General features: G+C 50.2%; 4 protein-coding genes across 8 annotated transcripts; 1 reads left to right on the top strand and 3 right to left on the bottom strand.

The window, feature by feature from the left end:
• Window positions 1-27,313: 27,313 nt before the first annotated feature.
• On the top strand, window positions 27,314-95,316 carry MASP1 (MBL associated serine protease 1). 3 transcript variants are annotated; one of them, XM_050964771.1, is made up of 16 exons: window positions 27,314-27,491; window positions 30,502-30,727; window positions 45,038-45,215; window positions 46,397-46,528; window positions 47,412-47,608; window positions 48,773-48,920; window positions 50,534-50,652; window positions 51,843-51,921; window positions 66,415-66,552; window positions 69,903-69,977; window positions 85,999-86,133; window positions 88,052-88,165; window positions 88,630-88,815; window positions 89,907-89,974; window positions 92,795-92,894; window positions 94,571-95,316. In XM_050964771.1, the coding sequence occupies exons 1-16, from the start codon at window positions 27,487-27,489 to the stop codon at window positions 94,759-94,761; spliced, it is 2,091 nt and encodes a 696-aa protein (XP_050820728.1). In that variant the 5' UTR covers window positions 27,314-27,486; the 3' UTR covers window positions 94,762-95,316. The 3 variants fall into 3 exon arrangements, with proteins under 3 accessions (XP_050820728.1, XP_050820726.1, XP_050820727.1); XM_050964769.1 differs by lacking the exons at window positions 85,999-86,133; window positions 88,052-88,165; window positions 88,630-88,815; ... (1 more) ...; window positions 92,795-92,894; window positions 94,571-95,316 and adding an exon at window positions 79,558-81,602; XM_050964770.1 differs by lacking the exons at window positions 66,415-66,552; window positions 69,903-69,977; window positions 85,999-86,133; ... (3 more) ...; window positions 92,795-92,894; window positions 94,571-95,316 and adding an exon at window positions 57,312-57,751.
• A 5,751-nt stretch (window positions 95,317-101,067) lies between these two features.
• LOC127056679 (receptor-transporting protein 1-like) lies at window positions 101,068-109,587 on the bottom strand. 2 transcript variants are annotated; one of them, XM_050964833.1, is made up of 3 exons: window positions 107,867-109,587; window positions 102,320-102,389; window positions 101,068-101,165 (listed from the first exon to the last, which is right to left on the bottom strand). In XM_050964833.1, the coding sequence occupies exons 1-3, from the start codon at window positions 108,025-108,027 to the stop codon at window positions 101,160-101,162; spliced, it is 237 nt and encodes a 78-aa protein (XP_050820790.1). In that variant the 5' UTR covers window positions 108,028-109,587; the 3' UTR covers window positions 101,068-101,159. The 2 variants fall into 2 exon arrangements, with proteins under 2 accessions (XP_050820790.1, XP_050820789.1); XM_050964832.1 differs by lacking the exons at window positions 101,068-101,165; window positions 102,320-102,389 and adding an exon at window positions 102,924-104,904 and having other exon boundaries at window positions 107,867-109,582.
• Window positions 109,588-110,450: 863 nt separating this feature from the next.
• Window positions 110,451-112,438, bottom strand: LOC127056687 (receptor-transporting protein 3-like). Its single transcript, XM_050964840.1, has 3 exons — window positions 112,297-112,438; window positions 111,771-112,075; window positions 110,451-110,712 (listed from the first exon to the last, which is right to left on the bottom strand). Coding segments are annotated over exons 1-3 (327 nt in total). The 5' UTR covers window positions 112,317-112,438; the 3' UTR covers window positions 110,451-110,710.
• A 4,791-nt stretch (window positions 112,439-117,229) lies between these two features.
• Window positions 117,230-120,966, bottom strand: LOC127056678 (receptor-transporting protein 3-like). 2 transcript variants are annotated; one of them, XM_050964830.1, is made up of 2 exons: window positions 120,752-120,966; window positions 117,230-118,060 (listed from the first exon to the last, which is right to left on the bottom strand). In XM_050964830.1, exons 1-2 carry the CDS (start codon window positions 120,895-120,897, stop codon window positions 117,505-117,507), a joined length of 702 nt encoding a protein of 233 aa, XP_050820787.1. In that variant the 5' UTR covers window positions 120,898-120,966; the 3' UTR covers window positions 117,230-117,504. The 2 variants fall into 2 exon arrangements, with proteins under 2 accessions (XP_050820787.1, XP_050820788.1); XM_050964831.1 differs by having other exon boundaries at window positions 120,745-120,890.
• Between the last annotated feature and the right edge of the window lie 21,323 nt (window positions 120,967-142,289).

Genomic DNA, 142,289 nt, shown 5'->3' with positions numbered 1-142,289 from the left:
CACCAAAAGGAAAAGTCACATTTTAATGAGTGACTGAGCAGTGCTCAATAGCGGTGGGAGAACATGCCTCGGCGTGGCATGGCATAGCGCCCTGATGGCATACATTCCTTTGCTGGAGCAGCCGGCTATACAAGAAGGGAGGAAGACAAAGGCTGCCTTGCTGTTGTGCTCAAGTGATGGTTTGATTTCCAGCTATGGGGGAAAGTGACTGCTCATCTCACCTGTCTTCCTGAGCAGCCTCACAGTCTTACCCGGGGACTGGCTTTGAGCTGGATCCACTTCTACATCTGATAAAGAAACGCTCTCTGGTTCCCTTTGCCTTAGGTGAACCCAGGCAGACCCGAGCTCATATAGACAGAAAGGGTCCCAGAGGCTTAATAGCAGCAGCGTGTTTGGACACCTTTGGGGCTAAGGGGTGAAATGAACCTCCGTGCAGAGGGCTAGCAGAAACTCTATCCATCGCCCGAGTCCGACATGCTGGGGAAAGGAGCGAGTCTGAACCCAGATCAGGATTCTATCCTCTTCCCTTTCCTGTCTCCCTTTGCTTCGAAGCCAGGAGAGTCTAAGTGCATCAGGATCTCACTCTCCTATTTTCTGCACCGTGCTCCCAACCGTGCCCCCGCTCATGTCTGTCACTCTAATGAATGTGCTATAATCACCCAGAGATCAGAAAGCGTTTCTCTCTCAGGCGAAGGTAATAAGACCTGATTCCCCCATCAGACAGCAGCTGGAATATTAAAATCTGTGCACCCTGCGTTCTGCTCCGGAGCCATCGCAAAGAGGAACTTCAGCATCCGGGGAGTATCGGCCTTTCTGGGCATCCAGCTGCAGTGCACCCCATGGCTCTGTAATAACCCCCGCATTGGGCAACTGGAGATGGGCAGTATTGTAGACAGAGAACAAAGCAGCATGGAGGAAGAAGAAGTCAGTGCTTAACCAAAGCAATGGTCCATCCATTGCAACATCCTCCTACCCGTGGTGGGAGACCTTACAAAACCAGAGATTTAATTGGTCAGGTGGGTGCCACTTGCTAGAGCTGAAGACACTCTAGTCAACAGTGCTAGAGACAGAGCTCCCCGGCCCCAGAGGTGATGGAGGACTTCGTGTTACTCTGCAGCTCTTCCCTCTTGCACACACTCCAGACACACCAGGAATGGTACTAGCCTCCCTTGGTGTTTTGGAGGGAACCCTGAGGCCTGGAGAACAAAGAGGAGGAGACTGAAGGAAGCTCCCAGCACAGCCAGTGAGGACTTCATGTTCCACTCTGGTCTCCTTCCCCACACACAAGGTGCAAAGACAGCTCTGAAGAATCTGGCAGTTTGGGATGGTAGAGCTGGGAGAGCCCCTCCCTGACTCTTACCAAAGGGCTGGGGTACCCGTAGCAGGAACGCGGGCACCACAGGGAGCAGTCGTTCCACTGAACTGAGCTGAAAGTCAGTGAGCTGCAGCCACACGAGGGGCCAGATCCAAAACCCATTGACATGACCAGAAAGCTGCCAAGGCAAGATCAGGAGTCCTGGCTTCTAAGCCTGGCTCTAGTCCACTCTGTGACCTTGGGCAAGTTGCTTTTCTTCTCTGGTTCTCCCCCTGCCCTTTGTCTGGCTTGTCTATTTAGATGGGAAGCTCTTTGGGGCCGAATCTGTCTCTTGTAGCGCACCTACCCAAATGGGAGCCCTGATCCGTGAGCCCTCAGAGTGCTACTGGAATAAAAAACTACCAATCACACATCACCAGGAGGCCCAGCAAAGGACGAGCAATGAAAGCATTAACTCCTGCGAACAGCACTAGAGAACTATCTGCTAGCCATAGCGGCAGCTTCATCCTTTATTTATACACCGATCTCTTCTCTACAGGAGAGTTTTTAATTTTTCAGTGAGGTCTGGGCCCCCACATCATCCAGAGTGGTTTAAATTTTTACCGGTTTCCTCACACACATGTAGAGGCAGGAGGACAGTAATTAAAGCAGGTCGGGAGTGTGACATTGCAGTCTATATGGTTTTATAAAAAATTGATAATGAGTGAATATAATGTAACTGGAATATGTTTCAGGCAAAAGATCTCTTGCAAGGTATCATTACAAAGCTTATTGTCTGCTGAGTGTGATCATCCTATTTGTATAAATGTATCACTCTTGTATCTGAAACTAGAAATAGGAAATATAACCCTGGGGGCCTATTGTAATTATGCAAAGTCTGGGCCATTAATGGTGGTTTGGAATCTTAATGGCTCCCATCAACCAGGACAATTGACTGGATGGCTCTGTTTGCAGGCAGGCCTTCCTGTGAGTCAGGCTGGGAGGAGTGAAGGCTTGGGGTCTTACAGGGACATGTGATCATGTCACATGAACTGGAATCCATTTTAATCTGGTGCTTTTCCAGTGAGGGGTGGGTGGAAACCAGAGGGACAAAGGATTCCCGCCTTATGCAAAAGATATATAAAGGGGTGGAACAGAACAAAGAAGGAGAGGAGCCATCAGGAAGAATCCCCTAGTTCCAGCTCAGGTGGTAGCAAGAGCTGTACCAGGGGAAAGAATTGTGCCCAGGCCTGGAAGGGGTCCAGTCTGAGGAAAAAACTTACTGAAGCATCTCTGAAGGTGAGATTATCTGTATTCAGTTTGATTAGACAAAGAGTTCCGCATTTTATTTTATTTTGCTTGGTGACTTACTTTGTTCTGTCTGTTACTACTTGGAACCACTTAAATCCTACTTTCTGTATTTACTAAAATCACTTTTTACTTATTAATTAACTCAGAGTATGTATTAATACCTGGGGGAGCAAACAGCTGTGCATCTCTCTATCAGTGTTATAGAGGGTGAACCATTGATGAGTTTACCCCGCTTAAGCTTTACACAGGGTAAGATAGATTTATTTGGATTTAGACCCCATTCGGAGTTGTCTTCAGCATTCAGATGCCCGAGAACACTTCTGTGAGCTGTTTTCAGGTAAACCTGCAGCTTTGGGGCAAGTAATTCAGACCCTGGGTCTGTGTTGGAGCAGACGGGTGTGTCTGGCTCAGCAAGACAGGGTGCTGGGGTCCTGAGTTGGCAGGGAAAGCAATGGTTGGCACATCAGGTGGCAGCTCCGAAGAGTGTTTCTGTGATCCAACCCATCACAGGGAGATTCAAAAATCAGGCCCCAGACGAGATTTATTTTACCCTGGTGGGAAATGCAATAACGTCTGTTTTACAAGATGAAAATGACCAGCCTGTTAGTAGACTTGGTGACCTATGGGAATTAGAACAGAAAAACGAAATGAGTGTTTCGCTAAGATCACTTAACAGACTTCCCGCCAAGGAGCATTGCTGTTAAAAACAAGCTGCTAAAGAATAGCAGTTCCCATGAAGGGGCTACGGTTTTTAGAGGACACACAATAATCCCACCTAGCTGTATCATACAGCTTTTCATCACTAGATCTCACACCACTAGTCACTCATTTCAATGTATTTATGTCCTCCAAACACACTTAGAAAGTTGGACAGTGCCCAACTCTTATCCCCATTGCACTGATGGGAAACTGAGGCACAGAGACTAAGGGACTTGCCCAAGGTCACACGGGGAAACTGGGGCTGAGAAGAGAACTGAATCGTGGTCCTAAACTGGTGCCTAACCCTGGACTATCCTTCCTCTCTGATGTGCAATAGGTCCTGAAACGAGAGCTTAAACATATAAGAAATGAAAGTCAAGGTTTGCGTACTGACTAGTCATTTGGGGTGCTTCAACTTCCAGGCCCCCACTTGGGACACCTCAGAGGGCTCTGATTTTCCAAAGGCAGATCTGCAGCATTTTCTGAAAACCAGGCCCCTTAAAATGGCTCAAGTTGGACCACCTAAAATCACGAGTCACTAAGATCTGGGCCTAACCCTGTATTTGGTCCCATAATGCAACTGGATCCGCTAGCACTGACTGCTCCATTTCCTGCACCCGTGACACATGAGAACCTGCAAGTCATGTCGCCCAATAGTGGCTGACCCTAGTGACCATAACAGCCTGCCACTTACTTGCAGTTTAAGGAGTCCTCCTGTTAGGGTGACCAGAGGTCCCAATTTTATAGGGACAGTCCTGATTTTTGGGTCTTTTTCTTATATAGGCTCCTATTACCCCTCACTCCCATCCCAATTTTTCATACTTGCTGTCTCCACACCCTACCTCCTGTGGCAGGGTCTCATGTATTTGAGCAGAAGGGCCCAGGTTCAATCCCCAGGGACAATTGTGGGGCCTGTAGGTAGGTGGCCACGTGTCTCCCAGACACAGTCATGATGGCAATTAGCTAACCCAGGAGTAGACAACCTATGGCATGTGTGTCGAAGGCAGCGCGCGAGCTGATTTTCCGTGGCACTCACACTGCCCAGGTCCTGGCCACCAGTCCGGGGGGCTCTGCGTTTTAATTTAATTTAAATGAAGCTTCTTAAACATTTTAAAAATCTTATTTACTTTACATACAACAATAGTTTAGTGATATATTATAGACTTATAGAAAGAGATCTTCTAAAAACGTTAAAATGTATTACTGGAACGCGAGACCTTAGATTGGAGTGAATACATGAAGACTTGGCACAGCACTTCTGAAAGGTTGCTGACCCCTGGGCTAACCTATATTGAGGGCTCTGTGTGATCAGGTTGTTCATGTAAATAACCAGCACAACCCATTGACTTTGCTGAATAAATTGACAGGCAAGTGTAGAGGAATGTTTGATTGAGAGAGTGGTACCTTCTCCACCTATCCACCTACGATGTGATGCCATGCTCATCACCATAGCATCGGAGCTCTTTGCCTCTGCAGTATTCCTGGGTTAAGAAAATATGGGACAGATTTTTATCTTAGTTACCTCATTCTTGTTCATTGCATTGCAGAGCTGCCAACAGGCTCGGGACTGTACAGATACAAAGCAAGGCAGAGCCCTGGCCCCAAAGAGCGTATAATCTAAGACAGGACAAAGGACCTATTATGAGCTCCCTGGGGAAACTGAGGCACAAAGCAAGCAAACAAGTGATGTGTCCAAAGCCACACAGGGAGTCTGTGCCAGAGTTGGACCTGACCCCGGAGTTCACAAGTCCCAGTGAAATGCCATAACTAGAAGACCTCTCTCCCACGACATCCTAGAGCAACGTTGTTGAAGTAAACGGGGTTACTCACAATTCAGTCCAGTCTCACTGAGATTACAATCTGCCCCTTGTGTCTTTAATATCCTTTGAGCCTAGCCTGGCGTTACAGAGCCCTGTCTCTCTGCATGTATAGCAAGAAGACAGCAAGAGAAAACCACACTGACAAGTCCTAAAGCCCTGTCATCCGTCCTAGCTGCGGAGAGGGAGGGGAAGTTTATTTGTTTTTTCACACACTGGAAGCTCTTTAATTGCACTAAGTTGTTTACCAAAGGAGGATGTAATTAAAAGTGAATGGATGTAATTTCTTTATCATCATGAATATTAATTAAAGATAAACACCGCATCAATATTAATTGAAGCGGGACTGGAAGATGAAAGGCAGGACTCAATTGTGGGGGGGAGGGCTGGTGTTTAAACCTTTGGCAAATGAAATCACCCAGAGAGAAAGCACAACAATGGAGATCTTCGGAACAGACTGGCTCAGAGCCATGGCCCATTGTGACAGAAGCAGAGCTGAGATGCACGAGGTTTATGAATGCTGTAGGAATTGCTATGTCTTCATCCAGGACTATTGATATGCAACATTGGTATGGGCACTGTATGAGACCAGGTCAGTATATGGGCTTTTAAGACTTTCCTGTGGGAATGCATTGATCTAACCTGGATTGTGCTTAGTGGAATGTCGATTATCCGCCTGTAATGCTTGTATCCCTTGGGAACTGTAGAAGAAGGCAACACAATGGCTTCCCAGAATACCTGTATACACACAAGAAAGCTGGGGGGCGGGGGCTCACTGATAGCTTCAAAGACCCTGGATCTTGTCTGCAGCATGCTAGAAAGCTGGGCTGGGAACTAGATGGCAAAAGGCAACTAAGGAGTTAAACAGGTGTTCAGAGGGGGTGAAGGGGGTGGGCGGTTTCCCTTCTAAGCAACTGTCTAGACAGACAGCCTGGATGTCGGAGCCCCAGGGGCTGGTGAGCCTTAGGGAAGAAGAAGGGATGCATTAGCTATTGTTTTCAGAGGTTTTCACTGATGTGCTTTTGTCCTACATCAATGATCCTTTGCATTAAGGAAGCAGCTTGGTCACTAAGTACTGCTGTCTTTGCCCCAGGAGGACTGGAGCTGCAGGGTCTGAGCCCAGGGCAGATCTGCTCTGGTGCTCATGGTTGATACATGGGGGACTACCACCCACCACCTGGTCTGAAAGTGGGAGGAGCCTGTGTTTCCACCCCAAGAAAGATGTGATCACCAAGGCCTGAGACCTAGCGGGGACAGACTCAGAGTCCAGGAGGCATAGTTAGCACAGTAGCAGACACCCATCTGGTCTAATAACCTCTCCCTAAGAATGGTCAGTGTCAGCTGCTTCAGGGGAAGGTGCACAAAACCCCCTAGCAGCAGTTCTGGAATAACCTGCCCATGGAGTGAGTTTCTTCCTGACCCCCATTTGTAAGTGGTTGCCTTAGGCCCTGAAGCATGAGGGTTTCTATGCACCATTCTGTATTTTTTCAGTTCTCCCTGGATGTTCTCATTGGCCTTATCAAGATCTCATTCTTTTCTGAATTGCACCATGCCCTGGAGTTGCCATGGACCAACCCAAACTACACTGGACAAGGCAACCCTGGTGCATTCACACTCTGAGCACTGCTAACATCCCAGCCATCTCAGTGTAACCCAACCTTTCCCATGACTCCCACTGACAAACGGCAGCCAGCCTCCTGAAAAATGGATCCAAAGCCTGTTTCTTATGCACCATCCTCTTCTCTCCCTTTGCTCCTCTCCTTTTTTAAAACCTTCACTTCTTAATTAATCTTCAGATCCTCATTTGAGTAACCAACACAACCGTAATAAAAATACATGGTCAATAGCCTCATATAAGATCTCTGTATCATTTCTGGGTATATTAGCTAGCTGTTGCCTATGTATTTTGATTTCTTTATGAATTACTATATGTATTACAGTAGGCTCCAGATACCCCACTGTGGTAGGGGCTGTAAGTATACATCGCACACACAAATCTACATTAAAAGAACTTTAAGACAGCAAAGCCAAGCACTGCAAAGTTAGCGATGCCAGTTCAGTTGCCTCTGAAATCTGAATTCCCCCCTCGCTCAAATGCAAACCTAATCCCAATAGAAGGGTGTGGGGTGGGACACACAGTCCACTAACAGAGAAGGCAGGCTCCATCACATGAGACTTTTCCCCCTTACAAAGCTCTCTATTCCCAGCTTGTAACTAGCATCATAGCACAGCACAACAGAACTGCCTACACTCCCCCAGAGATCTCTCAAGCCCCTCTGCCCTTCAGGCAGCTGTTTATATAGAACTTCCTGGGTTCCCATTCTGATTGGGCCCAGTCTGCAGCCCTGCCTCATTACCCCACCCTGCATATCTGAGTGAGAGCTGGGCTGGACTTAACCCTGTGATTGCTGGCTGGCAGCCTCAGGACAGTTCCATAACATTACAAGAAATCCCCAGCCGTGCAGAACTGGGTTAGGGACGGAAAGTGAAACTGATCAGGGGGAATTTCACCATTCCAACTAAAGCCAGGATCCTGTAACGAGCTCTGCATAGGCCCAGGGGGAGCCGTGCTCTCCTTTGTCTGATCTGTGCAAGTGAAGTCTTAACCTTTCTAGTCCCAAAGACAAAGGTGAGACTAGCCCAGTGCCCTGATTACATTTCAGTTCAGGCATCCACAGTCTGTCTTCCCCAAAGTATAGAATGTCACAGGGGAATTTTAGGGAGCGTCCTGTAACCCCCATATTCTTCATTTTTATATAATCATGATTTTACATATAAAGCAGGCCTTGTAAAGTACCCAGGGAAAGGTTATGATCTGCTGAAAATCATTTTTCTATCAATATATGTGTATCGTTAATGCATATGAAGTTATGAGAATTGTGTAGCGTGGTTGTCACTAAAGCATGCTGTGAGTTGGGGAATCAACCAGATATTAGCTCCCTGGAGGCAACAGCAGGGAAAGTAACCAATGCCCAGGCAAAGTGTCAAACAACCCATCAATATCCATTGTCCAGCAAGGGAGCTACAGTGACTCAGCTGCATAAGGCCACAACAGGGGAATTACTCAACCTTGCCTGGAGACTCAGCAACACCCCCAGACATGCCTGGACTTGTGCTCCCCAAGCACATGGGACTGAGGATATAAAACCAAACACCAGAGGCCCATGCTTGGCATTTCTCCTTCACCCACCTACTCAGCAAGCAACAAGGACACTCTGAAGACTCCAACTGAGGGGACTGCCTGGATTTCAAGGGTGAAATCTGTGTACTATGAACTACACTATCCAATGAGATGGTGAGAAAAACTGCTTAGTCTGGCTGTTGTCCAGTCTAATAGGGTTGAGAGTTTAGACTGCATGCTTATATCTTATTGCTGTTGGTAACTAACTCTGATCTTTTTGCCTATCACTTAAAATCTGTCTTTTGTAGTCAATACATTTGTTTAACTGTTTACCAGTGAGTTTGCCTGAAGTGTGTGGCAAATCTGCTCAGATTTTGCAAAGGCTGGTGTAGGTCCACTTTCCATTGACAAAGCGTTGAACCAATTAATAAATCTACACTGCCCATCTTGAGCAGTGCAAGTCGGTATATTCCTGAGGTGCAGTGCTGGGAACTGGGGGGATTTGGCTGCTGCCTTTCTCTGTGTGATTCATGAGAGAATCTGGGAGCATTCATGCAATCTATCTGGGTGTGGGCTCTCCGCATGCAGTTGTGCTGAGTGATAACAGCACCTGGAGGGGTTTGCAGCTGATCAATAGCAAGGCATTCTGAGAGAGTTCAGGGGGGAACAGAAGTCCCACAGTCCCAGGATGCACCATGGGGATCCCATCACATCCTCCTTCACTTTCCATCAGACACTGCTTTCTTCTTCCCCTCCTCTCTTAAAAGTGCTGTGCTGTGCTCCCATGTGTTGTTGTGCTCTGCCCCAGAAGTGGCTGCATTTCAGGGATGGGCCAAATGATTTCTGTATAAATCACTTTGAGATGAAAGCTGCTGTATAAACATAAATTATTGCTCTGTTATGATGGAATGTGCCACTGCAAATTCACTCCTGAAGGATGAGTGAACACATCGCTCTCCCTGCATAAACCTGGGGCATCATCTATTACTATAAGCCACTCTATTGCCTTCATGCTTGTTGTTTTTCTCTGTCTCTGAGATGCACTGTTAATCTTCAGTTTCATTTGTATGTCATGCTTTTTATTTTGGGGGCTGAGACACAACAAGCCTTGTGGCTTGAATGAGATTGTAAATACTGCACCGCGTCACATCGGGGACTATACGATAAATAATTACCTGCTCCTAGATGTAATCAATGCAGATAGGTCCTTAATATCACCCCAATGCTCCTGCCATTGGTTCTGGAATCCAGAACACAACTTTTCCCCCCCAGAACATGTTGTGCGTTGGCTGCAGTTCACTATTTTGCCCCAAGTTCCAATGACAGGCGGTTGGCAATCGTTTAACAGGTTATTAATGAGAAAGGAGCTGATGGCTTATCGATAATATTCAGTAGCAAGCAGGCGAAAAGGCCTATGTGATGTATCTGAGGAATGGTCATTTGCTGTCGGGTATGAAATAATACATGATGCTTCCTTGGACAAAAATGAACGGCTTCCAGTCCATGTACAGACCTGTCCTTTATTCATTCATCTCCTATCCATGTCTATTCCCTCATTGCCTGCAGTTTTCATGGGTTTGTATTGTTGCTTTAGGGGAACAAATCAGCGAAAGGCTCCCCAGAGGCTCTTAAGTAAAGTAAGTGGTCCTAGGGGAACACCTCTCGTGGCTCAGTCACCGGTTAAAAGATCAGAAACAACAGGGAGGAATACATGGCCAGTTTTCACAATGGGGAGAGGTAGATAGCGGGTCTTGTGCTGTTCAGTATGTTCATAAATGGTCTGAAAAGAGGGTGAACACTGAGGTGGCAAATTTGCAGGCACTACAAAATGATTTAAGATAGTTCAGTCCAAAGCAGACTGCAAAGAGTTACCCACACAGAACTGGATGACAGGCAACAAAACGGCAGGTGAAATTCAACGCTGGTAAGTGCAAAGTAATGCACATTGGAAACATAATCCCAACTACGCATATATAAGGACGGGGTCTGAATTAGCTGTTGCCATGCAAGAAAGAGCTCTTGGTGTCGTTGGGGATGGTGCTCTGGAAACTTCAGCTCACTGCACAGCGGCAGTCAAAAAACGGAGAGACTATTAGGAACCATTAGGAAAGGGATAGATAATAAGATAGAAAATATCATAATGTCACAGTATAAATCCATAGTGCTCCCACACCCCCTGAATATTGAGTGCAGTTCTGGTCACCCCATATATGTACATATATAGTGGAACTGAAAAAGGTCCAGAGATGGGTAACAAAGATGATTGAGGGTTTGGAACAGCTTCCATGTGAGGAAAGACCAAAACATAAGGGATGTTCAGTGCAGGAAAGAGATGACTAAGGGGGGATATGATAGAGATCTATACATTACGAATGATGTGGAAAATGTGACTAGAGAAGTGTTATTTATTCTTTCCCACAATACAAAACCCAGGGGTCACCCGATGAAATGAATAGGCGGGAGTTTTAATACAAACAAGAAGAAGTACTTTTTCATGCAACACACGGTTAACCTGTGGAACTCATTGCCATGGGACGTTGTGACAGCCAAAAATATAACTGGGTTCAAAAAAGAACTGGATCAGTTCATGGAGGATGGGTGCATCAATCATGGCAATTAGCTAAGGTGGTCAGCGATGCAACCCTAAACATCTGACTGCCAGAGGCCGGGAGGGGAAGACAATGTGAATCTTCCCAGTATTTCCCTGTTCTGCACACTGCCCATGAAGCTCTGGCACTGTCCACTGTCAGAAGACACAATACTGGGCTAGATGGACCACTGGTCTGACCCAGTATAGCTCTTCTTATGTTCTTTAAGGATTAAATGGATTCAATTCAATGAAACAGAGGGAGTTTCTTTTACCTCTGAGGACCAGGGTACCAGACCAGCTGTGGGGTGTGTTGTTCTCTAGCTGCCTTCTTCCACTCAGAATTATAAGGAGTCTGTTCTGGAAAACACACTTTATTCAAGAAGTGATTAAAGATTTTTCTCGATTCATTTTTATTTACAGGCGTTTTCCTAGCTCCATCACCACCCTATCTGAGCATCTCCCATGCACTAATGGGTTTATCCTCAGAGCTAGGGCAGAGCTGCTATCTCCATGTGACAGAGAGGGAAACTGAGGCAAGCTGAAATTAAGTGACTTGTCTCAGGCCTCACAAGGACTTGATGGCAGAGCTGGAAAATAAATCAAGCTCTCTTGCATCTCAGGACAGTGCCCTAATGTGTTCCCACTTAGCAACATGGGCTTGGGGGCTTAGCTAAATATATCCCTTGTTAGCTATCTGAGCCAGGAAATGATGGGAACTCCGCTGTGGGTTCATAGCTAGCTCTGCTGCTACAGTGCAGTGCACTGTGGGTGCTGACCTGCAGAGATGCTCAGCTGAGGTCCCTCCTAGCCATCTCTGGTGGTTGGCTAACTGAATGTGGTGAGCACTAATAAGCCAGTAGGTCCACTCAGCTAGCTTTCCTTTCAATATAGAGTGGTGTCCTACTAGATAAGGGCCCTGGGCTGACTCCACATGTAAGGGACCCAGGTTCTATTCCCATGTAAGCTACAAAAATTTTTGAGTGACCTCATGCCAGTAATGTAGGCCCACATCCTCAAAGATATTCAGGTTTTCAACTTTCATTGCAGTCAGATCCACAAAGGTACTTAGATTTTTATGTCAATGGACATTAGGAACCTACATACCCTTATAGATCTGAGTCTTTGTCTCTCTGAGCCTCAGTTTCCCGTCTGTGAACTGGCACTGCCCTACCTCCCAAGGCCATGGGTGAGGACCAGGCATTCTGGGGAGGAAAGCCATGTGAGCAGACAAATGGATCATTCCCTCTGTTAGTAAAACAGGTTCTAACATCCAGAGCTCGGCTGTTGCCTTTGCATCAGTACACTCGCTGCATTACCAGAATCTAAGTCATTACTGGGTAAAGTGATTTGGGAGACCTTGACTGTGAAAGGCACTAACACATCCACCTCACTGATTCTCTGCTTCCCTCGCTGACTAAGTCCTGGCCAATTGGTGCCAAAGGAGCTGTAGTAAAGAGCAAATAAAGTGCACTTGAGAGCCACTCTGAAGACAGGTCTGGAAGAAAGTTCGACATTCGAAAAAAGTAAACTTAAAAGATTGAACTGGAGGAATCTTCTCAGATTGTTTCCGGGCACAGGCTGGGGAGGGGTGGGGTCAGCGCAGCCTGGGAAGGCAGATTAGGAAAAGTTGCTCTGCGGAAGGGTTATGATGCATCAGCAGAGTTTGCACATGCAGAATTTGAAGCTGGAACGGAGATTCTCAGCTCTTAACGAGGCCGCTGGGGCCATAGATCTCAAAGCAGGGTGAGTGCTGCTATTTCAGATCAGGGGACAGGAGGCCCAGCAAGAGAGGAAAGGTTGCCCGGTGACTGGCAGAGCTGGGGATTTTCCTCCATCCATGTGCCTCATCCCTGTTCTAAATGGACCAGGCCTACTGATCCAGGGGGTACAGTCTGTCTATCTAAGGTATGTACACAGGCCCCCATGACCCCAGGAGCTCAGCACCTCACAATCCTTAATGTATTTATCCTCACAACCCCCTGGGAGGCAGGCCAGGGCTCCCGTCCCCATGGTACAGCTGGGGAGCTGAAACACAGAGAGAACTAGGGCCAGATTTTCATCTAAAGGTGCAGGCTGGCGTTTCGGAAAGCCTCTCTAGCTGCCTGGCTCTCGGTGGCTTGCCCAGGGTCATACACAGAATCTGCCACAGAGCCAGGGGTGACACTGCAATCTCTCAAGCACTTGGCCCCCTGGACCACACTGCAACCTCTGGACCATCCTCCCCGTCAAAGGCTACCTGGCCAACTGCAACCGTGGAGTCTCTGCTGAGAACGCCAATAAGACCAGCGAGTGCTGCACAGAGACAGCAAGAACCTGAGTGAGACACGAACGGCCGGGAACCTCCGGCCCTGGTGCCTGATTCCCCAGGGTACAGAGGCGACCCACTGTCCCCCAGCTGCTATGCAAGCAGAGGCAGCAGACATGGGTCTCTGAAGAGCCGGAGATGTTTCAGCACCTGTAAATGGAGATAAGGAGACTCATGCACTCAGGGGTCCAGGCCAGCCCCTCTGCTTATATGAATGGGTGGATCTGAACTCCTCTCCTCGGTTCAGAGGTGACGGCTGTGTCACATGACAGGTGATCTCCCCTGGATTGGCAATATGGTCTCGGATTTGACATATGACTTCACTGTCCCCTGCTATTAATCATCTTCCAACAGGTAACGAACAAGCCAGGGAATCAGGTTTATTTTACAGCTTTGCTAGAATTTGGCTTGGTGACTAGGAGGGAATTAGCAGAACTCGTTAGCTCTTGAGTTGTAGTTGATATCCCCTGCCATGACTGGCTCCTTCTGGGAAGGGGCAGATAAGTGACGGGTGAAATAGGGGAATAAATGCTACTGGTGCTGTTTAATCCCTGGCTTCGAAACCCAGGCTGCCTCCCAGCCCGGCCCGCACTGACAGGCTTTGTGGTCCCCCCTTTGAAAGCTCCATGACTCTAGAGTTTGTACTGCTGACCCTAACGCTGGCACATGCAAGGCCGCGAACCTCATTAAGTCCCGCTGACGGCAGATCTGCTTTGAAAACACATGGGCTTTTGCAAGACTCTGCTGAGGTTCTGCCCAGGAAGGGAACAGACATGGCGGGAGAGTTGGGTGTAGGGTCCTTCCGCCAAAGCCACCGTTGCGTCACCTTGTGCCAACGCCTACTGATGTAACTCTGAGCCTTTCCTCAGCAGGAATTATCATGTCTGCTCCGGGCGGATGGTTTCAGCTCCAAGGGGATGGAAGACCCAGGTTCAATCCCTGCTGATGTCTACATGAATGTCACCATAGCGCAACAAAAGCCAGGCTTGAAATGCAGCTGCTTGGCATTAGGCTGCCTAGCAGAGGGAATATGTGATATGCTAAGGGGTGCGTGATCTTATCGTCCCCATGTGGCTGGCCCCAGTGATGCTAAGAGCCTGCTACCTGGGCATAGCTAATGGCATTACTCCTGCCACTCAGCTGCTGGGAGCTTGTGGTGAGGAAGGTCCCTGCTGATTATGAGTGTTGGCGTGCGGGGGGTCCTGGTGCATTAGGGAGGACTAAAGCGCTTACAAGTGACCCAGATGAATTTCTAGGCTGGAGATGTTTTGGACATATGCCTGAACAGTGAGAACTGAACCCACAGAGGGTCTCCCATCCCTGACTCCACAGTTCTCCAAATCAGCCAAGCCAGGGCCTCGGCATGCGGCTAAGGAAATGGGCTGTGTTCTCTGAGGAGCAGGCTTTCAGGTGAGACATTAAGCCAAGTCCTGCCCATGTGTGGCCATTCTAACCCCAGGGCATTGGGGTGTGCTGGCGCTGGCGGGCATAGGGCTCAGCTACATTCTCCCTCTGCAGTTTCAACAGGACATAGTATTCTTATTAACTTCCTGTCTTAAGCTGCCACTTCGCACTGCAGTTAAACAGCATCCCCGTTCTACCCCAGAGGTGGCTGCATTTCAGAAGCGAGGGGACGTGATTTCTCTGAGTAGGGCTTGTGAAGCACTTCGGAATGGAAGGTCCTGCACATGTGGAGGTTATGACTGTTGCTGTCGCAGAGGGGCTTTCCTTCCCAGTCTCAGTGAAGAGTAACTTATGCTGACAGTGATGCTCGCGTCTCCAGAGGGGGAGTCAAAGGCAGGGCTGATTGAACACTGAACCATTCAGGTGCTGGGAGTTTGCCTCCCAAGCTCCATCTCCTGAATCTGATGCCATGTGTCACAGTGACATTTCGCCACGTGCCTGGCCCCCTTTATGTCTCTTTGCATACAGGCCACTTTGCTGAAAGGTGCTTATGCCATTCGGAAATGCCACCGGTCGTTTCATACACTGCCCGTCGAAACCACAGACAAGGGCCTGCACCAGAGCCACTCCTGTTGGAGCAGGCTGTTTATTTGCTTGTGATCACTTCCCAGGTGTCTGAGGACTAACAGCAAATGAGCCACTCAGGCCAGTATGAAAGCCACACACACCCACCCAGCCTTGCTGGAACCCTGTTGATTTCAGTGGGGATCAATGGCTCCCCTCTTGTTGCTAAGATCCAGACATGACGGCTAGATCGTAATCTTTACCTGTGATGTTTTCCCAGCATGTCTCCCCATCTGAAGCCATCAGACAGTTCTCCCAAGCAGCCCTGTATCAGAGACTTGGAGATGGATCAAATAGTGCTACGCAGCATGTCCCACACTGGGACAGTATGGCCCCCCAGTCCTGGAGAGTAGAGACCCACCCAGGCCAGCACAACCTTTCCATGTTCCAGGAAGGATTTCTGCCCTGTGTTCTTCAGGGCCTGACCGAGTAATGTTTCAAATGTCCCAGCGAGTGAGGCTCACAGCACTTCCCTTGTGGGGTCCAGTCAAGAGTCTAGCAGCTCACGTGGTTAGCAGCCGTGCCACTGCACGAGCACGAGATGGGAGGGTTCCCTCGTCTGTTCGCTGCCCAGCCACCATGACATCTCTCTAAGCCTCCGCAGGCATAACTCAGTCGGAGAATGGGCCTCTTTGTGCCTCTCTAGTTGCTGTACTTCGAGGATAAAAGTCTGCTACAGCTACCAGTGACATGAGTTACTCCTTCAACTCAAGCATCAGCAGATTCTTTCCATCCTGATGGTCGAGGGTTCAGGCCCCAGCGATGACACAGGTGACATTAATTATGCACACAGATGACTTCAGAATGGCAAGCCCTCCCGCGGTGGGACACTGAACCGGCCCCCTTGCAGCCCCTGGCTTAGCCAAAGGAAAGACTAGCAGAGGGGTTTGGCTAGCCTCAGCATGAACTGCAGCTGGAGGTCAGTCCCTTGCAAACGCTGCGGCTTTGCTATCATCCCCTGACACCCGAGTAATCGCATCGGTCACGCCATGCTCTTCCACGGCTGCAATTTCATGGCTCCTCAGCTGAGGGAAATGGTTATGATTTGAGCTTGTCTTAAAGTATTAAGGCGCTTTGCGCTTCCCTTTAAAGGGATGTAGACGTGGGCGGGGATGGGGCTGTGCTAGGAGGGGGCGTCTGGCTCTGGCCCCCAGCCCAGCACTCCACAGTAATACACCTTCAACGCAGAAAAGGCAACATTAATCTGAGTGCACAGCAAGGAAGAGAAAGGAGCTGGGTGGGACGCATAGAGCCTGCCCTGTGTATTGCATTAGAAGAGCAGGAGGGAACTAGTGTGACACCACCCAGGATTGCCTAGTAGTTAGAACACTAGCCTATGACTTAGGTGACCTGGGTTCAAATCACAGTCGGTCTGTGCCTCAGTTTTCCCTCTGTACAATGGGGTTGATAGTACATTGAAGACTGTGAGATGCTTTGCTCCCATGGTGGCATGTACTGTAGAAAGACAGGGGTGTTAAACCGGGTGGTTGATCAGACTTAACTAAGAGGAGACTGCCTCCTTATTCCCTGAATGCCATACTCTTGTTCACTTCCTGGCCTAAGCCATCATGTGGCATTGTGCTGTTAAGCCGCTGCCACCTTCTACCCCAGGATGAGCTCCATTCCCATGATCAAAGATTCTTCGCAGCAAGTACAAACCATAACAAATCTTCAGCCCCCAGGGCCTAACATTCAGTGCGTCTGCTGCCCCCCACAACCGCAGGGTACTGCACCACGGCAGCAGGAATAATTCAGCTCCTCCTGATCCAAATCATAGGTGGCCACCATTTGGAGCAAAGGAGAATCCCTTTCAACTCTTACTAGTGCAGGGCCTATGACATGCATAGCTGCCCCACTCATGCATAACAAAGTCCTCCCAAACTCCTGGTGAGTAAAGCTCCATGTCACATCACCTACCACCATGGTTTTGCTGCAGAGGGTATTTTACCAAAGCACTCATTTCAAAAGAGTTTGGAGAGTTTGAAATTGCCTCTTTCCTTCACTGGGCTTCTCACATTTGCAAAATCAGAGCCCTGCTAGATGGTGCAGATACAGCTAAGGAACTCCCTTTATACCCCTGGCAAGGAAGGGATTTAGAAATGTGCTATTTACATGTCTATTCTTACCCTGGCTGACCTGAGCAGTTTGCCAAACTCCAGGTATTGCAGGTTGTTCCACCTCGAAGGAGAAAATTGACACTGGAGTGAGGTACTGTCTTCATTGCTTTCTTGTTTCTTTACAAGGACTGTATGAAGTTCTATTTCCCTGAACACAGGAGGAACCAAACACCAGGAGACAGTTTCCTTGCTCACAGCACCACCACCAGAAGCCCCCTCCCTGGGCTTCTCCCAGGACCACACCATGTCCAGGTGGTATCTGTCTCATTCTCTGTCTCTCTGTTTGCTATCTCCTGCCTTGCCAAAGCCCTCCTCCCGCATAATTCAAATTCCTGGGCAAACTCCATATGCCTTTGTTTTAGGGGGTGGGTTGTCTCCTCCAGCTATTGTAAACAGAGGGTGGCGCCCACAGCCTCAGCAACGCTTCACCCAATCTACAGAAATGTGGTCACACCTCCATCCTCTTGAAAAATCCCATGGACGTCAAAGGATTTAAATCTGGACAGGATAAGGCCCATAGCTGGGGTCCTCTTCAATTGTAAGACCTGCTTGTTACAATCATCCTTCCAGAAGAGGGATAACACCTGGCTTAAATATTGGCACTTGAAGGGTCCCTAGCAATCAGTCTGTAGCAGATGGAGACTCACCACCGCAGCGCCTCCTTCTGGTCAGTCGGCGAATTAGCTCTTTTCCAGCCCCGGAGCGCCTCCTGCTGGCCGGAGTCTCTTCTGCACGCAGGACCTCCATAGGCCTTTAACCAGACCTCAGCCTGGGGAGCCGCCAGCTGGAGCTCCCCAGCTCCTCTTGCTCTGCCCCCGCACTGCTCTGCCCAAGGTACCCGGTGCTCCCGAGCAGCCAGGCCCTGGAGTGAGACTCTCTGCAAAGCTAGGGAGAGACCGTTTGCCGTCTTTTATCAGCCTGGCCCTGTCTGCCCCCCCCCTTCAGCCTTTTCTTATTGGCGCTGCCCCCGCCCTCTCCAAGCGCTGGCTTTTAACCCTTTCAGGGCCGGAGCAGGGTGACCATCCCGCGGCTACACAGTCCATCTTTAAAATTCCACCACATCCCTAGTCCCATTCACCAGCCCCGCCGTCTTTCCTACAGATCTCCCATCCGAACACCGACCGGTGTCACCTCTGCTCAGCCTGGGAAATCCCACCAGAGCGCAGACCAGGGCGGGCTGACACTGGTGAGTTTTGGCCCTGAGAATGTTTTCACAATCCGGTTAGAAGGCACATTAAACGGGGGGACCCAGAGCAGCCCTTAGCTGGGATGGATCAGGGTGAGACGCTCACTTTCCTAGTGCACAGGGAGGATGAAGACACCCTGGCTTTGCTAAAGAGAGATTAAAGTGCCATCCAGTGGGCAAAAGAAGCCCCTGCACCATCACAAAAAATTCACAGCCTCATGCCACTAGCAGCCTTGCAGCTGTTCTTGTTCCTGGTGTTTTTAAAAGCAGCGAGGGGCTAGAGCCAACCACAGTGACAAAGACAAGTTACAACCAGAGAGGTGTCCCTGGCCCCTTGGCTGCATACAGTCAGAAGAGATGGTGGTAAACACAAGAGGTTGCTTTTCCTATCTGAACAGTCTGGTGAAATGGGCTGGTTAGGCAGCCCTGGGGCTTGATTCTCAGAGTGATGGGGGCTGTATAAAGAGAGACTTGTGCCGAGAAGGTAGTTTGGGTGCGTCTGCCTACCACACTACTCTGGCCCCCTTCACCAGAGTACCCGACCACCTCGCAATCTCCAGTGTGAGAAGCCTCGCACACTCCTGTGAGGTGGGACATTCTCCCCATGATACGGCGAGACACCGGCCTTGTCCGTGCTGCTCAAAAAGGTGCCTTTTTACCCCAGGGTAACATGTGCGTGAGCTGTCCTGAGGTAAACACTCACAGGCGGCAGGCCCCTTTTGTTCGGCCATGAGGTGAACAAGGCGAGGTTCAGCACTCTTTGCCCACCAACAGTGCATTTTCTTCCCAGTGGTTTTGCGCGTTAGTTATCCAAGATACGAAAGATGCAGCTGTTAGCAGGGAAGACAAGGCCTTTGTGACCTGCCCCAGCTCACCCAGGAAGCCTGGGACAGCAAGGACTTGAAACCAATTCCTACTCTAGCCCTCTAACCACTAGGACTCCCTTCCTCTCTCTCATAATACAAGAAAAGGAGGTTAGAGCTGGAATCCTGCCCCTGTGACGCTCACCCAGGCTACTTGTGTTCACTGGCGTCACAACATGGAGGCTGTGCTGGCCATCCTGATGGCAGGCTATGGATGGAGGTCGAATGCTCATGCTAATGTTGTTAGATCTGCCATCCGCCTTTGACACTGTTAGCGATCAGGTCCGTTTGGAATCCTGACCAGGACTTTGGATCGACCAGAGAAGCAACAGCACCTGATTAGGTTTTGCACTGAGCCCAGGGTGTGCCAGGCCAGAGCTTTGGGATTTTAATCGGTGCTGCGCTCAGACAGGATCAGTGCTGCTCGTAGTGGTGCTGGGGGGTCTCCGTGCCTTGGGAGTCACTCACGCTGGCTGGCTTCACTCTCTCCTCCAAGGTCTGTGACATGCAGAAGTCCCTCCCAAATGCCTACTTGCAGGGAGCTCCGGGCTGCGGCTGGGGGAGATCAGGAGCTCTGCTGGGCAATGCGCTGATGACCCTGCTCTGTGGCTCCGGGAGCAACAGGCGGTGCTGCCATCTGTGTCAGTGCCAGGGGAAAGGGGCACCAGGGTGGAAAACATCAAGGTCGGGCTTAGTCCAGGAGGAGAAATGATGATGCCAGCAGGCAGAGGGGAACTCACCCCATGCAGCCCAGGGGAGGCCATGCCCAAGGGTCCGGTTGAATTTTTCACTGCTCATAGATAAGCAGAGGGTATCCATGGTCAGCAAGGCTTTCCCGCATCTCCAAGGCTGAGCAGCTGCACCTGCCCCTCTCCAATGCTATCTACCCATGGAGAGCAACGTGCTGACCACCACCCAGATGGACTGTTGCAATCTGCTCTGCCTTGGTCTGATCCATGGGCCACCTGCTGTGTGGTAGCACATCACTCTAGTACTCTGCACCAGCTGCCAAGCCCAGACAGCGCCAGTCCCTTCCTACATAAGAACATAAGAATGGCTGTACCGGGTCAGACCAAAGGTCCATCTAGCCCAGCATCTGTCTACCGACAGCGGCCAATGCCAGGTGCCCCAGAGGGAATGAAGCTAACAGGCAATGATCAAGTGATCTCTCTCCTGCCATCCATCTCCATCCTCTGATGAACAGAGGCTAGGGACACCATTCTTTACCCTTCCTGGCTAATAGCCATTTATGGACTTAGCCACCATGAGTTTATCCAGTTCCCTTTTAAACATTGTTATAGTCCCAGCCTTCACAACCTCCTCAGGTAAGGAGTTCCACAAGTTGACTGTGCGCTGTGTAAAGAAAAACTTCCTTTTATTTGTTTTAAACCTGCTACCTATTAATTTCATTTGGTGACCCCTAGTTCTTGTATTATGGGAATAAGTAAATAACTTTTCCTTATCCACTTTCTCGACATCACTCATGATTTTATAGACCTCTATCATATCCCCCCTTAGTCTCCTCTTTTCCAAGCTGAAGAGGCCTAGCCTCTTTAATCTTTCCTCATATGGGACCCTCTCCAAACCCCTAATCATTTTAGTTGCCCCTTTCTGAACCTTTCCTGGGCCCCGGGTGTATCCTGCTTGGACTAGGGATGCAAAGCAGCATCTCCTGAGCGTGGATCCAGGCATGGGTGATGAGTTATATGGGCCCGTGGTGCCTATGCTCCACCAATATTCAGGAACGTGGGACCGGCTCCACCAATATTTGGGCTTATATTTTCAGAGCCATCCTATCCATAGGATGGACCAGGGCACCCTACCCAGGCCATGAACTTTGGGGAGGCCCTGTGCTTCAGGGGATGCGGGGTACCTGGCGCCGGCAGCAGTGAGCATCCCTGCCTCTTCCTGCCCCTGCTCCACCCCCACCCCACCTTTCCCTGCCCCGACCCCTCCCCATCCCATTCCACCCCTTACCCCAAACCCCTGCCCCCACCTCTTTCTGGCTTACAACCCCTCCCCCAAGCAATGCCAGGATCCAGCAGGGTGGAGCAGAGCAGGGCAGGCTGGGGCAGGATCACTCACTGCTGCCAGAACCAGGCCCTCCGCTAACCCCCCAGGCTGCCCTGGACCCCACGTCCCCCTGAAGTATGCCCCTCTTCCCCAAAGCACAGGGCCTGGGGAAGTTACCCTGATCCATCCTATGGACAGGACGGCTCTGCTGGGACCCATTCTGGGCACCACCAAAAATTATACAAACCTGGCCCCCATGGAGCCAGCCCCTGGAACAGTAGCAGGGCAGAGAGTGGCCCAGCTGGGACCCCACCCCCCCAGACTTTGGCAGCCCCTTCATCGATATCAGCACCCTGGTGACACGAAGCCACGTCCAGATTCGCTGGATGTACAGACGTCAGTGAGTCTATTACGGAGCCTGCACCAGCGCAGGGAAGTGAGCAGCACTTGGGGTTCGTGGGGGGGCTGAATAAGGAAATTTTCGCACTCTTCAGTTCTGTGGCCTTGTTAGCCAGCAGCTGTCTACCTGCACCAGCAGGGGGCTCCTTGGCCAGGTTATTCCTTAAGAAAGCATCTGTGGCTGCCTGGCCACACCTTGCCCAGAACTCACCCCAAGTCAGGCTGCACCCCCATGGCAGCTGCAGACAGCTGGCACCTCTGCCAATCTGGCCTCTTGCTTAGGAGCCTCCTCATGACCATGGGCGCGGCGTGTGGAGCAGCGGTAGTTGGTGGGTCAGGATGCAGGGCTGGGTGCAGAGGTCTGGAGGTCCCCTTCCACCCTGGAGGGGAGGGGGTAGATTGGGGAGCTGCGGGTGCAGCCATCGCTGAGCTGCGTCATGTTTAAATAAAAGCATGTCCCTGTTACAACACACATGCTCTTCTCTTCGTGCTGAGAACAACAGTGGTGCCTAACGTTCCCCCCCCCCACCTCTTCCCCCCTGGGACTAAGCAATCAGGCCATGTGACTCATTCTTCCTCGCTATACAATCAGAAAAACACTGCCAGGGTGCAGCAGGGAACAGGCAGAGGGAAAGGGGCAGGGCCACAGCTGATTGACACCGTTGGTGTGCCTGATTTACACCATTGTCAGGGAGGGCAAAATCAGGCCCCAGAGTTAAAGAAATGCCTGATGAAGAACAGCTGGAGTTACTAAACCGTTTGCACTTGGAGCTGCCTAGTGCAGTGCCCTTTTAATGAATCAAGTGCCACAAGCCAGAGTCATGGGGTAATGAGCTTTTAACTACACACAGGAGTGACACATCATCGGGGCTTTTCTACAGCAGAACAGCTGCGTCAGTTCAAAAGCTTGCATCCAGCTTGAAACTTTTTTGCAGGCATGTGAACTGCCAAAAGCATCTCAAGAGCATCTCCTGCTTTCAGACATGTTGCTTAAACAGCAACTGGAAAAGGAGACTTGCAAATGGGGGGATTGGCCCTGTGCATTTTTGTCTTTCTTTACGGTGGGTAATGAAGGCCTGGACAGTTTAAAAACTATGTATGGAGGAATCTTCATGGGTTTTTACACGAGAAATGCACCTATCTTGTTTATTCTAGCAGGCTCGCAGGAGGATTGGGAAGCTAGTAGGATTATGATGTGCCAGGTGTCAAGGAAGTTCAATAGGATTTCATCGAGACAGGGAGTGATTTATATTCAGGCTGCTCCAAGTGCTCCTTTTTTATGACTATCACTTAACTCAAATGTCCAATCAACACTTAGGGGAAAAGCTCTCTTTGTTAAAGAGTCATCCAGGCTATTAAGGGCTGAGACAGTTGCTAAAATACATCTGTGTCCTCCAGCAAGACAAGGACAATAAGACTCCCTGTTTCTGGTATTTCTAAGATATTTAAGGAAAAATGGCTAATTTAGGAACATAAGAATTGTCTGACTGCACCAGACCTGAGGTCCATCTATCCCAATATCCTGGTTCTGACAGTGCCCAGAACCAGATAATTCATACAAATTGTAGAAATGTAGGACTGGAAGGGGCAGGACAAAGTATTAGCTAAACCATCCCTACCAGGCATTTGTCTAACCTGGTCTTAAAAAGTTCCAGTGACAGAGATTCCACAACCTCCCTAGGTAATTTGTTCCAATGCTTAACTACCCTTATAGTTAGGAAGTTTTTCTCAATGTGCAGCTTAAATCTCCCTTGCTGCAATTTAAGCCTATTGCTTCTTTTTCTGTCCTCAGTGGCTAAGAAAAACAATGCATTGCCCTCCTCTTTGTAAGAACCTTTTACAGACACGAAGACAGTTACCATGTCCCCCCTCGGTCTTCTCTTTGGCAGACTAAACAAACTTCTTTTTTTCAATTTTCCTCGTAAATCATGTTTTCTAGATCCCGTTCATCTTTTTTTTTCCCCTTCTTGCTCTTCTCTGGACTTTCTCCAATTTCTCCACATCTTTCCCAAACTGGTCACAATACTCCAGCTGAGGCTTTATCCATGCTGAAGGTGCAAGAAAGCTCACAGTAGGCAGATGTAGGATAATTTTCCCCTGACATTTGGTCTCATACTAATCCCCAGCAGTTACAGATTGGCTTAAACCCTGAAGCAGGTTTAATATCCCTGCCAAAATTGTTCTTGGGTCAGTGTTGTTATAGCCGTGTTGGTCCCAGGATATCGGAGACAAGGTCTGAGGAGTGTGGAGCACACTCCTGTAATGATCTTTGTACAAAATATGCGTAAGGAGGTATCATTTGAAAACTACCAACACACTGCTCATTAATATTGTTGTGTAATGTATGTTCAAAAGGTTTATTAAGAGTTATGAACTGTGGCAAATCTCTGACCTTGCCCCCATGGGTCCTGTGCTTCTAGGCAGTTTATTCTAGCCTCAGTGGCTCACTGTCGCCCTCCACATAGCCCTTCTCTCTCTAGGGCCAGGGTTACAATCTCCTGAGCCCTTTTCATCATAGACCAGCAAAGAGGTTGGTGAGAGAACTCCCACAGCCTCTGTTGTCCCTGGGGGCTTATTCCCGAACAGTTTAGCCTCCTGTCCTGACAGGGGCCTGACTTCCCCTCCCAGGAGATGTTCCTGTAGTGGTGGGTTGGGGGGAACCCAGGCCCACCCTCTACTCCGGGTTCCGGCCAAGGCACCCTAATGGTAGCAGCTGTTAGCAGCCAACCTTTCACTGCCAAAGTTGCTACATTTCCCTGGGCCACTTCCCCACAGCTCTCCTGCTTCTCCCTTCTTCACCCTTACCTTAGGGCTCCCTTAACGATGGTTTGAGGGTGTCTTCATTAACCAGCCGTTCAGCCGCACTTCCTTTCTCTGGCTCCCTGGCTCTCCTCTGCCTGATTGGAGTGAGCCCTTTTTATAGTATCAGCAGGGCCTTAATTAGAGTCAGGTGTTCACATTAGCTTAATGGCTTCACCTGACTTTTTGCAGGTTAATAGAGTCAGGTGTTCTCTGCTCTGGTCAGTCAGGGAACAGAAAACTGTTAATCCAGTGGCCAGTATATCTGCCTTCTGCTATTCTGCTGTACCCAACTGGCCTGGGTCTATCACAGAACATAAACTGAAATCATGACCGAAGTGTGTTTACCAGACAAGTCTGGGGAAAGAGGTAAACATGCTTCTCAAAGACAAAGGACAAGTTGACAGGCAATCACCTCTCAATGGCAATTTTTTGGCAAGGAAGGGGGGCAGGAACAGCTCGAGCTGAGTTTTAGCAAAGAATATGGAACCTCGTTCACTATGAGACTCCATGTGTCCTTCCTCACAGCTGGAATGAACTTTATTTGAGGGAACTCCCAGGAAAATGCATTTCAAAAGATGACTGGACTATAAAAGTGAGGGTCAAAATACCCCAGTTCATCTCTCTTTCACCTAGAAAGACAAAGGAACCAGCCCTTTGACTTTGGAGGGAGATCCTGGCCTGAGAATGGGGTCAGCCATGTTGCAGGGAACTGGTGATGAGGATTTTACCTTGAACCAAGTATAGCTTGCTAAGTTTTTGCTACTAAGCAGTGTTTCATCTTGATTTTTCTTGTAACCATTGCTGACGTTAATACCTTGTACTTGTACTCACTTAAAACCTACCTCTCTGGAAGTCAATAAACTTGTTTTATTTTTAACCTAAACCAATCCAGTGCTGTGTTTAAGGGGAACTGTCTGGGAACTCCAGTAGCAAACTGTTGAACATTGACCCTTTACGGAGGCAACAGACCGTGACTATCTGACGTGTCCAGCAGAGGGCAGGAAAGCACAGGACACCCGCTTTGGGGGAAATTCAGGACTGGGAGTGTGTGGAGGTCACTCTGCAGGCGGTAACCCAGGCTGGTGGAAGGCAGAATGTGGCTGACAGGCTGCTGGGGTCAGACTTGCTGGCTCAGGCCTGCAGCTATACACAGAGACTCAGGGGGTGGCCTGCCTGCTAGCAGGCTGTTGTGAGTGGCCCAGGTGAAAGCTACAAAGCATCATGAGGCACCCCGGGTTGCAGGGCAGGTGGTGACACAACCCCCCACAGACACTGGTCTGTATTGCAGCCCTCAGTGCAAGATGGGAGGGTTTGGGTGGGTTTATAAGTAAACACTGAATCCAGGTGCTTGTGTCATGAGGACCTGGTAAAACTTCCTAAATAAACAGTGACTGGGGGGGGAAAAGCAGCGACAGCTCCTCCCTCAGAGCTCCCGGCTGGGTTTTTTGTGGTTTTACAATAACATTTTCCTAATTAAAAAATGAACGAACAAACATTATTTCTTCTCCTGCGGATGAGGCGGAATCCTACACAAACAATAGGGGCAGCAGTGAAACTGACACATATCAACTGCTGACAGGAAACATGGACAAAAGCAGAGTGAAATATTTTCCTTCCTTCATTTAGAATCATCCTGGAGGTCTCAAGGAGCTACAGAAGATGAAGGCCTTTCAGCCAGAAGTACAGGTCTTAAATCAACAGATCCCTTCTCATTACAGAGTCCCAGCCCTGCACTAGAGAGATGGTCAAGTCCTGGGAGATTTTAGAAACATGCTGTTTAAAATAAGTTGTGCCAACACATCCTCATTGCCCTGCCTGGTTGCTTTCCTTGCCTGGGTGTGTGTTTAACATGCTGCATGTGTACGCAGGCCTGCCTCTGGATGTCTGCAGGATTTACATTAACCGGATTAAGCAGACATCGGCAAACAGCTATTGAAATTTACTCTGAAACTCTCAAAGAGCATCTTGTCTGGCAGAGGAGTGGGTGCTTTGATTCCCTGCTAATGTCCCCTTGTTTGCACCCATATAGATTTTGTTCCCGTTATGTGTTATAGGCAAGTCATTCCTTTTGTTCAGAGAAAGGGGGAAAGGAATCTATTTAGGGTAGGAAAGCATTCAAGGTTTTAGCTGTACCTTTTAGAGATGTGTCTGGATCAAAGGCCTGCATCCCTGAGCTTTAGGGGGCTCTAAATCCAGAACCGAACCCAGATCTGAATGTTGCTGTTAGCCCTAGAATGAGAATCCTGAACCCATCCCGTCCTGAGCTATGCAGGGGTTGGAAACCTGGATCTGAGACTAGATCTGACTGTGGTGATTACAGTCTTTCTCTGAAACCAGAGTGGAACCCCAAACTCTGAACAACTTTGGAGCTGTGGCAGGGAGAGGCTGAAATCTGGTCCCCAAAACCCATATCTGAATTCCAGCGCCCGGGCCCAAGTCTAATTTCAGTTATTTATGTTGGACAATTTTGTGTTTCATACATTCCCAGCTCGTCTTGTGCTGGTGTCTCTGCAGCGCGCCCTGTTGAGAAGCAAATTTTTAGCCATCTGGCACAGCAGCATGGAAAAAAAACTTACAACACAAACACACACACACACATGCCCTTGCAGATTTAGAGAGACAAAAACCTAGCTGAGCCCTGTGGCTTTTGTTGAAGTTCAGGAGACATCCCTGTGGAGTGAGAGGAGGGACTGTGAGAACCGCCTGGCTGAGCAGAGGACAGTTTCAGCACAGTCCGGTCTGTAGAACTGTAGCAGGCAGAGGAAGGCGTGACCTGCATAGAGAATGCCAGACAACTCCAGTCACACACACACACACACACACACACACACAAATCTGGGTTGAACAAAGATAAGGCAGACAGTGGAGCGTTTGGGACAAGACAGCCTATACCAAAAACACCCTCATTCCAAGCAGATCAGAAAACACCAACAGCAGCAAAATGAGGTAAGCACCCATCTGGGAAACTGACAAGAGGATTCCCTTGCTATTTGGGCAGGGTTGGGGAGGGGATTTGCCTCTGGAAAATACTTTACTTTGATGATGGCTTTTTTTTTTTTTGATTGCTTAGTCTGTGAGGCAAGCAGCAAATAAAACATTGCCCATGTCTCAAATCTATGCCAGTGCTGGGATTGCGTGCCGGAGTCCCCGGGAATTCTAGCTTACTGAGGGACGACTCACTATGCAGGCTGGCTTTTTTGGATTGCAAAGAAAGCGCGTGATATCATTGCCGCTTAGTGCTTTATTTACACAGTGTTTGCTGGGATTCTGCAAAGTGTGAGTTTCAGCAGAGGCGTTACATACTGTACGTGTTTCTGTTTCTCTGTTCACACCAAAGTCGTTTTTCTCCCTTTCCTGAGGATAAGACTTTCCTGGCATGGCAGAGAAGTTTGATCTTATTTTTCCTCCTCTGTTACCGAGAAAGCAAAGCAAAGACATAATAGGCCGAATCTTTAGCTGGTGCAAATTCGCATAGCTCCGTCAAAGTCAAGGAGGCTTACACGGTTTACACCAGCTACAGATCTGGCCCCAAACATGTATTTCAACCAGAAGAGAAACAGATTTTCCCTTCGCATATTTTTGTGGTTTAGAAGAAGCCATCAGAAAGTTGCATGTTAAAACTCACTTGCGTTGAGAGAAAAATTGATCCAAATTTCTCAGTTCTTGTTAACTTTCTCTGCTTCTCCGCAAAAGCTGAGGAAAGTGACTGTGGTACATGAAAGCACTCCAGATAGCTACTGCCCTGCTTTTAAAAGGACTCCGTCAGGTTAAAAATAATTCATAGATATAGTTTTAATTTCTTCCCTGGCATGGCTAACTCAAACCCTGATCTTGCAAACATTTATGCAGGCTTTGTGCATACATAGTTCCGTTGGCTTTAATGGCTCCTGAACATCAAAGCCTGAGTGCCTAGTTTTTAAAACTGAAATAAGCGTTTTAATGGATTTGACTTTTTACACAGTCTCTTTATTGATGCACTTTATTCACTTGGATAATGGAATTAAACTGCTTAGGTTCTGGTCAGTTTCAAGCACAGCAGAGGCAGAATGACTTATGCCAAGCAGACCTCCTGTTTTCATTAGTTTTGACAAAAAAACAAACTTAATTATATTCGATTTTTGTGCCAGAAAAATGCACACGCCTGGGCATCAGGATGGCTGGATTATCAGCATTAATTTCTTGGGACCTGAGACAGGTGTAGAATCCAAACTCTGCTGTCACTTTGGGCAAGTCACCTAGGCCCAGAACCAGCAGGACGCCTGAGAAATGGCTGCTCACTTCCATTGATCTCAGTAGAAATTAGGAGCCTGCCTGCCTTTGAGGATCTGGGCCTTAACCTCTCTGGGCCGCAGTTTCCCCATCTGTAAAATGGGGATAATACTTATCCTCCCACAAGAAAGAAAGAAAGAAAGAAAGAAAGAAAGAAAGACTCACAACAGAAAAGAGGGAAATAGATAAAAAAATAACTTTAGCCTCTCCTTATATAACATACACAATATGTCTGTTGCAGTGCAGTTATGGAGATATATAGGCTTGGAGAGTCAGCGCTGGTCTACACTGGGAACTTACATTGGTCTAGCTACATCTCTCAGGAACATGAGAAATCCACACCTCTGAGAGACGTAGTTATGTCCATCTAACCCCCTGTGTAGACAGCACTAGGTCAACCTAGTGCCTGCCTCTGAGAGAGGTGGATTACCCATGCTCATGAAAGAACCCATCCCACCAGTGTACGTAGTGGCTACAAGCCCTCAGTGATCCAAGTTTAGTGAGATGAGGGTAAGTAATAATAATAAGGTTTAGCTGTTATAGACCTGATTCTTTCATTAAGCCTATTTAGAAAGCTCCATTGTTTTATTAAACTGTTGCATGTTTATTCTTCCATTAAATTAAAATGTCCTGAACAAAGCAGCATTAATTGCTGTCTGTTCCTAAGAAAGTGTTAGGTACCCTGGGTTTGCGAGGAGGCCGTGTGCACAGACAGGAAATATTAAGCCGTAGATTGCACCTTGCACTGTATCTTTCAGACACTTGATTCCTTATTATCTGAGTCAGCACTGACACCCCTCCTCCTCCCAATGTGAGGATATAGGACGCTGTGCTGCTTGTGAGCTGGGTGAGTCATCGGCGGGGTGAGATGAGGTCCAAACCTCTTGGGTTCCTTAACAATCCTAAACATTTCTCATCAGAGTCAGATTATTCGCCCAAGTATCTCACCCAAATTCCCGTTTGGAGTCATTACAATCTTCCTAAGGAAATCCCCCCATGGGGGAGCCATTCCTGGTTTCATAGAGTTCAAGGCCAGAAGGTACCATCAGGTCATCTTGTCTCACCTCCTACCCAGGAAAGACTGTTAAATTCCACCCGGTTACCCCTATCTTAATCTCAAAGGGCAAGTCAACCTTTCCAGTGCCATTGGCTGGATGCTAGTTGTGCAAGGCACCACCATGGGCCACATACAGAAATATGTGCTCTACAAAATGGCGGCCTTCATGAGGCATGACCTTGCACGTACGGTGAATGGGAGGTCGCGCCGCTCAGGGATACCATTTTGTAGAGCAGGTCTGCTGAGGGGGCAGACACATTCAGGGGCTAGTGGAATCATCCCCTGGGCCAGATCTGGCCCATGGGTTGCCAGTTGGACTACCACAGGAGACTAAACTGCATGCCACAAGGAGGGAACAGGAGAGACCGGGGTGTGGCTAAGGCCCCTGCACTGGCAGAGAATTGTTAAGTGAGACATGCCTAGGTGATTTGAGCAGGTGAACCACATCCCATGCTGCATAGGAAAGTGAAAAGAATCTCCACACTTGCCATCCTGAAGCCATAGTGTACCGGTCCTGGGCACTTTTCAGAGTAGAACCACCCTGGAACACGGGACAAACCAAGTAGATTGTGTCCTCGATGGGTTTCAGCTTGGGGAAACATTCATTTGATCTTCATGTGTGTTTTGCAGGTACCTTCTGGCCCTGTCCCTTTGTGCCTTCCTATTTGGTAGTACAGCTGCCATTGAGTTGACGGACATGTTTGGGGAGATCCAGTCCCCTAACTTCCCAGATTCCTACCCCAGTGACTCGGAAGTGACTTGGAATATTTCTGTGCCGGATGGATTTAGAATCAAACTCTACTTCATGCATTTTGACCTGGAATCGTCCTACCTCTGTGAATATGACTACGTGAAGGTGAGATGCTCGAACTGCTCTATGCCATTGCTGTAGTGTGTCAAACCAAGAGCCAGGAGGGCATGCGGGTTGGCCGTGTCAGAGAGCTTAGTGTAGCAGCAGCATGGGCGAGGAGCTTTCTTCATTCACAGGGCACAAGCGTTGCCTTTCCAAGTAGGAAACTAAGAGAAAGCTGAGTTGACGCTTGTCAGCCAATGGCAATAGGGACCAAGGCAGATCAGGTGATGTTCTTTATCGGCAAACGGATATGTTGTGAGCAGGGACAGGCAGGATGCTCAGATACAGGGCTTAGACCCAAAGTGTGAACCTGAACCCAAATGCCAGCACACCGTGATGCCCACTAACCTGTGGTGGCAAATGTGCCAGGATCATGGCAGGTGGCCAAGATAATAGAGGGATGATGCCAAGGCCGGGACCATGCATAGAAGACACCTTTAATTTAGAAAGGCTTTTTCACGTGCTGTGCCTCACATCTTGAATGCTAAGTGATCCTTGCAGGCTCCGCCTTACCCTCTAGTGAAGAAGAATCCTGTATCCAACTCAAACTGTATCCAGTTCAAGTTATTAGCTATGGGCTTGGGCTGCTAAGTCTGGATCTGGTCCCAGACTTCCCAAAGGTCGTCAGACCCAAAGGTTTTGTCTTGTCCATTATAGGAGCAGGGATTGGCTGTTAAAGTTTGGATCCAGACTTCCAGGCTGTCTTTTACAGTCACCAACATTGTAGGTAGGACTTTCTGGTTGACATCCCTCCGTGGGAGCTGTAGCAACCCTGAGCAGTCCAAGATTTCAGGCTGACACCTCCTCTGAAAGATAGCATCTCCAGCCACATCACATTTCCTTACTACCATCCTGGGGCAAACAGAGCCGTGCTGCCACGGAGCTCCACCTACTGGAGCAGCCAGTACAGACAAGGCAATACGTCGGGCATTAGCTCCCCATTTCTGTGCTGACCCTGGCCTATAGGACTGGACATAGGTTATCATTACCAAAGGTTGTCAGTGGAGACGAGTCCAGATCCAACCTCCAGTTCCAAACCCACTGATCACTGAGATGGGAGGAGCGTGGATCTGTAGCTGACTTTAACGCCTTAGCCTCCATCTCTCGTTTCCAGCTCATTTCGAATTCTGCTTTGAGAAAATAAAACAAAAATGCTGGTATTTGATTTGCCCTGAGTTAGTTGTTGTTTAAACTGCTCCATCGTGCTGGCACTGCTTCCCTTACCAACAGCGCTCGCTGCTATTTGATTAGTCCTTTCTGCTTTTCCTGGCTCTCCTCCAAGAACAAGGGTCACAGACACATACATTGATATATAACTTTACAAAAAAGCAATGAGTTTGAAGATAGAATTCACTGGAAACTCCCCAATTCCAAGCATTACCCTTCACTCCCTCCCCCCAACCCTCACGTTCTTGTCATAGCAATCCCTTTTATTCGCACCTGGTGCCATTTGGCAGCAGAACTCTTCTTGCTCCTGGGTTTCCATAAGAAGCTGGTATTTTTCACAGGGATTTAAATCTCAGCTGTATAAATTTGCTCCAGGCTGAAATTTAGCCTGCAAAGCCTCAGCCAGGGAATTACAATCTTTATGTGAAACGCTCAGAAACATTCATCTGGCTGTTTTGATGGTGACCTGAAAACTATCCATATGTATTTAGATGAAATAATTACAAAGTTATGAGTCAAGTGACCTGGCTAGAAAAAGTCAGGAGAGCGTCCAAGTGGCTGTGCAAATCTATGGAGATTTCCATCCCCGGTTCATCTCCCAAGCTTTTGTTAATATTGGCAGATTTTATGAAGGGGGCATATGCTTTAAAGGCCCATCGAATGGGAGACTCTCCATTGATTTTGATGGATTCTGGACCAGCCAAAAAGGCACTGTTCAATGCACTCTACAACATCACCACTGCACAAACACCTGGGCTAATCCATTGTGACCATTATTGTAACACAGAAGAAAATCCTGGCTTGGGACAGGAAGAGGAAAGGTCATGTGGTGTGTCAGCCATTTGCCTCTGTTTCCCAGAAGTCAACACAACTGATGCCAAGAGTCATATCAGCCAATAAGCCAACATGGTTGAAAGCCTCCTGATTGACAGCAGCTGCATTCAAGGCAAAGGATGAATCACCTCTGAGCCAATCAGAGAATATGTCCAAATCTCTGCTTCCTGACTGGCTCGTCAGAGGTGAATAACAACTTTCCTGGAGCTCTAAATCCATTCCTCGTTTAAATTAATTGTTGTCAAAACAATAAAGACAACTTGCTCCTCACAAGGAATTGGCAAATTAGATTAGACAAGGGCATGAAGAATTCCTCCTACAGAGAGAGATTGAAACGATTGGGCTTGTTCCCCTTAGAACGGAGACATATAAGAGGGGCCTGGAGAAAAGTACAAGAAATTACACACACTCAAAACGACATGAAAGGAACATTCAGGCAGCAATCTCAAGCACTCAGAAGCTAGGAGATACCAGAATGAAGGTCTCCAGTGCAATCTTAATCCGGCCTCCTTCTACATATGCATTATGAAACCATCTTTAATGTATGAGCACAAACGATTTTTTCCAGAGGAGCCCTGCCTTAATCAGTGCCCGGGATGGATGGTGCTCACTCAATCTTTTCTTTTATCCTCGTTGTTCAGTGGGTGGTCCCAGCCCTTATTTACTGGCCCCCATTCCAACTCTGCTCTGAAGACAGAATAATTAATTTCCTTGTGGGTTTTTCCAGGGTGCTTATATCAAAGGGTTTCACAGACATTAATGGGTTTGTTCTTCCAGCCTGCCTATGAGGTAGGGCAGAGCTATATCCCCTTTTTACAGGCGGGGAACTGTGGTGCACAGAGCCATTAAGATCACAGGTGTTCACTGATTTGGGGTGGTCGATTTGAGCCCCCTAGGACCAGCATGAATCTGTCCCTTCTCTTCCAGCAAGCCCCTGCCTTGTTCGCTGCACACCTTCCAGCTTCTGCAACAGATGAGGCAGAGATCCTACAAACAACAGTCTCCTTCCCTACAAAACTCTGATTCACCCCAGGTCTGTCCTGTCCCAAACTCTCTCCTCCCACACTCCCCCAGCTCTGCCTCTTGTCCCCCCTGCATTCGAGTCAGACAGCTTCCTCCACCACACTGGATTAATCACAGCGTAAGACCTAGGTACTGCTCAGTGGGAATTAGGTTAGTGGAATGTGGTCCTTCTGGGAAAATCTGGCTCAGTTCCAGGTGAACCAGTGCTGATCGGGGTGGTTTTGTGCATGGTTCCACCTGAGACTTAGGCCTGCTCTACACTACGGAGGGATCGATCTAAGTTACACAACTTCAGCTACGTGAATAACATAGCTGAAGTCGATGTACTTAGATCTATTTACCACGCTACGCGATGGCGACAGGAAAGTGTCTCCTGTCAACTCCACTTGCGTTTCTCATTCAGGTGGAGTACAGGAGTCGATGGGAGAGCGATCTGCGGTTGATGCATCAATCGCCACCCATTGGGCCTCCGGTACATATAGACAATCCCTAAATGAAATGCCTCAGCTTTGGTGGAATTTCTCACCTCGCTCAGACCCAGAACTTCCAAGTGGAGCACCCAGGGATGTGACTCTGAAATAACAATAGGTTGGCATGATCGCTTGCAAACCAGACTGAGCAGCTTCACACAGCTCAGGGTAATAGAACTGGAGGCAGGGCAGCTTGAGATTCACTGGAAGGAGAGTCAATGATATTCATTGTTTATGTCACCTCAGGGCACTTTATGGGCAAATTGGGAAGAAACAGCCTCATCCCCAAGGAGCTTACTGTGCTGGGCTGAGGTTTTCAGATCTAACTCGGGGATCTAGACACACAACTTCCATTTCTTTCAAGGGAGGGATTCTGCCAAAAGCCCCTACCTGGATTTGAAAATTTCACCCTAAGGCCATATTCCTGCAGTTTTATGCACGCAGCAGGGATCTCTGTGGTAGGAGTCAGCACGGTGGATTTAATAGCAGGATCAGGGCTGAGGTTAGACGTTCCTGACTTCAATTTTAATGTGGTAATTTCTTTATTATAATTAAGAGTCAACCATTTGAATGAGTCGATTGCATCACACTTTGCACCTCACAAGCCTATGTAACCCACATCCTTCCTTCCCCGGTCTTTGCATCGGCAGTGATTCAGGAAATCACTTAAACTTGTACCTAAGGCCCATCGATATCAGTGAGATTTAAGCATGTGCTTAAGTACTTTCTGGAATTAGGGGCTCAGTTTGCAACCCCTATGTGTTGCACATTGTGTAAATGTAAACAGGGCAAGGAGAGTCTCTGAGGGCTTGTCTAGCTATTCTGGAATTGCTTCCCATGTGAACACTCTAGTCTGGAATAAAAATCACTCTGGATTGGGAATAACTAGTGCACTCACCAAATTTATTCTGCAAGAGCTATTCTGGTCAATCTCCCCATGTAGACAAGCCCATACTGTTTGTTCATGCAGCACCCAGGGCCGGCGCTACCATTTAGGCAGCATAGGCAATCGCCCAGGGAGCCAGGATTATTCAGGGGGCAGCATTTTGCCGGGGTGGACGGCAGGCGGCTCCGGTTGACCTGCCGCAGTCGTGCCTGCGGACGGTCAGCTGCTCGCGCGGCCCCAGTGGACCGCCCGCAGGCATGCCTGCGGCAGCTTCACCAGAGCCACAGACCAACGGACCCTCCGCAGGAATGCCTGCGGCAGCTCCACCGGAGCCGCGGGGGGTGGCGAAATGGCCATGTGCCTAGGGCGCGAGAAACCCTAGCGCCGGTCCTGGCAGCACCCAACACAATGGAGCTCTGAACTTCTGGGTGGTGCTGTCACACTGACCGACACAGAGGAGGGCGTGACTGTAAGATAAAGTCAGGAGACTTTTCATTGTTGAGATCAGGCCTGTCTCGAGAGGCTGCAGATTTTACATTCACAACTAGATGCAGAGGCAAGAGAGGCTGATTATCCAGAAAAGGCCAAGCCAAAGAAGAGAGCTTGTAGGAGCAGCTGGAGGAGAAAACCAAGGTGGTTAATCACATTGGATCAGGGAAGCTGCTCAACAGGGGGCATCATGAAAGAAGCCAGTATTTACGTTAATCCCATTGCACTGTGATACTGACATGATTCCCCTAAGGCATGCAGCTGCATTCAGGGCATGGGATGCAAAGGCTCAGCCTCGTGCTGTTTGAGGCACTGCGCTACAGGCTCCAGGTTTGCTGTCCCTAGCCCACAAGGAGTGGAAGGAACTGGTGGAGACCCTGCTCTTGAGAGATGTCTCCAGTGAAGTATATTGCAAGACCACAGACCGGGCTGGACTGTGGAAAGGCCAAATGGTGCCCTAGTTGGTTGCTTGATTTTAGAAGTGTGTATAACACTGCAGAATGGATACATCTTGTGCCACGCTCAAGCCACATGCTGCCCTCCTGACAGCATCAGTGAGCGCCCCTGTCCTGGGCACATTTTTCACATTTCCACGGGACTGCCAGTGGCAGCTCCAGGCACTAGCGCTCCAAGTGTGTGCCTGGGGTGGCAAGCCACGGGGGCCACCCTGGGGGTCCCTGCAAGGGCGGCAGGCAGGCAGCCTTCGGTAAGATAGAGTTGCTCTGTCTTTATTACTGGCTCCAGGCGTGTACATCTTTGCTTTCATCCCACTCTCCATTCCTGCCAGCCTGGGCTTGCAACGAGCACAGCTCAGCCAGTCCAGAGAACCTGGGGTTGTAGCGAGAGTGAGACCCTAGCAATAGACAGAGGTTTTTTTAAAATGTTTTCTAAACGATGGGCCAAATGAACTGCTGGTGAAATGGAATTGTGTCCATCTACATTAGTGATGAATTTGTCCCTAACTGCCTAATTTGTATGTGCACATTTCCATGCTCAAGTGCCTATAAGTTCCAGCTTAGCACAATCACACGCATATTTTCAGGACAATTTAGAAAACGTAGCCCACAAGATGTATGTGCACCTAGACTCATCATTCAGACCATCTGCTGGGCTAATGTGACAGCTGTGATAGCCAGGGAACTCCAGATTTAACAGCTTGAGTGTCAAGAGGAGGCACAAGGGATAGTTCTCTGAAAACCTCTGTTCAACGTGCAGTGGCAGGTAAAAACGCAAACAGAATGTTAGGAACCAGTTGGAAAGGGATAGATAAAAAGACAGAAAATGTCATAATGTCACTACATAAATCCATGGTATGCCCACATCCTGAATATTGCCTGCAGCTCTGGTCACTCCCATCTCAGAAAAGATATATTAGAATTGCAACACGTACAGAGAAGGGCAACAACAATGCTCAGGAGTAGGGAACAGCTTCCTTCTGAGAGAGATTAAAAAGACTGGGACTGTTCACCTTAGAAAAGAGATGACTAAGGGAGGTGGGATATGATAGAGGTCTATAAAATCATGATTGGTGTGGAGAAAAGTGAACAGGGAGGTGTTATTTACCCCTTCACATAACCCAAGAACTAGGGGTCACCCAATGAAATTAACAGGCAGCAGGTTTAAAATAAACATAGGGAAGTATTTCTTCACACAACACACAGTTAACCTGTGGAACTCATTGCCAGTGGATGTTGTGAAGACCAAAAGCATAACTGGGTTCAAAAAACAATTAGACAAGTTCCTTGAGGATGGGCCCATCAATGGCCATTAGCCAAAAGGGCGAGGGACACAGCCCCATGCTATGGGTGTCCCTAAATCTCCAACTGCCAGAGGCTGGCAGTGGATGACAGGATGGATCACTCAATAATTGCCCTGTTCTGTTCATTCCCTCTGAAGCACCTGGCACCAGCCACTGTTGGAAGACAGGATCTTGGGCTAGATGGACCATTGGTCTGACCCAGTGTGGTTGCTCTTATGTTCATGTCAGTGACTGAGATGTGGGTGGTCATGCCCAGTGGCTACAGCAAGAGTCGGAGCCCAGGCTCAGAGCTGGAGTGAGAGGCCAGAAGCCAGGAATTGGAGCCGAGGGTCAGACTGGAGTCAGGCAAAGCAGGAGCAGGGATGGATTCAGGGCAGAGGCAAGGAAATGCAGGCCTAGGAGCTATCACAACTGTGAGCAAATGCATTAAGCAGCTGCTAAACACTTCCTAACTCTAAGGGTAGTTAAGCACTGGAACAGGTGACCCAGGAAAGCTGTAGAATCCCCATCATTGGAGGCTTTCAGGAACAGGCTGGACAAACACCTGTCAGGGATGGTCTAGGTATGCTTGGTCATGGGTCAGTGCTGGGGACTGAACGAGACGATCTCTCGAGGTCCCTTCCAGCCCGACTTTTCTAGGTTTCTATGGATAGAGACACAAACATTGAGACGGAATCTGGAACCCTTCCAGGCGATGGCATTTTCTCTCAGGACAAGTCCCACGTACTCAAAGTAGGAGCCGCAGAACCAGGCTCGCAGAAAAGAGCAGCGTCCTCACTGAAGGTATCTGCGACTCTTTATCTGCGATGGACTACATCCCCTCCAGCACATGGCGCGGTGACAGACTTCTGGCAGTAAAATAAACAGCAAGGTCGCCCTCCCCAGTTAATATTTGCTGCTGCTGCTGAGGACTGTATACTTTTTCATAGATCATTTACATCCAGAGAGCCGACTGGTAATTAAATCTTGGCTGTTTGTTTGGAGTGTCCCTGTCCAGGGTCATTATGTCAACATTTTCACTAGAGAAGATATGTCCCTTCGGGAAACATCAAATTACAGCGCAGAAATTCACTGCAAGAATACGCTGAACTTAATTCTGCTTTAAAAAACAGCAACATTCTCTCTATTGCGTGTTAAATCCTCTTAAAAGTTGGACAACAAAATGCCATTGGCTTTTACTATCTTCTCCAATTCAGTCAACCTCACATCCGTAGTTCAAAGCCATTTGCACCCAGATCCATCCGGAGGGTAATGATTTATGAGCATACCATGGCATTTCTTCTTGGACAATTGCTGAGAGGACCAGAAGAAATGAGGTCTCCCTGGGCACACACTGAAGCAAGAGATGCAGCCCCTGCTCCATCAGATTTCATATTCAAGGCCAAATCCTCAGCTCGTTTTAATCACAATAATTCGGTTTTGTTGAGCACTGAGACCTGCCCTTCGTATGGCACTGGCAGAAGGATAAACAGGGCAATGACACCTTGGAGATTGTTTTGAAATCCCCAAGTTAATGGAATTTCGTAAGCTCCAAATGGAATTTGGTCTTTCCGCTCAGCACTGGAAATATCTGCAGCAGTATAACAGCACAAAGCAGGCAGTCAAGAAACGCAGCCATCACCGCTTCCTTTGCCCTCCCAGGAATGCACTAATTGGACTGAGGAGAGCAAAACATACCACTTGTAATGTATATAAATGGGTCATTAGGCAGAGCAATCCCAGGGCAGGGCTGAAGGCCCTCTGGGAACATAACAGCAGGAGGGGAGATACCGACATATTGGAGAGGGATATTCAATAGCATCTGCAGAGCTTCTCTGCTTTTAACGTGTACAGCCTTCTCGTGAAATAAGCCGCATGTTATGTGGGATCCTCACAACATTACCAAAGACTATTCTGAATATTAGAGATGAAGCCAAGTGGGGACATGAGACCCAAGCCCCCTCTGTCTCGGCAGAGAGTCAGATCTGAAGGATATAGGACAGGTTCTCCTCTGCATCAGGAGCAGAACAGCGGATCTACACCCCTGGAAACTTTGAGGAAAATTGGGACTCAGAACCACTGGTGGAGACCTATCTTCATTCATCATTTAAATCTGGCGGTTGGGAGGAGAGGTGTTGAGCTGACATTTCAGTTGGTGTTCTCGTCTCCTTGTGGGAGGGAGTTCCCCAGGCTACATCCAGCTCCTGGGAAGGTTCCTGTCTCCGACATGTGTGACCCTCCCCCTGTCAGCGGACAGATTCGTTGTTCCAGTATAATGGAGCTGTGGGGGGAGATCACAGTTGCAGAGGGGATGGTGTCTCTCTGGTAGCTGCGGTCAATCCCACAGACGGCTTTGAGTACTGGGGCAGAGGCCAGGTGAGGCAGAGAAGAGCACTCGGGTGGTGCCTTCACAGTGTCGGCAAGCAGATGGGCTGCTGCATTTTGTACCAGCTAGAGCGTTTTCCGGGAGCTTTCATTCTCCATATGCTGCCTCTGCCTGCATGCAGATGGCTTTCTGCCTTGTGCGGCGGGCCCCGTCTGCAGCTGGCGGTTGCTTGGATCAGTCGGACACCAGGGCCAGCAGAGAACTGCTCACAGTATGTGAGATGATATATGCCCTGGTGCTGTGAGCATGGAGTCTCTGCCTGGAGTCTGGGTTAAATCTAGCCAGGGTTGTAGATCGGCTCCACCTTTACATGTTTGTCCTTCATTTAATCCGAAATCTAAAACTGTTACGGTCCAAATGCTGCCCCCTGTTTCTGTGGGCTCTGGCAGAAAAGGTGGAGGCCTACGTCGCCGGTGAGCCAAGAGCCAGGGTCCCACAGACAGGGGCACCCTGCAACCTGGGATTTGGAGGGGAGGAGCTAGGCCCAGGCTCAAAGAAATGAGGCTGGGCCAGGGGAGCACCACAGTGAAATCCTCCCGCCCAGGAAACAGGATGGCACGAGTCCCCAGGGCTGCCGCTGCCTTGAGGCAACAGAAATGGCCAGGCAGACATGTCAGGGGAAAGGGTGCCACGCCAAGCTCATCACTCGGCCCCCGCTCTGAGCCTGGCCCCTCCCCTGGGCGCTGGGTTGCAGGCGTGGCAACTAAGAAAAGATTTGGCAGCTCTGCAGGCTGGTAAGAGCGTTAGGAACATCTTGAAACCTCCTGCCTGTCACGCTCACGGTTTCCACCCACACACCCCTCACTCGTACAAACACAGCCCTGTCCAACTCACAACCCCACACGTGCCCATTCCCCTGACTTCTGCAAACACACACACACAATCACCACACACACTCATTCCCTCCCTCGCACGCACACACTCCTTGCACACTCACTCTCCTCTTTCTCACACCTGTCGCACTCTCAGACCTCTTCATTTGGTTGGTGGGGGCCCCCGTGTCACACCCACCCCTGTCCGTATCCCAACAGAAACAGGAGCTCAGTTGCTTGGCCACACATCCTCACATTTCCAGGACGGTCCAGATCGTCCAAACCCACCGGCATGCAGAGGCCTCTCCTCTGTGGGGCATGGGGAGCAGCCGTTCCAAGCCCCGACTATCCTCCAGAGGGAGGGAGATGGGAAGATCAGGGCAGTCTGAGTGCTGATCAGGGGCGGCTCTAGACATTTCGCCGCCCCAAGCATGGCGGCATGCCGCGAGGGGCGCTCTGCCGGTCGCTGGTCCCGCGGCTCCGGTGGACCCTCCGCAGGCACGCCGCCAAAGGCAGCCTGCCTGCCGCCCTCCTGGCGACCGGCAGAGCACTCCCCACGGCATGCCGCCCCAGGCAAGCGCTTGGCGTACTGGGGCCTGGAGCCGCCCCTGGTGCTGATCCATCCTCTGGGCAATGGGGGTGGCTTCTTTAGTCCTCCCCTTAATAGAATTCACTTGGCATGAAAGGGAGCAGCGCTGGCATGAGCTAGGAAAGCAACATTCTTCCCCCCACCCAGCGAGGGGATGTTGGGGGGCTCTTCCTATTCAAATCTCCTCATAGGAATGCAGGCAGGGTGCTGCAAACAGTAGCTGGAAGGGGTTACAATGCACAGGCCAGCATGGAGCTGGGAGCCGAGGGAGAGGACAAGCTGACAACAGAAAACCACAGCACCAGACCCAGATGGGTTTACCGCAGCAGCATTCATCTGGGGTCTCTCTCTGCTCTGTACAGCAGGCAATCTGCACACACGCTGGTTTTCACTGAGGGCCTGGCAGCGTCATTCCCAGCGTGGGTACACGTACTCCCACCGGCCGGATGGAGCTAGCATGCTAAAAATATCAGTGTAGCTGTGATCTGCCTGGGCAGCCACCCCGGTCAAGATCCTAGGGGCGTACTCAGGTTGGCGAGCCCCTCCCGCAGCCTGTGCACCAGCTCCGTTGGCGCTCACACGGGTATGTCTGCCCAGGATGGAAATTGTACCGCCAGCAAAGGTGCATGAGACCTTATTCCAACGCTGATCTCCGGGTAATTAAATAATACCAACCTACTGAAACCCGGGACTGACAATCATTTTAACTGATTCATCTGTCCCCTTTCCATAGAGAGATCACAAAGGGGAACAAAGCAGCCAAAGTTCCATTTTAAAATTTGGCCTGCAGGACTTTCAGTGGGACTGGGGCATCTAAGCCTTTTGAAATTGGGAACCAGGCTCCGGACGTCACTTCAGGTGAGTTAGAAAACTTGACCCCAGCGCCTTTAGCAAATGTCAATGAATTCAGCCTCCCTGTCCCACTGGGAGTCAGGAATTAGCTCCATTTTATAGAGGGGGATGAAGAAGCACAGGGCAATTTACCCAAGGCCAAAGGCAGAGCTAGAGCAGAACACAAGAGTCATCTCTCCTTTGCCAGGATGCCTACAAAAAGCCTCTTGGCAGGTAGGCGGCTGGTGGACTGAGATCACTCCCTCTGACGTTGACCAATATTGTCACACTGTGGCCTTGGTTTGCCTCTCTCTGCCTGTATCCATTGGTATACTTAGGCTGTCAGCTCTGCGGGGCAGGGCGGCTTGTTTCTGTTCTGTGTTTGTACAGGGCCTTGCACAGTGGGGTCCTGGTCAAGGCCTGGGGTGCCCATGTGAGACCACGCTATGAATAAATAATAATCGTAATAGTCACTTATATATGAAACATATTCAGCTAAATGAAATTTCACTGAAATAGGCTGTTTCATTGAAGCCAAAATGTTTTGGAGAGACATATCGGTTCCAATGACGTTTTCCTCAGAAGGGTTTTGAGGTCCAATGCTCTCGGGTTATTTCTGAGCAGAGAGAGAGGGGGCGAGTGCCATTCTGACACAATTCCATTTTGCGAAAAAAGTTCAACAGGTTCTGGTTTTGTTCTGATGCATAATGCAAACACATTTTGAAACCTCAGGAACTGTTGTGAAATGAAATTGTCCTACTGCTGATGGCTCTAATAATCTCTGTGCATACCACATGGGCCCCAGAAGGCCAGCATGCAAAAACACAGGCATGCAAATTCAGAGGGGAAAATTTGGAGATTGGGCTGGGGTGGGGCAGTGCTTGGTCCCATGTGTTTATTTAAAAAATCTCCCTGCCCCTGTTCCTAATCTCTCTTTCGGATATTAAAACTGAATGCAATTCCAAAGGCTCCTGATGCAGTTCAGTGACTTATCACACTTTGCTCAGCTGAGACAGTCAAACTAGGCTGGTCAATTTCACTTCGGTTCGTCGTCAGTGTCACTTTCTGGATCTGGTTCATAGGACAAAATTGGTTGCATTTGGGTCTCCAACACTGCAGGGGAACGTACATCCCAACAACACTCCAAACACTTCTCAATTCGATTTTTAAAAATAAGCCTGTAGAAACCTTTGGGTTGGTTTGTTTCTTTTTAACAAAATCTAAATGCTCCCTCTCCTTGATGGCCTCCCTTGAATTTGCTGATTGGAGCGCCCTTTGTTACTCTGCCTGGCCTTCTCCTGGGGTTCTGAAGAGGCTCCCAGTATGAAGTGCAGTGAAAGATTAAGCTGTGCCTGTGAAGCTGATCAGCATATAGGCAGGAGATGGGTGGGGGGAACTTTCTAGAGGCAAACAACTGTGACTATAAATTGCACACCTTGGCTCTAACCTTCAAATTATCTCCTCCACAGTCTATCCTGATTCCCCCCTTTCCCATAGCAGACTCACCTCCCCTTTTCTCTGTTATGTGTAGCTGATATTACCAGGTCTTTTGGATGTCTCCCTCTGCCTGACCAGGTGGATGAGGTAATATCTTTAGCAGGCCAACTGCTGTGGGTGAGAGAGAGAGAAGCTTTCACTTGGAAGACACAGAAATAACCCCTGATTTCTATCCGGGAATAGAACTTACAGCAGTGTCCCTGACCCTGCATGTGTATTTCAAGCTAACGTTGCGTTATGTCACTTCGATGTTGCATCTTAGGGACAGAGGAATTACCACTTTGCTTCAGATCAATGGCCCTGATAATGCTGTCCGTGAGAATGGCTAGTACCAGCTGAGGTTTCAAACACCCATAATGTATACTGATAGAACAACCTCGCATAGAGGAAGCTTCTTCTTAACCCCAAGCAGCCGGCTTTTGCTGCAAGGATGTCATGAAAGATGCATAACCATGAGCTCTATAGGTGGGACAGTGTATGGGGGAAGTCTGCAGGAGCCTTGCCAGCACAGGGCCTGGTAGGTGGTTAAGGAGAAGACTTCAGTCTTCAGGGATGTAAATCTGGCACCTTTCAATCTGGTGGCTCTTTGGCAGCTGTCGAGAAAGGAGCTCTTGGTTTCTCTGTCTGCTTCTAAGTGAGTAGGCGCCTCCAGCATAAATTTGTAAGTGGCATCCTGTTGTCAGGCTCAGCGGAGAGGTTAGAATCAAATGGATCATGAGGAGTGAGCTCTCAATCTGTTCCCTGGTACATTAGCAGGGTTGGGGGTGAGCGGAAGTTCATCCAGACGCTGTGCAGATAAAGAGGAAGCTTCAGTCTCCAGCAGTGTCAATCTGACATTTCTCGCCAGCTCTTTATTCTCTAAAATATAGATACATCTTTTTTAATGAAAATAAAAACAACAACCCTATGGAAACTATTTTTTCATACCTCATGAGAGAGTCATTCCTCAGCTGTTCTTAAGCACTGTTAATTAAGACAACCTGCTGAACCATTTCAAGTGGTCATGATAGATGGCACTTGACTCTTAGCCTAAGCTGCGGCAAACAGAATGTAAGTTAAATAGGAAGGAGGACTTTATGTAGCTGCAGGATGAATCTGCGCAATGGGGCAAACTACCAAGAACAGCTGCAAAGATGCCAGCTTTGGAGTGCTTCAAAGTTCATCTGTTCTTCATCACTTGGAGACGCCTTTCTCAATGTTCAGCTGCAAGTGATTGGGTTCAGTGGTGTTTACTTACCCAGTCAGGGAGAAAAATTCCCTTCTCTACAGAAATTACTGGGTGAAGTCTGGTGGCTTGTGCTGCGTGGGGGGGGTCTCACTGGCTGAACATGGTGGGCCCTTCGGGTCTTAGTGTCTATTAAATGGGTGGTTTAGGAAGAAATCTAACTTGCCCTGATACAGGATTGACTAGAGACCTCACTGGAAGCTCTTCCACACCAAGGCCATCTCCTCATTGATGCCTTTGGTGGCCTGAGCCCCTTCCTACGAGTAGAGTGTCAGCTGTGAATCCCGTGCACCATGGTGGCTGCCTCAGCTGGTGAGTCTCCAACCACGGATTGTGTTAACGGAGTCTTTCTTCGGCTTTTAATAGGTTGAGGCTGAAGACCAAGTTTTGGCAACTTTCTGTGGCAGGGAGACTACAGACACGGAGCAGGCCCCTGGGCAACAGGTGGTCTTGTCTCCGGGTCCTTACATGGGCCTCACATTCAGATCTGACTTCTCCAATGAGGAGCGCTTCACTGGCTTTGATGCCCATTACACAGCAGTGGGTAAGTAGCCCCTTTGCAGAGCCCCTGGCTCTCCACCATTCTCTCTTCTTTATCCTCTTCTGATTTAGTCTGTTGCATGCACTATGGGCTGGGTAATAACACGAGAGGACTCCATGTTTCTAAACCTAAATTGGTTCTTTATTAGGAAAGCTATTTACAGAGATGCTCCAACCACAGCTAGCATTCCAACCATGTGCACACAGACTGACTTGCTGGTGCCTCTTCCTAACTCTTCCCCCCCCTGCAACATCTACTCCTCCCTCCAAGTTTCAGGCAAGTTTCTGTAGAGTAACTGAAGATCGTCAGGTCGGTGTCTGTCGCTCTCCAAAGTGCCCCCAGATTCTGGGAATCAGGGCTTCAGGCTGATATACCAGCCCAGCTCCTACACTCCAAGACTGGCCCAGCATCACCTTTCCCTCTCATATGCTAAGGAATTCCCAGTGAGATTTATCCTGCCCTCAGCCCTCAATTTTGGGGACCAGGCTTCAAACCCCTTAATCCACCCTTGCATATCAGCTGCCATTTTGTTGATGTGGAGAGAACTTTTAAAGGAAATTGTTCCTTCTATTTATTGCTGCTTTGAGAGACTCTTACACCAGGGTGACATCATGCAGTTACTCCAGAATTATGCCAGCATAACTGAGAGCAGAATCTGGCCCAAAGTGTTTAGAAGGCAACACACAGTGATCAGAGCACTGGGAGACAGAGGGAACAGACTAAGCATGACCCCTTGTAACACACATGCACACACAGCCCAAAGTCCCAACAGTCGAATTCCTGCCCTGCAGGGGCACTCCATTGATAGGCAGTGAGTTGCTGTTACTAACAAAACACTCACTTTCTGCTGGATGTGTAATGCTGTAGGATCATAACGCTCCAGCCCCCGACCCCTACGTGGTACTGATTGCCAGGGCAGGCTGGCTCCTCCTTTTCTCACACAAGTCAGCCCCGTGTTCACCCATCATGGAATGGTCAGATGTGGGCTATTGCTTCAGTTCATTACAGACGAGCCATGAAATCTGGACCGAAACCTCGTCGCCATTTGGTCTGAGTGCATCCTAGCTCCTCCTCGTTGCCTGTGTCTAAATGCCCCCTTGAGAGCAGTGCCGCGGGAGAGGAGGGGCGCTCCCGTCTTGGTGCCTGCCCTTCTAATGCCCTGCTCTCCTCTCACTCCCCTGCAGATGTGGACGAGTGCCTGGAAAAGAGCGACGAGGAGCTGGCCTGCGACCACAACTGCCACAATTACATCGGGGGGTACTACTGCTCCTGCCGATTCGGCTACATCCTGCACTCCGACAACAGGACCTGCAAAGGTACAGCCCGGCTCCGAGCTCTGCACATCGGGCAGCTGGGACAGCTCACGCTGCCGCACTCTCTGCCATGCTGAGATCTTTAGCCCTTAGGGTAAACCTGCCCTCCCTTGCCTGTGTCTTCTTTCCCTGCCCACCCCCACAGCTGGGACTTGGCCGTGCGCTCTCTGCTCAGAGTGCCTGAGTGGGTGTGGTCGGCCAGCGTGGCCGGTTCACCTCTGCTCTTGGCATGCCTGACACCAAAATAAAGACTGACCTGGGCCCAAAGAATGCATTATCTTAGGCTGTGATCGTGCATCAGGACTGGCCAGTGCAGATTCCTGTGACCGTGCAAAGCTCTGCTGCACGCAAGGGTCTCAGCATGCTTGTTTGGAGCACACCTGTAAGGGGGCTCCTTACACCTGAGCAGCCTGCGGGGGTTTTGGCAGGGAAGGGCCAGTGGCTCCATGATGATGCAGATCCACCCGCCAACCTCCCTGGGAGTGCGTGAGGGCTGGAGCAGCGATGGGGCTGTGACAGCAAAGCAGCCTGAGGATGGAGATGTCCTTTCATGGATCCCCCCTGCATCCAGCACTTGTGCTCAGGATGCGCAGAGAGCTTCCTCTCAGCAGCAATGGACTCGATTCCCCTCTGACTCGCACCCACGTAACTTCATTGCCTCGGCGGCACCGGTCCTGGTGGGCGCAGGTGTGCGGGAGATCAGGATCCGGGCTGGAGGTGCCCCGTCAGCGAGGTTAGGTCGAGGTGTTCGGAGGGGAGATTGCCAGGTCTAGGACTGGGAGACAACATGGAGTGCACAGGAGCATCAGCTGCTCTGTGGGGGCGGCGGGCCGGATTTGAACCCTGGGCTCCTTCCAGTTGCTCAGGGTTCCTGTGTGCCTTTCAGTGGAGTGCAGCAGCAACCTCTTCACCCAGAGGAGTGGGGTGATCACCAGCGCTGACTTCCCCAGCCCCTATCCCAAGAGCTCCGACTGCCTATACCGCATCGAGCTGGAGGAAGGCTTCCTCATCAGCCTGCAGTTCGAAGACAGCTTCGACATTGAGGACCACCCAGAGGTGTCCTGCCCCTATGATTACATCAAGGTGAGCTGGCTGGGCTGATCTCTGGGAGACCTCCTGGCATGACTCCCTCCACGTTCCCTCACCTCCTAGCTCATCGGACCACCCGCCACCCTCCCAAGTGGGAGCTGAACCCGCCTACAGCAGGGCTGAATATTTACCACAGCTCTGCTCCGGACACCTCCGGCTGAATTTAAGCCCTGGCTGCAAAATTAAAAGCCCACCGCTGATGATTTACTCAGGTTTTACTCAAGAAAACTCCCTCCATTCCCTGAGTATAAACGGAGCCCCAGCTCACCCCCTATTTGCAGTATCCCCTGCTAGTCCAGCACTGGAGCCTGCCCCATACCCCCAGCTTTGCCTGTGCACCCCATTCCTGAGCCGTCACGCAGCACCATGGCTGGGTCAGTCCTGAGCATCTCATGACAACCTCAGCCTGTATGTGACCTTGCAAAGTCTTTGAGACTTGGGCAAAGATTCACTGGAGACCAGTGAGCAGTGCACCTCCTTGTCCCCACCAAGGCATTTCATAGAGGGGCTAAGGGTCTATATCTGCAAGGCCTCCGGGTAGTGAAATCTACCCGTCAGCCCCTGGGCGTAGTTAGACTCACGCGCCAGCCTCAGGTTATAGTGAGACGCTCGTGCCAGCCTCAAGGAGTAGTGAGACCCACCTGTCAGCCCCTGGGCATAGTGAGACCCACCCGTCAGCCCTTGGGCATAGTAAGACCCACGCGCCAGCCTCAGGTTATAGTGAGACCTGCGTGCCAGCCTCAGGGAGTAGTGAGACCCACCCGTCAGCCCCTGGGCATAGTGAGACCCACCCATCAGCCCCTGGGCATAGTGAGACCCACGCACCAGCCTCAGGTTATAGTGAGACCCACCCATCAGCCCCTGGCTGTAGTGAGACCCACATGCCAGCCTCAGGTTATAGTGAGACCCACGCGTCAGCCCCTGGGCGTAGTGAGACCCACCTATCAGCCCCTGGGTGTAGTGAGACCCACGCGCCAGCCTCAGGTTATAGTGAGACCCACCCATCAGCCCCTGGCTGTAGTGAGACCCACGCACCAGCCTCAGGTTATAGTGAGACCCACGCGCCAGCCCCTGGCTGTAGCGAGACCCATGCGCCAGCCCCCGGGCGTAGTGAGGATCCGAGCTCTCTGCACCATCTCCTCTTGTTGCTCCTGGCAGATTAAAGCCGGTTGGAAGGAGTTCGGCCCTTTCTGTGGGGAAAAATCCCCAGGACATCTAGAAACCCAAAGCAACAGCGTTCAGATCCTGTTCCACAGCGACAGCTCAGGAGAGAACCAAGGGTGGAAGTTATCCTACACGGCAATCGGTAACTGCTCTGCTTCTTCCCTTCACCGTTCATGGCGGGCTGGACCCTGTGGATAGAGACCAAGGCTCTACCTGGTCCAGAATCCTGTCTCTGACAATGGCCAAGGCCCGAGACTTCAGGCAGGAGTTGAGATAGATCTTGCATAATGAATTTAACTGAGCCATCCTGTCCTTTGGATGGGGACTTCTCCCTGAGCACAGCTGTCTCTGCAAACATGGGAACAGGGATCTCCCATGATCCTCACTAGCCAGCATCACTGCACATGCTACTGCCAATCAGACAAGCATCAACCCCTCTTTTCTGGACCTTACCAAGCTCTTTATTGACCTCACTCATATCCTGCAGCAGCGAGTTCCATAGGTTAATCCTGCATGCTAAATGGGCTGCCTTTTTAATTTCATGACGCGCCCTCCCTCAATATCATCGCTCTGTGCCATTGCCACAGCTGTCTTGAGCCAGGCCTGGGGAACAGTTTGAAGTCTGTGTGCAGCCTGCCTGGCAGCGCAGCCCGGACTGGCACACAGGAGCCTGCTGGCCTGTAGGTGTAACCCGCCCACATTCAGTGCGGCTCTTTCGCCCCGTCTAGTGGTGGCGGGCCCGCAGAAACAGGTGGCGGCAGCCTGGGCTAACACAGCTAGGTAGTGGTCTGAGCTTAGGACGGGCTTACGCTTTTGGATCCAGAGGTTCCCAGGATCAGTTGCTGCTGCTGGTATCTCACCCAGGGGCTCAGCGTTGCAAGGAGTGGCCCACGGGGGGACCTGACCTCAGGTGTGTCTCTGTGGGGTTGTAAAGGCAGCAGCTCTGCTTGGCTGGCGGCGGGGGGAGTGTTTGCTGGGCCGGGGTAAAGCCTGTCTCTCTACACCTCTCCCGCTGCGGAGTTCTCTGCTCCCTCCATTCAGAGACTCAGGCTTTGGCAATGAGGAAGGTTTCTCCAGCTCCAGCCTTCACCCCCCCACCCTAATCCTCTTCCTCTGCATGGTGCTGCCCAGGAGAGGTCACTGAGCCCCTTCTAGCAGTGCATGTGTCACGCTGCCTCACCCACAGGTGAGCCAACAGCTGGGGTCCTTGCTTCCCACAGTGGCTTGCCCCAACCTACCAGCTGGATGGTCCAGTCCCAGGCAGGTACATGGTGTGCCACTCACATTGCAGGCCAGCGCACCCCGGGCATTAGCTTAGCTACAGGGATGATCACAGTGACCAACTGGCCCCACCAACAAATCTTTGTGCCACTTGGAAACCACCGGGATGTACCTGACTCTAACAGCAGCTGTGCCAAGCATTGGGCCACTGGGAGGAACATCTGCAGTCATCGGTCCTCGTTTCATCCAAAATACGTGGCTACGTTAGAAAATAGCTAGGCCAGTGAGCGGGCAAGACAGCTCGGGGGGGATTCCAAAGGGAACCCGCTAGGGAGGAACAATAAGTGTGCCCCCCGTGAGACGCCCCTCTGCCTGCAGGTCTGGCCCAGTGAGAATTGCTGGGTACTATTATCCTAATAAACAGCTGTGGGTCCTGGAATTCAGAGCAGCCTCCATCGGTTGGGGCTCCCCCCTCACACACACCCGCCGGTCAGTCAGCCTGGTCTTTCTTTGTTCCCCCCTCCCGCTGTGAAGGGAACCCGTGCCCACTGGTGCAGCCGCCACTCAACGGGAAAATCGAGCCTTCGCAGGCCAAGTACACTTTTAAGGACCAGGTGGTCGTCAGCTGCAACACTGGCTACAACGTGCTAAAGGTACAAGAGCCCCTGGGTTTGATCTGAGTGTTTGGGGCGGTGGGCCAGAATCTCTTCTCACTTACACCAGAGGAAACCTGGGGCCACCGGGGGGGGAAAGGGAGGGCACTCCACGTGTCTGGCGTTCGAGCCAGAGGCAGATCCTTATTTAAGGACACCTACAGTGTTCTGTGGTAATGAGCCAAAACCCGGGCACAGGAGGTCAGGCTAGATGATCGGATGGTCCCTAAATGCTCTGAAACTGTTCCGGGATGGGCATCGTTGCCACAGGAGGCTGCAGGCGCCCTGCAAGGCCCCAGTGCTACACGAGCAAGCCGCTTCATTGTCCTAACTGGGCCAGCTTCTCTGCTGAATTTGGCTCTACTTCACTAAGAGGTTCCCTTCGTTTCAAGGCAACCAGGCTCTTCCATTATCTCATTTCCCGTCCTCGGACAGTGCTCGGAAGGGAGAAATTAATCAAATGAAAGCCCACCAAACTCTCCCAGAGCCAGAACTATCCACAAGGGCCCGACATACTTACAGCCACAAACTCGCCACTAAGAAGTGGGACGAGAGAGAATACAGCACGTCCCCCAACCACCAGCTAAACCTCTCGCCCACGCGTCGCCAGCAAACTAACTACTGAGGCTTAGCATCTTTCCAAGAGACAGAGGCACCTGGTGTGCCGCTCTGTCTGTGATGCTCGCTATGCTCTCCCAAGCCAAGCAGGGCTTGTCCTTGGTAGGTGACCTCCATAGAGTGGCTGGTAACTGAAGGAAATGCTGATGAATCAGTAGGTGGAATTCTTACCTCTGAATCAGTACTGAGCCGTCCTCAGCTCTACCTACCCCATCCTGGGGCTTCATAAAATGATCGATCTCTCTCTAGCATCACTCCTACATCCCAGTACACTAATACCCTATGATAGGCTGCTCCATCCTCCTATCTAGGTTCTAATACTGTGCCCGCTGCCATCATATTGGAAAAATAAAAAACCACATTTCTTTTCTAATTTTCTTTCAACCTCAATAAACTAGGGGGGTTCTTAATGAAGAGGAAACTCTCTTTGTTACTGTCTTGTCCAGCGAGCAATGTCTCTTTAAGGTGAATAGCTGGCCCGCTCAGGCCATTGGGAAGATGAGTCTTTGCAGTGGGAGGAGGAGGTCCTTTGGCTGCATGGATAATGGTTTTCGCTTGTCCCTTCCTGCCAGGATAACGTGGAGAGCGACTCCTTCCAGATCGAGTGTCTGAAGGATGGAACATGGAGCAACAAGATCCCCATCTGCAAAAGTAAGAAACCCTCCCCCCTACTCCCCTCATCTTGTGCAACCACTGAACTAAATGGAGCTACCATGCCAGGCTCACAGAGTGCAATCTGCTGCTCAGAGGCACCCCACCAGCCAGGGTGGCTATTACTTATACCTCTGAAAACTAGGTTGGCTCTCTCTCCTGAACGGAACAGAGTTTGTGCCCAATGCCATGGGTTGGCTGTTTATTTTTTTCCTTGAGTGACTTCCTAATGTAATTGGATTTCCAACCTGTTTAGCCTTCTCACATCTCAGATGGCCAAGTAAGCCCCAGCCTAGCTCATCTGAGTAAATCTTCAGCCTGTCATCCAGTGCCCGTTGCCATCTGTGGGAATGCTCTAGTTAACGTTTCTGGGAGCTGGATCAAGCCTGAAAGCTACTAGCAATGGGGTAGGAGGGATATGGAAAGGTTCAGGTGCCACTTAAGACCTTCTCAGAACTTCTTTCATCCATCAAATCTGGGTGGAGATCTCACCAGAACAGTCTTTGTTGTGATCGTTCCACTCCTTCCCTTCTACTCACGGCTGCGGGGAGCCAGCTGCCGAGTTCTGGTGTGAATCTGGACTTGCCCAAGTCTGGGAGCTGTCTGGAGTTGCGTGGATGGATGTGGTTACTCTGCCCATTATAGACAAAAGGGCCGTTTGTAAAACCTAAATATAGATCTGAATTTCTTGCCAGTTTGGGGGGTGTTCAAAACCCCGGCTTTGGTGTGGTTCTATTTCTTCCCAGAACTAGGCAATGCAAAGACCAATCAAATGAATTAGAAAAGTTGGCCAAATATTTTTTGCAAACCTCAAAAAAAAAATGAATATGTGAAGACTCACACCATGTCTACGCAACAGCCTTTGGTCAACACAAGTTGCCTCGGTGTACAGCTGCTAACGTTAGTATACTGCTTGTGCACGTGCATACCTGGCTGCTTGCACGCAAGGGAGAGCTGGTGGGGGCTCACCAGGCTGGGGTTAGCACCGGTAGAGGAAGTTGTTTTATTTCATCACCATAGCAGGGCGCTTATGTCAGCCAGAGACAAATTTGAGTGTAGACACTTGCACAAATAGGTCCACATAAGGCGACTTATGTCCACCTAACTTTGTAGTGTAGACCAGGCCTCAGATCACTTCTTACGTCTTCTGACCCAGTTCCTCCATCTCTGAAATCAAGCTAATGAAATGCACTATTTACACCCTTCATCACAATTATTTTTTTCCTGCAACCACTGACTTTTCTCCAGCATGCACAGCTATGGCTCTCCTCACTAATGTCTGCCTTTTGAACTAGCTTCCTGGTTTCCATGTCAGGGAACGTATAGATTGCTTAAACTCAAATGTCCCTACTCTCATGCCAGCCACAGATGGATCTTACAGAATAGGAATAGCTGCATTCCAGGGTTTTAGGACACTGGGTGGTACCAGGTTGGCAGTCTAGGCTCACTCTTGTGCTGCAGTTGAAGCTAAAAAGGAAAGGTAACGTTCCTCTGAAAGATCAGCTGAGTGAAATGTTCAAGATTAAAAAACTAGTGCCAGGGTAAGGAGCCTTTGACCTCAAGGTCATCGGTTCCAGTCCAGCACAGGTCAGAAGTAATGGAAAGGCATTACCATCTGACAGTGGCCAGTGTTAAATTAACTGGCAGAGTCCACCCCAGTGGCATGCAGTGACACGTTTAGGCAGGGGTGCTGTTCTACACTTGCATGCAAATGGTGTCCTCTATGCAACATGACCTTGCACGTATGGTGCATGCAAGGTCATGCTGTGCAGAGAAGGCCATTTTCTTCTAGAAAACGGCATCCTCTGTGCGCACTCAAGGGCCGGACAGAATTGCACAGCCAGTCCTGGGGCATGCAATGCATGTGTTGCACACACAGATGGCACACCACTGGTCCACCCAGTTCCTAGCAGAGGACTTGTGTGCATTATGAAAAACACCATCCCAACTGGCATTAGCTGGCACCCTAATGTTGGCAGTGTCAGCTTGGAGTCTGAACTCCCCTCTGTCCCCTCTAGATGGTCTGTCAGGGGCCAGGTCCCCCAGCAGCCCCCCTTTGGGGTGCACCAGGGTTACATCTTCACTTGGGCTCTCATCCTCCAGGTTGTGGACGTCACCTGCCCAAAGATGGAAACCCAGCCCTCTGGCTGAGCTCCTCTGGAGTTCACCCCCACTGAAATTAAAGGCAGAGAGAAAAAATTAAACCAACGAGTCCCAGATGAGCCCCCAGCCACTCTTCCTTCAGGTAGTCTTGGGTAAACCATGGTCTGGCTCAATGTCCTCTGCTCAGCCACCAGAAAGGGTTTTGAGGTGACTGTTTATAGCCTGGCCCTCCCCTCAGGAGGCCTGGACAGTCTGTGGTCATGGGAGCAGCCTCTGTCTTCTGTCAGGCCTCTCCCTGGGAGCTGGAGACTTGAGGTCTGTCCTCGTCCCAGAGCAGCCTCCTGCTGAGCGCTCACAGCGCTCCTGATGGGCCATGCAGGTATGGCCGGGCAAGGCTAAGTGAGCCCAGAACCACTACATGATCCCTTCCTGGCTGGTGCAGGGTTTGCACACCCCGTCACACAGCCCCGGCCCACTCAGGGTGGAGGCACATGGGCCGTGTTGAGGAAGAACACACCAAGCTGGAGCTGATCTGTGACGAATGGAGGGCTTTGGCCTCCAGGGCAGTACGTTCAGAACGGTCCAGTTCAACTCCTCTGTCTACACGAAAGCAGTACCAATCCTCAAACACTGACAGTCTCCTTTATGCTCCGATATATTGAACTTGCTGACATCCTATTCCAGAGCAGAGAAGAGGGAAGGGTGGGGGAGGTCAGCTGGTCTCCCTCGCTTGCCAACGACCATCCAGGAAGTCTTGAGTTCTGTAAAAGGGGTTACATTTCCAGCCACTGCACAATGTTCTACTCACACGGAGCGCAATGGCAGCCTGGCCTGAAAACCTTTTGGAACTCTTTGAACCTTGACCCTTAGCCCCTATCACTCATCTAGCAACCAAGCAGACACCTGAGAAGAGAACATAAGAATGGCCACACTGGGTCAGACCAAAGGTCCATCTAGCCCAGTATCCTGTCTTCCAACAGTGGCCAGTGCCAGGTGCCCCAGAGGGAATGAACAGAACAGGGAATCACCAAGTGATCCATCCCCAGTCGCCCATTCCCAGCCCATTCCCAAACAGAGGCTAGGGACACCATCCCTGCCCATCCTGGCTAATAGCCATTGATGGACCTGTCCTCCATGAATTTATCTAGTTCTTTTTTGAACCCTGTTATAGTCTTGGCCTTCACAACATCCTCTGGCAAAGAGTTCCATAGGTTGGCTGTGCGCTGTGTGAAGAAACACTCTGGTGGCTGACCAGAGGACAGAGGTAGGTTTTGTTGGTTATGGATGGAGGAGCTTCAGAAGGCTCTGGGAAGCAGTGCAGCTCGAAGAAGGCCCCTGCATTTTGGAGGTTGACCTGAGCTTTTTGGCTTCAAAATCACAGTTACAATCTCACGGGCACAGACCATGTCCTAAGGTTTCCAGTGCATCCAGCCTGTGGCTAGGCAGGGTGTGCTGGGATATCTGCTTCTGATCCCATACAAGCCCAAGAAGCTCACTCCCAGCCTTTGAAATTTGGTGGAGCTCGGACCTGGATCCCAATTCAATCTTTGGAGTCTTGGGACCCATTCAGCTGATAAATCCAAACCCCTGTGTAGAATAATGGATCTAAATCCTGTAGCTGTGAGGAAATATTGTCTCTCCCCCATCTACTCTCTCTCCACACACCCACGTATGCCCAGGATAGGCTCCTATGATTCTACTCTCTTGCTAATCCATGCACTTGCTATGAGCCATAGATGCTCATTTTGGCTCTTGTTCCTCTCTTGTATTGGTGATGCCTGGGAACAGGGGACAGCTCTGAGGCCCCAGAAGTGTTGCTGGCTGGAGTTTTCCTGATCTGCAACCTTCCCTTTGCAAATATCACTGCGAGCGGGATCTTTATTTGAAAATAATAATACTACTGACACCTGCAGAACCCACTGCATGGTGGCATTTGTAAGGGTACATTTTGGTTTGCAAATCTCGCTGAAGATGGAAAGCGTGATGCTGCTAGAATTGCTAAACATTATTGTATCTTACAATATAGTCTTTGAAGCGTATGGAGCAATTATTACTGTAAAATACAAAGGAATCCTCCTAATTCAGTCAAACCTTGTGTTTCCAATTCCCCTATTACTATACCAGTTTCCCACTGATTTCATTTGGAGCTCTGCTTGTGTGGAGACTGAATAAAAACTAGAACTGGCTGGAAGGTTTCCTCACAAACGTTCTTTTCCCCCACCAGCTTTTGGACCAAAGAGAAATTGTCATCAAAATCTTTTCAAGGTTTCGTTGAAAAATTGAAACCCCCAAAACTGACAGTTTTGGTTGTCAAAAAATGGAGTAGGGGGACTGTTGTCAATTAAAATCCCTCCAAAGAAATAATTGATGAAAAAGTTGCACAAAAATGAAACTTTCCCCCCCAAAACATCTGGCAGTAAATACACAGATTTTGGAACGAGCGCTAAGGAACACTGATGGGGGAGCTGACTTGGGCCCAGTGAGGAAAGTTTCACTGGACCAGGAGCCAGCCAAGCTGGTGCAGGCTGCATCCCACTGGGGAATTTAGCACAGTGAGGCCAAGGAGGATGTGCGAAATGAGGAAGCCCATAGAAACAGAGGACTTGTACTCCTCTAAGGCCAGGTCCACACTACAGCGTTAAATCGATTTAAACAGCGTTAAATCGATTTAACGCTGTAACCGTCCACACTACAAGGCACTTAAAATCGATTTTAAGGGGTCTTAAAATCGATTTCTGTACTCCAGCTAAACGAAAGGAGTAACCCTAAAATCGATATTACTAAATCGATTTAGGGTTAGTGTGGACGGATATCAAAGTTATTGGTCCTATTCTTTTACTGAGCTACCCAGAGTGCACCACTCCGGAAATCGATGGTACCCTGGGACCATGGACGCACACCACCGAAGTAATGTGCCCTAGTGTGGACGCGTAAAATCGATTTTATAAAACCTGTTTTATAAAATCGATTTTACTAATATCGATTTAAAGCTGTAGTGTGGACGTAGGCTAAGGCAGGTTTCCCTTTTGGCAGATTCCACTGCACTGTAGCGCCTATAGATTTTTAATAGAGGTGGATCCCTGTGCACAAATTCTGGAGCACAGCACAGTCAGTGTGTACAACCCAAGCTGCCTTTCACACTTGCTGAATTGATACCGCCTATCATGAACTATTTCTGGTGTTATTGGGCTGTGTTTCCTGCATGAACTTTCTCTGCTCGTTCACTGATTCCGCTTTCTCTCTCTCTGCTTTCCTCTTTCCCCCTTTCTCCTCTGCTTTCGGTGCAGCTGCAGAAACAACTGACCCCAGGCCAGAGAGAGGAGCTGAGTTGGACCAAGCGACAGCATGAGCCCAGGTGCCATCAAGCCACACCCCTTAGAGTGGCCAGAGTGTCTCTTAGATGTGTCAGGGAGTCATTAGGGCTCCACCGGGGTGTCCCCACCCCCGTCACCCTTCCTGAGCTGTATGGGACACAATGGGATCCATCACTGCTGTATATACAGCGCTGTGCTCTTTACCCCTTCCTGCCCGGCACGCGCTTAACTCTGGAAAGGGAAAGAAAAGCAAAACTGAAATGAATTCAAACACTCAAGCCCCCGCCGGAAAAACAAACAACTCTCTAGGCTGCTGGGAGACAGAACACCCGCCAGGGAGCTCACATCCTGGTGCTCTTCATGGACACACCCGCATCTCCCACTCCATCCCAGCCCCGCTCCCCACCGCAATGAAAGTCATTCTGCACAGCTTGGAGGCTTGGTCTGTGCTTGGTTTGTCTGCTTGGTTTAATTTAACTCTTTGCTGCCTCGTCTCTCTGGGTAAATCTGGGAATCTGTTTCAGTGTAATAAATAAGAAACGTTCCTCCCTCTAGCTTAGGGTGACCAGATGTCCCAATTTTATAGGGACTGTCCTGATATTTGGGTCGTTTTCTTATATAGGTGCCTATTACCCCCCACCTCCTGTGCCAATTTTTCACACTTTCTCTCTGGTCACCCTACTCTAGCTAAATATCATGGAGCAGAAAAAGCCAGCCTGGGTCAGCATGTTCCAGTGCATTTCAACCCCCTGCCACCAGCTCTTTGGGACTAAAAGGTGCTTACAGGATAGATCCACGGGAAAGCTGTCCGTGATCACAAGTCTCTTTAACCTGCTTTTGCCAGCCCAAAGCCCTGACACGACTGGACTCTTCATGGCTCCATCTCCTTGCCACCCATCCCAGATCTGGCAGAGACCTCCAGGGCCAGAGAGCACTGGCTAGAAGGAACTGGGCCAAGGGCTGGTATCATGCTATTGGGGACAGAAAGGGGGAAGGAAATTGAGCAAGCCAGGGAAAGGAGCAGAGAAGGAGGTGGGGGAAAGGCTAGGTGGAGTGATGGCCACGGGCAGGGGAAATGGTAGGCCACAGCGGGAGTGAGGGGGGAGAGTGGATGAAGATGGGTTCTTGAGAGCTATGAGACCACATACCCAGAGCTAGCCAGAGACCATTGAAGTTGCTAGAAATCTAGGCTCAGGCCCATGGATAGCAGACCTGGGGAGGAGGAATGCTGGGCTCGGGCAGGAGCCAGACCTTGGAGAAGGAGAGATCAGAGTAGGGGCTCCCAGGGCTGGACGTCTAAAAAGTCTGAGAGTCAGCAGCTTAGGGCAGCAGAGGAGAGGGGCTTGCAGCTGACAGAGAGAGGGGAAAGGAGGCCAGGCCTGGCAGAGGGTGGGTAGCCGCGAACAGGAACTGGAGGCATCGAGCACAGCCAGGCACTGAAATAAAGCATAGGGCCAAGAGGGGGCTGGCCCGAGGCAGAGAGGGGCCGGGCAGTGGAGAGAGGCGTGGGGCTAGCAGCTGAGAGGGAGAAAGGCTGACCCAGAACAGATACTGAGCAAGAGGCTGTGGAGACAGAGAGGGAGCAGCTGATGCGGGAGAACAGGAAGAGGCCCCAGCTGCGTGGAGATGCTGGTATCCAGGGCAAGCGAACACTGGGGACCCAAGAGCAGGGAGCAGCTGCAGCACCAGGCCCAGCTGAGAGAGGGGGCCAGGGGCTAGAGTCAAAAAATGGGGCCCGAGGAGGGATCTGTCACCAGGGGACACAGTCCCAGCCAGACCCAGGCAAGGCACCAGAGAGCAGGGTTCCTTCCTCCCGTCACACCAGGGTGAATCTCTTGGTAGCTGAAATGCAAGTGGACATGGGTTTGTGGTTCCTTCTCTGAGCAGCCTGGACTGAATCCATTCACAAAGCCATGGAGGGCAGGGGACACGTGCAGGATGGCCCTGAGGTCTCCCAGAGCATGGCAGCTTCTGCTCCTCAGCGTATGTCTGCACTGCGCCTGGGAGGGTGCTACCCAGTGCTCGGAGACGGGCCACACTCGCTCTGCACTTAAAAAGAGCCGGGGGTGGCACTGGCCATGCCTAGGACTAGCTGCCCCAATACAAGCCCCCCCCAGTGCACTAGCTCCAGCAAAGCACGGTCCCAGCTGCAGGGTAGCTGTACTCGCAGTGCAGCCCGGATGGAATGACAGGTGGAGATCAGCTACAGCTGGGCTCTTTGCAGTCTGACTAACCCACATTCCCAAGCACTGTGTGTCTGCTCCCCAGGTCGGAGCATTGCCAGGAGAAAACAAGGATCTGGAGTGGGGGCAGGAGAGGTGAAAGGAGGGCACGTAGGGGAGGAACTTGCAGTCAAGATCTGAGTGGGACAAGGTACCCACACAACGCAGAGTCACTGTGGCAGGCACTGGGCGGCCCCTGTGCCTTCAATCTCAGCAGAGAGGCCAAAGTTTGGATGGGCTGTGGAGTATAAACCTAAGATGGTCCCTTTGGGGCAGGACACTGGTGGGGTAACAGGGGAAAGCCTGCCCTGTCGTTGTCCATGCTGGATCTGTCGAGTCTCCAGGGCTGTCTCGCTTCTGCCTGCCAGCACTAGACTTGAGTTTTTGATCACCAACACCAACAGCTGATGTAGAGACTGTGTCCCACCCCAGCTCACTCCCCTCCACCCCGAGTGCATGGAGAGGGGGAAGGGATTGCTAGAACTATTTGTACATTCCCTGGAAGTAGCTGGGTGACAATTAGAAAGATGCCATTTGGCAGGATATACGGTAAAGTGTTAACGATGAGAGGAATTAACCACCGGAACCATTTACCAAGAGTCCTGGGGGATTCTCCATCACTGGCCATTTTTAAATCATGTCTGGGTGTTTTTTCTAAAAGCTCTGCTCTAGGAATTTCTCTGGGGCAGTTCTCTGGCCTGTGTCATACAGGACATCAGACTAGACAGAAGATCACAACTGTCCCTTCTGCTTTGGAATCTGTGACTCTATGGCCAGGGCTACACTGGCGCTTTACAGCACTGCAACTTTCTGGCTCAGGGGTGTGAAAAAACACCCTCCTGAGCGCTGCAAGATACAGCGCTGTAAAGCGTCAGTGTAAACAGTGCCGCAGCACTGGGAGCTAAACCCCATGAGGATGTGGAGTACGTGCAGCGTTGGCAGAGCTCTCTCCCAGCGCTGGCGCTGTGACTACACTCACACTTCAAAGCGCTGCCGCGGCAGTGCTGCCACGGCAGCGCTTTGAAGTTTCGAGCGTAGCCATACCCTATGACAGGACAATCGGCTGTTGTACCAGCTACGCTGACGTGAGCACAGGGCCTGGGAAGCAGTAGGAGCATGTGCTCGCACACTGCCTTCTCCCAGACATACTGAGACAAAGCACACACATGATCACCCCAGTCTTCCCACTGCACACTTTTCCTGACAGCACATCAATCCTTGCTGGTCCTACTGTCCTCTCAAGAACACACAGCTTGGGGTAGACACTCAAACACAAATCAGCACTGATGAACCTTGGCAAATGTTGCTGATTTGGGCCAATCTTATCAGGAGACTCCTCCTGAAGCTTTGCAAATGTTTCCATCTCTTTGGTGTCATGGGCCATGTCATGGCCTCCCTTCCCTCTACTGTAGCTTCCCTTCATCTGCCCCACACGGGAGGACCAGCAGATCTGTCTTCTCTTCCCTGCCATGGGGAACGGCAGCTGTAGACCTCCATGGAAGGAAAGCTACAGAATTCATAACTACCTTTGCCTGAGGACAAATGCACTGTCCTGGTCAAATCTATCTTCCTAGGAGAGCCCCACACTTCTGCACATGCCAGCTGTGGCTCCATTCCCTTAGCTCTGTTCCCAGGACTCTGCATCTGCTAGGTTGCTGAAAGAACGTTAGGAACCATTAGGAAAGAGATTGATAATAGGACAGAAAATATCATAATGCTACTGTATAAATCCATGGAACGTCCACACCTTGAATACTGTGTGCAGTTCTAGTCAACCCATCTCAAACGAGATATAGTAGAATTAGAAAAAGTACAGTGAAGGGCAACACAAATGCTTAGGGGTCTGGAATAGCTTCCATATGAGGAGAGATTAAAAAGACTGGGACTGTTCTGCTTAGAAAAGAGACGACTCACAGAGATATGATAGAGGTCTATCAAAGCACGACTGGTGTGGAGAAAGTGAATAAGGAAGTGTTATTTACCCCTTCTCATAACATAAGAACCAGGGGTCACCTAATGAACTTAATAGGCAGCAGGTTTGAAACAAGCATAAGGAAGTATCCTTCACAAAATGCCCAGTCAACCTGTGGAACTCATTGCCAGGGAATGTTGTGGCCAGAAGTATTAGTGGGTTCAAAAAAGAATTGAAAAGCTCATGGAGGATAGGTCCATTAATGGCTATTACTCAAGACAGTCAGGGATGCAACCTTATGCTCTGAGTGTCCCTAAACCTCTGACAGCCAGAAGGTGGGATTGGATGGCCAGGATTGGATCCCTCAATAATTGCTCTGTTCTGCTCCTTCCCTCCGAAGCACCTGGCACTGGACACTGTTGGAAGACAGGATACTGGGCTAGCTGGACTATTGGTCTGACCAGCATGGTTGTTCTTAGGTTCCTGGGGCCTACACTGTGACACAAAACTCAGTAATATTTAAGGCCTGGAATCAGCATTATTGTGAAGCCTCAGAGAGTTCCCCAAAGGGGTAGTGTCAGGCCAGTGAAAAGGGGTCTTCGCATGACTGAGAATCAGGACCATGGAGTTTAACTTCACCTCATACCACCCAAACACCACCTCCCTACAAAGACAGGGCTGAGGCAAACCCTCTGTGTACAAGTCACAAGGCACGACATTTTCCATCCATAACCCAGTGCAAATTCTCTTCATAACACAGGCACCCTGGAGGGCCAGGAATCAGGTTAGGCCATTCTTATGAAGGGTACAAATGGCCACTGGGTCACAGGGTGTAACGACTGTCTCATCCAATGGCAGCAGAGGGTGGGAGTGGGCATTGTGAGGGGTGAGCAGAGAAGAACTAGATCCCGGCTGTAGATTCTGCAAATTTCAAGACCCTGAGAAGGCCACATCCTCAGGCCATTGCTGCCAGCACCACTGCACACCACTCATCATTCATGAGGAAGGCCCGTGACCCGGCCCGTCTCTGGCAGCTTAAAGACCATGCTAACTGGAGGCCTTTTCCCCACAGCGGGCAGCATGAGACTGAAAGGAGGAGGAAGATCATGATGATGGTGCAGAGGAAGCAGCTGCCATCTTTGGATAACCATTGTCTCTCTATTCCTGACCCTCCCCTTTTGCTGTCCATCTCAAGAGACCACAGTCTTTCTCCTACTGCAAACCTACCCTCAACGACTCATAACCAAGTCTGCTCAGGTGCCACTCAACTCTTGTGCAGTGTTTTGAAGCAGAGGCTCAGCGATTGGTGCAACTGAGTGTGCACAGGCCCAGATGTACTGGCAATTGAAGGCAGATGCCCTGGGAATGGCATGACAGCATTACCGGCATCCCCAGTGGTAATATCTTCTGGGGGGCATTGACTGATACACGCTGATAACTCCATAATACTGCTGCATACAGGTGCCTGGAGCCGCCCCTGCATTCAGGTGTCAGCACGCCAAGCGCGTGCCTGGGGCGGCAAGTCACGGGGACGCTCTGCTGGTCACCATGAGGGCAGCAGGCAGGTTGCCTTCGGTGGCATGCCTGCGGAGGGTCCGCTGGTCCCACAGCTTCGACGGACCTCCCGCAGGCATGCCTCCAAATCTGCAGGACCGGGGACCTCCCACAGGCAAGCCACCGAAGGCAGCCTGCCTGCTGTGCTTGGGGCAGCAAAATACCTCGAGCCACCCCTGCCTGAATGGCCAGGGCTGTCTGGGTCCTTTCTAATGCCTGATGGTAAAGGGTTAGAGTTAGAGCTTTCTGGTCACAAAGGGCATAATCTGTAGTCTCTGACCAGATGGCTTTGACATCCAGGAGTGCAACAAGCAAAGGCAGAGCGGAGAAAGAAGGCAGAGTGTGTCTGTCTGGAGAGAGATGCTCTGACAATACCACCTTACCCCTCTTTGTCTGGTGATTCTTTTCCAAGAGGCTCATTGCTCACCTGGAATACAGATCCTCTACCAAAAACCAATCGTGTGAAAGACTGAGCCAGTGCCCATCTCTGCCTGGGCCCTCAGCTCCCCCAGGCAGGTACCCAAGGCTTACCAGATAAAAGAGCACTGATCTTGGAGACCTCACCACGGTTCTTGTAGCCAGTTTGACAGTAGTCTATGAAAGTTCTGTTCTGTGCAGCTTAGTAACTACAGGCTGTTCGCTGTGTGTGTACAGGGCCTAATACAATGCGGCCCTCGTTCATGACTAGGGTTCCTAGGTGATACCGTAATACAAACAATAATAATTAACAACATCAGCATACGTTTCCCCTGGGCTTTCCTATAACACCCAGGTGTTACTGCTCATGGTCAAAAGCTCACCACAGATGTTGATTAGCCCCAGAGTCATGACTTAAGCCTCCATTTCCCACCCAACCATGTTGCCACCTTAAAATGTGAGAAAGCCCCAGCCAGGAAGATGCAAGAAAATAAGATAGCAGGGGAGGAAGTTTTGAAATGATGCAGGGTTTGTCTGGTTTTACTGTGAAGATCCATTTTTTTCCTAGAATCTTGGTTGCGTGACTCAGACATCAAAAATGTGGCTCCTTGGCTGATTATTATTTATAGAATGCTAACAATGTGCTTTGCAGCTCAGAGACATATATGATGTCCTTGTCCAGAAGGATGGGCACTTTTAATATAGAATATCAGGGTTGGAAGGGACCGCAGGGGGAGGTCATCTAGTCTCACCACTGCTTGAAGCAGGACTGATCCCTGGATAGATTTTTTACCCCAGTTCCCTAAATGGCCCCCTGAAGGATTGAACTCACAACCCTGACTTTAGCTGACCAATGCTCAAACCACTGAGCAATCCCTCCCTACTTCTCAAGTTGCAGAATTTGCAGGGCTTGTCTTAACCACCATGTTAGCTCGAGGTATAATGAGTCTTGCTGCTACCCTGACTCCCATCCACACACACAAATCTCTAGCTTAAGTTCAGTGGGGCTTTAAACTGACACGTTTCAAGGGTGGTGGAAACTCAAGTCTTACTGCTGCCCCATCTAATAATGCAGTGGGCATGGGACTACTGCTGGTGTTAACACAGCTCAGCAGCGGCTGACCCAATCGCACTCTGTCGCTCCAGTATTATTTTGCAGCATGGCTGCTCTCGCTGACGCTAAGCTAGCTCCTAACTTCACAGTGGTAAACGGCGCTAATGGTTGCAGTAGAGACAAAACCTAAGTCTCTGATCCTTCAAACACTTCCTAGCTGGTGTGGTACTTGCTGGGGGTGTCGTTCCGTTGGTTTCTGGCAGCACTTGCAGGGCTGAGCTCTAGACAAAGTGAGGGATGGGGTACAACAAAAGCCCACATTTAAGTAACAGCATGAATCCAAGCAGCAATGTGAGTCAATGGACAGAGCACTGGGCTAAGATCCAGGGTATGTGGGCTCTCTTACTGTCTTGGACCTGGCTTACTGAATGACTTTGTACCAGGCGTTTCCTGCCTCTGTTCACCTCCCACCCTGTGCCTGTCTGTCTTCTAGTCAGTGTGTAAGCTTATGGGAGCAGGCAGCATCTCTCACCCTGTGTTTGCACAGTGCGGGCTAAGGTGTCAGCTGGTGCTGCTGAAATAATAAATAGCAGCACATTGAGAGGATCAGCATTCGCAGCACATCCTGCTTACTGCACCAAGTTGCCATTGGATCTTTAAAGATCAAGTGGCCTTTTTCATAGGCTTTATGTCCTCTGAAAAAGGCAGTTGGATGGGGTTAGTATGAGCAGGGCCTGTCCTTGGAACGTCTTGCCCTCGTGTTTGTATCATTAGTTTGTGTTTGTGCTGGTGCTGGCTGTTACGTTCCTGGGACTGCATTGCTTCTTCTAGTAATTAATTTGCTGCAGGACAATTCTAGGTCTTTGTCTATCAGCTACTGTGCAGTCAGATAAAGCTACTGACGTGTTTGGCATGGGATCCCTCCTTGCCTGGGCCCGGCTGGTCATGATTACACCAATGCCTGCCTTTCCCAGCTCTGATGGGAATGACTGCTCAGCAGGCAAAGTGTAATAACAGTGTCTCAAAGCTCTGAACATGGTCAAATCTTTTGAGACTCCAGCCACAGGCCAGGTACCAGACTCCACATGCAGTACTCAGTCCAGCAGCTGCATGAACCCTTCGCAGTTCATTCCCAGAGTGCCATCAGAACCTCCTTGACATGCATGTCTGACCAGATAACACCTACTAACCTGTGCAGGATTCATTGCCTAACCAATATATGGGGATTTTACGGTAACAAATCCATAGCTGCCTAGTGATTTCAGTTAACACTACAACACACACCACAGTGGCTCAGACTTAGACAGCAACCACAAGGCTAGAACTCACATTCTCATCATCCCAAAGGCCAGGCCCTACCACTGGAGCCAAAAGAGAATCTCCCTTAGCTATTAGCAATATAATGCCTCTGACACACAATTGAGCAACCCTGGTTCCATTCAGTGCAACACAAGGGTGCACATACACATTGGCTAGTTCTTTGCATCAGTGACCTGGACTGGATTTGGTTAAACAGAGTCATGTCTGCACACAGACTGACTGGAGTTACAGTTCATCACAGGAAACCATTGCCCTGCATAGGGACGGAGTGTGCAAACTCACAGAGGGAAGGGTTGGTAGGGGGCATATTGCAAGGTGGTGTGCAGTGAGGCTAACACGTGAAATCATGGCCTGTTGAAATCAGTGCCAAAATTCCCCTTGACTTCAACAGGGCCAAGTCTTCAATGGGGAGGGAAGGAGCGATTCCAGTGGGAAAGGCTGAGAGGGCCTGTTGGAAGGCAAGGGAAAGATGAGGAACTGAAGACAGATATACCCCTCCTCAGTGCCCGAAGGGCTAAAATCATCTCACTCGCACACATCCCCACCTGCTGCCAGCCTAGTAGGCTACTAAAATCTCCTTTCTTTGTGGACTTTTAGTTGCTGACTGCAAAGCACCGGTGAAGCTGGAGCATGGGTCTGTCACCTTCGCCACAAGGAACAATCTCACCACATACCAGTCAGGGATCCGGTACTCCTGCCAGCGACCCTACTATCAGATGGCCCCAAATATCACCGGTGAGACCATCCACCGCGGGGGAAAAGGCTGTGGCCACGCAAGTGGGGATGAGGCTCTGAACAGGGAGAGTGGGGGGCATGCTCATTGCTGGGCTAGTCGATGTGCAAGAGGCTAGTGTTAATAGTAAGCACGTATCTGCTGAGCACTGTGCAAATAATAATCTAGTGGGTACCTAGGTATCTATTCCATAGGTTGGGCATACGCTTTCGTGGGTAAAAAACCCACTTCTTCAGATGCATGGAGTGAAAATTACAGATAGAAGCATAAATACACTGGCACATGAAAAGAAGGGAGTTACCTCACAAGTGGAGAACCAATATTGACAGGACCAGTTCAATGAGGTTGGATGTGGTCCACTCCCAATAATTGATGAGGAGATGTCAATACCAAGAGAGAAAATTGCAGGGAAAATCTCCCTGGACATTCAATAACAGATTGAAAAGTAGCCATCCTGCAACAAAAAAACCTCCAAAAACAGACTTCAAAGAGAAACCGCAGAGCTACAATTCATTTGCAAACTTAACACCATTAATTTGGGCTTGAATAGGGACTGGTAGTGGCTGGTTCACTACAAAAGCAATTTTCCCTCTCTTGGTATTGAGACCTCCATTGAGGCCAATCAGTATAAAGCACTTGGCTGCCAGACTCAGAGTGTGCATGCAAGAGGATTGCACCGATTGAACTAAACGGATTTCCAAACTGACTCCATTAAATCAGGGCTGCAGCAGCGTGTGAACCAGCCCTCACTGGCACACACATCTGCAGGGGCGCTTGCCAGAATGGCAGTTTGAAGAACCAGTCTTTTCCTCACAACACTGGATTGAAATGCTTTAGCCTAACTAAAGTTAGTGGGCTCAGTGTCAGCGGATCTGGGGGCAATGCAACAGCCTGTGATATGCAGGAGGGTCAGACTAGCTGCTCTCCTGGTCCTGTGGATTTGATTCAGAAGATCTGAGTGGCCAATGCTCCAGACGAAGTCAATGGGAGGTGGGAGCGCCTAGCACCCTTCGGGTCAGGCCCCTGGAATCACTGAGACACAATACAATTGTCACAGGGTCTGCTGCTTCCTGAGCTCCCCCTCGTGGCCAGAGGTGGACCTGCAGCATTCTGCCTCTGTTTCCCTTCTACAGGGCCCTTCAAGAACCCCCCACACAAACTCATGTCTAGCTCAGCCACACCCCTCCTTGAGCCTGGATTTCTTATGCTAACAAAATAATTCCCCAAATAGAGTTCTCCAATCCCTGTGAAGGCTGCGTTCCCAGGTGTCCCACTGGGAGCTCCCAGGCCTTCCCTGCCTGGAGTCTGCTCACTCCCAGCAGCCATTCCCTGCCTTGGCAGGCCCCCGTCTCCCTCCAGCTTCACTCTGGTACCTCTCCCTAAACAGCCCCACTCCTCAGCAGCTTCCTTAGAAAGGAACCCATGGATCCCTGCTCACATGTGCCTCCTGGGCTCTGAGACCCCACAGGGAGGGACCCAGAGCCCGGACTCTAGTCTGAGTCTGAACATCTACGCTGCAATTTCACAGCCCTGCAGCCCCAGCCAGAGTCGGCTGCCCCGGGCTGGCCACAGCTTTTGCCTTGGGTCTTTGACTGCAGTGTAGAAATGCCCTCACTGTACAGCGGTCAGAGCTCCGCTTCCATCGATAGCCTGGTAACATCTCCGCTACTCTCCCCTCTCATGGGGAGGGGTCTGCAGCCACAACAGGCCCCAGCATGCAATGCATCCATCCGGACCCGAGCAGCTGCAGGCTGCAGAGACAGGCCCTGATCCTGAAAGAAATGTAGGTGTGTCACACGGCGGGAACTCCCCGCCATGGTGTCTCCTGCTGGTCATCCGGGAATTAGCTCTTTCCAGCCTCTGAGCACCTCCTGCCAGCTGATTTCTCTCCCTTGGCTACCAGCCCTGTTGTCTCTACCGCCTCTGGCCCCACATCCCTCCCAGACCCCAGCACCTCTTAATTTAGGGTGCTGCTCCACAGTGCCCCCACACTCTGAGTCTCCCTTCCCTTGGGGGAACCCCAACCCCACTATACCCGCCTTGCTTCAGTGGCTACTGCCAGTCTTCATCTAGCCCCCTTATCTCTGGAGCAGATTGCAGTCTGTAATGGCCATTCATTGGCAAGGGGGGTGGACAGGCTGCGTCTGCCTATCCCAGGGCTGCATCTACCAGCCCCAGGACCTCTGTAGGCCTTGAACCAGACCTCAGCCTGGGGAGTTGCCAACTGGTGCTCCTCTTTCCCTTCCCCAGCACTGCTCTGCCCAAGGTACCCGGTGCTCCCAAGCAGCCAGGCCCTGGAGTGAGACTATCCTGGCTCCTGGCTCACAGGCCTCTTATCAAGGCCAACCCTGATTGAGCTGGTCACACCTGGGGCCAGCTACTCAGTCAGCCTCCCTCAGCTGCTCTCACTCCTTTTATCCCAGGAGTAGGGTAACTGCCCGGATACAAGGTGCCCGATTCCCCAGGATTTCAGTGCATGCACAGGCTCCTCTTTAAATACTCTTAGTGCTCCATAGTGATGACAGCGGCACTGAAAACCTCCCTCAGCCACATTGGTTCTCAAGGCTACCCTCTGGGCATGCCTTGGCATCAGGGGGTGCGGCTCGTAGGCTGCCCCATACCACTCCAGAAAAACAGGCCCACTGCTCCAGGCTAGGAGTGGAGATTGGAAGGATTTGCTCACATCCCAGCCCCCTATGCATAACCCTGCTGCTGCTCAGCCAGCCTCCAGGCCTAGTGTGCAATAACCTTTGGCATGCTGGATGCTTCCTGGATGAGCCCAGCCCAGCACATCTGTCCTGCACTACTTTATCAGGGACTAACAGCCTAGAAGGGAGAAGCAGCTCGCAGCAGAGCCTTCAGCCGGAGCATAATGGGCACAGTGCCCTGGGACAGTGAAGGGCTCCAGGCACCCCCCGTTTGGCACTGGAACACTGGACAGTGACATACCACAAGCATTCAGAAAAGGCTGTAGGGGAGCGGAAATCCCCATAAACATCGGCATGCAGACGCCCCGAGGTGCAGGCTGAGTAACGTCCTTAATTTCTCCATGCCCTGCAAAATCATTTCAGGGGAGGAAGGCAGTGGGGGGGCCTTTCACACAACCCATCTCCCTGCTGACAAACACATAGGGCCAAATTTCAGCTTCAGGGCACCTCCGCAAGCCCAGCATAGACTCTGGCTCCTAGAATATATTTATGGCAACACCCCATCGGCTGCGTGTCTGAACATGCGTGGCTGACCCACAGCCACAGCCAGCAGCGCATGCACCCACTGCATGTGCAAACCCTGCATTCGGATAGGCAACAGGCAGCTGGTTTATGCTCCCAGCTAACATTTCACTCTCTTCCAGGCACGTACACCTGTGATGCTAAGGGGGTGTGGAAGAGCGAGGAGCTGGGGACCAAGCTGCCGTCTTGTCGACCAGGTACCTAGAAAACTCTGGCATGATGCACCACCAAACAAGCTGCCGTCTCGTAGCAGGGTTGCTTATGCCATGAGTCAGCCAATCCAGCATTCGCTCTCCAAGGGGTAACAGAGCAGGACGTGATTGGTACTGGCTGGGGAAGGTGAGGGTCTGTTCAGCACAGCTCCGCTGGCTTCACTCCGTGGCTGGGGCAGCCTGATGCCTTCACTATGCAACGGTGCCCCAGGCTGTGATCCACAGGTACGTCACCTTAGGAACACCTCAGCAGCAGGCAGGGACAGTAAGTAGCAGCAGCGCTATATGCAGGGGGATGTAGCTCTAAAGGGCAGAGCAATGAGCATTAGCTGTGTGTCACCAAGATGGGGCTGGATTCTGAACACTCCAAAAGTCCACAGGAGTTGAGCTCCAGGGGGATGGTTCAGGGCCATCTCTAATGCCAGGTGGCCAAATCCTGTCCTGGGGGTCACCAGAGGTGTTAAGGCGATTGCACTGGTGAAACTTGGCCCAGAACCTTAGAACCTGCCTCAAGTAGCCACCCAAGAGCCCAGCAAAAATCAGACACCCAGCAGGGGCGGATCTTTAAATAACAGCCCAACAGCATCCCCTCTGGGGGGTGCTGTACTATGCCCACTGAGATCTACTCCGACCACACACAGTGCTCCATAGATGTTTACTGATTGGTCCCCACTAGGCCCCTGGGTGAGAACTAGCCCCCCTTTACAGCTAGAGACACTGAGGCTGAGCAGGTAAGGGCCTGGCCCCAGATGGCAGGGAGAGGCATTGTCAGAGGAGGGAGTTAGGCTCAGCAGCTCCTAGGTACCCTGCCTGCAGTCAAACCACTTAGGTGGCCCACTGCCTAGCATCAGTGGCTGTTAATGCAGGTTCTCTCTGTATACATGCACCCAGGATGCAGTGTTTTAGGAGCAATTAGAGCCTAGAATCTGAGGCACAGAGAAAGGCAGCGAAACCTCAGCTGGCTCCTGGGTGAGGAAAGGCATTTTTCTATTCCTCTCCCACCTCCACTCCTTCTATAGCTCACTGCCTGCTTTGTCTTTGAAAAAGAGAGAACCCCGACTCCTACCCTCCCTCTCATCAGTACACACGGCTCACTGCAGTCTGTGGCAAGCATACGGCTTGCTACAGCTGCAGTCCAGCCAAACATGCCCTGCCTTACACGCCCACCCCGTACAGTGCGTGCCGCTATCTCCTGGGATGCCGCAGGCCAGCAGAGAGGAAAAAGGCAAACATTCCCCTCTGCTCATAGCACGTACAGCACTGGACAGAGCTGTCTGCCCTTTAAAAACACCCTCCCCCACGCCTCACAATGCACTCAGATCTGATCTGGAGTTGGACAAATCCCAGCACATGGTTTCTGGGAATATTTGCTGGGACTTTTTCAGGAATCCCACACTCCTTTAGCGGCCTTGTCCCAAGAGCCTTTGTGGTCAGGATGCACTGGCAGGAGTGTTTGTGGACAGCGAATTTCAGGCCAAGCTCACAGTTATTCACTGAAAAGGACCATTGGAGCCACACACCCCTGTGTGAGGTGTTTGCAAGCTCCCCTAGTCAGGGAGGACTAGACACAATATCATGGGTCTTGGCTGGCAAATTACACCGAACCAAGAGAGTGCAGGTGTAGTAAGTTTCAATGACCCGCCGTACCTGGTCAATCCAGAGAGGCAGCCCAAGCTGCAAAGCAAGGTTCTGCATGTGGATTTGGAACCCACCATTGTTTGGGATCTTTCGAGCCATCAGATCCTGGGCCCAGGCTGCTGGAATGCAGCCAGATGGTGGTGACTTCACACTACCAGCTGAGCTAGGGTCCGATGTGTGACCTGGAGGTGAAAATGGTGCCTCATGGCCTATTGCCATTTCTCTCCCTGATCTATGCACCACAGTCTCAGTGGTGAAACAGACAGTCCTGTTAATTTCAGCCCCCTTCATAAAACTCTGATTTTCCTTTAAAAAAAAGACACACTGTTAAATGGAAAAGGATAAAAGTAGCCAGAACATGTGTGTTTCTCCCCCACCTCTAAGGTTCAAGGGTTTCAGGGCCAACGGCGAGTGAAGAGGATTGATTAGTGAGTGTGAGTGTATTTAAGTACAATTTTGGGCCCCAAGCCTGCATTTGGATCTGCATGGACAGATCTCTGGAAGGGTGCACGGGTTTGATTGCAGGGTTAGAGCCAAAGCCAGAGAATAAATGATATTGTGGCTTCATATTTACGCTCTCTGAACCACTGCCAAGGACATGGGAATTGCCTGTCCTGCTCAGCCCCTGGCCCGTCTAGTCCGGTAAACTGTTTCTAGCAGTGGCCATACCAGATGCTCCAAAGGAAGATGTGAAAACCCCCTAAGCCATGACTGTGGCAACCTCCTCTTCTCTGGCTGCTCCTTGCCCCCTTCCATGCAGGAGCGGTGCCAGGGTTTCTGACGCCCTAGGCAGACGGCCATTTCAGCGCCCCCGCGGGTCCGGTGGACCTACCGCAGTCATGCCAGCGGGCGGTCCGCTGGTCTAAAGGCTCCGGTGGACCTGCCGCAGGCATGACTGCAGTAGGTCCACCAGAGCCTTTAGACCAGCGCACCGTCCGCCGAAATGACTGCGGCAGCTCCACCAGAGCCTTTCCAGCAGCGGACCATCCGCCGAAATGACTGCGGTAGGTCCATTGGAGCCGCGTGCCCCCCCCTGCAAAATAGTGCCCCCCAAAAATTCTGGCGCCCTAGGCCGTTGCCTAGGTTGCCTAAATGGTAGCACTGGTCCTGCCTCCATGGTGCTGCAGCTCCAGATAACACGACTGGGAGCCTACGGTGACAAACACTTGGACTTGAGTCATTGGTGCTTCTGTCTGGGCTAAGGACTTGATGCAGGCAGCCTTTGTGCACCACTTCCAGTGCACCCGCTTCTGAGACCTGAGGGCAGCCAGGAGCACAGAGACTCAGGGGTAATGAAGTGTGACAGCGGGGAGAAAACTGTCCAAATATCTGCATCAGTTCAGCTGCGGTTAGATTCCTCTCTCCCTTTGGCTCCAGCCAGGTGCCCATCACTACCCCTCTCAGCCTCTGCTCTGCACCCTCTGCCTGCCGTTAGCAAGAGCAGTTCCAGGGCTTTCAGTGTGTCTTAGATTTTTATTAGACTAAATATTTGGCTAGAAGAGCTTCCTCTAAACGCAGCCCATCACCTTAGGAGGAAAGGCAGCTTCCCAGCAGCCTGACAGAGCTGGGATACAGGAACTGTTTGGCTAAGTGCATTTTATATTCCTGACAGTATTTGACATGGCAGAGAACCTAAACACGCACACACTCATTCACACATATATATGCACACAGACGCATGTACACATGCACATATACACACAGATTCATACACATGTACACATGCATATACATGTACAGACACATACAAATACAAACACATGCACATACATACATACTTGTACACACTGTGACAAAGTTCTTCCTCTACCTTGGTGAGTCCTGCGCTTATTGGCAGATTTGCTCACCTCAGTGATCTGGTGGAACCCACAGTCTGGGTCATCTCCTCCTGTGTCAGATCAGGAGTTGGGAGGTTTGGGGAGAACCCAGGCCTACCCTGTACTCCAGGTTCCAGCCCAGGGCCCTGTGGACTGCAGCTGTCTAGAGTGCCTCCTGGTACAGCTGTATGACAGCTACTTCCCCATGGCTTCCTCCCAACACCTTCTTTATCTTCACCACCGGACCTTCCTCCTGATGTCTGATAATGCTTGTACTCCTCAGTCCTCCAGCAATATGTCTACTCACTCTCAGCTCCTTGCACCTCTTGCTCCCAGCTCCTCACATGCACACCTCACAGACTAACTAGGAGGCTTTTAACTAGTTCCAGCCAGCCCTTGATTGGCTTCAGATGTCCCAATCAATATAGCTATCTCCACTGCCTTCTGAAGGAGCTTAATTGGCCCCAGGTGTCTTGATTAACCTGGAGCAACTGCCATTTGGTTACCATGGTACCAGGGATTTGTTTAGCCTGGGGCTAACATACCTGTTCCTCAGTACTTTACTGTAGCTATCTGGCCTTGCACCATCACAACACATGTACACCTATACACACATACATGTGCACATATGCACTGTGACAAAGTTCCTCCTCTACCTTGGTGGTTCCTGCGCTTAGTGGCAGATTTGCTCACCTCAGTGATCTTCCCCACAGTCTGGATCAACTCCTCCTGTGTCTGATCAGGAGTTGGGAGGTTTGAGGGGAACCCAGGCCCACCTTCTACTCCAGGTTCCAGCCCAGGGCCCTGTGGATTGCAGCTGTCTAGAGTGCCTCCTGTAACAGCTGCATGACAGCTACAACTCCCTGGGCTACTTCCCCATGGCTTCCTCCAAGCACCTTCTTTATCCTCACCACAGGACCTTCCTCCTGGTGTCTGATAACACTTGTACTCCTCAATCCTCCAGCAGCGAGCGAGCGAGCGAGCGAGCGAGCGAACACAGACAGACAGACACCACTTCATTTCCTCTGCTCTAGTTCTTGCTCTTCCCCTCCCCTGGAGTGAGCTCCTTTTTAAACCCAGGGGCCCTGATTAGCCTGCCTTGATTGGCTGCAGGTGATCTAATTAGCCCATCTGCCTTAATTGATTCTAGCAGGTTCCTGATTACTCTAGTGCAGCCCCTGCTCTGGTCACTCAGGGAACAGAAAACTACTCATCCAGTGACCAATATATTTGCCCTCTACCAGACTCCTGTACCCCACTGGTTTGGGTCTGTTACAGCACATACACACCTGTGCATGTGCACACATATGCAAATACACATACACACCCATACACCTCCATGCACACACACACACACATGTACATGTACATACACACATGTGCCTGTACACACATACATACACATGTGCCTGTACACACATACATACACATGTGCCTGTACAGGCATACACGTACACACATATACACACACATGCACACACGCGTACACACAGATACACATGCGTATACATACACAAATGTACATGTGCACACACACATAAGCGTGCACACACATGTACGCATACACACATACACATACGTACACCTACACACATACACACGTGTACACACACACGGACATACACATGCCCACTCACTTACATGTACATGTACACACATGTACACACACACATTTCCAGGAGGTTTCACCTGTTCAAGTCAGACTCTCCCCAGTGCTGGATTTCAGACAGAACAGTGTCATGCTGGTGTAACAAAATCGGCAGCACAGAGGAATGAAGATGATCACGTCCCTGCTCCGTATTATGGAGCTCAGCATTATCGTGCTTCCTTAACCGCCAGGGCCTCTCCTGGAGAGGCAGAGCAGTCTACTGGATTGAGCATGTGGCTGTGAGCCGTGAATCAACCCAATCAGCTGCTTATTGGCTGCCCTCACTGAAGTCTGTGAGTGTCTGAATCTGTCCCTGGCTTGCTCCGTGGTCCACTTTCCCAAGCACCAAACAGAACCGCCGCGATCTGTCCTCCTATTGCTTTCTTTTATCTTCTCCACTCTGTTCCCCAGCTTGCCAGCCTCCCTTGGAATGCCTGGCTAGAAATCGGAACTGCCAGCCGTCTTCCTCTAGTGGGCACCTTTCCTTCCCCAGCGGAGTGAAATGAATTGGAGAAACAGTTAAGAGGATAATTCACAGGCATAGGAGTAGCTTATTAGGGCTCTTGAGAGACTAATTTGGGGCCTATTGATTACAGTGGGCTATGGATCAGGCTTTTAAAGCCTACACTGCTGCGCTTGGCAGCCAAACCAATTTGCTTGCATCAGCCTGGCAAAGGGGAAGGCTGTTTGGTAGCCAGAAATGTGGGGGTGGGCTGGAGAGGAATCACTGCTCGTGGAGTCATTAGGGGAAGACAGCTGTCCTGGATGCACCAGAACACTGTGTACCCTCCGCATATCAGCTGGGTTTTCTTAAAGAACCCTTGTATCAAACAGATCTTGGGACAAGGAGCTGAGCCAGCAGCGAGAACATTTCCACAAAGGGGGTGCACGGTGAGAGAGTCGGTGTTCAGTTCCCCTAGCCTCCCAGAGAGCAGGAACTGACTGGATGGGAAAGTCGCATGAGTATGGACTGAGTCAAAATTGCACAAGAATGTCAGGCTTCTGCAGAATCAGATGTGTGAAGCTGAAAGGGACCTCAAGAGGTCAGCTGGTCCACCCCCCTGTGCTGAGACAGGACCGCGTAAACCTTCACCAACCCCAGCTGGTGTTTGGCCAACTTCTTCTTAAAATCCTCCGCTGATGGGGATTCCAAAACCTCCCTTGGAAGCCTGTTCCAGAGCTTACCAGCCCTTAGAGTTAGAAAGCTTTTCCTAATATCCAACCTACATCTCCCTTGCTGCAGATGAAGCCCATTACTTCTAGTCCTACCTTCAGTGGACATGGAGAACAATTGATCACCATCCTCTTTATAACAGCCCTTAACATATTTAAAGACTGTGATCAGGTCCCCCCACAAGGACTAAGACTAAGCAGGCACAGTATTTTTAACCTTCCCTCATAAGTCAGGGTTTCAAACCTTTTCTCATATTTGTTGCTCTCTTCTGGACTTGCTCCATTTTAGCTACATCTTTTCTAAAGGGTGGTGCCCAGAATTAGCCCTAGTACTGCAGGGGAGGGATAGTTCAGTGGTTTGAGTATTGGGTTACTGAACCCAGGCTTGTAAGCTCAGTTCTTGAGGGGCCATCTAGGGCAAAAATCTGTCTGGGGATTGGTCCTGCTTCAGGCAGGGCATTGGACTAGATGACCTTCTGAGGTCCCTTCCAACCCTGATATTCTATGATTCTAACTGAGGCTTCACCAGTGCCACATAAAGCAGGACAATTGCCTCCTATATCTATATATTACACTCCTGTTAATGTACCCCAGAATGACATTAGCCTTTTTGGCAGCTGCATCCCATTGTAGACTCAGTCAGTTTGTGATCTGCTATAGCCCCCAGCTCCTGTTCAGCAGTGCTATCACCTAGCCAGTTATTCCCTGTTTTGTAGTTGTGCCTTTGAGTTTTCCTTCCTAAGCATAGCGCTCTGCTTTACTGAATGTCATTTGGCTGGTTTCAGAGCAGTTCTCCAATTTGTCAAGGTCGTTTTAAATTCTAATCCTGGCCTCCAAAGTGCTAGCAACCCCTCCCAAGCTTGGTGTCATCTGCAGATTTTAAAGTCACACTCTTCACTCCACTATGCAAGTCACTAATGAAAATATTGAACAGTACCAGACGCAGGACTGTCCCTGGTGGGACTCCACTAGGTACGTCCTCCCAGTCTGACTGTGAACCATTGAGCAAGGTCTTCCAGCCACTGGGGCATCCATCTAGACCACAGCTCCCTAGTTGGCTTATGAGAATGTCATGTGGGACTGTGTCAAAAGCCTCACTATAGTTTCATTTAAGTCAAGATATATCATGTCTATTATTTCCCCCCACCCATCCACTAGACCAGTAAACCTTTGGCCTCCTGTTGTTAATATTTATTATTTCTCTTTTATTTCTGTATATATTTTGCTGGATCAGGTCTTTATTTAGCATCAGTTTGCACCAGTCTTGTTAATAGCATCGATTAAAGCATAGTTTTAGAATGGCCATTTAAACTGCAACCCGGTTTGTCACTGAAACACAAGGTACGGCCCTGCATATCTAGGACACTGCAGAAGACATGTAACCTCGGCCTAGTATTTTGGGGTCTTAGCATAAGTGGGATGATACCCACCTACATGGTCCACAGATAAAGACCAGAGGCCTGATGTTGTTCTCAGTGACACAGGAGCAAGGCCTGATTCAAGTCAACGGATTCCTCACACACGTAAGGTTACACACAGGCTTAGCTGCTTTGCTGGATCAGAGCCTAACTCCTACGAAATCAGCTGAGTTACATCAGTGCAAAACTGGTGCCAGTGAGCTGGGCCTCAGCTCCCTGTTTCTGAGGTTCTTCTGGCATCGGCCCAGTAATATATCAAATGCATAAGGAAACCGAATGATTTTCCTTTGAGAGCTGCAAGAAGACCAGTGATGTCTGTTGAGGGCACAGAACATGGCCACAAGGTCTATGATGCGGCAGAAGAACGGATACGGGATCCTGGGTATAAAGGAGTCCATCCCATTAACTGAGCCATGGGTCTTGGGATTAATTCGATTTAATCTACACAGGTGTTGCATTCCAGCTTGACTTGCACGGCACAATGATGGAAAACCGGGGGTGGGGTCTAGTTCCACAAATCCCTCCATCCCAGCTCCAGGGCGGGGTGGGGATGGTGCAACTTGTTTTTGTTCTGTTTCATTTGCCAGCCTAGGTTAGAACCGAAGACTGTCCAATTCTGGGCGAGGTGCACTGGCGGTGGGACCCTTGCAGCCTCGTTTCAGTGTGTGTGTTGGGGGGGGATGGAGAGAGTTCAAACTCTTCCCCCGCCCCCGTGAAGGTATTCTGGGCTTCAAAGGTGCAATGATGGATGATGCTAGGCAGCGTACATGCATCATTGCTGGTAGATTATGCCATGGGCCTATCTTTTCCGCCTAAGTGATGCTGATAATATGGCACATTGCCTACTTACAGCATATCCTTCCTCCAGTGTGAGTCTGTCCTGTGTGGTCAGAAATCCAAGCAGAAACCCTGCCATGCATTGGTAGTAGAGTGCAAGCATAGTTCATTTAATTAAATACGTCAATGACAGCGCAGGACAGAGGTCACCAAGGGAAAGGAGGATGACCTAGAGGCAAGGACATGGGCAGGAGTCAGAAGAACCTGGTTCTTTTTCCGGCTCTGCCAGCAATTCACTGTCTAAATAGACAAGACAGAAAAATAGGGGGAGATGAAACTGAGGCACAAAGTGACTTGCCCAAGGTCACTCAGGAGATCAGTGGTAGAGGTAGGACCAAAACCCAGGTCTCCTGCGGTACATTCCAATGCCCTGTCTACAGGGCTGCTCAGACCCAGTGATGGAAGTAACCTGGCCCTACTCCAAAACCCACTGAAATCAAGGGACAGACCCAGGGACTTCAGCAGACTCTGGAGAAGCCCATATAGGCCTTGACTGACACTAACAGGAGCAGAATAAGGCTCTGGAACTGCTAAGCAATTATGGTTATTATCACTACCACCATCATCACCATCCCTGTCACAGCACAAGCGTAATGGACCATGGTACTCCACTAGAGGGTCCATCCCAACCCAAGTAATTCCACCTTCCACCAAGCTAGGAAGGTACAAAATGATGGGGTAAGTGACTATCTTTAGGGATGCAAACAAGGTAGAAAAATTTATATACCAGACATAACAGAGAGGGCCTATTCAGGACATGGCATTGGGGTGCCCATGTCATTTAAAATCAGCCTGCTCGTCACCCTGGTGCATATATTGTAGGAACCAAACCTGCAGAGGCAGATGGGGTTGGGTCTTTTCCAGCACAAATGTCCACGAGAACAAGGATTGTCCCCTGGGCACAGAAATAAGAGTATTTGGTTCTTAAGAGACCAATCCAAACTGGCATAATCTACTGGAGAATCGTCTTTCTGCTGTTTCCTGTGAAGTGCTCGCCCCTGTTAGATTAACTGTCCTGTCCTTTCTCTCACCAGTGTGTGGCCAGCCAGTTCGCCCTCTGCCCGGGATAATCAAGCGCATCATTGGAGGGCGGAACGCAGAGCTCGGCTTCTTCCCTTGGCAGGCCCTGATCGTGGTGGAGGACACATCCAGGGTCCCCAACGACAAGTGGTTCGGCAGTGGGGCCCTCCTCTCTGACTCCTGGGTGCTGACGGCAGCTCATGTCCTCCGCTCCCAGCGCCGGGACAACACTGTCATCCCGGTGTCCAAGGAGCACGTCACCGTCTACCTGGGCCTACATGACGTGAGGAACAAGAAGGATGCCGTGAACCGGACAGTGGAGGAGATCATCCTGCATGGGGGCTTCGACATCCAGAACTACAACCATGACATCGCCCTGGTCAAGCTGAAGGAGAAGGTGACCATGGACGCCTACGTAATGCCAGTCTGCCTGCCCCAGTTTGAGCATGAGCTGGAAGGGCCTCACCCCAACACTTTGGGCCTGGTGGCCGGTTGGGGCATCTCCAACCCCAACATCACCGTGGACGAGATCATCAGCTCGGGTATGAGGACGCTGTCCGACATCCTGCAGTACGTCAAGCTGCCGGTTGTGCTGCATGCCGAATGCAAGACCAGCTACGAGTCCCGCTCAGGCAACTACAGCGTGACTGAGAACATGTTCTGTGCTGGCTATTACGAAGGGGGGAAGGACACCTGCCTGGGAGACAGTGGAGGAGCCTTCGTCATTCAGGACCCCAGGACCCAGAGGTGGGTGGCCCAAGGCCTGGTCTCGTGGGGTGGGCCAGAAGAGTGCGGAAGCAAGCAAGTGTATGGAGTGTACACCAAAGTGTCTAACTACGTGGACTGGGTAGAGGAGAAGATGGGATCCTCACACAGGTGGACATTCCTGGATCCTGAACTGAAGAGATGAGCTCGCCCCAGCCAGCAGGCACTACTCTGGTCTTCTGCAACCAATAACAGCAACTCTCAGTCCCCTCCAGCCTTATTTCACGGGGTTTGCTCTGCATCACGTTCCTTCATGCACTGTCGTAGGAAACGTCCGCTCGGCACCTCATGGGAAATGAGCTGATGGGCCTCAGCCAGGTTCCTTAGCAGGACAGGCAGCCACGTCACCCAGAAGATACCACCACGGCTACCTGGCCCCTGTGCCGGCGTCTCGGCAGAGGGGCCAAGGACTGGGTGGGGCTGTGGAGACTGACTTGCACTCTCACACTTGCCAGGGGATGGTTCCTTCAGGTCAGGGTTGATGTACCCTCACGGGGGAAGCCATGCCCTGCTGCTGTGCAGAGAGGCCATCAGCACCCAGGCTGTCAAGCCAGCACATTCCACCAGCACTAACCCACTTCTGAAATTCCTCTGGGGTGGAGAGAGGCAGGAAAACCCAGCTGTAGTGACACAGGGCCCACAAAGCCCCTCACCCTGACTCTAGACAAAGAGCTCACCTCCTTGGTAGCGATAACAGGGGAGGGGATTCTTGCTTATCTCTTTATCCTGCTTTATCTTCAAACCAAACTCCTGCTGAGAGCTCCCTTCAGCACCAGGCAGTCAGTGGTGTCCTAACATCAGGCCGGAATAAAGGCCATGGTTCCACCAGGACTTCTGGCTAGAACTGGCTAGGTCAAGGCACCAGAATCTGGAATCAGGCCCTTAACTGACATGCATTTGGGGGTAGGGGGGTCACTGACCAGAATTCAGAGTGAAACAAGATATCCCAGCTCTGTCTTCAGAGTAGAGTGACCAGATGTCCCGATAAAATTGGGACTGTCCCGATATTTAACCCTTTGTCCCGTGTCCCGATCAAAGTACGATCGGGACGCCACTTGTCCCGATATTCAGGTAAGGAGGTGAGCGGGAGGGAGGCTCTGACCCTGTGGGTGCTCCAGGGCTGGAGCACCCACAGGGAAAAATTGCAGCCAAGCTCCCCCATCCTCACCTCCTTCTCCCCCTCGCCCAGCACTCCGGGTCCCTGCTCCTCCCCCTCTCCAGCTGTTTGGCAGCACTTAGCGCTTTCCAGGAGGGAGGGGGAAGAAGCAGAGATGCAGCACGCTCAGGGGAGGAGGTGGAGAAGAGGCAGGGTGGGGGAGGGACTTGGGGGAAGGGGGTGAAATGGGGGCAGGGCGAGGGCGGTGCAGGGGCAGGAAGAGGCAGAGGGTGGGCAAGCACTCACCTGGCAGAGGGAAAGTTGATGCCGTAGGGGTGAGTGCTGAGTGGGGGGGTGAAGAGGGGAGCGGTGGGCGGGCGAGCGAGCAGTGGGGGAGGCGAGCGGTGGGTGGGGGACTGAGGAGGGATGCAACAAGCCAGCAGCAGGCCAGGGGATGAGGAAGGGTGCGGTGGGGGGGGGCTGAGCAGGGAGGGGGCAGGACCTGGGGCAGAGTGAGGGCGGAGCCTGGAGTGAGTGGGAGTGCACTGTGGATGTGGCAGATGGCACCCCAATGTGTCCCGATATTTTAGTGTGGTGATCTGGTCACCCTACCTCTGAGGCCAGGTCCTGATATCGTTTACACTGGTGTAAATCCAGAGTCACTCCACTGACTTCAGCAACCCCTGGACTGATGTTCACCATCAGCTCCAAATCAAGCCCAGTGGTTAGCAAGAAAGTCCCGGTGCATGCTTTCCCGGCTGTTCCCGCCTCCGTCTTCTCCGTGCTGAGACTGCGCACGTGCTAAACTTTAACCCATCCCGCGCCCTTCCATTGTGCCCTAGGCTAGGGGCTGGGAGGCTCCCTTTCCTAGAATAGCATCAGTTCTTCAGCGATGATAAGGATACTCCCATTCCACCTGTGCCATGAGAAGCCTATAAGCACAACACAGGGAGGTGCAGCCATTGAGAGACCTCTGTACTGTACTATGCCCAGGCTTTTCCTTCTTCCCCCTACAAAGCGCAGACTGCCAAGCAAGGGTCTGAGCTTTATCCCAGATGGGGAAACTCTGGGTGCATTTCATGGCACTTACTATGCATGACCCTTCCCCTGCTCTAGAGTTACATGGGCCGCATTGTCCCCGCTGAGCATGTCCTGCTGTGACTTGCAGCACACGTGTTGGAGCTTAACACCATCAACGGCTGGTGAGAGGACAAATCCCTCTTGCTGGCAAACCCAGCTTGTTCCGAGAGCGAGACAGGCAGAGGATAAAGCAGAATAAAGCAAGGCAAATTTGTGGGGCTTGCATCCACACTACACACACACTGCAATATATTCTTCCTTCTCTTCCAGAACTGTGCGGCTTGGCAGGCATTTGCAATCCTTTCCTTGCACTTCATTTCCAGTAGGATATGCCCCATTTGAATTCTGCTTTGCGTTGGAGGGTTCCCAAAGCCAAACTGAATCAAACCTCCTGTGTTTCCCTTGATTGCACATTGAGGCCACATAAAACTCCTGAGTTTGGATGGCTTCAGCATGACTCCATAAACTGACACAGATTTCGGCAGAAGTCAACCCCAGGCTCACTGGAGACTCATTTCTGGGTGTGGTACATGTCACAGCTACTGGGCAAATGGCACTGCTGTCCCATCCTGGTCTCTCTGAGCGCCTCCCCCATCCTGAACCTCGGGCCTCAAGTCGTCAGCTGGCATAGGGTGGAGTCAGGCGATTCTCCCTCTCTCAGAGTGGGTCTGGGATACACTCCCATTATGTTCAGCTCCTGCAATGGGCCAGGACGGTGGTAGCCACTGGCCAGATGCCACCTTAAAGCAAAGTATCATTTATTTACCATTTCAGCGAAAGCGATGCTTACTGACCAAAAAAACCCACTCCATGCATGTCTAGCTCATTAGGTGTTTAAACTGTCTCTCTCATGAGGGTTGGTCTCCTCTGTGTGCTTGTGAACCCCCACATACACTCCCACAGCGATGCCGGTTAGTAAAACATGAAAGGGCAGCTGCTCTCCGATGGATATGTGCATGTAGCTTCTGTTGGGCCGAACCTTACTATTCTGGCTTGGTTTTACTCAGACCTTGGGAGTTTTACCTGGGTGTGGGGTGAGCAAACACTGAGCTAGACCCTCAGGCTTTGACCCACAATCATTTAAGCAGTGCGTATAGGCGCAGGAGGAAAGAGATCCTCCAGAGACCAAAGGAACGTGTCTATTGTACACACATGCTACGGCCTGTACTCCCAACTATGCCGCGTAGCTAGAAGATATTATATTTTTTGTACTCTATTCTGTCAGTTGTCGAACGCTGTGTATGGACAGTCTGTATCATTCTGAGCGGGAAGGAAATAAAGCCCTGGTATATACAAAGCATGTTAGCTGGCAATCCACTGTTCTAACCGGGAGAAGTTCATGGGACTGCACCCTGCATTCACCCTGGTGTGCTCCTCCCTTTCCACAACCTCGGGTCTTCTTCTTTATGTGCGTCCCCTCCCAATGCCCTGGCACCACTAGCTTTATCCTCTTCTTAATCCAATCACAAAAATAATGCATCAAGGCAGGGGGAATAATGGGACGGGTGAGGCTCACCAACGCCCAGCCCCTGTGGCCACGGGGAACTAGCCATTTGTGGATACACCTATTTGATCCCAGCAGACAATCCCTGCTCCCAAAGGGAAGTGAAACATCACTCCAGGGTCCTACCAGTGTGCCCTTGGGTGGGGAGTTCCTTCCTGATCCACAATCACTTTAGCCCTGTGTGCATCAGTGGGATTTAACCTACTAATGACTAAGTGTCCTTTCCTTGCTGAAGACTGCAGATTGGGGAACGCATTCCTCTGCATCTGAGACATGTCTTCAGGCAGAGAGGAAGGAGCAGAGGAACTCATAGGAAACAAGCAAATACCTCCATGCAAACATCCTTCTAATAAAGGCAAGAGAGGGACAGGGGCTAACTAGAAGGTTACTTTCAAGGTTCCAAGTGGTTTGACAGCTTTTCATGCCATGCCAACCCATCCCCAGCTGCTGGCATGTGCCGTGCCAATCCACCACCCCAGTCCTCACTCTTGAGTGCTGGTCCATCTTCCAGCATGGCTAATTCTTTGAGTGCAGTTCAGCCCCGCAAAGTGCCAGGCCTTTGATTCCCATCCCATCATCCCCAGTGAATAGTGCCTTCCTTTAGAAAGAGTAACCTACATGCTTCAGAGTCAAACCATGGGACACCATGGCCCATGCACATACTGGATTTATGATCAGTGCGACACTGCATGTGCTAGGCTATAAAAATATAAGAGTGGCCATGCTGGGTCAGACCAATGGTCCATCTAGCCTAGTGTCCTATCTTCCAACAGTGGCCAATGCCAGGTGTCTCAGAGGGAATGAACAGAACAGGGAATCACCAAGTGATCCATCCCTTGTCGCCTATTCCCTGCTTCTGGAAAACAGAGGCTAGGGACACCATCCCTGCACATCCCAACAGCCATCAATGGACCTATCCTCCATGAACTTGTCCAGGGTCTGTGGGACCTGGGGTTGTGGACTTGGTGTTTCCAAGACTGGGTTTACTGTCGCTGGACCTGGGTCTCCCAGCCGTGCTAACGTGTCTATACTGAACCATGCTGACCTTCTAACTCGGGTCTGCAGCTAGGCCTGCATCCGCACTGCAGCATGACCAGCTGTGGACCTGAGTCACAGCTCTATGATAGAGCTATGAAGACCCTGGTTTACAGCACCATGTAAGACAAACTTTCCGTGATTTACGAGCATCAGTCCCATTGACTTTCAGTGTTATTTGTGCTTCTAAGTCACTTGGCCACCTCTGGAACCAGGAGCGCCTGCAGACTTTTTGGTGCCCTAGGTGGCGGAAGGTCCCGCCCCCAAAATGGCTCCCCCGACAGAGGCAGCGGAAGGTCCCTTCCCTGAAACACCACCGACAACCGCTGCGGTTGGATGTTTGGCCGCTGTGGTCGCCGCCCTCCACCCCCCAAATGTCAGCGCCCTAGGCAACCACCCAGGTCGCCTAAGGGTTGCGCCGGCTCAGCATGGAACTCTCCCCGCCTACTGCCGTCGGCTGCCTTGGCAACTTGCCTGCATAAGACCTGAGCCAAGGGACTCAGGACTTGTCCCAAAGTGCAGCTCCATATTTAAAGAAAAACAAAATCTACAGAATACAGGCTGCAAAGTGAGTTGCTCCATGAGCCTCTGGAGGCCTGGGATCCCCATTGGTTGGGTCTCAGCGATGCTAAAGGGGCGGTATTTTGCTCCATGATAACTCCCAGGTAACTCCATCACACTTACGCTGGATATATTTAGAGAAATGACATCATATGAGAGAGAGGTGAACTGAGGGGAAAGGGCTCTTGGGAACTATTTAGAATTCAACAGGAGATGATTTCTTGTGATGTCTTGTAGTAACTTCTGACTAGGCCAAACCCAGAGGTCCTGACTCAATCTTCACTCCAGTTTTACTCAAATTCTCAATAAAACTGAAGTAAACAACTGATCTGGGGATTTGTTCCATCTACACTAGAAAACTTGGCGTCTCAGGTGGGTTTGGTGTGTGTCTCACCTTATTCCTTGCGGTTTCAGTGTGTGGGAAGCCAAAGTTTTCCAGGAGTTGGCTGGCCCGGATTTCCAGTGGACGCTATGCCCAGCGAGGAATATCTCCGTGGATCGCCATGCTACATAGGGGAGGACGGCCCGTCTGCGGAGGCTCTCTGCTAGGTAAGAATCTCTTTGGTACTCGGCGTAATCTGAGTTGATGACTGGAGCGCTAATGCTCTGATGCAACAGCCTGAAGAATTAGCGGGAAAATGAGTAAGCCCGGCTTGACTGGCGATTCGTATGGCGCAATGTGGAATCAAATCTGGTTTGACACAATGCTTCCCAGAGACCACGGAGTGCATTGCAAAGCCATGAGTTAGACACTGGATGCTCAGTGACCACGGAGGGCTATGAAGCCATCACTAAGTGCAAAGGGGAGCAGAGTTTGTTTTACTGAGAGAAGGAAATTCAGATCAGAGACCAAGGTTCTCCCCTCATCTCTTCAGACACGACATAAGCGCCAGCTTCCTCCGGGCCATGCTCAACCCCGCTCCACCCCAGGCCCTTCCCCCACCCCATAACCCCATCTTTTCCTGCCCTGCCTCTTTCCTGCCCAGTTCTGCCCCTCCTTCCAATGTGCCCCATCCCCACTCCTCCCCCTCCCTCCCAAAGCCTCCAGCATGCCACGAAACAGCTGATCATGGCAGGCGGTAGGTGCTAGGAGGGAGGGGGAGGCGCTGACCGGTGAGGCAGCAAGCAGGCGAGAGGCACTGGTGGGGAGAAGGGGCAGCTGGCTGCCAGTGGGTGACTAATTTTTTTCTGTGGATGGAACAAGACCTTTATCTTCCAACCAGGCAGCCAGCAAAGGGGATAATTTTCCAGAAAGGTATCTCTGACACCCCCTCATGCTGCCCTGGGTCAGAAATGGGGATGGTTTGGAGGCCACACACAAGACATGAACCCACCAGTGACGGTTAAGTGAGCCACGCCCCTGGTGTCTGATCACACGCACTGCTGGAGGATGGGCTATCAAGGAGATTTAAGAACGTAAGAAGGGCCATAATGAGTCAGACCAAAGGTCCATCTAGCCCGGTGTCCTGTCTACTGACAGTGGCCAGTGCCAGGTGCTCCAGAGGGAATGAACAGAACAGGGAATCACCAAGTGATCCATCCCCTGTCACCCGTTCCCATCTTCTGGCAAACAGAGGCTAGGGACACCATCCCTGCCCATCCTGGCTAATAGTCATCGATGGACCTATCCACCATGAACTTATCTAGTTCTTTTTTTAACCCTGTTATGGTCTTGGCCTTCACCCTTAGGGTCAGTGGGCTTTGGCGGCCTCTCTCTTGTGCTAAGCCCCCGGCCTCAGGACTGTGGAGCAGCCCCTCTGCGCATGGGGTGAAATTCAGAACAAGGCCTACCTCCCATGTGAGCCCCAGTTCAACCCAGAGTCCAGCACACAGATTCTTGGTCCCATTTGGGCGTAGGCAGTGTCTGGCCCTAGTGCAGACCCCACATACAGGTGTTAATGATACACACACACCCTCGTCCCCACCTCTGTGGAAGGAGTTCAGACGCCACAACCGCCCAGCCCTGGGGACCAAGAAACCTTTTGAAAGCAGCAGATGGCCTGGAGGGCATCTGATGTTTTCTCAGCAGGGTGCACCCCATGGAGCAGAAGTGCTGAGAGATGTAACTGTTCTGCGTAAAGTGCCTGCAGAGCCTTAGATAAAAGGTGCCATGTACATTATAAGCAGGGTTATTGTTAGAGAGGAGGTCAGTGTTGCGGGCTATCCCATGGGTGGAGACTGGGCTGGGCAGGTGTTGTGGGCTATCCCATGGGTGGGGACTGGGCTGGGCGGGTGTTGTGGGCTATCCCATGGGTGGGGACTGGGCTGGACGGGTGTTGTGGGCTATCCCATGGGTGGGGACTGGGCTGGACGGGTGTTGTGGGCTATCCTATGGGTGGGGACTGGGCTGGACAGGTGTTGTGGGTTATCCCATGGGTGGGGACTGGGCTGGACAGGTGTTGTGGGCTATCCCATGCATGGGAACTGGGCTGGACTGGACAGATGTGCTGACTCTGTTGTGTTCTAGGAACCAAGTGGATTGTCACTGCTGCTCACTGCCTCCACCAGGAACTGGAACCAGAGAACCCAGTTTTCCGCAGCTCGGATGTTCTCAGCCCTTCCTCATTCAGAATAATCATGGGTGAGTGACCAGCAGTCCGCACTGCACACTGGCCCAAGGGGTGGCGATGGGGCAGTGACAGGTCATGGCCATCTCCCACGATCCCATGGCCTGGGTAATTAAAGGCAAAGTGGACTCACGCCAGCACCCTCTATGCCATTCCCCTGTGCGACTGCTGTCTGTGTCCTTGGTTCACACACTGGCTCACCACTTCCTCCAGAAACTCTTCACTATCCAGTCTCTGATGTTCTTTGTGGCTCCTCTCTGCCCCCGCCTGCTGAGTGGGGTTCGCTGCCTAGTTGTGCCATGACGATAAGTTATGTCTGCCAGGCATAAATCTGCTAAAATGTGTCCTGCTCTGAGCTATTTGCTTCTCCAAGCCCCCGAACGACTTTAATGGGAATTCATTCCTCTTTGGGAAGGCAGGGTGTTGGCCTCCCATAACTGCACGTAGTCACCTCTCCCTGGCCCTCCTTCCGTCACAGGGAAACACCGGACTTTAAAGCAAGACGACACAGAGCAGCAGCTGCAGCCAAAGAACATCATCATCCACCCCTCCTACAGGGCGGCCACCTTGCAGTACGACATAGGCCTGGTGGAGCTGTCTGAGCAGGCGGTGCTGAATGATTTCGTGATGCCGATTTGCTTTCCTGATGGCTCGCACCACAAAGGCAAGAGCTGGTTCTTTCTCCTTGCCCACCCAGGGACAGCTCTTGGCCAGCTCCGGAACGGGCAACAAAAAACCAGCTACGGCTCTTGAGATTCAGGAACTGACCTTGCAGAGGAGCCAATCGGTTGGCAGCTCCCACTGCAAGCAGGCCATAAAGCCCAACAGCCAGGCTAAACACAGACTCAGGTGGTAACCAAAAGATATGTGCAAGACAGAGACCCCAAGGAGGGTGGAGAGGAAGTGCTTATGGTCCTTGAAGGGGCTATTAGTGAGAGGCCATGGGGCAAAACTGATCCAAAAGCTAGGAAGATTTTCACGACACCCAGCCAGGCTGTGAGGCGTTTGTTATGGGACAATGGCATTGTCTCCCCAAGGGAGGTTTGGATGGGCCTTCATGTCACTCACTGGACAAAGTGCTGGCAAATATGTGATAGGGACAAGCTTGACTTGGGATCAGAATGGACTAAATGACCTAGCGGTGCCCAGCTCTGACCCAAGCGATTCTTTGATCCAACCCCCAGTTTTTCCTTTCTCTCTGGTTCTCCTGGCTGCTGTGTCCTTTATCCTGTTGCCTTTAGGCAAAGCGGGCAGAGGACTGTTCCAAAAGGCATCTCCTCTTCCCGAGACAGTCAGACACAGACTGTCTCAAGAACTGCTCGCCATGTGTGTGAGCATCACATCTCCCCAGGCAGCCATCCCTCCCGAGACCTCCTTTGCCTGGGATCCTGCACCTAGTTTCAGAAGAGGGGACTTACAAGCTAGGATCGGTGCCTCAGGCCAATATCAGAGCAGCTAAGTGGAAGGATGCACTTTTAAGGATTAACGATGCAGCAGGCTGCATGAAAGGGATTTATACGCCTGGCCTGGACTCCTCTTGTAAAACAAACCAGGCATGTTGGATACAAAATCTGCTTTGAGGGAGCTAACAGTTGCCTGGGCACAGGCCAGTTCTGGGGTAGTGAAGGAATGGCTTAGAAAGATGCTAACACGGAGACTGATTCACTGCCATGTTCATCAGGGGTTAATAGCAGAATCTTCTTCCCACACCCGAGTATTCCTTCGCGAGCAAACTCTTCTTGATTTTGCTTTCAGATGCCATGGTTATTGTCAGCGGATGGGGGAAGGAATTCTTGCAAAAACACCCTGAAGCCTTGATGGAGGTGAGAATTATTAACCTGAGAATACCAGGATCTAGGGCCCTGAGCACAGGGGTGGGATCCAGTGTCCTGCCTCTGACACAGGCCTCCTCTGTGACCTCGGGCATGTGACTTCCCCTCATGTGCCTCAGCTACAGCAGCTGTAAAATGAGGATGCTGGTGCTGGCCTCCTTCTCTGCAGCCGAGCGAGAGTTCGGGTTTGTCCAGCGCTGTGAGCCGAGCAGCACCACGGACATGGCAGGAAGTGCCGCTGTCGATGCAGTGCAAGGGCTGCTGGAATCGTGGTAGCCTTGCCGGGTGCCATGCCTGGAAAACTCTGCAGAAAAATGAATCTGTCTAAAGCCAGAGTGGATCCAAACTCCATGACTGTTGTGTACACCGCTGCAGTCAAACAGCCACCAGGCCTTGAATGTGAGTAAACCCACCCCTCGGCCTAGCATCATTTCCCCAAACTCACTGCACATGGCCGGTGACCTGGGAGAAACCAACAGACACGTGTTGAGCAATGAGCAAATATGAGCGTTTTGCTCAACCACTTCATGAAAACATCGATTGCGGATGAGGCTGCCAGCAGCAGAGTCCAAAAGAGAAGCAGGTCAAATCTTCAGCACTGACTGGAGATGTGTAATATCAGCTGTGCTAATGGAATCCAAGTGGCTTGGCTTTCTCTCCCTTTACAACGCTGCATCAGATGGGAACATGGTATATTCTACTAACTCGAGCCCCACCGGGCCTCACCTGTTGCTTCAGTGTGATGTTAGTTTGCAAGTCAGCCCAGATGGCTCATCCTAGTCATCCTTTTCCCAGACAAACCCCAACAGGAGGTGCTGGGGGACCTACAGGCAGATCTCATGGTGCCAGTTTAGCCCATGGAGCATAATTATTATTTGTTTGGATAATGGTGGTGCCCACAACGTGGTCAAGGGCTGTCCACATACACAGGAACATGTGGTCCTTGTCTTGAAGAGCTTAACATCCACAGCAATCTGAGGTCTGAGTGCAATCACTGATTAGATTTCAAGGCCTGAAGGAACCGCTGTCATCACTTACTCAGACCTCCTGTATAACACAGGCCTTCGGACATCCCACCAATAACTCCTCTTTGAATGCAGCAATGTGAGCATGTTCCCAGGGTTTCTGGCATGCTCACACAGCCCATGCTGTAGCCTACGCCGCTGCATCTACACTGATATTTTTCACCAGGCTAGCATGGGTAAAGCTAGCATGGGTCTGTCTACCTGATCTGGAGTCACATTTGGGATCGCAGTGTAGACAAAACCTACAAAGTCAAGAAGAGCACAGGAGACAATCAAGAATAGGTAGCATTTGTGTGTGTGTTTGAGAACAAATACACAAATACACAGACACCCTCAACCGATCCATGGTTAGCAGGTCAGTTGCTTGTAGGCATCGTGGTAAGGGTGGGTCTGAAAGGAGGCCATGTTGGTGGCCTTGCAGATCAGTTCTCAGAGAGCAGCATGGAAGAAGGTGCAATGAGGTGTATGGGAGAAGCAGACAAGTGCATGGAAGAGGCTGGGGCACTGGTGGAGTGATGAGGGCAGGGAGCAATGCAGTGGAGACCAGAGCAGCTCAGGGAGAGTTTATTACACCTTTTAGCAAATATTGGGAGAGCCTGTAATCATCCCCCCTAGCACCTAGGAGCCCCACGTCCACCTCCTCATCCCACCACCTCTGCTTAGCGAGAGCTGCTGTGTCCTCATGTCCCTTCTTGCACCTAAGCTGTGTTCATCCCTTCCATTGCTGGATTTACTAACGCCGGCGGCTTTTCCAGCTAGCTCCCTGTTCCATCGTGCTTTGGGCCAGACTCTGTGGTCAAACACCTGAGTGTGAACGGGAACTGCAGACACATATCTGACGGCAGGACTAGACCCTTTACGTGATGGCATTCGGTGTGAACGCCCACTCCTGCCCTCTTCTAGTAGGACATGACAAGGAAGCTGTACACAAGGAGCTGGGTCAGTGTACACAAGGAGCTGAGTCTTCTCCATCTCTGATTTTTATAGGTTAACTGATGTGGTTACAGGTGTATGCCCCAAGCCAGCTTGTTGTGGTGGTCTGATGCCTCTGACAGCGGCTCGGCCACGTAGCAATTAAGAAACCTGCTACAGCATTGAGAAGGGGGGAAGGCTCCTTTGGCTCAAGCCGTCGACACTTTTGCTTTGGGATCCAGATGTTCCAGGTTCAATCCCTGCTTCCCACCCCCAGCCAAGGGTGTGTATAACAAAGAATAAAGGATGTTTGGGCTTCTGTAGCTGTAGCTGTGTCAGTTCCAGGATATTAGAAAGAGAAGGTGGGGGGGAGGTGCTTGCAAACTCACTTTGTATTTTCTTTATCATTTCAGTGAATAATATTGATGTTTATTTATCTGCTTTTTTTCCCCAATATTTATCCATGACAGTATTCATAGGTGTGGGAAATCCTGGGAAGTTCAAACAAAGGTGGGGCTCGGATAATTATTTCATGCCCGTTGAGGCTGACATTCAAAAAGTTAAAGCTTTATAAACCATTACGATGCACACTGCGACCATCAGATGTCAAAATTTTAGCCTCGACTCAAATGCTCACAAGTTCTCAAGCAGCATTTTTCTGACTTGAGCAATGTGTGAATTTCAGTTGCTCTCGACGGAAATATTTTTCCGTTGGTTTGTGTGTGTGAAGTTTATGTGTCTACAGGATACGGGTGTGTGAGATTTAGTGACATTTACCACTACAGATATGATCCTTCCAAGCCTGCGTAGGTACAGCAGGGGCCGCCGCTAGGCAATGGGCACCTGGTAACTACCTAGTTTCCCTGTCTTGCAGATTGAGATCCCGCTCACTGACCACGCGTTGTGCCAGGAAGCCTATGCGAGGCTGCAGAAAAAGGTGACGGACGATATGATCTGCGCTGGAGAGCAAGAAGGTGCAGCTCCATTCTATCCAAACAAGCTTTAATGCAAGTGTGTCCTTCCATATGCCCTGGTGGGAAGATCTCACCCTCATGCTAAAACACCTGGCTAGGGGTTGAACTCTAAGGGGGTCACAGCTCTTTACCAACTCCTCATCCAAAGAGGCGGCAGAGGGCATGTCACCCTGTGCAGAGGTCAGCATGAGGCTTACGCGGCAACCAGCAGAGCTTACAGTGGATTGAAGAGATGCACAGCCCTTGTGCTGCCCCACTGCATGGTGTGACCCATCAGCATGGCCCCGTCTGCTTCCCCTGCACGGGCTCTATCCATCAGGGGACGTGGCTGGGGCTCTGTGCCTTGAGGCTGTGCTGAGGGCTAGGGCCAGCAAGGGGCTCTGTCTTGCAGGGAAAGAGCAGTACTCCCAGGATGCAGCCTGCAGCCCCCTACTCAGAGTCCGTGTCTGCCCCTCCAGAAAAGGAGGGTGACTGCACCTTGTGGCTGCAGCCAGGGGGGAGCCTGATCCTGGCAGCCGAGGCTGCCTACACAAAGCCCTTCCTGCTTCCCATCCGGACAGATCCCTCTGCTGACCCTGGCCCTTCAGCGCAGCCCTGTCCGGTCATAAAATCATAGAAGTGGAAGGGACCTTGAAAGGTCATTGAGTCCAGTCCCCTTCCTTCACAGCAGGACCAAGTACCATCCCTGACACATTTTTGCCCCAGATCTCTAAATGCCCCCCTCAAAAACTGAACTCATAACCGTGGGTTTAGCAGGCCAATACTCAAACCAGTGAGCTATCTTTCCCCTTTGTACCTTCCATAGTGTCATGCCCCACACTTTGAAAATCTCTGATCTAATGCAACCAAAAGTTATTGGGCTGTTGTCAGGAATTCCTGGGTGAGCTCCCCTGGCCTGCGCCGGCCAGGATATCAGAACGGATGCTCACCGTCTGGCCTTACAGCCACGAGCTCTGGGAAGCTCTGCAGTGGGGATGGGTGTATGGATAGAGGTTTACTCCATGTAGCTCCTGCAGGGGATTCAAAGGGGATGCAGCATCCGGTTTGGTTCCGGACAGATAAATTCGCCCATACAATGCCAGGTCCTGTTTCCTGATAAGATGCGGTAACATCTGGTTTTCACATCTCCTTGAAACTAGCTTGAGGAGTTAACCCATATTTTCTCCTGTGATGGATGTCTTTGGGTTGGGGTGACCAGATACCAAGTCTGAAAAATCAGGATGGGATGAGAAGTAATAGGTGCTTATATAAGACAAAGCCACAAACATCAGGACTGTCCCTATAAATCTGGGACATCTGGTCACCCTACTTTGCATGAACTATCAAACCAAGGTCCTGGCCACATGTAGTCACTAAAAGTTCTACACAACTTTCCATATCAGTGTGTTAACTCTGATGTCCTGACCAAATTTTAGGTTGGGTCATTCTACCTCCCTCTATTTCTCCTTTAGTTTCAACTAGGTCCAGAATTCTTCCTCCCTTCCCATCTTAAATCATTTCTCAGCCTTGCTGTGTGGTAAATAGTTGCCACGTTTGCCACTCAGAGGTGGCTGCATTTTAGTGGGGGCACGTGGCTAACCCTGTCCGTAACGTTGGAGTAGCAATTTGCAAAGTCTGCAGCACGTTTGGGTCCCTTGGGCACCCCAGAAATGACCACCCTTCTCTTCTTCCCACAGGAGGAAAAGATGCTTGTAGTGGAGATTCAGGGGGGCCCATGGTCACATTAAGCAACCAGAATAACCACTGGCAGCTGATTGGCACGGTGTCCTGGGGAGATGGATGCGGGCAGAACAATCGGTATGGAGTGTACTCCAGTGTGTCCAAGAGCTTGGCCTGGATTAAGCAGGTCACTGGGGTGGAATATTGAATTTCTCTGGCCTGCTCACAACCCCTGGCTAGGTGAGAACAGCTGGGAGGTGCAGCAAGTTTGCCAGTTCAGCAGCAGACAATGAAGTCAGTGATACATAAATGGGTTGTTCCAATTTCTGCCAAAAAAAGCCACCTCAGGGAGATGCCTTGGATGCCTCAGAGTGTAAATTCCCTCAGCATATAGTGGCAGGAAAGACTGGATTCCTGCACCTACCTGAACTGACCTGTGACCTGAGCCCATCTCTGCAGCCGATCCTCCGGGAATAAGTCAATTTCCCCTTGATTTCCAGCCAGCCACGGACAGCTGTGCAATTTCTTGTAACTGTGCACTTGCCAGGAAAGGACAGGATAAACCCGATGCCATAATCAATACTAATGATCTAGCCTGGGGGGAACCCTGCTAGAGTTTGGGGTTTTACAAAGACGGTAAGACTTTAAAAAAAAAAAAAAAAAGCTAGGCTTTTGCAAAACTTCTCTGTTATGAACCACTGCAAAGGAAAGTTTGCTCCTTAAACCAATTATCTTTAAGACCACTGAATATTTGTAAAGTGCTTCTAATTAATTGGCAGCCTATGCTATGCAAGCAAAGGGCCCAAGGCTGCAAATACTGAAGTATTCCTTACTGTGATGCTAATAGGAGCATTCAAAGGACACCTCTACCTCGATATAACACTGTCCTTGGGAGCCAAAAAATCTTACCGTGTTATAGGTGAAACCGAGTTATATCGAACTTGCTTTGATCCACTGGAGTGCGAAGCCCCGCCCCCCCGGAGCACTGTTTTACTGCGTTATGTCCGAATTCGTGTTATATTGGGTGGCGTTATAATGGGGTAGAGGTGTACTACACCCAGTAATACTTCCAGGATCAATCCTGGAAAAGATAGTATCAGGGGGGCAGCCGTGTTAGTCTGTATCCATAAGAACAACAAGGAGTCCGGTGGCACCTTAAAGTTTAACAGATTTATTTGGGCATAAGCTTTCCGGGGTTAAAAAACATTTCTTCAGACACAAGCCTGAGAAAGATACTTCTCTGCTTCTGGGAACAGAGTGGATGAACGTCACCCCTCTGTGTAAAGCCAACACAAGACCTATATCACATTTAAGTCATAAGTGGGACTTAGGTGGCATGTCCGGCTCTGCCCCAGAGGTGAACTTTACCTAGGCAGAAGAATGTCTTTCAAAACATGCAGCCGCTCTGAATTCAGGATCTGCCAGAGCAAAAGGGTCCTGGACCCTTGGATGTTTCAAGTTCTCTCCTCAGCGTACTATTAGATGGGCTCTAAATTTGGCAGTGTAACTTCTCCATTCCCTTTGCCAATGACTGTTGTCTCCAGTAGGCAGCTGCGTCTCAGTAACCCACAGGTTAAACAATGTTATTCTGTCAATACCCAATATTCGTACCAAAGGAAAGGAGAGGAGGGTTTACAGCGAGTGGAACTTTGTCCAAATCGATGCCCTGATTCTGCCCCCCTTGAAACCACTAACAAAACTCCCCCTGAGCAGAGCAGCAGCCGGGTCAGACCCACTGCCTACTGGGATACACAGGCCTGCTGGTGGCATCTAGCTTTTGCACTTGAGGAGTTCCATGGCTGATACTCTAATTAAAGCCTATTAAAATAAGGTGATGCTGAGACAAATGGTGCCCACAGGATCTATCCAAAGCCCACTGAACTCAATAGACAGAAGCAAATTTCAGTGGGCTTTGAATCAGGCCTAGGTCACCATTGCTCCTGCTGGGTGATGCTCACCAGTCAGGTACCAGAAGGCTGCAGTGATCACACAATAAGGCTCACCGTTCTGTCAACTCTGCCAGCTTCAACATCTGCTTTTCCTGGCTTTGTTGGCATGGCCTGAAAGATCCACTAGACCTGGTTGCCTCAGTCAGTCCACAGCCCGGCAAGCCAAACACACAATGATCCTTGCAAGATGCAACATGTAACACATGCAAAAAACACATCAAGCACATAGAAGATGTATGCAACATGTAGGAAACACAGTGCATGTGCAGCACTCCAACATGACCTGTGTAATACTTGGCATCGTATTCTCTCTTGCATTTGAGCTACCGTAAGGGCCGCCGTTTAGCTATTGCTCTTCTAGCATCACTCAGGAAGATTGGAAGCAGGTTTCTACAACTGCAGGTGAATAAAGTTTGTTAAAAATGACTATGGCTTGTGCCTCGCAGTTCGATTATTTATAACCTTGTAAGAGCCTTAAAGAAGCACTTGGCAGCCAGCAGGGAGGTAGCTGCACATAGCCTGAGAACAGAGAGACTAACAGAGGTAACTTTAGTGCCCTCATTGCCAAGATGGAGTCTGCTCTGCAGGCAGCTTTCACCAAGAGAAGGCGCGGGCAGGAATGCAGCAGGAGAAATCCCTTCCACCCCAGGGGCACGTGTTCCAAACCCCCCAGAGTGAACACACCCACCCACTGGAAAAGTACAATGGATATAAGAAAGGGAGATATTTATTTACAGAGGGATGAGAGGAGAAAAACAACAAGGGGAAATATAGGGGGGGCAGTAGAACAGGGCTGCATCCAAGCCAAGGCCCCACAGGCCCTGTGGGAGCACAGTCTGGAGGGGCAGACACTGAGCAGTGTGTTTGCACACAGAGTTCAGGAGTCCTGAGCAAAGTTCCAGTCCCGTGGTGAGTCTTGGAGGCTCCTGGTCATCTTCGGTGCCAGTGAAACTTTTCCCCAACAAACCCCTCCAGTGTCCTCTTCTGCCGCTCGCTGCAAAGCCCCATGGAGCGACCCCCTCCCCAGTTAACTAGCTACAGCCTCCCTTCTTGTTCCCAATGCAGAGTTACCAGCCCCAGTACTCCCAGCCCCACAAGCTCTGGGCAGCCGTGATCCTGGGTCCAGCTCCGGCCTGTCCTTCTCAGGCGATTCCCCCCGGCACAGGGCTCCTCTTGGCTCCTGTCCTGGGCTGTCCCCGATCGGATCTGTCCTGCTCCGGCCTCAGGCAGGCTCTCCCTGCTTCACTTCTCCAGGGCCTGCCGACCGCCCCCTCTCCCTGGAGCTCCAGCGCTGCCCCCCTGGAGTTTCCCTCTTTTTTTCTTACTTTTCCCCTCCGCCCTGGGAGAAAGATTTAAAGGGGCCATGCTCTCTAAACCCCAAAGGGGTTACACAGAAATTAACAATGTAGCTGGGCAAGTAGTAAACTGCCCCCAAAAAGTACATTTCACATCAAACTAGCTGAAAACCAATCAGTGCCTCTACTTTCCTGCTATGGCTTGAGTTGAGGGGGCAGCTCTCTGCCATAGAATGGGGAGTGGGCCAGACATTGACTTCTGGGAGACCCTGGTGATACATCCTGACTGACTGTCTTTCTCCCCTGAGGAAGGCAGGATGGGTGAGATATATAGAGAATGGCAGGTAGAAGGTCATTAGGTCATTTCCCAGAAAACACAGTGGAAGGGGAAAATGGGGTGACCTGTTGTGGGGTGAGAGATCCCAGCTCAGCCAGGCAAAACCCCAAGAAGGTGAGACTCACACACACACACACACACACACAAGGGCGGCCAGCACATCCCTCAGCCCGTGCCGCTTCCCGCAGCCCCCATTGGCCTGGAGCAGCAAACCACAACCAGTGGGAGCCGTGATCAGCCGAACCTGCGGACACAGCAAGTAAACAAACCGGACCAGCCTGCCAGGGGCTTTCCCTGAACAAGCAGCAGACCGGCTGTGAGAACCACTGCCATAGAGTGTCTTTCACAGGCCTGAAAATCCTAGTTTGGAGGCTAAAGGAAATGGAAGACTTTTTTTTCTTAGGAAAGGGCAAAATCAAAGTCTGGCTCCTGTAGCATCAACCCCTGGGCCCCAGGATCCACACTTTGACAGCTCCAGAGTGGCTATCACCCAGCCAGAGCTGATGAATCGCTACTACAAGAAACGTTTCTCTCCTTTGATAGCTCTGCAGTTAACCACTGGTGCTGGACCCAGAGCCCATCTGGCCTCACTTCCCTCTGTTCATTAAATGCACAGAGGTGCTCTGCAGGGCTTTGGCCCCTCTGTGCTCACCCAGCAGCTGATCCTTGCAGCAGAGGGCTAGAAAACAGGGCGCAGAAGAGAAAAGAAAAAGCAATGACGGACACCACCTTTGCTGGCACCTTTTGACCTGTGGGTGGCACAAGCCCTGTTCTGCAGCCAGAGGCTGGCTGAGTCTGCAGAGAGCACAAGGCAGGCAGAGTCTGGCTGCTGCGTCCAAGGACGAGGACAAGGTCACTCGGATGGCGCATGTCCACTTACTGACTCTGTGACCAACAAGGGGTCGGGCACCCGCAGCTGCACACGCCTTATGCACGGTGTGTACCACGGGCAGGCCCCTGTGTTCTGCCCACCGAACTCACTCAGTGGCAGCTTCCAGACCGGCTACAACAAGGACAAGGGAGAATGGGTCAGCGGTGCGTACCATGCAAAAACTGCCAGGGAGCACCCAGCTTGCCAGAGAAATATTGGCCCAGAGACACTGGGATACAGGGCACTACGGTGGGCTACTACAGACCTAGCCTCAGGAGGAGAATCTCAGTGTGCCCTTGCTTTCCCACCTTGCTGGCCTGGGGGGAATGGCCAGCTGCAGTAACTGACCCTTACACACACACACACATGCACGCACACGAGCTGTAACTCAGCCATCACAGAGGAGCTGGGTAACAGCATGGGTCTGCTGCAAAATTCAGCTCTGGAGCTCCACCTCCACCAAGAACTGAGACTGAATCCCAGCCTTTCTGTGCTATATCACATTACTGCTGTGTGCCTCAGTTTCTCCATCTGCAAAATGGAGGTAACAATGGTCCAGGAATGCTTGCCCTGTGCTCCAAAAATATAACTGCTCAATAATATTATTTTTTAAACTCTGATCTAATGGTTTCTCCTAATGCCTACTGGTCAGTAAGCCAGCTGTAGTACTTGAGACTGCAATGAATCCCTGGAGTTTTCCTTTCACTGATCAATTATTGTGTAAACTCAGTCAAGGAAGGAGAAAGGAGAGTGACTAAGGAAGACTCTTAAGCAGGACTTAGAACCAGGTTCTGATCTCATAGACACCAGGATAGATTAATAGAGTATCAGGGTTAGAAGTAATGCCAGGAGGTGATCTAGTCCATCCCCCTGTTCATAGCAGGACCAACCCCCTACAGATTTTTGCCACAGCTTCTGAAATGGCCCCTCAAGGATTGAACTCAGAACTGGAGGTCTAGGAGGCCAATGCTCAAAGCACTGAGCTATCCCTCCCCCCAAGTAATGATAGAGTTACTCAGATGAAGTCAATGGCACAAAGATACTGCCCTAAAAATGCCTACAGACAGAGCAATTAAATTAGACAGAAAACCACTGTGAGGGTAGATTAGGTTGCCACTGTTGCTGCTGAGTTCAGAATTGTATCATCTGTATTCCAGTTTGTGACAGGAACTGTCCAAACACGTAGCAAGAGCCAGGCCCTGTCCTGAAGAGCTTTCAGTCTAGCCAGACAAGCAGTGGGACAAAGCAATGATCTTCATCCTCCTTTCCCCAGAGAGAGTAAGTGACATGCCAGGGTCACACCAGGAGTCTGTGGCAGAGAAGCTACAACAGGTTTATTTTTAAAAAATCTCCTTTTTATCTGAAGAAACTTTTTTTAGCAAATGAGGCCCAGTACGTTTCTATAGCATCAGTCCCAGGAATGCCATTGGGCACGGCGTGATTAGACTCGGGGCTGGTGCACAATGGAAACCAACTGTCAGTGTGTTTCTTTGGAACAGACAGGGCGTTCCCAACGGAGACAAGGGGCATCACAACTAGCGCTGGACAATGCTGTCATACCCCACACACATACACACACATGCGCTCCGCTCAGAAGGGGGGAAGGGTTGCAGCACAAACCCCACGACATCAGAGCTGGAGCAAACCCCTGGGCGGTCTGCTTTGCCAGGGGACTGTGGAAGTCCCTCTCCTATTGACTGGAATGGAGCATCTCAGGCCCAGAACCCGGCATTGTTCTGAGTGAGGGGGTCGGCCGGGCCTGGCCTCCCGAGCTGTTCAGTCCCAGATGTTGTTCCAGCAGCCAACCCCCTGGTTTGGGGCGTGGGGCTTTCCTGGCCTTTCCCCACCAGTGGGAATGAAGACTCGAGCGCAAATGGTGGGGTGCGGCGTTTGGTCACCACCTGTGCCTGGTGCAGCAAAGGCGGGGATGGAAGGTGAGCGTGGCTGAAATCAGCACCCGCTCCAAGCCCTTTCTTCCACTGAGGAACCCCAGGGAGGCTTCTAAAGTCAGAGGGGCCTCAGGTCCGAGCTCTTAGTGTGTCATTTCATTTCAGTCTCATCTGCACGTATATGAACAATGTGCCCGTGTGCGAGAGAGAGAGTGTGAGTGTGCATGTGTACCTGGACGGGCAAGAGCTGTCAGGAGACATCAAGTCACACCTGCAAAGGCAACAGGAAACACGTTATTCGTGGAAACAAGGAGCACAGCTGCTCCTCCCTAAGAAAAAAGCTCAGAAATTCCCCACTGCCAACATGGGGCTGGCTTGTGCCCTCAGTCGCAGTGGAAGAGCTGAAATCATTGGCACCAGTGGCCTTTCATCAGGGGTTACTTTGGCCTGTTATGTTTCACTGGATGTGTATTTTCAAAGTTCAATAGCTAAGAAACAGTGTAAACAAACACAGGCCTGGTGGGAAGTCCCTGGCCACTTTTTAGCAGCCAAAAAGCCACTTTGGCTTGAAAGACAGAGCCACAAATGAATTCAACTTCGTTAGAACGCCCAGCGGTGTGCCCTAGGTTTAGCATAAAGCAAGCAGAATAATTAACTCTCAGTCACAGCAACTTTCTCACCGCTGAAAGAGCCCAGCAGAAATTTTCAAATATCTTAGCTGGCTAGTAGGTAAAATACAGAGGAGCACGGAGCTCGGGACTCTCCCGTGGTTGCCCAGATGAGATTTCGGTTGCCTTTAAATTAGGCCAGCCATATGTTTGACTAACTGCAGACTCGGTTGCTTCAGGCTGGATTCTGCGCAAGGCCCGAGGAATATTTCTGAGGATCTAGCTATCTAATAGAGTTTTATAGTACTGCCCACCATCGCAGCAGCCAATCACTTTCCAAGTACCATCAATAGGAACAGCAAAGCCCAGAGTGGATTTTATGGCACTTCTCCCTTTGCAGGGTAAAAACTCAGGGGTGGGGTTTACATTTGTTTAGATTTTATTAATTTCGATTTGGCTTTAGTTTGGAGGGGTCGGTTAGGCAGAAGGGGCAAAACGAGATGAGAGGAGGAACATTCATTGCATTGCACTTCAACAGCACAGACCCCGACAGAGATTTAACCCAACCAGGCTTCTCTAGGCTACTTCTGTCCCTGAGTCAATCATTGTAGCCAAAAGGCAATAGGTGGTTAAAAATGTTGTCTGGGAGGAATCAAATCTCAGGCTAAGGGTGCAGGGCGCCATCTGCAGGCACAGGCACAGTGCAACACTTCGGTTGATGCCTCTCTCTTCTGGGTTCAGGACAGATTCCCTTTCATACCCAGCCGAATGGGGGGGTAGGAATGGGGGCTTGCCGGGGAGGGGGCAGGAAACTCACCAGAAGAGCATGTTGTGGGAGTATTGCACAGTTGTACCAAGCAAGGCCACGCAGCAGCATCTCTGATTGCCTGTAGCAGGGAATGGTTACAAGTGAGGATTATCTGTGCCCACCTGATATGTGTAACTCAAACACCTCCCTGAGGCAAGTCAGCGCTGCCCCTCGGCCACAAGAGCGAGATGGACAGAGCGGGAGCTTCGAAACATTAAGATTGCAACATCCTGAATTCCGGCAATGCCAGTGCTAAGGTTGCCCGTGCAGCTTTAATTCAGATCCCTTGTGCCTATGAATTCTGATAAGGTAATTTACATGATCGAGTGCCATATTTTCCCCAGGACCTCTGCTTCTTTCAGTGCACAAGACAGGTGGTTCTCGGGAATGAAGAGGGGCTGAGAAGCGAATAAGACTAGATAGCCCCTGCCTCATTTGGTGCAGAAGTTGGTACTGTAATGGGTGAACCTATGTCATGCCCTCACCCCCCAGCCAAGGGAGAGGAACCACTGAATCCAGGCTACAAAAGAATCCTTAGAATTGTGTGTAAATTGCCTAGTCAGCTGCTTCAGCCGCCTTTGGTTCATTATGAAATATACTGGAGACTGAATAATCAATGTCACTTGAGTTTATTAAGATGGCCTAGAGCAAAGGGGGTAGGGATAACTAAGTGGTTTGAGCATTGGCCTACTAAACCCAGGGTTGTGAGCTCAATCCTTAAGGGGGCCATTTAGGGATCTATTACCAGCATAAAATGTAAGCATGCTAGTCAGTGTATATTAGTCAACAGGAACAACCCATTTCAAGGGCAAACCAAAGAGTTGCTTCACTGTTAACCACAACATTACACATGTGGCTTTGTAACTACCCAACCTGAATTAGGGCATTTAAAGAAACAGCAACTAAGCTTCCCCATCACCTTGGCTTTTTCAGTTACTTCCTTTTTTTTAGAGACACACAGTTATTGACGGAACAATTCATTTCCTGCACAAGGGGAAAAAAGGGTGACAAACACAAAAGGTAACTGACTACATCGCAGCGAAGCAGTCGGTGTTATGAGTTGCATTAGGGATACATATGATTTTTGTAACAGTTGGATCCACGATTTTGGGCATGTTTAGTCTAGAGAAGAGGAGGCTGAGGGAGGATGTGATAACTCTCTTCAACTACGTCCAAGGCAAGAGAACAGTGATCAACTATTCTCCATGTCCACCAAGGGTAGGACAACAAGCAATGGGCTTTGTTTGCAGCAATGGTGATTTAGGCTGGATATCAGAAAAAACTTCAGGGATAGCTAGGCACTGGAACAGGTTACCAAGTGAGGTTGTGGAATCTCCATCACTGAACGTGTTTGAAATCAGGGGAGACAAACTTCTATCCGGGATGGTCTAGGTTTATTTTATCCTGCCTTGGCATGGCGGGTGGTGGACTAGATGACCTCTTGAGTTTCCCTCCAGCCTGACATTGCTATGATTCTCTTTTGAATTAGTTCATTTCCTTAGCCCATCTTTCCTCAAATAGTTCAGTTGCTAAATCCAGTTTATCTCCTGTTGTTCAGTTTTCAATGTCAAATGCCTTAAAAAGCAGGAAGGTAACAGATAGAACCAGCTGCATCAGTCATCACAAATCATGTTCATTATTAACGTAGCTTCTTTCTGGATTCATGGATCCAACGTGTTGGTTATTGGATTTGCCAAATAGTCCAGACAAATAATTTCAGTCTCTGGGGCTGTTCACAAACTGTTCGTTTTAGCCATTCATTACTCCTGGTGTGTGGTTGGTGACCTAAGTCATGTGGTATCGTTTCTGCTCCTTGATTAGCCACCTGGAAGTTTTCAAACAGGAGAACAATAACTAGAGAAAAGCGAGGGATGACTGATGTAGTTCTGGTTGGAATTTTCCGACGCGGAATCGTTCCCACCAGAATTCATGAAGTTTTGGGGGACTTACGAAAATGTTATTGAATCCCTAGCAATTATCTACACACTCAGGTAAAATAAGTAATACAAGCTCACCAGTCAGAGCAAACCAAACTAGCTGACTGTATTTGCAATTATTCATGAATCAGGTGGGGTTACCCCCAATATTTGAATAGCTTTAGGTTCCAACTGCTCATACAAATAAAAATTAAAATGCAAATAATACAGAAAACACAGCAAAACTTGAAATCACAGGAACTCGTGTCCTGGGGTAAATCATGTGATGGTAGCCGAACCGGTGGCATTGTGTGTTTGGATGTCCCATAGTTCAATGTGTCTTTGGGTCTTCCATAATACATCGTGTGTTTGGGCCTCTGATGTATTCCCAACAGACAAGCCTCACAGTGGTCACTCCGATGTGGTCCATAGTGCCGTCCTATCACTGTAACCTCAGATAACTGGGCCACATACTCTCCATAGCATTTCTCCCTAATGCTGATGACCAAGTTCTCCAAGACCCTCTGGACACTTTCCTCCTTGAAATTTGGCTCTTCTAACTGTCTAAAGACTCTTATCTTCACCCAACCTTTTCTCCTGTGCTGGTCCAGGTACATGTGGAACAGAATAACCACTTGAACTGATGACCAGAAATGCTGGCACCTTGACCACTGGAAGCTAAAAAGAGGAAAGAGATATAGCATGCATAGGTGACCAGATGTCCCGATATTAGCAGGACCATCCCAATAATAGAGGCTTTGTCTTATATAGGCAATTATTGCCTCCGCCACTCCAAAAAGAGTGTCTCCATGATTGGCAGCTCCAGCAGCTGCCTGTAGGTGTGGCCGGGCTGCTTGCCTGCAGACAGGAGAGGTTCCACTCCCGCTCCTGCCTCAGCTCAGTATGGGGTTTGTAGATCCCATTACAGCAACCAACCAGCAGCGCCTGCTACCAGACTCAAGGCTAATTAAAGACATGGGGCCAACCCCAGATCCGGTGTGAGCAGGTGTAACGCTCACCATGCAGTGTCCACCACTGCCTTGCCATATTTTAATGTATTTCAATGTAATTACAGATTCATAGATTCTAAGGCCAAAAGGGACCATTGTGATCATCTAGTCTGACCTCCTGCGTAACACAGGCCAGAGAACTGCCCTAAAATAATTCCTAGAGCAGAGCTTTTAGAAAAACATCCAGTCTTGATTTTAAAATGGCCACTGATGGAGAATCCACCACGACCCTTGGTAAGTTGTTCCAATGGTTAATTACTCTCACTGTTAAAAATTTACGCCTTATTTCTAGCCTTAATTTCTCTAGCTTCAACTTCTAGCCATTAGGTCCTCTTAGACCTTTATCTTCTAGATTGAAAGCCCATTATTCAATATTTGTTCCCCATTCAGATAGTTACAGACTGTCATCAAGTCACTTCTTAACCTTCACTTTGTTAAATAGCTGGAGCTCTTTCAGTCTACTGCTATAAGACATGGTTTCTAACCCTTTATTCATTCTCATGGCTCTTCTTTGAACCCTCTCCAATTTATCACCTTGCTTCTTGAATTGTGGGCACCACAACCAGACGCAGGATTCCAGCAGTGCTTGCTCCAATGCCAAATTCAGAGCTAAAATAATCTCTCTGCTCCTACATGAGATTCTCCTGTTTATGCGTCCCTGGGTTGGATTAGCGCTTTTGGCTCACATACAGCAGATTATTCACCACCCCTCCCAAATCTTTTTACAATGAGGTAAAACCAGAGTAGCACCTTGTATCAGGCACCATCGATGTCAGTCCAGCACCTTACAGCAGCACTAAATGAATCAGAGGCTTTCACAACAATACATGCCCTTGGGGTGGGATTGCCCTGACTGCCAGCCAACTGGATAGCTATCTATCCATATTCATACTGTATCTCCTTGATGGGCGAATCCTCAGCTGGTGTAAACTGACCTAGCTCCAGGGCACCCAAAGAAACTTCTCTGATTTACAATAGCTGAGGATCAGGCTAGTCCCTACCTGTCCTGACACCGCGCTGCGCCCCCAAAGTGGCCAGCAGCAGGTCCAGCTCCTAGGCGGGGAGGCCACGGGGCTCCACACACTGCCCCCAGCCAGCACACCAGCTCTGCACTCCCACTGGCCGGGAACTGGGAACAGCGCCTGCGGGTGAAAGCTGCATGAAGCTGCTTGTGCGCCTCTGCCTAGGGAGACCTGCTGCTGCCTGCTTCCGGGGCACAGCGTGGTCCGCGGTGCCAGGACAAGCAGGAAGCCTGCCTCTGCACCCCAGCTGCGCCGCTGACCATGAGCCGCCCGATGTAAGATCATGCCCCAACCCATGCCCCAATCCCCTGCCCCCCCCAAACCCAGAGACCCTTCCTGCACACCAAACCCCTCATCCCCAGCCCCCACCCCAAAGCCTGCACCCCCAGCCCAGAGCCCTGACCCCCTCCTGCACCCCAACCCCTGCCCCAGCCCTGAGACCCCTCAAACCCAGAGCCCCTCCTGCACCCCAAACTCCTCATCCCTGGCCCCACCATGCAGCCCTCACTGCTACATTCCAACCTTCTGCCCCAGCCCTGAGCCCTTCCCACACCCCAAACCCCTCATCCCCAGCTCCACTGGGTCGCGGGCATCAACAATTTTCTTCAACTAGGTCACCAGAAAAAAAGTTTGAAAACCCTTGGCTCTTGTCACTATAGTATCTGGACACCTCACAATCTTTAAAGCATTTATGCCCACAACACCCCTGTGAAGCAGGGCAGTTCTCTCACCCCCATTTTACAGATGGGAAACTGAGGCACAGAGAGGCTAAGACCCAGATCCTCAGACCTATTCAGCCAGGTGGGGGCTTGAACCCAGATCCCCCAAACCTTATGATAGTGCCATAACTACTGAAGCATTAGAAGGAGCACCACCTCACCAGGCCCTGGGGACAGTCCCTAATTTGTGCTAGGGCTTGCTGCACTTCTAGGCTGCCTTCAGAGCTGGGGGCCTGGCCAGCAGCCGCCGCTTTCCAGCCACCCAGCCAGTGCTTAATTTGTGCTGGGGCTTACCGAGGCGGAAGCCCAGCACCACTTTCATTACAAATTAAGCACTGGCTCAGGTTGCTCTCCTGGTGCCATCTCCATGTCCAACAACTTTCAAATAGCATAAGAGAGAGACTATATAAAACCCAAACAAAAAACTGAACTTCTAAAACAAGAGGTGTAGCAGCAGCTTTTGCAGAAGCAGGGGGAGGGAGGGGCGTACAGTGGCTGGAACAGAAAATGCCTCTAAAAAGGGGTTTCAGAGTAGCAGCCGTGTCTGTATCTGCAAAAAGAACAGGAGTACTTGCGGCACCTTAGAGACTAACACATTTATTAAAATAAATATTTATTAAAATAAATGTGTTAGTCTCTAAGGTGCCACAAGTACTCCTGTTCTTTTTTCTAAAAAAGAAGAAACATTTTTGAAAGTGGGGGATGCATTTAAAGGCATAATTAAAGCAATTATATATATGCTACTACACCCCCGCACACACACACACACACACATACACACACTGCATCCCTCACTAAAAATAGATCATTTGTCGATGACTAAGGAGGTGGTGATATATGTGAAGTCCTAAAGTAATCTCCAGCTGCCCGATCGGCTGCTGCTTCTCACCTGGCAAATGAATGTTCTTGCAGTGATTGTTTCCAACCAGGTACCAAGTCATTGTAATCAAGGTTCTGGTCCATCTTTAGGTCCCAGTGGTCTTGTGGCTTCACCTCCTCTATCTTCTCATAAAACATTTCTCTCCAAGAATCCATGTTCAGCTTCTTCATCTCTCCTGATGTTCGTGAGGACACTCCAAAATGTGCTGAGTTACAAATGGAGTTTCGATTGTTTACTTCCCACTTCTATCTCATCACCTGCTGAGCGGCAGGGTGGGGATTCGAGTTCCTTCGCTGCTAGAGATACCGGATAACTTCTGTGTGTGTGAGAAATGAAACTGAAAGGAGTTTTAGTTCCAAAGCCAATCTGGTTCTCCAGTTTCTGCCTGGGGTATACGATAAGGACTGTATTTCCAAGATGGGTGAATGCCTCCAAATGATGTGTGTGAATAGTCACTCAAATAAAAAGCTGGACTGGCTTTGTTTTCCCCATTGGCATTCAGATTCAGCAGAGCCGCGGCCATGTGAACACTGAAACAGGCAGAGAAGAAAACGGGACAACTTCATCCCAGGGCCTAGGTTTTTTCCATGTCATTGTGTCAGCATGCAAATGTCATGACATCTGGAGAAAAGATGGGCTCCTTCATTGCCCATGGCTGCTACACTAGCATGACATGGGACAGACCCATGGAAGCACGACCAGTCAGCCAGTCCCTGGTCAAGAACTCCTCCAGGAAAGTCTTTCTCCAGCACTCAGCCCTGCAGGACTGGGCCATTCTGTCACTTAGTCCTCCAGTTCTGAACTGCTGCTACTACTTTGTTCTGTGGTTGTTCTTCAGCATCTCCTTTGGCAATTCCTCCTCCTCCTCCCTCAATGGAGTTACCTCCACTTACATCAGCTCTGCATCCCAACACCCAAGTGTTGTATAGACCCCAGAGCACTAACTGGGCTGGTATCTCTTACTCCATCAAACCAAGACACTCCTTGCTAAAATTGGAAGGCATCGTGATCCCACCAACAGCCATCATGGTAGCTATTTCAAGAACTTACTCCTGGTCAAATTTAATCAGGCAGTTAACGCATTAAGAATACAGCTCTAGGGACAGATATTGGGAATGACGTTTTCATGTGCTGGTGGGACACGATGGGACAGATACATGCTATACACAATGGGGACCCTTCACTTGTTCTCCAGCGGGTAGCTTAGCGGTTAATAGACCTCAGCGTGCTGTTAGGCCTATAGCTTTAGTTCCAGACTTTAGCTATTACAGTGTAGATGTGACATGGATTTATGGAGTCTCCACACCCCAGATCAGCAGCAGTGCTGTGAAGGCAAACCCTGCCACCGAACCGTGATTGGCTAAAGGACGGGCACGCAGGAGAAGCATCTCCCCACACACCCAGCCTTGGCTGGCTAGAGACCTGCTAAGACATCCTTCCCCTACATCCCGCTGCCAGCTCTCCTCTGATTGGAGGGGGAGTGTGAGAGTCGTCTGCCGCAGTGGGTTTGCCATTCCAGGCTGCAGGAGAGGGAGTGTGCTGGCTGGACAAAGCCAGCCCAACCAGAGCCTGATCTGGGAGGGACAGCGGGGCAAGCCCAGGGTGCAGCCTGAGCATGTCGCCTCCACCCTGCACTGCACCCTAGCCCGGGATGGAGGCTGGAGGGATCGTGAAGACTTTGAGTGTTAGATGGATGTAGAGCTTCCTCTTAGGCATCTGGGATTTCTGTTACACTCCCAATGAGTGGCTACTGTTCGCAATGACCCTGGGGTGCTGCCCCTGCTAATAAAGGTACTAGGATAGATCTGTGCACCGGGGCAAATGCTGGGTGAACTGCTGCTTCCCCAAAGGATGTAGGGTTCACACAACACCCCAGCAGGCAGGGAAGCTCCCCTGGTTCCCCTGATATTTCAATTTAAATGTGATGCTTTATTGAACTGATACAATAAGGACAAAATACCAAAGCCAAGTCTTGGTCTAGTAACGTGAAAAATACAGGGAGCAGGAAAAGGAACTGCTTTATCCAGTACAGGTCTTTATATGGTATTGCAGAGGCACTAAAATTCAGCAGGGGCCGTGTAGTGGGATGATTACCCCGCTCCTGCCCTGAAGGGCTTAAAACAGCCCTGGGGGAAGGTTGTTGCTGGGAGCTGCTAAGCTGGGCTGATTGGGAAGTGGCTGCAGCTGGGCCACCCCGCAGTCCGGCCACAGCTGGTCTCTGTAAAAGGCTGTGAGCGAGAGGCCCAGAAGAACTCTCCCTCTGCGTTCAGAGAGAGAAGGGCCTGGCTGCAGGGAGCTAGACACAGGGTACCTGAGTGGAGCAGGGCTGGGGTCAGGCTGGGGAGCTCCTGCCTGGAAAGCCCCAGGCTGCAGCCTAGCATAAGGCCAAGAGGTACTGGGGGTTGCAGAGGGCAGCCCAGGGATAGGCAAAGGCAGCAGGTCTGAACCCTGCTTGCCAGTGATGAGTGGCTGATAGTGCTGTCTGCCGGAGGGCATGGGGCTAGACGATGACTGGCAGTAGCCTTATACTGAGGCGAGGTGGGAATAGTGGGTGGGTGTTCCCCAGGAAGGGGAGACCTTAAGACTGAGGGGGCAGCACCCCAGCTAAAAGGGCACTGGGTCCAGAGAAGGCCACGGGGGCCAGAGGACAGGCGGATCACCAGCCTGCAGAGGGTGCTCCGGAGCTGGAACGAGTTAATTCCCAGAAGTCACCAGCAGGAAGCACCACAGTGGTGAGTCCACACGTCTACAGGCCGTTTTTCAAGAGGGACACAGACAGAGTTGGCTTTTCCTTGTTACATATAAACCAAGCCAAGAAACTCCTTCATCTTCAGACCGCTGCTCTGCTCAGGATTCTGTTTTGAGACAGAAGAGCACAGTGCAAAGCAGGATGTGACCAGTGACTGACGAGAAGCCCCTGGTTTCCTGCCATGCAAACACCCAGGTATACAATGCCCAAGGTAATTAAGGACCTGAACTCTCTGTCCGGTGAACATGGTCCCTGCTTCTGGCCTGCCCCAGCACCAAGCTCCTCCACTGGGGACTCTACTCAAATCAGCTCCACTCCCATGGAAAGCGACAAGTTATCCAGGGATAGATTAACTCCTCGGGCCAAATCCTCAGCTGGTGAAATCAGCATAGCTTCACTGCAGCCAATGGAGCTACGTGGCTCTGGCTCCTGGCATTTATCCCTCCCGCCACCCCAGAAGGGATGCGGGAGTGGCCCTCTAGTTATGCAGATGATCCAGAATGCATCTTGCATACAAGAGCAGCTACTCTCAAGTCCAGCCTCTTCTGGGGCGGCAAAGCCCCCTCTGGGGTCCTACCCTTACCCTCTCAGGGGGGGTACAAGGCATAGAGATGGAGCATGAGGATTTGACAGGGGCAGAGGACCCAATCTAATGCCCACTGGAGTCAGGGGGAGTCTTTCCATTCATTCCACTGGGCGCTGGATTAGACCCAAGGGGGGGCACAGGTGCCGAAAAGAAGGGGCACAATGTGCCCTCTTGCTTTTGAGAAGGTCTGTTTTTTACAGCCCCTGTTTATTACCCTGGTGCATTACGAATGGGCATGGTCAGTCTCTCTAAAGCATTTCATGGTAACATTAAGCATATGGTGATTTCCTAGCAAACGGCTCAGGCCAGATTTTTTGTTCTCCATGAAAAAGAGAAGGTGCATTAGCAACCCATGTGGATAATATTAAGGAACCATTCTGAGCACTGAATTTCCTACTTCCCACTAAAAAGTACAGCAAAGATGAGCAAAACAACCACAAAACACAAGAGCTTCCAATCGCTCTCTGTGTCTGCTCCCCGCCAAGCCAGCTGGCCAGGCTGAGAAGCTGCAGCCAGAGAAGCAGGGATAACGAATCTGTAGGTAGACAGATAACAGATGCCCAGAGCACATGCCTCACAACAGGTCATGTCATGTGGCCCTTCCACATCTTCTTCGACTATGGAGTCAGCTAAATCACAGTTTGTGATGGACTCTCGGTAGCATTTCTCACGGATTTTCAGCACCAAGTTGTCCAAGATCCTCCCAATGTTCTCCTGGCTGAACATGGGCGTCTCAAACTTCGCTCCATGGCACTTCACACACTTCTGCCCACAGACTCTCATCTTTACCTGCCCCTGGCGCTGACTCCGATCCAGGTGCACGTGGAAGAAAATAAGCACTTGAATCAACGGCCAGCGACGGATGCAGCATGAGCACTGAAACCTACGGGGGTGAAGGAAGGTACATTTAACCCAGTGACCACGACAGTCCCCAAACTCAATGCTGAGAGAGACTCATCCACTGACATTGGGCTTGATCCTGCAAGGTGCTGAGCACCCCCAAACCCTGTTGCTGTCCACCCAAGCTCCTCCCAGCAGCACTCAGTGCTCTGCAGGATCAAGTGCCCATATGGCATAGTCCTAACAGCATTAACTCACATTCACCTGCCACCCTGAAGGATCATGCAGCAAAGTGTTGTCTTGTCTTGTACGTAGACGGTAAACTCTTTGGGGCAAGGACTGTCTTCGTTCTGTGTTTGTACAACACCTAGCACAATGAGGTCCTGAGTGGGTCTCCTAGGTGCTCTGGTAATACAAATATGTAGTGATAATAATATATTATTAGAGGGATAATCTCTGTGAATAATTCTTGGCCTACTGTCCCTTAGTGAGTATTTGACATTCAAAATGTGATCAGTGTTGACGTGCCATGTATATCACATGAGCCATCTCTGTTCCCGGATTGGATGAGCATAGCTCTTAGTTGACGGTATCTGGAGTGAAGACGTGTGGTCAGTTATGAAATTGAAAGATGCATATATCCTGCAATAGTAAATTCACTGCTTCCGCCAGCTTTCTGCTTGTTTGCTAAACTACTGATGGAAATTCAAGGGAATTTGTTTAAATGTGCTCTCTTGCTCTAACCATGACATCATTTCCACTTCTGGGAGCGGGGAGTCACAATTTCCTGCTCTACAGACTTTTACAGTGGTGGAAAATGCTAATTAACAGGAGGCAAATATTTAGTGCCATCATGGTGACTCATCAGCACTAATGCCTAGATCCCTTTTACACGTGTGTGCAGCGAACACAAGGACTAGCCCAATCAATCATTCAGTCGCAGCTATTCCCAAATCTCTCACCTGCCCTCCCTGCTTCCTTCCCCACTAACACTAGTACCATGGCTCTGTGCCCCGGGAGAAAATCACCTTGGAGCATGGGCAGCTGGTATCATAGGCCAGGGGAGGCTAAGCCTCCCCTAACCCAGGCTGTGGCTTCCCCCATGCTCCACCCCAAGCCCCATCCTTGCTCCCCCTCTGCCCCAAAGCCGGTGGGGGCTCAGCTTGGGCTGGTGGCCAGGGCTCAGGACTGTACGGCCGGGGCTTCTCTGGCCACGGGGGGGAAGAGGGAGCTGAGGGCTCTGGCAGGCAAGGGAGGTGGAAGGGACGGGAGGCTAGCCTCCCCAAAGGCAGGGTTCACACGCCGTCCATGCCTTCGCGCATCATTCACTGCCCGGTTTGTCTGCTCTCCCTCATCTGGCAAATGCTTTTCTTTGCTGGTAGAGGTGCCATGGGCGTTCTAGGTTTCGAGGACTGAGGTCATCCTCTGCGGTGAGAGACCAGGTGTCATCTGGCTTCTCCCATTCCATCTTCTGGTGAAACCTCCTCTGCCAGGTTTTCATGTTCTCGCCTTCCCCTTACAGCCTCTCTTGAGCAGCAGCATTTATTGTCTGAACCAGGAATGTGACTTATTTAAGGGGCGAGAGGGGCTCCCGGGTCTGCAACCATCTCCTCCCTCCCTGAGGAACAGTCTCGGGCAGGTGGGCTCCTTTGCCTCCTTGCTGCGGACTCAGGCCCCTGGGTGTGGAACCAAGCTCAGGGCTTGTGAGAAACGAAACTGAAAGTGGAGCTAACGTGCTGCTTCTGTGCAGGACTGCCCTGCCCACAGGCATCAACTCCAGGGTATTCACCCTGGGCCACATTCAGCCCGGGGACCACACATCCGTGCTGGAACTCCGCAGCTTCCTCGTGCCCTCGTGCACACACAGCCAGGGCCGGTGCAAGGATGTTTCACACCCTAAGCGAAACTTCCACCTTGCACCCTCCCCCGTCCCCGAGCCCCTGCCCTGAGGCACCCCCCCCATGGCAGCTCCCCCCCTCCTCCCTGAGGTGCCCCCCCTGCGGCAGCTTCCCCACCGCCCACCCTCAAGCACCCTCCCCACCCCAGCTTACCCCTGCTCCGTCTCCTCCCCGAGCACACCATCGCTGCTTCACTTCTCCCATCTCCCAGGCTTGCGGCACCAATCAACTTAGGCTCCGCAAGCCTGGGAGACGGGAGAAGTGAAGCAGCCATGGTGTGCTCGGGGAGGAGGCAGGGCAGGGGTGAGCTGGGTCAGGGAGTTCCCCTGCATGCTGCCCCCCCCACTTGCTGCAGGCGGCCCTCCCCGCACTTCCCTGCCCCAGCTCCCTCCACCTAAATGCCGGCGGCGACCAGGGCAGCCGAAGATCTGGCCACCACAGTCGCTGCCGAAGAAAATGTTGCCCCCCAAATCCTAGCACCCTAGGCAACCGCCTACGTTGCCTAAATGGTTGCACCGGCCCTGCACACACCACCCCACGTGGACAGGGCTCCGTGTTGGCAGCAGACCCCCGCTGTATCCCAGGGGACTTTGCAGCACTGGCTCCCTCCTGTAGGCATCTACCTCCCTTTCCATAGGGTGGTGCTGCCACCAGAGGGTCGCTGCTTCAGGGAGAAAGGGGAGGGGCTTGCAGCCAGGGCAAACAGTCTCTGGATCAACGTTTTTACCCTCTCTGTCTTTCAGCCATCCTCGGGAAACAGGCCTTAGCCCTCTCTTCGCCCTGCAAAAGGCTGCAAATCCCTCCTGGGAAGAGCCGTGTAAAAACCCACACACAAGAAGCCATTTGCAGGGCACAAGATGTTTTATTGGTCCTACAAACCCCAGGAACAATATATTCTTGAGTGCTGTCTAGCAGCACCTTCTCTAATACCGAGTTCCAGATCTACGCACACCGCGTAGTCTTGGGTAGCGCCCCCTCTCCACTCGGTTACCTTCTTTAATGCCAATCTGCTTACAGGTGTTGATGGACAGGTTTGTGTTCTTCTGGATCCCGCCACCCACTCAGCAGGGTGCATCTTCTTTATTATTCCCTATGAGGATACCCCCTCGCTCCTTCCTGGCAGGGTCACCAGGGCAGCTTGGGAGGAAAATTTTAACCACAGGGTAACCCTCACTTACTTGCCAGATCATTGGAGACCCCCAAGAAATAACATAAACACATCCAATCTCTTCAGCACAGTAATTATATTAAACAGGAGACAAATATAACATAAGGGCTAAAAAACTATTCTTAGGGTCACTGGTGCCCACACTGATAATACCTATGACTTTCCCCAGTCAAGTGACCTCATGTAGCATATGTAAGATCAGTGTCCCATTGGTACACGTACTTTGTAGGGACCCTTGATGACCTATGACCACGAGATCCTCTCTGCAGTGGTTTAGCAGGGACTGGGTTCAGTACAGCCCAAAGGACTCACAAATGGGAGAAGGTGATAAATCCCTCCACAGGTTTAAAATGCAGCAGGTTATAAAATCCCCAAACTCTCACTCCCTGGCTTGAGGACACAGTTCAGGGAGTAGGGGGTCCCCAAAACAATGTCCCTGAATGACTGACTAAAAGATGGTGCCCTCACAAACTCCATGAATGATCCCCAGGTTCAGAGCTGGACTCCTTGGTCACTGCAGAGGGGCTGATTTCTGCAGGCAGGAGTCAGGCTGTTTCGATCCCAGGATTTCCCCTCACCACAAAGGAGTACAGGGCTCAAGGTGAAAGTTACACAACTACAGTAACATCCAAACTGTAGCCTCCTAGCTCAGCGTCCAGACACACTCACAGCAGGCAGCAGCCCTGGACTAGCAGCCAGAGCAGAGCTGACCGTGTGGGGACTGGGCTCACCTAGGGAGCTGGAGGGCGAACTCAGTCTGGCTGGGGAAGTTTCCCAGCAAAACTCTACAAACTGGGAATTATCAGTGGAGAGGGAAAAACCCAGCTGAGGATCTTGCTTTCAGGTCCCTAGAGGCCAGTTCTCAGGGGGAACCCTGTCTGCAGGCCTGGGACTCACCAGCTCTCCACACAGCCAGTGCTGCCCGGTTGCACTTGTAACACCACCCGTTAAAGAAAAGGACACAGAGGAGAACTTGCCAGGGGTTTGCAGCAGACTTTCCAAGCATTTTGTCACAGGCAGGCAACAGCTAGGGTGACCAGATGTCCCAATTTTATAGGGACAGTCCCGATTTTTGCGTCTTTTTCTTATATAGGCTCCTATTACCTCCCACTCCCTGTAGCGATTTTTCACACTTGCTGTCTGGTCGCCCTAGCGACAGCTGGCCCGTGGGACGGAGAGGTTTCCAGGATGTTTCATGGGAACACATCAAACCCTCGTTGAATGTACAGGGCTCAAGGCCTGGCCAACCAGCCTGACAGACAAAGGGCCTGAGGTTGTGAAACAGCCTCCCAAGTGTGGGTGGGAAACGTCCTGTCTACAGGCACTAAAATTACAGGCATCACGGAGGGTATCTAGCCTCCTCCCGACTCAATTGCAGCTACATAGATATTTAAACAAGAGGCTGTCTGTTCTTAGGCAGCTTAGAAAATCATGCCCAAGATCGCTGTCTGGGGCAGGGGTTCCACCCACTCAAGAATCAATGAAGCCCTAAACACTCCTTTGAACCCCCTAGGGTCAAGTGAGCAAATTCAAAGGTCTTTTGCCTGACGTACATCTTTCTGTTCTATTGCTCGGTTTATCCAGGGCTGGATCCTGGGAAAGATTATATATGCCACGATTAAATGGCAGTTCTACTCTGAAAACTGACCACGCAAAAGGGGCATTTAGGGGTCCGTAGCTACTACCCCTCAGTGGCTCCTAGATGAAATCTGCTCAGCTGGCCAATAGAAAGACATTTTTTCTAGCTCTCAGCCCAGTGCATGCATTAAACTCTACATATACAGCTGCATTTTCTATTATTACTAGGCTTGGGAGATTTTGATTACTTCTATAATTCTAACAGAAAATATCCATGGTTATTTTTAAGCATTTTTTAAAAATTTTATCTCTGTAAATTTTCACCGCTGCAAAAAAAAAAAAAAAAAAAACAGGTTAGGCTTTTTTTCCCCAAATGTTTATTGATTTAAATGTTCATAACTGTGGGAAATTAGGAGGCAGTCAGGCAATTGGGAGTGGGGGGGGGGTCAGACAATAATTATTTCATGACAGACAATGTTACGATTCAAAAAATTAAAGCTTTATAACCGTTAAAGAGCAAACTGTCAGAATATACCAAGGAAATATCCTGAAATCCAGGGCTAAGGAGGCCCCAAGCAGTATTTTTCTTACTTGGCCTATCGGTAAATTTCAATCACTGATGTTGGTTTATAGTGTGCGGTGAACACTGACATTTACTGACATTTACAGATAAAAATTTAATCTTTCCAAGCCCAGTTATTACTCAAGTTATTACAAAAACAACAAGGAGTCCGGTGGCACCTTAAAGACTGACAGATTGTGGATACAGACTACTCAGGTTATTACAGTTCAGTTACATTCGGGACAAGTACGAGTGTCAAATTTCCACTACTTGGTTTTGAAATAAAGCAGAACAAAAATGAGCACAGCCAAAAATATGACCAAACAACAACTGTAGCAACAGCAGCGCCGCCAGTCACAGCTGCTCCCCCAGTCATGGCCACTCCCCGTCTCTTCTTCTCTCCATTCCTCCTGGGCAGGAAAGATGCGCGGCAACAGAGAAGCAGGCCTAAAGAAGGTGCTGCCTGGTGCTTGGGCTTCATATTTCATGCAACAGATGCCCAGCCGGCAGGCTTCACAGTGGGAGCTGTCATGTGGCCCCATTGTCTGAGCTTCCACGATGATCTTGGAAAGGTCGTGGGGATTGATGGCCTCTCTGTAGCATTTCCCGCGAATCTTCAGCATCAGGTTCTCCAGGACTCTCTCAACGTTCTCCTGACTGAATTCAGGCAGTTCCAGTTTCGGCATGAGGCATTTCTTGCACTCTTGTCTGAAGATTTTCATCTTTACCTGGCCCTGTCTCTGCTTCCGGTCCAGGTGCATGTGGAAGAGAATGTTCACCTGCGCCGAGGGCCAGGTGTGCCAGCACTGTGAGCACTGAAACCTAACAGGAGAAAGCAGGAGACAAGTAAAATTTAACCCAGATTCAAAGCCCTCAACCGGCTGCAGCTGCTAGCTAATCTGAGAACTTAGCCTCCGTCCCGCAGGATGGGTTCCTGAGCGCTGTACACGGGCGGTGGAGATCGAGAGATGTAGGTAGTTATTACTCTATGGAGCACCATCTAGTAGCACTGAGGATTGTATAGCACTGTTTATTAGTTACTAGGTTCAATACAGTTGTCGTTGTTTTGCCTTGCAAATGGTTTCCGGCACCAGTCCACTCTAAACAGGATGGCTTCTGCTCCTCTGTACGATGGCTATTGAGAGCTGGTTTTGGCTACAGATGTTTGACATTCAAATAGTTATGGACTCTAGTGACCGCCGGACCATCTCTCATGCTTCCCTGATGCCTAGAATTCCTTCCTGATCTGCAGCAGCAGCTATCGGATACTGACCCAACACACGGCTTTCTGTAACATTGACCCAGGTGCGGTGACAAGGGCCAGGAATCAAAGACTAATCAGTTCCCAGCTCCCCTGCATGCCATGTCCTCACTGCGTCAAACACTACAGCTCTCCTCAGCCACCTTCACACCCCTCCTCCAAACCTACTGCTTCAAGAAGGCTTCCGAGCTGTATCCCCTCAGAGGTTTCAAAATAATAATGGTCATGGTCATAAAAATCCCCTTTGGCCCCATCTGTTGAGAGTTTAAGCTTTCTAGGGGCAGAGATTCATTGCTTTATGGCTGAGAATGCCTAGCCCAAGGGAGTGCAAGCCGACAGAGGCCTTTGGGTCCTATCACCATCCAAATAATTGTACATCTTATGTGATAGCTTCCCAAGTGACCAAACGCTCATACTGTCCTCTCCCTCCTCTCTCCCTTTCCTGGCTCCTCCATCCCCTTCTTAACTGAGATTGTAAACTCTTAGGGGCAGGGAATCTCACTTTCACTGTACTGGACAGCCCCACAGTGCTCCATAAGTAACATATAACAATCATCCAATGTTCAGGAGAACGAGGTATAGATTTAGCTGCTATTGCATCCATATTTGCTCCCAGAATCCCTTCTGCAAGCCACTCCTAGGCTGCTGCCTGTCCACCGCAACCAGCCCCTGGCTCCAGCTGATCTTTTCATTGTTATATGGATCCGGGCTGACTCTTGGAGTCTTCCTCTCCGTTCGAGCCAGGACTGGCCCTGCTGCCTGGAAATGCAGGCGAAGAATAAAGGGGCGACCCTAGAGAAGTAAAGGGCCAGCAGCAAAACCGAGCCAGTTTCGGCATGGTGGCTCCAGAGGCATCTCCGAGGAGAGCGAGCTCAGCATAATTCAGCAACAATAAAGCTGCAGGCCTGGAGCCCTGGGGTGGGGAAATAAACACCGGGGATGAAAATCAGCAGAATGAGTGGGGGGCGGCACTGGGTCAGATTTTGAGATGACACTGACAATGTCTAGAAGAGCTGAGGTGGGTGTAATTCACTGCTTCCCCCAGCCCCGTCCATGTGCATGACCCAGCCTTCCACGGCCACCCCTGCATTGCCTGGTCCCTCACTCACCCACCCCCAATCTACCCCTCGGCCTTATCTCCCTCCTTCCCGGTCAGCCTCTTGGTCTCTCCCCATTCCCTCTTCCTCCCCCTCCTCTTCTGTCACCATCTCCCTCCCTGCTGGTACTTTCCAGCCACTTCTTCCTCTCAGCCCATGGCTTTCTGTGGTCTGTGACAGCTCTAAAATGCTCCAGAGCAATTGATATTATCATAAAAATCCAGCGCCCAGACACTACAATGATGGTCACACTGCAAATATGCAGGTAACTAGACATTGTTAGAACTGATCAAATTATTCCTTAAGATTAGTTGCAATGATTGAGCCCTATTTTCTGGTCAAGGAATCAGTCATCAACTAAGTCTACATTTCCTCATGGGCTTGCTATTTGTAAGGATTCACCAGATACTTTGGGCTAGTGGCCTTCCCCTTCTTCAATTGTTGCCAAGCTGGGCTCTCTAACTGGTCACCTGAGTCACATGGTATTGCTTCTGCGCCCTGATTGGATGAGGAGCATTCTGAAGCAGAGGCTAACGAACGATGGAGTTCAGGTGTGAATTTTCAGGCGATGAATCAATCGCTGCTGCTCCATTTGGTGAAACTCCTGGGTTTCGCACACGTTTTGACAAGTGCCCACTAGTTGTGCAGATATTTATGAATATAGAATAATATGATCTCACTCGTCACGGGAAATGGAACTTGGAGTCTGTATTCACAAGAATATTAGTGAATAGAGCTTGCCTGGAAGTTCAAAAATGTCAACAGAAATGGTGCAAAAAATGCACAAAAGTTGTCAGTAAACATCTCTTTGTTAGAGCCGATAAGTGATTCCTCCCTTCCCCACTCCCCATGAAAAATTTTGAGGGGAAGTCGAAAAACCAAAACATTTTCCATTTGGGGTTTAAAGGGGGAAACCCCAAAGTTTTTTTTAAAAACCAACTGTTTTTCATGAAAATTTCCATTCGATCCAAAAAGCCGTTTCCCTTTGACTAATCATTTAGGAGGAAGATTTGCCACCAGCCCGATGCTTTGTGCATTAGTTCTTCCTTTACTATTCAACCAGCCCTTAACAGTCTGTGGTAGTGCTATGCAAGGAAGATGCTGCTGCTCACAAAGCCCTTTGCTAACCCCGTTCTCCTGCTACCTACCCCTCACCTGGCAAATGCATGTTGTTGCAGGAATTGCTTCCATCCAGGGTCCAGGTCATTGGACTGAAGGTTATAATCCGCTTTCAGAGTCCACCTGTCTCCTGGTTTCATCTGCCCAATCTTCTGAGAAAATATTTGCTGCCATATCTCCATGGTCCCAACTCATCTGCCTTTGGAGGTGGTTTCGTTTCTGGACTGTGACCATGACCTGCTGGAGGGATCCAGACTGAAATTTGAGTCTCCTGGCTTGTGACTTCCACGGCTGTGGCTGGGGAAGAGACCTTTGCAGGTTGCTTTTCTTTCCCCAGCAACAGGTGCCACCCTCTGGCATCGAACCAAGTTTTGTGTTTGTAAAGCTGGACCTTTGCTTCCAGACAAAGCCTCTGCACTGAGTCACACTCAGAATGACTTTGCTGACATTGTGGGCACTCCGGGCACTGCCAGCCAGGGTAGAATTTGGCCACAACACAATACAGAGCAGCTCTCCCAAAGGAACCCCCCTGGTTTTGCACCTGTGGGCTGGGGATGGGGGGAAATTAGTGGCCATGCACGCGGGTGGCTGTGTCTGTCAGTGTCTCTGTGCATCTCCCACGCCAACCCAGCACTCCAGCCAGTCTGGGTGTGCTTAGGAAGTGTCCTCGGGAGTGTTGTCATTTGGGAGGTTCAAATGATCATGATTAAACTAGTATCAGGATGTTTCTAGCCCCCATCCCACCTCCCAAACATAGAGCAAAGACAGTTCTCTGCTCCAAAGAATTTGCAGTCTAGACAAACACCACGCAGAGGAGGATTCAGGAAACGCAATTCACCTCCTTCCTTGCTATTTTCATGGTGCTTTAAGCCAGTTCCTATGTGTTTGTTCACCCCAAGCTAGGGTTTATAGTGTTTGTCCATAGGCAAATACTAGCCCTTTGGGTCCATCTCTCACCATTTCCCCCTGTGACGTCCCCTCCCTATAGCCACAGTCTTCCTCCCACAACTTCTTAGGATCTTTTCGCGCGCCCGGCAAAAATACATTGCAAAGTTTCTTATAAGAATGTTGTTTGCATCTCGTGTTCATTTCCCCAGCAGACCCTCTCCTCCTGATGCCACAGTTTTCATCTTGCCAGTCCCCCAGCCAGCCAAGGCAGCTTAAAGCAGGGGAGAGGTTCTGTAAACAAAGCAATGTCTCCTTTAGTTACAGAAGGAGAGAATTCCCTTGCCCCTGCTCTGTTATGATCAGCTTGAGCCAGATTGTTTCTTAGGTTGTAAACTCTTCAGGGCAGGGACCATGTCCACCTCTGTCTCAGCAGCGCCTAGCACAACCAGGCCACAATCCTGACGGAGGCCTATGGGCACTACCATCATATACATAACAATAATTCATCATAATGTGTGTCTGATGGTCAATCTAGCTGGTAATTACCCCTCCACCTAGCATCTGGCTAACAGCCTCCCTCCGCCATACCCATCACTGCTCATGGATAACCGCACTTATGACCAGAGGCGGATTTACCATGAAACAAACAATGCAGTCCTTGTTATTTGGGGCTTTTTCTTATATAGTCGCCAATTACACCCCACCCCCATCCTGATTTTTCACATTTGCTGTCTGGTCACCCTAGGGTCCTCAATGACAGGGGCACACGGAGACATGCCAGCAGCAGGGCATTTTTAAATGACATTTAAATGATAGGATGTTCTTTTGACCTCTGAATTATCAGAGAACAGCATAGACAGGGACTGTTGATTACATTGTCTACCCTACTCATACATATGTAAATACACAAAAACACAAACACTATCTCCCCATGTGTCTTTTGAGGTTTATTTATTTTGCGGGATGTTTAACCCTTTCTAGCCATGTGTCACAACAACAAATAATATTGAACTATCCTCAGTGAAAAAACTGTAACCAGTAATTATTCACTCAAACTGGTGGAAGGAATTTGTTCAGTAAACCGTCTGACCAATCCTGCCTAATGCTCAGCTTTGGGATTGCTATAACCACCTCCAATGAATGATACAGGGGTGCCTGCAATGCATCTACATCCCCTCCCCTCTCTGACTCTTTCTTGAGAGCTCCACTTTGGGAAATGCCCTGCTCTTGTGGGGGGAAGAAAAGGAGGTGGGAGATTTTGTTTTGAGAGTTGGAGGCCTGGGACAAGCTGCATCTGGCAGCACGGGAGCTGTTGTGGGAAACAGAAGTGGGGCTTCTTTGGGGCTCGCTCAGGTGAAGGTGAGGGAAGGGGTACACGACTGCTTGCTTCAGGGCATTTCCCAGCTGCTATGGGGCAAAGCTAACCACCATGGGGATCAGTAAGCAGCTCCACTTGTGCTTACCCCAGTCTCCCTGGCTGAGCGATCAGCCTAGCAACCTCCATAGCTGGGGCAGGGAGCTGCAATGTTTTCTCTGCTCAGGCAGAGGCTGTTAACTCCCTGTGTGTAAAACTACCTGCTGCTGCCGCTCTCCCTGCTCTCACTCATTGGCTGCCAGAGCCTTTTCGTGTGGTTACATCTAGTTCCTGAGCTGTTTTTCAAGGGAGCTGCACTGAAACAGACTTTCCACGTTTACAGCAGGGGCAGAGCCGTTTGTGGGCTGCTTTCGTTCTCCCTTTGTTTCCACTCCAGGCCAGACAAACACACACACACCTCCCACCCCACCCCCGCTGCTCAGCATGTTCCTTAAATTCACAATGACATAGGGTGACATTCCCATCTTCCACCCCAGCCCCAGCCCCCCGCCGCAGTCTGGGGAGACTCCATGGATTGCTCTGGAGTTGTCACTGAGATCAGAACTTGGCTCAGACAGTGGAGTGTAAAATACCAGATGTGCCGGTGACAGGTCATTTTCATGAGCCACCAGAGGACTCTTCCATTGGAGCTCAGACCCCACTACCAAACGGTGAACGGGGTGCAGAGATGGGCTGTGTCTGCCTTAGTGAGCGCTTACCCACTGGATCCAAACTTCCACGGCAGATCAGCAAAGTACCGTGACCTTTGCAGCCGGGTGCAAGCTCCAGACAGACGCTTCTTCCTCCTACAGTGGAAACTGATGTTCTCTTGAAGTTAAAGCTCGTTGTGTCTGGGTGAGAACTTTAGTCACCTCTCACTCTCAAGCCGCCTGAGCTTAGCCAGGCAATACCCAGGCCATACTTTTAATGCTGAGAACATACTAGGGAAGCAGATACTGAATGGACTTGCCTTTGCAGGTGGATGGGCTCAACGGCGTTTGGATGAGAGTGCTGGCTGGTTATCCATGGTCCCTGTGGAAGCCCCACACATAGCCCCTCTCCCAGGGAACAGAGCCTGCCTTCAGCTGTTCCCAGAGCAGAACCCACAACTCAGCAAGGGTCGAGCCCGGGACATGAATTTCCATCCCTGATCCCAGCGGCAGAACCATGGGCCAATGGTCTCCTAGTGAACCATGGAGCGATCCCATCATGGGGAACGAAAGCCCCAGCCCCATAAGGACGAGAAAAGAGAACTGGCAACATTAAAACACCAGTCACCTGTTCATTTCTTTCACTGATCAGTCACGTACAGGATTTTAGACTGCCTTAGATTAGCATTAGTATTTATATAACGTGTATACGGTGCCATATATTGTGCTAGATACTTTGCTAAACAAAGACATAGTCTCTGCCCAAAAGTGCTTGCAGGCTCACTTTATACACAACATTATTTATGTATTGATTATTAATTATTGTTGTTAATTAATTAATTCATTATTATGCTAGCAATGCACCTGGGAATCCCGATTATGGCTTGGGGACCCATTGTGTCAGATGCAGACATGAGTTGGTGTCATTAATGGGAGGAGAGGATGGGTAAAGTCATGGGCTCCAGCACTCAGAGCATGTGGTCGCTTTGTTATGGTACCTGCCCATTTTCCTTCCGCGTTACTGGTTGAGAATTTCATGGCAGGCTAGGGGATTTAGGCACATGCCTTCCATTTATTTTAATGGCAGATGTGCTCAAATCCTCTAGGATGGATGAAAAATCTCAGTCCAGTTTGAATGGGAGTAAAACGCCTGTGAAGTTAGCCTGTCATCGGTGCATTGTAACTTTTCTTCCTTGTGCCCATGCAGACCAGCCCCTTCAGCAGGAGCAGATGTGGTACGAACAGAATAGCCTTTCCTCCTACCATCATGCGAAGCCACTGAGGAAGGAGCCTGGTAATCGAGTCTATTATTTCCCTCCTCAGGTAGCTAGCTGGTCCCGAATGCCCTCTCATCTCCAAACCAATCATGAGAAATGTGCCTGTAGCAGATGTATAGTAAAACAAGATCTCTTTCTAGCCCCTGCGTCTGAAATGTGCCCTGCCTTAGAAAAGCTCGTGTCATGGAAATCAGCCATCACTGTATCACAGTAACAATACTCAGATCACAACTCCTCAAGTTCTCATACTCCGGCATCATCGCTGGGCTCTGCTCCCTTTATTAAAGTCTCTGATTTGCTATTACTGAAAGGGACTTTCCCGTTACCACCCCCGAGCCTGAAAGTGCGCTGACGTCCTATTCCATTGCATACACACATCTACCAGCCCTGTCCGGGCACCCTGCCTCTTCCCGACAGTCACCGTGGAAACGAAAGGGTGCCCTACAGTACCAGCGCCTTGGCTGGTAGGATGCCACACCGACACCTCCATGATGGCTGCTCGTCAGAATAAAGAGAGATTTTTAAGGCGGCACAGCCCAGTGTGTAGCTCCCCTGCCTCATTCACATCCCCTGGAGCTGTTTGTGCTTAAACTAACTGTCCACATTAATCTAACCTGAGCTCTATTAATGAGGCAGGCCTTCTAACTGACTGGGTGGAGCTGGGCCTCTTGTCTTCACCTCACCCCACCGTTTCTTCCTTCTCTCTTATCTGTCCTCCCCTTGGCCTCGGGGTATAGCAGCCCACAGCCCCCAACAATCTTCCCCTCTGCCTGTCACCTCCAGCTCCCTCTCTCTCTTTGTGACCACCACCGCCCCCCCCCCGCCCCCCCCACCATGCAGGACCCAGAAGTTCTCTGTCCCAGACACACAGTTCACATCACCCATCCTCTCTGGGGCTGTGGTATGAGCTGCAAGCTCCCTGCGAACACACTCTGCCCCAGCTATGCCTCACACCCAGTTTTCAAGGATCACCCCACCCATGTCTCCATCCAAAGCTACCTCTACGAGGGGAGGTGTAGAGTGCAGGCAGTACACATGTAGCTACACGCCGCAGGGAAAGGCTCTGGCAGCGGGGAGGCAACCGCACAGCACGCTGCTAAAAATAGCAGTGTAGACATGGGAAGCATGGACTGGGCATGTAGAGAGCCGTGTAGGGTACACACCCTAGCAATTCCCTGCTCTGCCACTGATGCCTGTGTGATCTTGGGCAAGTCCCCTAGTCTTGTTGTGCCTTGGTTCCTCCCAGAGACATTGGGAGGATGAATATGTTAACCACCAGGGGAGGGATAGCTCAGTGGTTTGCGCATTGGCCTGCTAAACCCAGGGTTGTGAGTTCAGTCCTTGAGGGGGCCACTTAGGGAACTGGGATAAAAATCTGTCTGGGGATTGGTCCTGCTTTGAGCAGGGGGTTGGACTAGATACCTCCTGAGGTCCCTTCCAACCCTGATATTCTATGACTGTGAAGAGCCCAGAGGGAGACCATTAAGTAGCTAGATCTGCATGGTCCTTCAGTCCTTCTTGTTGAGATATGAGGAGACATTCCAGCTGTGATGTAGATACCAGAACAGGACCGCCGGCCTCATAAAACATTGGGCAGGGAACATCTACCAGCTCACCACCGAGCCAGGCTAAATTCATATCTGTGACCATGGAAAAAGGTTCTGCCAACCCTGTAAGCCATCCACTTCCCCCAAACTGTGTGGGATTTGAACTCTAAAAGAGGTAGGGGGTGGGCACTTGCTGAACTGCAGAGATGAAATGATCCTTGAGGTCCTAGAAACAGAAGGTGGGGGGGGGGGACCGATGTAAAGTGGGGAATAGAAAGCTGTGCACTTCTGGTATGGGAACCCTACAAGCGACACCCACAAAGACAAACATTAGTGCCTCCTCTAGGAAAGTAGGGATCTGGCTGCTCCCTCAAAGGCAGCACCCCTGTGAGATGCTCCCTCCCTGGGGGAAACCCCACTGAGACTTCATTTCCAACCCCTGGAAGCTGGTGTATTTCCAGGAAAGGATACTGCTGGCCCAATTCAATCCAGCCACGTGCAGGCTGATTCCTCTATACTTAGGAAGGAAGGAAGCCACAGAGCAAACTCAAAGCAAAACTAGTCAACAGGGAGGAAATGCAGACTGAATGTAGCCATGAGGCACTCTCAGTGAAAGGCAGCCAAAGTTCTCAAATGGGGAAAAGATGGAGGAGACTTTCTGACAGAGGGAAACTGTTTAGGAGATGCCTGCTGACAGCATGAAGGTGAACATATCCATAGATCCACTGATTATTACTGCATAGGGCCTTCCAGTTTACTGCTTGTCCGGATGCAGGGATGAAAGCCTATTTCTCAACTCTAGGTCATCATCATAAGCCCAAGTGGCCTTCAGTCATTATGCCAGTGAGACCCTCCGGTCCATGGCTCATGCTTAGCCACCTAGGGACAGGCCCAGCTTCGGATCCCAATGGTCCCAGGATGCCTGCTTTGTCCTTCCATCCAGGGATCTCAAAGTCCTTTAGAAACATTAACGAAGGCTCACAATACCCACTTGAGCAGGGACGTATCATGACCACCCCTGTTCACCGGCACACGACAGCAGATTTCCAATCAGGATGAAAGCAAATTTGGAAGACATGGAAACTTCTAAATGAACTGAAAGCCCCTTGTTTCAGACCCATCTAATCAGGAATAACTCCGCTGAAGTTGGAGACGGGTCGCCCAGCCAGACAACAAGAGCCAAAGGAGAGGAGCAGGCAATTTGGTCACCCCGTAGAGGAGACCCCCTGTACTGGAGATGGGTGTGATGGCTCCTCCTGAGACCTACCAATGTAGGAAAAACTGAAGGTGGGGAAAATGCAGGGAGGAGACTGGGGTCATGTTGGTGTCAAAGTTAGAATCAGGACTCATAATTTGTCAGACCACTCTGTTTATTAGCCCAGCGCTCCGCCAATAACATTCAGAATATGTGAGTGGCCATGCAAGGCCCAAACAGTCTTATTTATACAGATAAAAGAGCGGGAATTAGACAAAGGGACAAAGAAATCAAAACAGTAAAATTCACCTAGGGCACAGCATGCATATCCTATTTCCTTACTAACTGTTATCGATCTAAGGCTAATGCTTCACCAATTGCCCTTAAATGGTGCAATTGTTCTATGTTAATGTCTGTATTCCTGACACCTGGTTGCAACATTCCAACAACTTCGCTTAAAGGTACAGACAACATTTCTTTAATCCTTTCTATTCTTACTATATAATTCATTCTACTTTCACAATCCCTCCTTTTGGTCAGGCGTACGCCATGACCAACCCTTACTGAGTTCCACAAATTAACCGTTCCTTATCTCTTAGTTCATCAGCGATATTCAAAATCATCATATTAGCACTCTGTTTTGGGGCAGCCATCTGGGTGACACAATTCTGGATACAACAGGAGATTAACTGAAAGCATACAAAAATCACTAAGATTCCAAACAGGATAGTTAGGGCTCCCTGAAACAACCAGTTTCCTATGCCAGAGAAATTGAACAGGTTACTTAGCCACTTCCATAAAGAACTCAGCTCTTCATGAGGAAGATATGTGATTTGTTCTAAGTGGCTAGCGCGATCTATTACCTCATTGGTATTGTCAGGTATAAACACACAACATTCTTTTCCAATGAGAGCACAGGTCCCTCCTTTGGCCACCAGCACTATGTCTAATGCTTGACGGTTTTGGAGGGCAACCTGTCTGATCACCCCTGTTTCTTTGGCCAGGGTTTTTAAACTTTCTCCAGTTTCATTTGCCATTATTTCAACCACTGCTTGTAACCTTAGGAGTCTTTTTGCGTGGTGTATTACTCCCCCAAGTGGGATAAAGGAACTGCCAATAGCCTCTTCCCAGGTGTCATTACTGTTCCATATTGTGTTAAATGGACAAGGTCCTCCAGTGAGGTCTGGGGAATTGAGTGGGATAGCCAGGACAGGAACACCAGTTTGAGAGTGGGCTGGGATGTGGCTGCAGACCCAACATTTAGAAATAATAAGGGTCTGAGCTATCCACACTTGCTGCTGGATAAAAGAATTGTCATTGTGGACTCCCCAGACCTTAAGACACCAGCAGCCGAAGAACAGGCACCACCAGAGGCGCATGTTGGAGGCAGGGCCCTTCTGGTTCTGACAACCTCAACTGAGGGAACTGCAGTTACAGTTTTATGTCCACCAGGCAGCAGGCGCTAGGCTCACTACTGCTTCTTCTTGGGCCTTGCTTTATGTAGTCATCTGCTTCTGGCAACCCTTACGAGACCGTAGATTGTAAGGTATTGCAGGCTGTTCCTCTACATCTTCTTCTGGAGTCAAAAAAATTGACTCTGCGTGGTCCTGAGGTGGTGGTTGGTTCACTGGGGGTGGTGCATTCTTACACTGGGAAGCATGTATCCACTCTGAGATGCCAGACAGTTTAACAGCCTTCCCTTGACTCTGGCTATAACAATGGCCTTCACACCTTATCTTTTCCTGATGCATACATTCCTCATTCACACAAATAGATTGAGAATACAAACAGCAGTATTTTATATTGAACAAAAATGCATTGCAAATTAAACCTTGCTAAGTTTTACCATTGCAAATTAAACCTTGCTAAGTTTTACAATTGATAACTAAGACAATTTACATTGAGACCCAGGCCTTCAATGTTTCTCTAAATTTATTTAACATAGACACAATAGAGAATCCTGTCTCTTACTACCTAAATCTTAAAACAAAGAGTTAGAGAGGGCCCAATTTGTAATGCATATGGGAAAACAGAATCTTATAGTCCCAGGGGGTCATTTCTTTCTGGTATTTAAAAAAGGTGGCTAGCAGGATGAAATCAAATTATACTTTAATTCTTATGGGACATTATAAAATCCTGCTCCTACATATCCCCCTTTTGACACTAAGATTATTAATCGCCAGTGTGACTTCTTATTTAGTCCATGTAATAGAAAATACTGGGAGATAATTTGGGCCTGTGGCTTTAGCTTTGCACACATTTGTTTTATCCACCAGCACATTGTAAATATTTCAATTACACACATACAATTTAAAACCAAAAACACAATTAGGGGTAGTAACATTAGTATGCCAGTAGTTGTGGGAAACCATCCAGAAAATATGTTATACCAATGGTAAGCTACGATGTTTTTCTGTAGTGGCAATTCTTAACATGTCCCCATTTGTGTGTACAATATGAATGGTCCAGTAGGTTGCTAACACTTTTTAAACACTTTTCCCCAAGAATTAACACATACACATAGCCCATTATACAGTACTTTGGATTATCTGAAAGACAAAAATAACATTTTTCTATCCCTTTTGGGGTGGCATTGATTATTACTTAAAAGATTCCTTTCTTTTACGAATACCCTTGCTGATTGCAGGCAAAACAGAGGAATTACCCCATATTTTCCTGTGGTTTGTTTTTTTTTCCTATAGGCAGGCCAGGTTTTAATGACTTTTACATTTTAAGGGTTATGCAGAAATTATTGCACTGTTTAGTTATTAAATTCATGAAGTGGTGTACCTCAAGTTTTTCCTCTTATATAGCAGACCAAGTTTGTAATGTTTTTCCTGCTGTGTTAAGCTTTAAGTTTATTCACAGGTAATAGCTGAGAAGCATCATTACCATATTACTTTAAAGGATTTTTCCAAAAATCATACACTCTAACTTGTTACAGGGGTACTTACTAACATTAAATTTATTTCAATGTTTAATATTAACAATAACATTAGCATCAAATCTATTAAAGGTATCTTGTTATACCATGCCTTTTATGTAGGCAATTTGTTTGCTAACCAGGTATGTTCTTTATTTGCAGCTTCTTTTGTGCTGGCAGTTCTCACCTTTCTTTATCAGTTAGGTAATTTGCATCAACACAGGCTTGACTTTTGGATTCAAAGCCATCAGCAGAGCTCAGAGACTCTGTCTTAACACACAGGGATCTGAAAAAGAAAATAACAGTCTATTGCGGCTCTTTTTGGAGCCCTAATAGGATTTTAATTCAGCAGCATGTTTCATTTGCATTTCTTTTACCCCTTTTTACAATATACACCGCACATGTCCGAGGGAAAATGCACATTTCTTCTATACTATAACTTTTTAAAAACATTAGCCATATCAATTTTTACATAAGGTGTAACTGTTTCTTTTGTTCTTACAGAGTTTTCATGTATCCTTATCAAAGTGACAGTCTGATTCCACAGAGCCATTTTAAGGCTCAGTGTTTTAACATTGCTTCTTTTTGTTTTGTGCACCTCACCTCTGCTGTTGCTTCAGAGGGTCACTGTTAATTTCTTATTCTTTCACTACAGCTCTTATCTGCTATTGTTACCAAAAAAAAACAAACCAAACAAACAAACAGACTCCAGAATCTCTACCTATTCTCCTGATTTTGACTGCCCTATTGCAGCCATGACTTGGTCTTTATTTAAAAACATTTTAATTTTTGTAAAGAATGAAGTTACCCCTTAAGGGTTAAATGCTAAATCCCAAAGCCAAACAACACTAATTGCCTGTGTCTTGCAAAAAGGTCTGTCAGTTTTGCAACTTTGAATTAGAGTCAAATGAATTTGTAGTAGCATTAAAAACAAAAACAAAATCAATTTATCTTACCCCTACAAAACAGGAGTTCTACAAACCAGATGTGTTGGTTTAGATTCTTAGAACTTTACATATTTTCACAAACAAATAGATACATACACATTTTCTTTTCCTTAACATCTTTTTTACACTGCTTTGTTTTTGCATAGCTGTATATATATATGGATTATTTACAGGCACTCTTCTGGAAAAGGGCCCATTTTCCCTTCAGAATGGCTGCAAAGAAACCAAGAATTCTCTCTCTTTAACATGGTCCTTTTTAACATTTTCCACAAAGTTTAACTGCTTAATTCTCTCCAGCCTCTGTAGAGTTAACTTTTCACTCTCTTCCCTTAAATCACTTGTTTATGTCCCAAAATGACACCTTTATCACCTCAGATTTCACCATTTTAAGTATTGTTCCAGGGGTTCATGCCTGCACTCACTGCTTTTTTTTTACTCCTGACACTATGCCCTTAGGGCTTCCAACCTGTTTCTTTATCTGTTGCTTGCCTGCTTGTCTGGGCCCGATCCTGCTTTTTTATTTTGCTTTTTTTTTTTTTTTCCAATGAACCATTTGTGAGTGATATTGTGGTCATTTCACAATTTTGAAAGAAATGTTCAAGGAAAGGGACCAGGAAGGGTGGGGGCTAGTTGAGGAGCCCACCCTCCTTGCTGAATTGGTAGTGGAACACTAAAGAATCAGTTTTTGAGGCAGACAACAAAGGGGAACAGAACAAGGGGCTTTTTGGTCGTTTTTACAATGAGATGGGAGTATGAAGGGGGTTGGATCGATCTGGGGTTTGGAGAACGGGGTAAAGGGGAGCGCTCGGTCTGGTGGTGGGAGAGGAGGCTTTTAATAAAGCTTTTAACTTATTATTTGAATAATTGAGAGAGAGGCCAGTTTTGATTTTGTCCACCTATGATTTGCCTCTTCCCACCACTGCATGAAACAATTAACCTCTCCTTTAGCCAATTTAGTTTTAGGTTGGCCGAGTTTGTCCTTTAAGACGTACACTCAGTCTTTGTTCCAAGATTTTAACAGTGGCCATTAAGTTTTGGGATCCCCCTGAGTTAGCCTAGACCATTTCCCCAGAAATTTACAGGAGCCTGGACCCTTTTTACAGGAGTCTGGACCCATCCTAAATACATAAAATGAGCCGGCGTTCATTTAGGGAACTGTCCCTACTTAGACGTCTGGTTACCCATACAGGAGGACTTCACACACCAATCACACAAGAAGGAAATTTGGGTTCGTCAGAGCGATGCCCAGTGCAACACACAAAAGGAGCCCACAGGCTACTGCCTCAGTCACCCTTGCTTTCACACCAGGGGTTTTACCCAAAGTGTGGTGCGGCTGCGATTGTGCAGATTCCACTCACTCAGACCGCGGGGACAGGAACCCCTTGGTCGGCCGATCCCCAGACAGAGACGGCACCCAGACTCAAACACTCCACAAGAGGACAGATAGACACAGAGACAGGACAGTCCTCAGTCCGGACAAAACACAGAAATAATTACCTGACCAGATTCCTGATGTCAGATCCCGGGATCCCTACCAGAACAGAGTGGGAACCAACAGGTTCGATGGCGTAGACCTCACTGTGGCTGTGCGCCTTTCCGCTCTAGTGAGGGACCGCTTGGGCCAAATGCCCAGGTGCCGGCTGCCACGGTCATCCTACAAAAACAGTCAGGAATCACACAGCCCCAGCGAAGACGGTTGCCATCTCGGTGGAACCTCCAAATTGTCAAAGTTAGAATCAGGACTCACAATTTGTCAGACCACTCTGTTTATTAGCCCAGCGCTCCGCCAATAACATTCAGAATATGTGAGTGGCCATGCAAGGCCCAAAAAACAGTCTTATTTATACAGATAAAAGAGCGGGAATTAGACAAAGGGACAAAGAAATCAAAACAATAAAATTCACCTGGGGCACAGCATGCATATCCTATTTCCTTACTAACTGTTATCGATCTAAGGCTAATGCTTCACCAATTGCCCTTAAACGGTGCAATTGTTCTATGTTAATGTCTGTATTCCTGACACCTGGTTGCAACATTCCAACAACTTTGCTTAAAGGTACAGACAGCATTTCTTTAATCCTTTCTATTCTTACTATATAATTCATTCTACTTTCACATTGGGAAGGGGAGGAGGAGTCTCTTAACAAAGTCTCAACTCGTGTTTGGCCAAGGAGAAGAGGGAAGTTTGAGGGGTCTTCATTGCAGTGAACCTGTGAGCTCAGCCCTAGCTGGGGAAAGGTGTTTATTCCAGCCAGTGGGACAATGACGCAGCAAGACTGAGTGTGCCTGGAACTGGCCCAGTTGTCAGAGCGGCGTCAGGTATTGGTGGTCGGAAGTGGTTGCTCTAACTGACAGCAAAAGTACACAGGAAAAGGAGAGCTGCTCTGGAGACCACACTTACCACACTGATGCAAGCCTGTGCGGCAATCAGCGAGAGGAAGAACCAAGCCTGCCATGGCCCTATGCGGAGCCAGGGCCAGATTAATCTTTTGTGGGCTGTCATAACCTATTCCCAGATTTGGACCTTAGCGTCCAAAATATGGGGGTTAGCATGAAAACCTCCAAGCTTAGTTACCAGCTTGGACCTGGTAAAGCTGCCACCACCCAAAAAATTAGAGTGTTTTGGGGCACTCTGGTCCCCCCAAAAACCTTCCCTGGGGGACCCCAAGACCCAAATTCCTTGAGTTTCACAACAAAGGGGAATAAACCATTTCCCTTCCCTTCTCCCTTCCAGGTGTTCCCTCCCTGGGTTCCCGGAGAGATACACAGAAGCAAGCTCCGTAAATCTAAACAGAGGGATTCCACCCTCTCTATTTCCAGTCCTGGAAACACAAGCACTTCCCTCTTCACCCAGAGGGTATGCAAAGTCAGGCTAGTAAATCTAACACACACAGATTTCCCCCTGACTTCTTCCTCCTACCAATTCCCTGGTGAGCACAGACTCAATTCCCTGGAGTCCCCACTAAAGAAAAACTCCAACAGGTCTTAAAAAGAAAGCTTTATGTAAAAAAGAAAGAAAAAATACATAAAAATGGTCTCTCTGTATTAAAGCGACAAATACAGGGTCAATTGCTTAAAAGAAATAAGAATAAACAGCCTTATTCAAAAAGAATACAATTCAAAACATTCCAGCAACTACACACATGTAAATACAAAAGAAAACAATATAAACCTTACTGCCTTACTATATTTGTACTTACAACTTGGAAACAGAAGATTAGAAAGCAAGAGACAGAAATCCTCTCATAGCCGAGAGAGAGACAGGCACAAGACCAAAGAACAAAGGACTCACACACAAACTTCCCTCCAACCAGATTTGAAAAAGTCTTGTTTCCTGATTGGTCCTCTGGTCAGGTGTTTCAGGTTACTCCTTTCCAGGTGAAAGAGACATTAACCCTTAGCTATCTGTTTATGACATGGGCCCAGCACCAAACATATTTGTGGGCCCCCATGTAGTGTTGTGAGCCCTTGTGAGCATGGGGCTGGTGTGGCAGTGGCACTGGCCCATAGTAAACCCAGTACTGAATCTCAGAGACAGTTTTCATTTTGATCACACACCTCTGCAAGACTATTTGTATTGCCATACACAGCTCCCTCGGGCCCCCGTTTTTCTCACTGAGCTGTACCCATGTGGGTTTACCAGTGTCCGCAGTGAGCAGACTTTCATAGTGATCGGAGGAAACTCCCCAGATTTCTCTCTTTCCTCATTCAGAAGTTTGGTAGCCATGTGTCCATTACCACCCTATTTCACCAATCACTGTCTGTGGTCCTGGCCTCAGCTCAACAAAGTTCCACAGCCAGTAGATACCTGATCACTTACCCCAGCCCCCATCTGCCATTTGAGCAAGCCACTTGCAAACAACATTCTCCCAACCCTGGTTCAGTGAGCACTGAGCCCCTGGGAACCTCAAGTCATCAGCCTTTCTCCCTCTGCTCCCATCAACGTGATATTCCACTACGTGGTCACCACCACCTCTCCCCACACTTCTTTCCCTTCTACCTTGGACGTGCTTCCCAGCAGTTGGTCCTATTCTCCCCCTGCAAGCCTGACCTGCTTTCTCTTTCCCTGCTCCCCTTGACGTTCCTTTCCTACTGGGAAGTGGAGCACTGCGGGAAACAGGAGTAGCCATGTACAGCTCCAGTGACCCGCTGGTCAGCACAGGGACACCAGCAGCTTTTTGGTGGGTGAGTGTGTGTGTGTTATTAGGCTGTGCAATAGTCTCCCTTGGGAAGTGGTGGAATCCCATCTCCTCCTGTGCACTGGAGAAGATACAGCCAGGAGCAGGACTTAATTTGTAATGAAGGAGGTGCCAGTGCTCCAGCAATTTTTTTACTTTCATAACTGACACGGCAAGCCCAGAGTTGCTGGGACTATGAACCGCCAGGCCCAGAGGTGCCGGGGCTCTGAACTGCCAGGCCCAAAGATGCCGGGGTTCTGTCCTGGCAAGTCTTGGCACAAATTAAGTGTAAGCAGAGTCAGGATAAGCTCTACCCTGACATCTGGTGGAAAGAATGTCAGAGAGTTTATTTGCATAGACACGCCTACCCTATCCCAGATTGCTGAGCGGTGGGACTGCTTGGTGACAAATGACTCACCCTCAGTTGGGTGGTACTTGCTAGACAAGGGTCATGGGTTTCAAAACCCAGTGAAGTAGAGAGGCTGGGGACAGGTATCTGTGCCTGGTGGTGCAGGCTCCTTGTGGAGCCAGAAGCACCAGTTCCACCCCCTCCTCTCTCCACTGTGGAATGTCAGAGTTGATTTTTTTATTCCCTTAAGAATCTAAATACAGGTTACTGAGCTGAACTCACTTTGGGCTAATGGTGCACTAGCACTGGGGCTCCCCCACTAAGAGCTGAGATCACTAATCACTAAAGAGCTGAAATGACTGAGCTGAGAGCACTGAGCATTGTGCTAGCTAGTGGGGGAGCCTGAAGATATGCTGTGGAACAGAGCAGCTGGCGGAGTGGAGCAGTTGCGGGGACGGCTGGAGCGGATCACGGGACAGCTGGTGGCAGCAGAGCGGCTGGCAGAGCGGAGTAGCTGTGGGACGGGTGGAGCGGCCCACAGAGTGAGCGGAGCCGAGCAGTTTTGCAGAGCAGCTCATGGAGCAGAGCAGCTGGTGGAGCGGAGCAGTTTCTGAGGACGGCTGGAGGAGCAGAGTGGAGCAGCTGGTAAAGCGGAGCAGTTCCTGAGGAGAAGGCGGAAGCAGAACCCACGGAGAGGCAGGGCAGTTGGCCCTGGACCACGTAAGGTGCCCCTTTCTACCCAGGCTGGGGGGAGGGACCTCTACAGATAGACTCTCGAACTCTGGGGTGGCATTGACCAGAGACTTTTGGGTTGTTGGACTTTGGGGTGATTGGACTTAAAACCCTAAGGGGAAAAAGGACAGTGCCAAACGTACTTGGAGGTGGGTTTTTGTTTATGGTTTGTGTTATAACCCTGTTTGTGGTGTTTCTCCAGTGGGATGCCGCATTGATTCCTTCCTTTATTAAAAAAGATTTTGCTACACTCAGACTCCGTGCTTGCGAGAGGGGAAGTATTGCCTCCTAGAGGCGCCCAGGGGGGTGTGGTATGTGAGTGTCCCAGGTCACTGGGTGGGGGCTCGAGCCGGTTATGCATTGTGTTACTGAAACGGAACCCCTGGATACTGAACCCGGCCCTTGTTGCTGCCAACTAGAGGGGCAGAAGGGTTACATAAGCACTGGTCAGGTACAATTTTGCTTTAGCTACTGGCATTGGCTGGAGTGAATTCAATGGGGCCTGATTCCCAACTGATGTACCCTGTGCTTAATTTGTGCCAGGGCTGAGCCCTGGCACCTCTGGGCTTGGCAGTTCATAGCCCTGGCACCTCTGGGCTGGTCATGTCAGTTATGCAAGTAAAAAACTGCCTGAGCCACAGCACTTCTGTCATTACAAATTAAGTACTGGATGTACCTTTCTGTAGACCAGGGTTCGGCAACCTTTCAGATGTGCTGTGCCAAGTCTTCATTTATTCAGTGTAATTTAAGGTTTCGCGTGCCAGTAATACATTTCAACATTTTTAGAAGGTGTGATAGGGTCAGGCCAGATGGCTACAGCAGAGTGTTAGAAGGCAAATATATTAGTCCCTGATTAAGTAGATCCCTTTTCCCTGGGTAAGGTAACCGGGGCAGTTCCAGAACAAGCAGGAACTTGCTGGAACCTACTAAGGCAGGCAGGCTAATTAGGACACCTAGAGCCAATAAAGAAACTGCTAGAATCAATTAAGACAGGCTGGCTAATCAGGGCACCTGAGTTAAAAAGGACCTCACTTTAGTTTGTAGTGTGTATGTGAGGAACTGGGAGCAAGAGGCACTAGGAGCTTAGAGTGAGAAGGCGCATTGCTGGAGGACTGAAAGGTACAAGTGTTATCAGACACCAGGAGGAAGGTCCTGTGGTGAGGATAAAGAAGGTGTTTGGAGGAGGCCATGGGGAAGTAGCCCAGGGAGTTGTAGCTGTCGCGCAGCTGTACCAGGAGGCACTCTAGACAGCTGCAGTCCACAGGGCCCCGGGGCTGGAACCCGAAATAGAAGGTGGGCCTGGGTTCCCCCCAAACCTCCCGACTCCTGATTAGACACAGGAGGAATTGACCTGGACTGTGGCTTCTACCAGAGGGGAAGGTCTCTGGGCTGTTTCCTGACCCACATGGTGAATCTCTGAGGTGCGCAAATCCGCCAATAAGTGCAGGACCCATCAAGGTAGAGGAGGAACTTCGTCACAAAAGTCTCTTTCTAGAAGTCTATAATATCTAACTAAACTAGTGTTGTATATAAAGTAAATAAGGTTTCTTAAATGTTTAAGAAGCTTCATTTAAAATTAAATTAAAATGCAGAGCCCCCTGGACCGGTGGCCAGGACCTGGGCAGTGTGAGTGCCACTGAAAATCAGCTTGCATGCCATAGGTTGCCTACCCCTACTGTAGACACTAGACTGAGAGCAGGTATAAATGTTGACTCAAGGCGCTAGGGGCAGTAGTTCTCCAACTGTGGGTGCGGACTCCAAAGTGGGCATAACCCCGTTTTAATGGGGTCACTGGGGCTGCCGTTAGACTTGCTGGCCTGGAGCTGAAGCCCAACCCCCATCACCCAGAGCTGAAGCTGAAGCCTGAGAGTTTCAGCTCTGGGTGGCAGGGCTCAGGTTACAGGCCCCATGTCTGGGGCCGAAGCCCTTAGGCTTCAGCTTTGCCCCCCCCTCGACCCGGGGCGGAGGGGCTCAGGTTTGGCTTTGGCCCCCCTGACCCGGGGCGGAGGGGCTCAGGTTTGGCTTTGCCCCCCACCCCCCTCGACCCGGGGCGGAGGGGCTCAGGTTTGGCTTTGCCCCCCACCCCCATCGACCCGGGGCGGAGGGGCTCAGGTTTGGCTTTGGCCCCCCTGACCCGGGGCGGAGGGGCTCAGGTTTGGCTTTGCCCCCCACCCCCATCGACCCAGGGCGGAGGGACTCAGGTTTGGCTTTGGCCCCCCTGACCTGGGGTGGAGGGGCTCAGGTTTGGCTTTGCCCCCTGCTTCCCCCCGACCTGGGGCGGAGGAGCTCAGGTTTGGCTTTGGCCCCCCTGACCCGAGGCGGAGGGGCTCAGGTTTGGCTTTGGCCCCCCTACCCGGGGCGGAGGGGCTCAGGTTTGGCTTTGCCCCCCCACAACCCGGGGCGGAGGGGTTCGGGTTGCCTCAGGCACACGGTGATTTTTGTTAGCAGAAGGGGGTTGTGGTGCAATGAACTTTGAGATCCCTTACGCTAGCACAATGGACAATCAAATCCACTGCGTTGTCCCTACCTGTAATTTAATATTGGTGGGCCTAACACTCCTCTCACTTGACTTACATCACTGTGAGTTGGGCATAATTTCTCAGGAGCAGTGCAGCGACACCACTGTAAAACTGCAGTGAGGCCAGCCTCCAGCCCGGCTGGAACGCCGCTGAAATCTGTGAGGTGACACCTCACATAGCTGAAGGTCGGTGCAGTGATGACTCGGGTTAGTCATTCTAGATGCAAAACTTTCTCCACAGCCGAAACCTAATCCCACCAAAACCACAGAGCCCACCCTCTCTTATCTCTATTCCTAGAAAGACCAACCAGCCAGTTCAGCAAAGTAAACTTTCCTGAAAGGCTACAGGTCTCCCTGCTACCAGACTGCAGCCTGCTGGCATCTTCGACCTTTGCATGGTCTGTAGGCAGCTTCTGTCCCCTGTGAAAGCCAAGCTGGTAAACGGGGGTGGGGAGGTGGCTTTGCAGCATTAGCCTTTCCCCTCTGGAGGATCCACGACCAAGCTTGCCTTAGGATCACAAGTGAAAATGAGTTTGTTAGGGCTCAGCTTAGTGCAGGGTGGACACTGCAACTATTACCTGGTGTTTCAATACCATTGGCAGCCCGTACTATAAAGACCTGCAGAACTGGAACGGCAGGGGGCACTGCAGGTCGGGCGTGAGGACCACAGGACTAGGCTAGCGCTGGGGGCTGCGGGTCTATCGTGCAAGGGAGAGCTGTAGAGGTCCAGGATTGGACCAGCAGGGGGTGCTGAGGAGCATCAGCAGAGTGCTGCTCCTTGTCTTCAGGTGCCCCACCTGCGCTGCAGTTGCAGGCTCTCCAAAGAGATGTTTGGTGTGGAACCTCCCACTGAAGAGCCATGAACGGCCAGCAGCTCTGCAGACCAATGGCTCCTGGCCCTGGGGAGCCTGCATGGAAAATGACAGTATGCCTGAACCTACCACGCTGATTTTCTCAGTTTCGTGTGAAGTGGAACTGGAACTGCCTGAACTAACATCCTCCCCACAACGAGGGGGCCTGGTCCTGTTCTGGGAATGAGCAAAGCCCCGTCCCCACAACCCCCTTCCACCGCCTCGGCCCTTCCTTCCCTTCCTCTTTCTCTTGTTTCCTTCACAGCCTCAATGCCCAACTGCAGGTGCAGCCCATGGCCTGGGAAGGAAGATTATGCACTCAGTGCACACCCGCGCTCAGCTTGAGTGGAGATCAAGTCCGGGTGAAAGCATAGGGTCAGATTGTGTGTGGCCTGTGTCAGGCACAGAGCCGCACCGGCCCAAGGGAGCTCTGGGAGAGATTACCCCATTGGCAGCCCTTCTGAGCTCCCAGACATCCCACGAGCTCGCCCACTGACACGCCTTGAGAACCCCACCTGCTCTCCACTGCACATCCTGCAGGCTCTGCTGGCTGGTGCAGATGGGAGGGGCCTGTGGCCTTGTTTCTTCCCTGCCCTTTCCTGTTTCTTTGACTTTGGTGTTTCCAGGTGCCAGCTGGGATGGAAGGCCACGTTATGCTGGGTGCTGGACAGACCTGGCTCCTTCCCACACTCAGAAGGACCATTCCCTGAGCTCAGGGCTGCAATAGTGCCTGGCCCCGGTATTGGGGGGCACAAGAGGGGAAGGTTCTTTGTGCCCTCCCCACGCATGGTCTGTCCCCTCCTCTCTGCTTCCCCTCTCTGTTCATTGCTTTGCAGCATCATGGGGGGGCTTCCTCTTCTCCACACCAGACCGCACTGGGTCCGGCATGCTGGGAACTGTCTCAGAGGCACTGCTGGGACAAGCATCATTTGCTGACACCTGGCTCCCAAAGGTCTGATGCCTGGGAATCACAGCCCTGTATTCCCAGTGCCGCTCCCTGCCATGTACCCACCCCCGCTGCATCCACCCTTCCTCAGCCAGAATGTGGTGCCCAGCTGATGAGCAAAATCCTGGCCAGCCTCCTGCAGGTGTGATGAGGCGAAAATGGGGGGGAAAGACCCTTCCGCACCCCTATCCAGTGCAACGGCACAAGAGCAGGGACAACAAAGGACCTACGGGTTTAACCTCCCTGCTCCCGCTGACGTCACTGGGAGTTATATCGTTGGCTTTGGCAGAGTAGAATCATGCTCCATTGGGTTACCACTGGGGTGGGGTGTCAGCTATGCACCTCCCGGTGCTCCATATCTCCATAGCCAAAAGGTGAGGCCATGGCCAGACCTCCAGCAAAGATGTTGCTACCGGCAGCAGGTTCTGGAAAGGAGAGACCGCTGCTGTGAACGACAGCAAGGAGCACTGCAGGACTTTGCCTCCCTGGCTGTCTGACGCCATCCTGCCCTGTGCAAGCAGGTTGGCTGAGGAACCCCCTGTGATGGGTTGGATCACAGAAATCGCCTTGAGGCTGCCAACTGATGTGCCAAGACTACTTCTGCCCCTGCTTTCCTGCTCTGGCAACTTAGGACTTCAGTGCCCTGCCTGGTTTGAGCCAGACCCGCTAGCCTGCTGCAAACCCAGACCCAGGTCTGAACCACATCCCCCTAACAGCTGTAGGCTTAATTGAAAGCAGCTTAAGAAGTGTTCCTGTCTTTAACACTCACATGCCCAGCTCCCAAAGGGGTCCAAAGCCCAAATAAATCCATTTTACCCTGCATAAAGCTTATACCAGGTAAACTCATAAATTGTTCGCCCTCTGTAACACTGATAGATATGCACAGCTGTTCCCCTCCCCCCCTTCGCCCCTAGGTATCAGTACATACTCTGGGTTAATTAATAAGTAAAAAGTGATTTTATGAAATACAGAAAGTAGGATTTAAGTGGTTCCATGTAATAGCAGACAGAACAAAGTGAATTACCAAGCAAAATAAAACACGCACGTCTATGCCTAATACAGTAAGAGAACTGAATACAGATAAAACCTCACCCTCAGAGGTGCTCCAGTAAGCTTCCTTTTACAGACTAGTCTCCTTCTAGTCTGGGTCCAGCAATCACTCGCACCCCCCTGTGGTTACTGCCCTTTGTTCCAGTTTCTTTCAGGCAGGGGACTCAAA

This window comes from Gopherus flavomarginatus, chromosome 8, assembly GCF_025201925.1.
Source record: "Gopherus flavomarginatus isolate rGopFla2 chromosome 8, rGopFla2.mat.asm, whole genome shotgun sequence".
In the NCBI taxonomy this organism is placed as follows: Eukaryota; Metazoa; Chordata; order Testudines; family Testudinidae; genus Gopherus; species Gopherus flavomarginatus.
The sequence above is the reverse complement of the archived record's forward strand: the minus strand, read 5'-3'. Positions and strand labels throughout refer to the sequence as shown.

What these genes read in the sequence shown, in the direction of transcription:
- MASP1 (XM_050964769.1), top strand. An exon ending in CAAGATCCCCATCTGCAAAA is followed by an intron (nt 51,922 to 66,414) that starts GTAAGAAACCCT and finishes GTGGACTTTTAG; the next exon opens with TTGCTGACTGCAAAGCACCG. An exon ending in GATGGCCCCAAATATCACCG is followed by an intron (nt 66,553 to 69,902) that starts GTGAGACCATCC and finishes ACTCTCTTCCAG; the next exon opens with GCACGTACACCTGTGATGCT.
- LOC127056679 (XM_050964832.1), bottom strand. Translation starts at nt 108,027, where the DNA reads ATGAAGAAGCTGAACATGGATTCTTGGAGAGAAATGTTTTATGAGAAG. An exon ending in CAAGAACATTCATTTGCCAG is followed by an intron (nt 104,905 to 107,866) that starts GTGAGAAGCAGC and finishes TCCTCTTTTTAG; the next exon opens with CTTCCAGTGGTCAAGGTGCC.
- LOC127056687 (XM_050964840.1), bottom strand. Translation starts at nt 112,316, where the DNA reads ATGATCCTTCAGGGTGGCAG. An exon ending in ATGATCCTTCAGGGTGGCAG is followed by an intron (nt 112,076 to 112,296) that starts GTGAATGTGAGT and finishes TCACCCCCGTAG; the next exon opens with GTTTCAGTGCTCATGCTGCA.
- LOC127056678 (XM_050964830.1), bottom strand. Translation starts at nt 120,897, where the DNA reads ATGGAGATATGGCAGCAAATATTTTCTCAGAAGATTGGGCAGATGAAA. An exon ending in CAACAACATGCATTTGCCAG is followed by an intron (nt 118,061 to 120,751) that starts GTGAGGGGTAGG and finishes TTCTCCTGTTAG; the next exon opens with GTTTCAGTGCTCACAGTGCT.